The 143,409-nt window shown below is 41.2% G+C and overlaps 30 non-coding genes across 30 annotated transcripts; all 30 read left to right on the top strand.

Annotated features, from left to right (window-relative positions):
- Nucleotides 1-3,069: 3,069 nt before the first annotated feature.
- Nucleotides 3,070-3,142, top strand: TRNAR-CCU (transfer RNA arginine (anticodon CCU)). Its single transcript has one exon. It is a non-coding gene; the product is annotated as a tRNA-Arg (tRNA).
- Nucleotides 3,143-5,350: 2,208 nt separating this feature from the next.
- TRNAR-CCU (transfer RNA arginine (anticodon CCU)) lies at nucleotides 5,351-5,423 on the top strand. Its single transcript has one exon. It is a non-coding gene; the product is annotated as a tRNA-Arg (tRNA).
- Nucleotides 5,424-12,190: 6,767 nt separating this feature from the next.
- Nucleotides 12,191-12,263, top strand: TRNAR-CCU (transfer RNA arginine (anticodon CCU)). The gene has a single exon. It is a non-coding gene; the product is annotated as a tRNA-Arg (tRNA).
- Nucleotides 12,264-59,084: 46,821 nt separating this feature from the next.
- TRNAR-CCU (transfer RNA arginine (anticodon CCU)) lies at nucleotides 59,085-59,157 on the top strand. The gene has a single exon. It is a non-coding gene; the product is annotated as a tRNA-Arg (tRNA).
- A 2,208-nt stretch (nucleotides 59,158-61,365) lies between these two features.
- TRNAR-CCU (transfer RNA arginine (anticodon CCU)) lies at nucleotides 61,366-61,438 on the top strand. The gene has a single exon. It is a non-coding gene; the product is annotated as a tRNA-Arg (tRNA).
- Nucleotides 61,439-63,647: 2,209 nt separating this feature from the next.
- On the top strand, nucleotides 63,648-63,720 carry TRNAR-CCU (transfer RNA arginine (anticodon CCU)). Its single transcript has one exon. It is a non-coding gene; the product is annotated as a tRNA-Arg (tRNA).
- Nucleotides 63,721-65,928: 2,208 nt separating this feature from the next.
- Nucleotides 65,929-66,001, top strand: TRNAR-CCU (transfer RNA arginine (anticodon CCU)). Its single transcript has one exon. It is a non-coding gene; the product is annotated as a tRNA-Arg (tRNA).
- A 2,208-nt stretch (nucleotides 66,002-68,209) lies between these two features.
- TRNAR-CCU (transfer RNA arginine (anticodon CCU)) lies at nucleotides 68,210-68,282 on the top strand. The gene has a single exon. It is a non-coding gene; the product is annotated as a tRNA-Arg (tRNA).
- Nucleotides 68,283-70,490: 2,208 nt separating this feature from the next.
- Nucleotides 70,491-70,563, top strand: TRNAR-CCU (transfer RNA arginine (anticodon CCU)). Its single transcript has one exon. It is a non-coding gene; the product is annotated as a tRNA-Arg (tRNA).
- Nucleotides 70,564-72,773: 2,210 nt separating this feature from the next.
- TRNAR-CCU (transfer RNA arginine (anticodon CCU)) lies at nucleotides 72,774-72,846 on the top strand. Its single transcript has one exon. It is a non-coding gene; the product is annotated as a tRNA-Arg (tRNA).
- Nucleotides 72,847-75,054: 2,208 nt separating this feature from the next.
- On the top strand, nucleotides 75,055-75,127 carry TRNAR-CCU (transfer RNA arginine (anticodon CCU)). Its single transcript has one exon. It is a non-coding gene; the product is annotated as a tRNA-Arg (tRNA).
- Nucleotides 75,128-77,335: 2,208 nt separating this feature from the next.
- TRNAR-CCU (transfer RNA arginine (anticodon CCU)) lies at nucleotides 77,336-77,408 on the top strand. The gene has a single exon. It is a non-coding gene; the product is annotated as a tRNA-Arg (tRNA).
- Nucleotides 77,409-79,616: 2,208 nt separating this feature from the next.
- Nucleotides 79,617-79,689, top strand: TRNAR-CCU (transfer RNA arginine (anticodon CCU)). Its single transcript has one exon. It is a non-coding gene; the product is annotated as a tRNA-Arg (tRNA).
- Nucleotides 79,690-81,898: 2,209 nt separating this feature from the next.
- On the top strand, nucleotides 81,899-81,971 carry TRNAR-CCU (transfer RNA arginine (anticodon CCU)). Its single transcript has one exon. It is a non-coding gene; the product is annotated as a tRNA-Arg (tRNA).
- Nucleotides 81,972-84,179: 2,208 nt separating this feature from the next.
- TRNAR-CCU (transfer RNA arginine (anticodon CCU)) lies at nucleotides 84,180-84,252 on the top strand. The gene has a single exon. It is a non-coding gene; the product is annotated as a tRNA-Arg (tRNA).
- A 2,208-nt stretch (nucleotides 84,253-86,460) lies between these two features.
- Nucleotides 86,461-86,533, top strand: TRNAR-CCU (transfer RNA arginine (anticodon CCU)). Its single transcript has one exon. It is a non-coding gene; the product is annotated as a tRNA-Arg (tRNA).
- A 2,208-nt stretch (nucleotides 86,534-88,741) lies between these two features.
- On the top strand, nucleotides 88,742-88,814 carry TRNAR-CCU (transfer RNA arginine (anticodon CCU)). The gene has a single exon. It is a non-coding gene; the product is annotated as a tRNA-Arg (tRNA).
- Nucleotides 88,815-93,305: 4,491 nt separating this feature from the next.
- Nucleotides 93,306-93,378, top strand: TRNAR-CCU (transfer RNA arginine (anticodon CCU)). Its single transcript has one exon. It is a non-coding gene; the product is annotated as a tRNA-Arg (tRNA).
- Nucleotides 93,379-95,586: 2,208 nt separating this feature from the next.
- On the top strand, nucleotides 95,587-95,659 carry TRNAR-CCU (transfer RNA arginine (anticodon CCU)). The gene has a single exon. It is a non-coding gene; the product is annotated as a tRNA-Arg (tRNA).
- Nucleotides 95,660-97,865: 2,206 nt separating this feature from the next.
- Nucleotides 97,866-97,938, top strand: TRNAR-CCU (transfer RNA arginine (anticodon CCU)). The gene has a single exon. It is a non-coding gene; the product is annotated as a tRNA-Arg (tRNA).
- Nucleotides 97,939-100,145: 2,207 nt separating this feature from the next.
- Nucleotides 100,146-100,218, top strand: TRNAR-CCU (transfer RNA arginine (anticodon CCU)). The gene has a single exon. It is a non-coding gene; the product is annotated as a tRNA-Arg (tRNA).
- A 2,199-nt stretch (nucleotides 100,219-102,417) lies between these two features.
- On the top strand, nucleotides 102,418-102,490 carry TRNAR-CCU (transfer RNA arginine (anticodon CCU)). The gene has a single exon. It is a non-coding gene; the product is annotated as a tRNA-Arg (tRNA).
- A 2,199-nt stretch (nucleotides 102,491-104,689) lies between these two features.
- TRNAR-CCU (transfer RNA arginine (anticodon CCU)) lies at nucleotides 104,690-104,762 on the top strand. Its single transcript has one exon. It is a non-coding gene; the product is annotated as a tRNA-Arg (tRNA).
- Nucleotides 104,763-106,970: 2,208 nt separating this feature from the next.
- On the top strand, nucleotides 106,971-107,043 carry TRNAR-CCU (transfer RNA arginine (anticodon CCU)). Its single transcript has one exon. It is a non-coding gene; the product is annotated as a tRNA-Arg (tRNA).
- Nucleotides 107,044-109,248: 2,205 nt separating this feature from the next.
- On the top strand, nucleotides 109,249-109,321 carry TRNAR-CCU (transfer RNA arginine (anticodon CCU)). The gene has a single exon. It is a non-coding gene; the product is annotated as a tRNA-Arg (tRNA).
- Nucleotides 109,322-111,527: 2,206 nt separating this feature from the next.
- On the top strand, nucleotides 111,528-111,600 carry TRNAR-CCU (transfer RNA arginine (anticodon CCU)). Its single transcript has one exon. It is a non-coding gene; the product is annotated as a tRNA-Arg (tRNA).
- Nucleotides 111,601-116,085: 4,485 nt separating this feature from the next.
- On the top strand, nucleotides 116,086-116,158 carry TRNAR-CCU (transfer RNA arginine (anticodon CCU)). Its single transcript has one exon. It is a non-coding gene; the product is annotated as a tRNA-Arg (tRNA).
- Nucleotides 116,159-122,327: 6,169 nt separating this feature from the next.
- TRNAR-CCU (transfer RNA arginine (anticodon CCU)) lies at nucleotides 122,328-122,400 on the top strand. The gene has a single exon. It is a non-coding gene; the product is annotated as a tRNA-Arg (tRNA).
- Nucleotides 122,401-129,171: 6,771 nt separating this feature from the next.
- On the top strand, nucleotides 129,172-129,245 carry TRNAR-CCU (transfer RNA arginine (anticodon CCU)). The gene has a single exon. It is a non-coding gene; the product is annotated as a tRNA-Arg (tRNA).
- Nucleotides 129,246-140,575: 11,330 nt separating this feature from the next.
- Nucleotides 140,576-140,648, top strand: TRNAR-CCU (transfer RNA arginine (anticodon CCU)). The gene has a single exon. It is a non-coding gene; the product is annotated as a tRNA-Arg (tRNA).
- Nucleotides 140,649-143,409: the final 2,761 nt, after the last annotated feature.

Here is a 143,409-nt window from a genome sequence, read left to right as displayed (position 1 = left end):
GAGTAGCTTAGTGATCACATAGTGGTAAGTGGGTGAAGACAGAATTCCTCTGTGGGGTGAATGAACTCGGAGGTGACTTGCGTTATCCTTTTTATGTATGACAAAGGTACTTTATTTCTTACTGCACATTTCAATGCCATCACTCAAAAAAAACAAAAAATTCCTAGTCTTTTGTTGTTTCATATGGAAGATTATATTTTCAGGCATGGAGAATGAAAGCAGAAGCTGTAGTGCTGAATTAGACGTTCTCACAAACCATGTAATAATTTGTTCAAAAAAAGGCATGACATTTCTGAGTCATATTAAAAATGATGTGTAAATATGCAGATAGAGTCTATCTTTCCAGTAATGATCTACAGTGTGCAAAAAGTAAACCTTTTGCCATAAGTATCTCCTTTCTGCTAAGCACCGATCATTAAAAATCTCTCTATAAATATGTATATCAGAAGATGGAAATGCTAGTTCGGGTTGATGTTGTTAGAACTGCAAGTGCAGTTGTATTCCTTGAGCTGCCTTGATGTTTCCTGCTGGCTCGAGCAGTGGGCATTTTGTTGTGACATGTGAAGTGAAGTTAGGAGAGTTTAGCGTCCGCATTGTGTTGTTCTTCCAGGTGAGGGTATATTAGATATTTGAATAGTTGTAAGGACTTTAAAGGGAGGGGAGTTATCCATGGATTGCTTGTTGTGAATGTATTGTATAAGTGATTCCATAGACTTAAACTGCGGAAAGAGACCACATGATAGGGAGTGGATCTTGTATCTGGAGGACAGGGGAGAACAGCATCAACATGGCCCCAGTGGCCTAATGGATAAGGCACTGGCCTCCTAAGCCAGGGATTGTGGGTTCATGTCCCTCTGGGGTGAAACTCTGTACATTCAGCTCTTGACTTTTACATTTTCAAAGCACAAACCACACAATTCAGCCCTTGCTTTACATAGAATTTGCAGCTATGGAACATCAATCTACCTTCAAAACACAAGGGCTGGAACTCCAAAACATTTGCCTACATATCCTACTCTTGGGCCCAGTCTGGAGAATGGGATTTCAACCCACCTTTCTGGCTAGACATTTTTTATGTCCTCCTTTGGATAGCACTCGCAGGCAGTCTCCCATTTAGCATTAAAACATGTACTTATTTCACCACTTGAATGTATAAACTGTTGAATAATAAAAAATACCATGTGAAACTGCTATGTTGATAAAGAAGTATTTCTCGAAAAAAGTGCAGCAGATGGGAAGACAGTGCACCCTATTTTATGCTACTATCGCTGGGCCCCTAGTCTTAGAAACCAAACTGAGTTTAGGGAGGGCAGGGTGGTGTTTCAATGATGGCAGTTAAATAGATTTTTCAAAACACCCGGGGTGTTGTTAGACTGAGAAGTTGATGGGACACCTGTGAAAGGCAGCTTTACTTGTCTGCTTTTAGTTGATGTAGATTGTATGTCCTGTTTAACAACCTTTGGTTTCAACAAGGACATTAGAGAGATATTGGGACACTGAGTGGGATGCTTGTCCTCTCTCTATTTTGAAAATTTGCAATGCCAACTAAGGGCCAAGGCAGACGTTTAGTTTTAGCCTTGCCCAACTCTAATTTTCCAAACCTAGAGCATACATTTGGTGCAGATTGTAATACTTTGTTAGTACTACCTGTTGTTCCCTTAAGAGTGCATATATTGTGAACAAACAAGATGGCCAAATTATATCGTAGGAGTCTACCACACCAGGTCCTTCACTCGTAAGAACAGTGGGACTGAAGCATGATGGATTAACTAGTTTCCTTAAATGCAGCCATTTCAAACTTTAATCACCACAGCTGGGGACTCTTTAAAGGTGATATGAGCTTCTTTTATACCTGAGTGGGAGCGACAAACATGTAGAATATGTGTCGTATTTTTAGAAAGTGTTTGTAGCTATTGGTTAACAGCACTCCTGTGCAACCCTGTTGGCCTAATTCTAAGGCAGTCAAATACTCACAAAGGGATTGTGGGTTTGAGTTCTTTCTGGGGTGGAAGAAGATGTATTTTGGAGATGTTTATCTAGTTTCCTAAGGGTCTTCCTTCTTAACAACATTAGCACTGAAGCGTGCTAATAAAATAACCAATTCCAACAAACTTTACTCCGCCACCTGTTCATGTACCACAGCAGAGCATTTTCTCCACTGCTAGGATAGGAATGGAGAAATGTGGTTGTTTTATGTCTGAGCAGAAAAGATATATGTTTGAATGGATGTGTGGGATAAAACTCACCCTGTCGTATGTTGTAAAGGTATTGCAAGTTGTGGAGTAGCTTAGTGATCACATAGAGGTAAGTGGGTGAAGACAGAATTCCTCTGTGGGGTGAATGAACTCGGAGGTGATTTGCGTTATCCTTTTTATGTTTGACAAAGGTACTTTATTTCTTACTGCACATTTCAATGCCATCACTCAAAAAAAACAAAAAAATCCTAGTCTTTTGTTGTTTCATATGGAAGATTATGTTTTCAGGCATGGAGAATGAAAGCAGAAGCTGTAGTGCTGAATTAGACGTTCTCACAAACCATGTAATAATTTGTTCAAAAAAAGGCATGACATTTCTGAGTCATATTAAAAATGATGTGTAAATATGCAGATAGAGTCTATCTTTCCAGTAATGATCTACAGTGTGCAAAAAGTAAACCTTTTGCCATAAGTATCTCCTTTCTGCTAAGCACCGATCTTAAAAAATCTCTCTATAAATATGTATATCAGAAGAAGGAAATGCTAGTTCGGGTAGATGTTGTTAGAACTGCAAGCGCAGTTGTATTCCTTGAGCTGCCTTGATGTTTCCTGCTGGCTCGAGCAGTGGGCATTTTGTTGTGACATGTGAAGTGAAGTTAGGAGAGTTTAGCGTCCGCATGGTGTTGTTCTTCCAGGTGAGGGTATATTAGCTATTTGAATAGTTGTAAGGACTTTAAAGAGAGGGGAGTTATCCATGGATTGCTTGTTGTGAATGTATTGTATAAGTGATTCCATAGACTTAAACTGCGGTAGAGACCACATGATAGGGAGTGGATCTTGTATTTGGAGGACAGGGGAGAGCAGTATGAACGTGGCCCCAGTGGCCTAATGGATAAGGCACTGGCCTCCTAAGCCAGGGATTGTGGGTTCAAGTCCCATATGGGGTGAAACTCTGTACATTCAGCTCTAGACTTTTACATTTTCAAAGCACAAACCACACAATTCAGCCCTTCCTTTACATAGACTTTGCAGCTATGGAACATCAATCTACCTTCAAAACACAAGTGCTGGAACTCAAAAACATTTGCCTACATATTCTACTCTTGGGCCCAGTCTGAAGAATGGGATTTCAACCCACCTTTCTGGCTAGACATTTTTTATGTCCTCCTTTGGATAGCACTCGCAGGCAGTCTCCCATTTAGCATTAAAACATGTACTTATTTCACCACTTGAATGCATAAACTGTTGAATAATTAAAAATACCATGTGAAACTGCTATGTTGATAAAGAAGTATTTCTCGAAAAAAGTGCAGCAGATGGGAAGACAGTGCACCCTATTTTATGCTACTATCGCTGGGCCCCTAGTCTTAGAAACCAAACTGAGTTTAGGGAGGGCAGGGTGGTGTTTCAATGATGGCAGTTAAATAGATTTTTCAAAACACCCGGGGTGTTGTTAGACTGAGAAGTTGATGGGACACCTGTGAAAGGCAGCTTTACTTGTCTGCTTTTAGTTGATGTAGATTGTATGTCCTGTTTAACAACCTTTGGTTTCAACAAGGACATTAGAGAGATATTGGGACACTGCCTGGGATGCTTGTCCTCTCTCTATTTTGAAAATTTGCCATGCCAACTAAGGGCCAAGGCAGACGTTTAGTTTTAGCCTTGCCCAACTTTAATTTTCCAAACCTAGAGCATACATTTGGCGCAGATTGTAATACTTTGTTAGTACTACCTGTTGTTCCCTTAAGAGTGCATATATTGTGAACAAACAAGATGGCCAAATTATATCGTAGGAGTCTACCACACCAGGTCCTTCACTCGTAAGAACAGTGGGACTGAAGCATGATGGATTAACTAGTTCCCTTAAATGCAGCCATTTCAAACTTTAATCACCACAGCTGGGGACTCTTTAAAGGTGATATGAGCTTATTTTATACCTGAGTGGGAGCGACAAACATGTAGAATATGTGTCGTATTTTTAGAAAGTGTTTGTAGCTATTGGTTAACAGCACTCCTGTGCAACCCTGTTGGCCTAATTCTAAGGCAGTCAAATACTCTCAAAGGGATTGTGGGTTTGAGTTCTTTCTGGGGTGGAAGAAGATGTATTTTGGAGATGTTTATCTAGTTTCCTAAGGGTCTTCCTTCTTAACAACATTAGCACTGAAGCGTGCTAATAAAATAACCAATTCCAACAAACTTTACTCCGCCACCTATTCAAGTACCACAGCAGAGCATTTTCTCCACTGCTAGGATAGGAATGGAGAAATGTGCTTGTTTTATGTCTGAGCAGAAAAGATATATGTTTGAATGGATGTGTGGGATAAAACACACCCTGTCGTATGTTGTAAAGGTATTGCAAGTTGTGGAGTAGCTTAGTGATCACATAGAGGTAAGTGGGTGAAGACAGAATTCCTCTGTGGGGTGAATGAACTCGGAGGTGACTTGCGTTATCCTTTTTATGTATGACAAAGGTACTTTATTTCTTACTGCACATTTCAATGCCATCACTCAAAAAAAACAAAAAAATCCTAGTCTTTTGTTGTTTCATATGGAAGATTATTTTTTCAGGCATGGAGAATGAAAGCAGAAGCTGTAGTGCTGAATTAGACGTTCTCACACACCATGTAATAATTTGTTCAAAAAAAGGCAGTGACATTTCTGAGTCATATTAAAAATGATGTGTAAATATGCAGATAGAGTCTATCTTTCCAGTAATGATCTACAGTGTGCAAAAAGTAAACCTTTTGCCATAAGTATCTCCTTTCAGCTAAGCACCGATCACTAAAAATCTCTCTATAAATATGTATATCAGAAGAAGGAAATGCTAGTTCGGGTTGATGTTGTTAGAACTGCAAGTGCAGTTGTATTCCTTGAGCTGCCATGATTTTTCCTGCTGGCTCGAGCAGTGGGCATTTTGTTGTGACATGTGAAGTGAAGTTAGGAGAGTTTAGCGTCCGCATTGTGTTGTTCTTCCAGGTGAGGGTATATTAGATATTTGAATAGTTGTAAGGACTTTAAAGAGAGGGGAGTTATCCATGGATTGCTTGTTGTGAATGTATTGTATAAGTGATTCCATAGACTTAAACTGCGGTAGAGACCACATGATAGGGAGTGGATCGTGTATTTGGAGGACAGGGGAGAGCAGTATCAACATGGCCCCAGTGGCCTAATGGATAAGGCGCTGGCCTCCTAAGCCAGGGATTGTGGGTTCAAGTCCCATCTGAGATGAAACTCTGTACATTCAGCTCTTGACTTTTACATTTTCAAAGCACAAACCACACAATTCAGCCCTTGCTTTACATAGACTTTGCAGCTATGGAACATCAATCTACCTTCAAAACACAAGTGCTGGAACTCAAAAACATTTGCCTACATATCCTACTCTTGGGCCCAGTCTGGAGAATGGGATTTGAACCCACCTTTCTGGCTAGACATTTTTTATGTCCTCCTTTGGATAGCACTCACAGGCAGTCTCCCATTTAGCATTAAAACATGTACTTATTTCACCACTTGAATGTATAAACTGTTGAATAATTAAAAATACCATGTGAAACTGCTATGTTGATAAAGAAGTATTTCTCGAAAAAAGTGCAGCAGATGGGAAGACAGTGCACCCTATTTTATGCTACTATCGCTGGGCCCCTAGTCTTAGAAACCAAACTGAGTTTAGGGAGGGCAGGGTGGTGTTTCAATGATGGCAGTTAAATAGATTTTTCAAAACACCTGGGGTGTTGTTAGACTGAGAAGTTGATGGGACACCTGTGAAAGGCAGCTTTACTTGTCTGCTTTTAGTTGATGTAGATTGTATGTCCTGTTTAACAACTTTTGGTTTCAACAAGGACATTAGAGAGATATTGGGACACTGCCTGGGATGCTTTTCCTCTCTCTATTTTGAAAATTTGCCATGCCAACTAAGGGCCAAGGCAGACGTTTAGTTTTAGCCTTGCCCAACTCTAATTTTCCAAACCTAGAGCATACATTTGGCGCAGATTGTAATACTTTGTTAGTTCTACCTGTTGTTCCCTTAAGAGTGCATATATTGTGAACAAACAAGATGGCGAAATTATATCGTAGGAGTCTGCCCACTAGGTCCTTCACTCGTAAGAACAGTGGGACTGAAGCATGATGGATTAACTAGTTCCCTTAAATGCAGCCATTTCAAACTTTAATCACCACAGCTGGGGACTCTTTAAAGGTGATATGAACTTCTTTTATACCTGAGTGGGAGCGACAAACATGTAGAATATGTGTCGTATTTTTAGAAAGTGTTTGTAGCTATTGGTTAACAGCACTCCTGTGCAACCCCGTTGGCCTAATGGGTAAGGCAGTCAAATACTCACAAAGGGATTGTGGGTTTGAGTTCTTTCTGGGGTGGAAAAAGATGTATTTTGGAGATGTTTATCTAGTTTCCTAAGCATCTTCCTTCTTAACAACATTAGCACTGAAGCGTGCTAATAAAATAACCAATTCCAACAAACTTTACTCCGCCACCTGTTCAAGTACCACAGCAGAGCATTTTCTCCACTGCTAGGATAGGAATGGAGAAATGTGCTTGTTTTATGTCTGAGCAGAAAAGATATATGTTTGAATGGATGTGTGGGATAAAACACACCCTGTTGTATGTTGTAAAGGTATTGCAAGTTGTGGAGTAGCTTAGTGATCACATAGAGGAAAGTGGGTGAAGTCAGAATTCCTCTGTGGGGTGAATGAACTCGGAGGTGACTTGCGTTATCCTTTTTATGTATGACAAAGGTACTTTATTTCTTACTGCACATTTCAATGCCATCACTCAAAAAAACCAAAAAATTCCTAGTCTTTTGTTGTTTCATATGGAAGATTATGTTTTCAGGCATGGAGAATGAAAGCAGAAGCTGTAGTGCTGAATTAGACGTTCTCACAAACCATGTAATAATTTGTTCAAAAAAAGGCATGACATTTCTGAGTCATATTTAAAATGATATGTAAATATGCAGAGAGTCTATCTTTCCAGTAATGATCTAGAGTGTGCAAAAAGTAAACCTTTTGCCATAAGTATCTCCTTTCTGCTAAGCACCGATCATTAAAAATCTCTCTATAAATATGTATATCAGAAGAAGGAAATGCTAGTTCGGGTTGATGTTGTTAGAACTGCAAGTGCAGTTGTATTCCTTGAGCTGCTTTGATGTTTCCTGCTGGCTCGAGCAGTGGGCATTTTGTTGTGACATATGAAGTGAAGTTAGGAGAGTTTAGCGTCCGCATTGTGTTGTTCTTCCAGGTGAGGGTATACTAGATATTTGAATAGTTGTAAGGACTTTAAAGAGAGGGGAGTTATCCATGGATTGCTTGTTGTGAATGTATTGTATAAGTGATTCCATAGACTTAAACTGCGGTAGAGACCATATGATAGGGAGTGGATCTTGTATTTGGAGGACAGGGGAGAGCAGGATCAATGTGGCCCCAGTGGCCTAATGGATAAGGCACTGGCCTCCTAAGCCAGGGATTGTGTTTTCAAGTCCCATCTGGGTTGAAACTCTGTACATTCAGCTCTTGACTTTTACATTTTCAAAGCACAAACCACACAATTCAGACCTTGCTTTACATAGACTTTGCAGCTATGGAACATCAATCTACCTTCAAAACACAAGTGCTGGAACTCAAAAACATTTGCCTACATATCCTACTCTTGTGCCCAGTCTGGAGAATGGGATTTCAACCCACCTTTCTGGCTAGACATTTTTTATGTCCTCCTTTGGATAGCACTCGCAGGCAGTCTCCCATTTAGCATAAAAACATGTACTTATTTCACCACTTGAATGTATAAACTGTTGAATAATTAAAAATACCATGTGAAACTGCTATGTTGACAAAGAAGTATTTCTCGAAAAAAGTGCAGCAGATGGGAAGACAGTGCACCCTATTTTATGCTACTATCGCTGGGCCCCTAGTCTTAGAAACCAAACTGAGTTTAGGGAGGGCAGGGTGGTGTTTCAATGATGGCAGTTAAATAGATTTTTCAAAACACCCGGGGTGTTGTTAGACTGAGAAGTTGATGGGACACCTGTGAAAGGCAGCTTTACTTGTCTGCTTTTAGTTGATGTAGATTGTATGTCCTGTTTAACAACCTTTGGTTTCAACAAGGACATTAGAGAGATATTGGGACACTGCCTGGGATGCTTGTCCTCTCTCTATTTTGAAAATTTGCCATGCCAACTAAGGGCCAAGGCAGACGTTTAGTTTTAGCCTTGCCCAACTCTAATTTTCCAAACCTAGAGCATACATTTGGCGCAGATTGTAATACTTTGTTAGTACTACCTGTTGTTCCCTTAAGAGTGCATATATTGAGAACAAACAAGATGGCCAAATTATATCGTAGGAGTCTGCCACACCAAGTCCTTCACTCGTAAGAACAGTGGGACTGAAGCATGATGGATTAACTAGTTCCCTTAAATGCAGCCATTTCAAACTTTAATCACCACAGCTGGGGACTCTTTAAAGGTGATATGAACTTCTTTTATACCTGAGTGGGAGCGACAAACATGTAGAATATGAGTCGTATTTTTAGAAAGTGTTTGTAGCTATTGGTTAACAGCACTCCTGTGCAACCCCGTTGGCCTAATGGGTAAGGCAGTCAAATACTCACAAAGGGATTGTGGGTTTGAGTTCTTTCTGGGGTGGAAGAAGATGTATTTTGGAGATGTTTATCTAGTTTCCTAAGCGTCTTCCTTCTTAACAACATTAGCACTGAAGCGTGCTGATAAAATAACCAATTCCAACAAACTTTACTCCGCCACCTGTTCAAGTACCACAGCAGAGCATTTTCTCCACTGCTAGGATAGGAATGGAGAAATGTGCTTGTTTTATGTCTGAGCAGAAAAGATATATGTTTGAATGGATGTGTGGGATAAAACACACCCTGTCGTATGTTGTAAAGGTATTGCAAGTTGTGGAGTAGCTTAGTGATCACATAGAGGAAAGTGGGTGAAGACAGAATTCCTCTGTGGGGTGAATGAACTCGGAGGTGACTTGCGTTATCCTTTTTATGTATGACAAAGGTACTTTATTTCTTACTGCACATTTCAATGCCATCACTCAAAAAAAACAAAAAATTCCTAGTCTTTTGTTGTTTCATATGGAAGATTATGTTTTCAGGCATGGAGAATGAAAGCAGAAGCTGTAGTGCTGAATTAGACGTTCTCACAAACCATGTAATAATTTGTTCAAAAAAAGGCATGACATTTCTGAGTCATATTAAAAATGATGTGGAAATATGCAGATAGAGTCTATCTTTCCAGTAATGATCTACAGTGTGCAAAAAGTAAACCTTTTGCCATAAGTATCTCCTTTCTGCTAAGCACCGATCATTTAAAATCTCTCAATAAATATGTATATCAGAAGAAGGAAATGCTAGTTCGGGTTGATGTTGTTAGAACTGCAAGTGCAGTTGTATTCCTTGAGCTGCCATGATGTTTCCTGCTGGCTCGAGCAGTGGGCATTTTGTTGTGACATGTGAAGTGAAGTTAGGAGAGTTTAGCGTCTGCATTGTGTTGTTCTTCCAGGTGAGGGTATATTAGATATTTGAATAGTTGTAAGGACTTTAAAGAGAGGGGAGTTATCCATGGATTGCTTGTTGTGAATGTATTGTATAAGTGATTCCATAGACTTAAACTGCGGTAGAGACCACATGATAGGGAGTGGATCTTGTATTTGGAGGACAGGGGAGAGCAGTATTAACATGGCCCCAGTGGCCTAATGGATAAAGCACTGGATTCCTAAGCCAGTGATTGTGGGTACAAGTCCCATCTTGGGTGAAGCTCTGTACATTCAGCTCTTGACTTTTACATTTTCAAAGCACAAACCACACAATTCAGCCCTTGCTTTACATAGACTTTGCAGCTATGGAACATCAATCTACCTTCAAAACACAAGTGCTGGAACTCAAAAACATTTGCCTACATATCCTACTCTTGGGCCCAGTCTGGAGAATGGGATTTCAACCCACCTTTCTGGCTAGACATTTTTTATGTCCTCCTTTGGATAGCACTTGCAGGCAGTCTTCCATTTAGCATTAAAACATGTACTTATTGCACCACTTGAATGTATAAACTGTTGAATAATTAAAAATACCATGTGAAACTGCTATGTTGATAAAGAAGTATTTCTCGAAAAAAGTGCAGCAGATGGGAAGACAGTGCACCCTATTTTATGCTACTATCGCTGGGCCCCTAGTCTTAGAAACCAAACTGAGTTTAGGGAGGGCAGGGTGGTGTTTCAATGATGGCAGTTAAATAGATTTTTCAAAACACCCGGGGTGTTGTTAGACTGAGAAGTTGATGGGACACCTGTGAAAGGCAGCTTTACTTGCCTGCTTTTAGTTGATGTAGATTGTATGTCCTGTTTAACAACCTTTGGTTTCAACAAGGACATTAGAGAGATAGTGGGACACTGCCTGGGATGCTTGTCCTCTCTCTATTTTGAAAATTTGCCATGCCAACTAAGGGCCAAGGCAGACGTTTAGTTTTAGCCTTGCCCAACTCTAATTTTCCAAACCTGGAGCATACATTTGGCGCAGATTGTAATACTTTGTTAGTACTACCTGTTGTTCCCTTAAGAGTGCATATATTGAGAACAAACAAGATGGACAAATTATATCGTAGGAGTCTGCCACACCAGGTCCTTCACTCGTAAGAACAGTGGGACTGAAGCATTATGGATTAACTAGTTCCCTTAAATGCAGCCATTTCAAACTTTAATCACCACAGCTGGGGACTCTTTAAAGGTGATATGAACTTCTTTTATTCCTGAGTGGGAGCGACAAACATGTAGAATATGTGTCGTATTTTTAGAAAGTGTTTGTAGCTATTGGTTAACAGCACTCCTGTGCAACCCCGTTGGCCTAATGGGTAAGGCAGTCAAATACTCACAAAGGGATTGTGGGTTTGAGTTCTTTCTAGGGTGGAAGAAGATGTATTTTGGAGATGTTTATCTAGTTTCCTAAGGGTCTTCCTTCTTAACAACATTAGCACTGAAGCGTGCTGATAAAATAACCAATTCCAACAAACTTTACTCCGCCACCTGTTCAAGTACCACAGCAGAGCATTTTCTCCACTGCTAGGATAGGAATGGAGAAATGTGCTTGTTTTATGTCTGAGCAGAAAAGATATATGTTTGAATGGATGTGTGGGATAAAACACACCCTGTCGTATGTTGTAAAGGTATTGCAAGTTGTGGAGTAGCTTAGTGATCACATAGAGGAAAGTGGGTGAAGACAGAATTCCTCTGTGGGGTGAATGAACTCGGAGGTGACTTGCGTTATCCTTTTTATGTATGACAAAGGTACTTTATTTCTTACTGCACATTTCAATGCCATCACTCAAAAAAACCAAAAAATTCCTACTCTTTTGTTGTTTCATATGGAAGATTATGTTTTCAGGCATGGAGAATGAAAGCAGAAGCTGTAGTGCCGAATTAGACGTTCTCACAAACCATGTAATAATTTGTTCCAAAAAAGGCATGACATTTCTGAGTCATATTAAAAATGATGTGGAAATATGCAGATAGAGTCTATCTTTCCAGTAATGATCTACAGTGTGCAAAAAGTAAACCTTTTGCCATAAGTATCTCCTTTCTGCTAAGCACCGATCATTAAAAATCTCTCCATAAATATGTATATCAGAAGAAGGAAATACTAGTTCGGGTTGATGTTGTTAGAACTGTAAGTGCAGTTGTATTCCTTGAGCTGCCATGATGTTTCCTGCTGGCTCGAGCAGTGGGCATTTTGTTGTGACATGTGAAGTGAAGTTAGGAGAGTTTAGCGTCCGCATTGTGTTGTTCTTCCAGGTGAGGGTATATTAGATATTTGAATAGTTGTAAGGACTTTAAAGAGAGGGGAGTTATCCATGGATTGCTTGTTGTGAATGTATTGTATAAGTGATTCCATAGACTTAAACTCTGGTAGAGACCACATGATAGGGAGTGGATCTTGTATTTGGAGGACAGGGGAGAGCAGTATCACCATGGCCCCAGTGGCCTAATGGATAAAGCACTGGCCTCCTAAGCCAGTGATTGTGGGTTCAAGTCCCATCTGGGGTGAAACTCTGTACATTCAGCTCTTGACTTTTACATTTTCAAAGCACAAACCTCACAATTCAGCCCTTGCTTTACATAGACTTTGCAGCTAAGGAACATCAATCTACCTTCAAAACACAAGTGCTGGAACTCAAAAACATTTGCCTACATATCCTACTCTTGGGCCCAGTCTGGAGAATGGGATTTCAACCCACCTTTCTGGCTAGACATTTTTTATGTCCTCCTTTGGATAGCACTCGCAGGCAGTCTCCCATTTAGCATTAAAACATGTACTTATTTCACCACTTGAATGTATAAAGTGTTGAATAATTAAAAATACCATGTGAAACTGCTATGTTGATAAAGAAGTATTTCTCGAAAAAAGTGCAGCAGATGGGAAGACAGTGCACCCTATTTTATGCTACTATCGCTGGGCCCCTAGTCTTAGAAACCAAACTGAGTTTAGGGAGGGCAGGGTGGTGTTTCAATGATGGCAGTTAAATAGATTTTTCCAAACACCCGGGGTGTTGTTAGACTGAGAAGTTGATGGGACACCTGTGAAAGGCAGCTTTACTTGTCTGCTTTTAGGTGATGTAGATTGTATGTCCTGTTTAACAACCTTTGGTTTCAACAAGGACATTAGAGAGATATTGGGACACTGCCTGGGATGCTTGTCCTCTCTCTATTTTGAAAATTTGCCATGCCAACTAAGGGCCAAGGCAGACGTTTAGTTTTAGCCTTGCCCAACTCTAATTTTCCAAACCTAGAGCATACATTTGGCGCAGATTGTAATACTTTGTTAGTACTACCTGTTGTTCCCTTAAGAGTGCATATATTGAGAACAAACAAGATGGCCAAATTATATCGTAGGAGTCTGCCACACCAAGTCCTTCACTCGTAAGAACAGTGGGACTGAAGCATGATGGATTAACTAGTTCCCTTAAATGCAGCCATTTCAAACCTTAATCACCACAGCTGGGGACTCTTTAAAGGTGATATGAACTTCTTTTATACCTGAGTGGGAGCGACAAACATGTAGAATATGTGTCGTATTTTTAGAAAGTGTTTGTAGCTATTGGTTAACAGCACTCCTGTGCAACCCCGTTGGCCTAATGGGTAAGGCAGTCAAATACTCACAAAGGGATTGTGGGTTTGAGTTCTTTCTGGGGTGGAAGAAGATGTATTTTGGAGATGTTTATCTAGTTTCCTAAGGGTCTTCCTTCTTAACAACATTAGCACTGAAGCGTGCTGATAAAATAACCAATTCCAACAAACTTTACTCCGCCACCTGTTCAAGTACCACAGCAGAGCATTTTCTCCACTGCTAGGATAGGAATGGAGAAATGTGCTTGTTTTATGTCCGAGCAGAAAAGATATATGTTTGAATGGATGTGTGGGATAAAACACACCCTGCTGTATGTTGTAAAGGTATTGCAAGTTGTGGAGTAGCTTAGTGATCACATAGAGGAAAGTGGGTGAAGACAGAATTCCTCTGTGGGGTGAATGAACTCGGAGGTGACTTGCGTTATCCTTTTTATGTATGACAAAGGTACTTTATTTCTTACTGCACATTTCAATGCCATCACTCAAAAAAAAACAAAAAAATCCTACTCTTTTGTTGTTTCATATGGAAGATTATGTTTTCAGGCATGGAGAATGAAAGCAGAAGCTGTAGTGCTGAATTAGACGTTCTCACAAACCATGTAATAATTTGATCAAAAAAAGGCATGACATTTCTGAGTCATATTAAAAATGATGTGGAAATATGCAGATAGAGTCTATCTTTCCAGTAATGATCTACAGTGTGCAAAAAGTAAACCTTTTGCCATAAGTATCTCCTTTCTGCTAAGCACCGATCATTAAAAATCTCTCCATAAATATGTATATCAGAAGAAGGAAATGCTAGTTCGGGTTGATGTTGTTAGAACTGCAAGTGCAGTTGTATTCCTTGAGCTGCCATGATGTTTCCTGCTGGCTCGAGCAGTGGGCATTTTGTTGTGACATGTGAAGTGAAGTTAGGAGAGTTTAGCGTCCGCATTGTGTTGTTCTTCCAGGTGAGGGTATATTAGATATTTGAATAGTTGTAAGGACTTTAAAGAGAGGGGAGTTATCCATGGATTGCTTGTTGTGAATGTATTGTATAAGTGATTCCATAGACTTAAACTGCGGTAGAGACCACATGATAGGGAGTGGATCTTGTATTTGGAGGACAGGGGAGAGCAGTATTGATGACGCAGAAATGAAGGTTTTACATTTATTAGCGCATAAACGTAGTGCCGCAATAATCAAGTGTGACTTTAACCGAACTAATAAAGATTGTACGGGGACAAATGTGCCCTCAGAGTAGTTCGCCAACATTTATAAGCGTGCTTTATATAACGTGATGTATTAGAATTGTACTAATCTGACATAACCGTAAACGTGTGCCATGATTTGCTTGTTTGAAATGTTTTAACTTAGCATATCTTTAGTGGAGGCTTCGGCCTAGTTGCCTTGTCTCACGGTTTAGATGCTCGTGTTTTTCTAATGTGCTAATAAACGTGTATTCTTGCTTGAAGCTGTACTTTTCCAGTGAGATCGGTTCACATGCTTATCTTTAAGGTTTCGTGCCAGCCTGGCATCTTCTTCTTTGCTCCAAGGTCAATCTGCAGGTGCAGACAATGGAAGCTCTGAAAGTGAGTTAATTGGTAAAATATGTTGCAACTTACGTTCCCGACTCCAAGGATAATGTATGCCTAGGTAGAAGCTTGTGAATTGTTGTTTTTGATTGAACAATTTGAAGCCAACCTATGAACCCTCCAATGGAAGACCTACTGGATTTGAACTGTTTTTTATTTAAACCTGGTGCACAAGAAGAAAGCAGCCATTAGCCATTACCCGCCATTTGCAGGACATTGCAGCCATTATGGCCCATCTTGCCGACCTCGTCATTTTGCCATCTTCAACGATGCCAATTGATGTTCGACGCCATTTTGAATGAGACTTTGATGCTTTCTCTAATTGAGAGAAAGAGTCTTTAAGAAATTCTCGCCCTAGAGACTTTAACTTTGATTTGCCCCTTTGCATGAAGTAGTAGTTTTGTCCTTTTATCTTGCCGCTGTGAGGCAATTGCCCCGTCCACCCTGCCTCTTTGCCCCCGTCCCATGCTGATCGAAACCGGTACCTGTGAGACGAAGACTTCCTTGAATGCTGATCGAATTTGGTAAATATGAAAGGAAAATGTACAATTGCATTGTGTTTCTTTTTAGGTAACCAAATGCTGATTTTTGATAAGAGCCCTAGTTAGGAGTTTTCCAAATCAATGTTGCTAAATTGTTTTTGCATGAAGTCCCACATGCAGATGCTAATTTGAGGTTAGATGAGGATTCATTTGTTGCACGATGCAATTTGAGACCTTGTTATGCTGACTAATGTATGCAATTAGCCCATTACAGATTATAGTTTTAGTGGTTTGCGTTGCTATTATCGAATGCATTGTTATTCAAATGCTGCATAGATTGCATCTTTTTCGCCGTTATGGACAGCTATTAATGTTCATTTACATATATCATTTGGTGTTGAGACACATTTATATCGTGCTAGCTTTGTTAATATAGGGAAATAAATTCATTAACTTTGAATAAACTGGTGTGGTTGTTCATGGCCGAAAGGTCATGGTTCGCCGAAATGCTTTCTGGATTAATTGTGAAGTGTTATGTTGATCAGGGCATTGCTTATGTTCGTTATTGATTATTGATTTGATTAAATTGATTACTCTCGGGTGAAGAGAGCCCCACTTGGTCAAAAGATTCATCGACCCAAGAGCGTCCAAATACAGGTAATTTATTAGGAAGGAACGCTCTATCAGTAGATGGTATCAGAGGACGGTTTCGCCCTTTGGGACCCCACTCGAGAGGTGACGGTTGCGCCCTTTGGGACCCCACTCGAGAGGTAACGGTTTCGCCCTTTGGGACCCCACTCGAGAGGTATATGGTGTTGAATTGAAGGTTACGCTCTTTGAGACCCCACTCGAGAAGTATATGGTGTTGAATTAGATTTTTCTTGGGTAAAACAGATTGAGAGAATGATGATGCCCTAAGTCCCCGCGACTTTCCCGGGATCTCGGAGCTTGCGAATGGAGAGAATGGAGGTGTGAAATCGGCGTTGGCGGTACTAGTGACGGTATGAGTGAAGTTAGGATTTTGCGCTTGCACAGCTTATTGCCGCAGATTGTTTGAAAAGGTTGCGAGGATTTTAGAGAATAGCGGAGGTGCGACTCCGAGTGTGAGAGTAGGGAAGTCGTCGAACTTCATGTGCATGTGGCGCTTTGTGCAGAAAAAGGTCCACGTGGTTGTTGTTGTTGAGACGGGCCCTGCGAGGTCAAGAGACTCCGGAGTATGTTGAAAAGTGTATGAGACACTTGTTTTATGTTGTGGTCTGGTCGGTTTAATAGGTTGACCGGGCGTGGTCAACGAGTCGGTACGTGTGTTAAGGGAGTGAAAGAAAACTTCGACTTCGGGCTTTGACAAATTCTAAGTGCACTAGAATAGATCATTGACAAGTTGAGAGCAGAGTCTGCGGGTCAGATTTGCTTGCGAAAGTGGGGACCGAGAAAGATGGAATAACTGCCGAGGCTAGTGAAAAATCCCTAAGGTCCTGAAGCGATTGTGTTACCCTTCCTGTAGTAAACCGACAGATCTGTTTTATTATTATTTGGTTGCTCGCGATACATGCTAGAAGTTGTTACGAGAGGAGCTGAGTGAAGCAGGACAAACCGCGAGGCTTTGTCAGCCGCAGTGTGTGTGAGTGTGACGTCACTAGGAGCCGCGCTGGGATAGGTTGGTTGCAGAGAAGGGTCGCGCACGGATTGGACGCAGTCCGTGGGGCTCGATTGGAAGGGGAAAGGCAAGCGAAGAGTATTCCGGGAATTAAAGTCACCTATTGATTACAAACTTTGTGAAATAAAAGACGAGAAAATGAAATTTTTTAAAGCATTAAAGAGTGCGATGAAGGGGGAGTCTTACATTAAAGCGAGCGTAGGAGAGGAGACGCCACCCGAAGGTACACCAGCTTACATTGTAATGGAGGAAAGGGGGGTAGCTCCGTGCCTTTGGCTAAAGCAATGGCACAAGCTGACAGAGAGACATGGGAGCGTAGCGTTCCCGATCCATGGGACATTCAATATAAGGATCCTAGAGAATTTGAGATTCGCGATGTACGACATGAAGGTACCTCCAAGGCCAGCACAGTTTGAGGCTCTAGCGATTTGGGAACTAATGGCTAGACAGCAACAGCAAAAGAAGTTCGAGGCCAGGATAAGAAAGGTAGAAAAGACACTAGCGGACGCTAGGTGGGATAATGAACAGAAGGTGTGGAGGTCAGATATATTGCAGGGGATAAAATTGTTTCCCGCAATTGCTAAGGAAGAAGAGGCGACAGGCAAGAAAGCTACCTGTAAGACAAACAGGAGGTGTTCCAAAGATAGAGAGGACGAGGAAAAGTTAAGGAGAGAAGAAGAGTCAGAGGATGAGGAGTTCATCATGCAATTGCTGAACGACCGTCCACCACCTTATGCAGAGAGTGAACAAGGTCCAAGTACCAGTTCTGCCCCTCCGGCACCGGTACAGAATAATGAAACTCCGAACTCAGAAACGCCATCGGGATCTAAGGACCCGAGTTTACTGTTTACCCCGCAGATACCGCAGGTTAGGAGAATATATCCAGATGTGCCTATATTGAAAACAGCAGAAAATTATCAGCCGCAGGTCCCAAGGTACTACAGCAGTGACAACAGTACGGGAACGATTCTAGATCCAACCGTAATGGGAGTACAGAATGGTCGCAACCCAACATTGGCACAAGTGAATCAACCCAGCTTTTGATGCCTCAAAAGCAGATGCAGGGGGGAACCGCACATGCTCAGATGACGGGGAGTCAGACGGGCACGCCGGCAATGATGACCCATAGTGTGGGAATGAACATGCCTCAGAACCTGGGGAATGGACAGAACCCAGATGCGATATCCCTACCCATTACTGTAGGTCCACCGGTACCTTTGTACACTCAGCCTAACTTAGATATGAGCGGTCAAGGATCAATGGTGCAGAGTGGGACGGAAAGGAGGCGAATAGAAAACACTCCAGAGACAACTCCGATAGCGGCTCTGCCAACTGGATCTGGGTCCTTGATGGAGTTTAGTCCCATATGTGCTCAGTCAACAGTGGTGAGGTCGAGTCCCCCACTGATGATACTGCTATCATCGAACACTGAAAAGTTGCCGCAACCATCAATGGCAGTCGATGTGAATGCTACACTGATGGGGTTGAATGCGCAACAGCTGACACAGTGGTTCAACAGTCTGAATTCCACACAAAGCTCAGCCAGTGGGAAGGGAGAAGACTATCTGAATAGGGTCAGGTTGAACATGGAAGCAGAAGAATTGGTGGAAGGGACTATGGGTTTGAATAGGTTAGAGTCCTACTCGGAAGAAGAGCTGAGGTATCTATGTCCCAGGATTACGAGAGAAGTGAACAAGGTACATAGAAGGTTGCAAGAAATAGCTGACAAAAACGGGGTTGAGATAGACAAGACAAAACACTTGAGCAGGAGCTATAGATTGGATTTCGGGACCACAGACTTTGAACACATGAGGTCAGCAGGCATGAAAACGCACCTTAGAGAATTGCTGCAGAGTGCACAAGTGTGGGGGTGCTTAGACAAATGGGAGAGCAGATGGGCAAGGAAAAAGGAAAAGAAGAAAGATAGTGTCCCAGAGCATAAGGAGAAAAGACCACAGAGTAGTGATGCAATAACCATGTTACCAATGAGGGAGACAGCAGGGGGAAAATTAATACATGTACCGTGGCACAGAAGCGACATTCAGTCTTTTACGGATGATTTTCCCAAACTGAGAGAGAAACCGATTGAATGGTATCAACAGACTGATAGGTTTGTGAAGCTTGCAAAATGTCTTTGGGAAGACCTGAACACCCTCTTTGAGATTGTGGTTCTGGCAGATTTGTGGGAAGACTGCAAAAGGGCTGTAGGTTGGCCGACAAGTGAACCAGAGAGAGACAGGGATACGGGTGCACCATCACCTATGGTAATGAGCTTGTACTATAAGGTGATTGAGCATTTGAAGACGAAGGTTGCCGCGAAAAATGTGGATTGGCAGAAGATTGATCGAACTGCCCAAGAGGCTAAAGAGTCGATTCATGGTTACTATGAGAGGTTGTTGAAGGCGTTCAAGAACTACAGTGGCACGGAAACAATAGAGGCGAAGGACATGCTTCATTTTGTGTTTAGATTTGTGGAAGGGCTGAGACCAGAGATAAGTCAGATGATAAAGACGCATTTGATTTGTTGGCAGTCGAAACCTATTGATGAGGTGTTGAATTATGCTAAATACTGTAGCGACGAAATTGAAGTGAAACAGAAAAGGTTGAAAGAGAAAGTGATGATGAAGCAACTTAAAGCAGCTCAGACAGGTTTGCAAGGGTTGCAAGGGTTCCAACAGCAGATACCGCAGCCGCAGCCGCAGCCGCAGCCGCAGGGAAATATGGTGTTTCAGCCACAGGCGAGAGGCAGAGGCAGAGGAGGCTTTGGGAGTAATGGTCCGGATTTGAACACTGTTGCGATTCCGAATGGTGTGCAGGCAATGAAAAGGGTGATGCTGTGTCACGTGTGCGGAATCGTCGGACATTGGAAACGCGAGTGCCCGATGGTGGTGCAGGAAGGTGCAGGTGTTGGTCAGCAAAACAATGATGTCAATGCATTCCAGACAATGAGGGGACCGAAAATGAGAGGTCCAAACCCAAATTTTCAGACCATAAATCAGCTGCAGGGATTACAGCCCATGCAGCCGCAGCAGATGCAGATGCCCCGTATGCAGATGACGCAAATGCAGCCAATGCAACAGCAGTTTCCCATGGTACCTAATCAGCAAATGCAAATACCTTTGGCACCAGTGAGTCAGCAGCAAGTGATGGTTCCTCCACAGGTCTCGGGTCAGGTGATGAATACAAATGGCACAGTACAACAGTTCCCATTACACAGTGAGAATGGAATAAACAATGTATGGGAGAGTGAAAGTTCAGATGAGGAGGGAAATTGTGTGCTTGCAGCATCCTTGGAAGTTGATCAAAAGGGTCCATATGTGGAGGGAAGAGTTATGGGTCATCGTGTTTCATTCTTGGTTGACACAGGAGCCACACGTTCAACTGTTAGGAGCATTGAAGTACCCAATTTGCCACTCTCAGGGAGAACAGTTCAAGTAGTGGGAGTAGCAAACAGGCACCTGACGAACCCAATCACAGATCCAGTACAAGTCAGAATTGGTAACTATCAAGGGTCACATAATTTTGTGGTATGTGACTCAAGCCCGATAGCACTGTTAGGGAGAGACCTATTGTGCAAATTGGGATGTTCGATTATGTGTTCGAACGATGGAATTAGAATTCAGACGAGCAGTGATGGGGAAGAAGAGGACAGTGTAGAAGGGGATGAGATGGAAACTGTCGATGAAGAATATCCTCTGATTAACCTTTTTCCGATGATAACTGAAGAAGATATTCCAGCTGAATTACGGGAAACAGTCGGAAAGGAAGTGTGGGATATGACAGGAAAAGAGGTGGGATTGGTGAAAGGAGTGGAACCAGTGAAAGTGACCGTAAAACCCAATGTAACCTTTCCCCAGACCCCACAATACCACATGGCACAAGACACCCTCATGAAAGTCGCCCAACTCATTGACGAGTTTGTAAAACAGGGAGTGCTGAAAGAAGTGTTAAGCAGTCCATGTAATTCACCAATCATGGGACTAATAAAGCCGAGTGGAATGGTCCGAATCGTACAGGACTTGAGGAAAATAAATGACATCATAATTAAATGCTGCCCTGTAGTACCGAATCCAGCTGTGATAATGTTTCAAGTCCCTTGCGATGCCGAGTGGTTCTCAGTCGTCGACTTGTCACAAGCATTCTTTTCGGTGCCTCTTCATGAGGACAGCCAATTTCTCTTTTGCTTCAAATTCTTAGACAGAGTTTACAGTTGGTGTCGAATTCCTCAAGGGTTTTCTGAGTCACCGTCAATTTTCAATCAGATTCTAAAGAAAGACTTGGAAGCGTTAGAATTGCCATTCGAGTCAACCCTAGTACAGTACATTGATGACTTACTGATTGCATCTAAGACAGAAAGTGGCTGCACAGCTGACACCATTGCTCTACTGAACCATTTGGGAAGGAATGGACACAAGGTGTCTCCTTCAAAGTTGCAGTTCTGTCAGAAGAAAGTAAAATACTTGGGTCATCAAATAGAGAAAGGGTCACGGAGAATAATGAAGGAAAGAATAACAAGTGTACTTCAAATGAGTCCACCAAAGACAAGGAGGGAGGTGAGGAAGTTTTTGGGGATGGTGAGCTACTGTCGCCAGTGGATTCCCAACTTCTCAACTCTAGCAAAGCCTTTACTGAAACTGACCCAGAAGGATGCCTTGGATGAAATTGAGCTGAAAGGAGATGAGATGGATGCTTTTATTGAATTGAAAGAATGCATGTGCAGGGCTCCAGCTTTAGGTATGCCTGATTACACAAAGCCTTTCACATTGTTTTGCCATGAACGTGATGCATGTTCTTTGTCTGTCTTGACCCAAGCCCATGGTGGCATAAACAGACCAGTAGCGTATTTTTCAGCTACTTTGGATCTGGTCGCAGCAGCACTGCCAGGGTGTTTGCGCGCCGTAGCAGCAGTTGGTATCAGCCTCACTCAGAGTGAAGGAATAGTGATGGTACACCCATTAACAGTCATGGTCCCTTACTCAGTTGAGATACTTTTGACCCGCTCCCGAACGCAACACATGACTGGAGCAAGACTCACAAGGTATGAAACAATAATTCTGGGCTCACCGAATGTGCAGCTGAAAAGGTGCACTACGTTGAATCCAGCAACCTTGCTTCCCAGTGAAAATGCTGAAATTGAGAACGCTGAAGACGTCGAGCACGACTGCCTTCAGATGACTGAATTTTGCACAAAACCCCGACCTGACATTAAGGATACTAAGCTTGATGAAAATGACCAAATTGTTTTTGTTGATGGGTCATGTTTAAGAGATGCATTGGGAATTTTGAAAGCAGGATATGCTGTATGTACTGTAACAGGTGTCTTGGAAGCGTCCTGGCTCCAAGGAGTCTATTCTGCACAAGTTGCAGAGCTTGTAGCCCTTACAAGAGCATGCCAACTGTCTACATTGATGAAGGTTACCATTTACACTGACAGTCAGTACGGGTTTGGAATTGTGCACGACTTTGGGCAATTATGGTCACGGAGAGGTTTCCTGACCTCTTCAGGGTCCCCAGTGAAAAACGGGGAGAGAATAAGGGAATTGTTACACGCCATTCAGATGCCAGCCGAAATTGCAGTGGTAAAGTGTAGTGCTCATACAAAAGGACAGGACTATGTTTCCCTGGGAAATGCATATGCGGATCAAGTCGCAAGATTTTGTGCCTTGAACTGTATATTGCTCAGGGATGAATGGAATTTGATAAGTGAGCCAGAACTCGAACCAGCTGAAGCATTTGCCTTGAAGGTCGTGGATACAATGGATGAACTAAAAGCATTACAGAATAGCGTCAGGGAGGATGAAAGAGCTTCCTGGATTAAGTCACAATGTACAAGGAGACCAGATGAGTTATGGGTTTCAAATGAAGGAAAATTAGTTTTACCAAATAGTCTCTTATCGCAGCTAGCGCGGTTCTATCATGGGCAGGCTCACCTAGGGAGAGATGCCATGATAAGATTGTTCAAAACTGATTGGTTTAACCCCAGATTCCGTCAAGTTGCAGAAGCAGTTTGCCATCGTTGTGTCATTTGTCAGCAGATGAACCCAGGAAAGGGAACGGTTGTGAACATGAGCCACATTGGCAGGGCGAGTGGCCCGTTCAGCAGAATGCAGATGGACTTTATTGAGATGCCTGTGCATGGAGGTCTGAAGTATGTGTTGGTGATTGTGTGCATTTTTAGTCACTGGATTGAAGCATACCCTACACAAAGAAATGACAGCCTTACAGTTGCAAAACTATTGTTGAGGGAGTTGATACCACGTTTCGGATTCCCGATCTCTTTAGAATCAGATAGAGGAAGTCACTTCAATAACGAGGTGATAAAGTTACTTTGCGCAGCGCTGAACATTGAGCAAAAACTGCATTGTAGCTATCTCCCTGAAGCCTCAGGACTGGTGGAACAGATGAATGGTACACTGAAATCAAGAATGGCGAAAATATGTGCATCGACAAATTTGAAATGGCCTGACGCATTGCCTTTGGTGTTAATGTCAATGAGAAACACCCCTGACAGAAAGACTGGATTGTCCCCGCACAAAATTCTCATGGGCAGGGCCATGAGACTTCCTGCAGTTCCCGCAAACGCGCTTTTGAATATTACAGATGATATGGTGTTAGACTACTGCAAAGGTCTGGCTGACGTGGTTCGCTCTTTCTCTCACCAGGTGGAAGCAATCACCTTGCCACCAATCCAAGGTCCAGGACAAACACTGAAAGCAGGTGACTGGGTCGTGATAAAGAAGCACATGAGGAAGTCGTGTCTGGAACCCCGTTGGAAAGGCCCTTTCCAAGTGATCCTGACGACCACTACCGCTGTGAAGTGTGCGGGAGTTCCCAACTGGATTCACGCCAGTCATACAAAGAAAGTGTTGTGTCCCACAGATGAGGAAGTTGAAGCGCTGAAACTGCCAGTACCTGATAACAAAGTGCCGAGCGCTGAGACAGAGCAAAACAGAACTAGAAGCGAACAGGCAGAAATAGAGGAGAGAGAAATATTCTCTGAGGACGAAACAACCGATTCACTTGGGGAAGACCAAGGAGAAACCTCAGACAGCGACGAAGCAGCTGAAGGTAACAAAGAGCCTGAAGCAGCTGAAAGTGACAAAGAGCCTGAAGAAAGTAACGGTGACAAAGGGCTCGAAAGAGGTGAAGAAGCAGGAGAGCCTGATCAGAGGAGGGCTTTCCCAGAAGCAGACGGTACAGAAAAAGAAAAGGAAAACCTGATTGACTCCCCAGAAGGAGGGGACAAGGCAGAACAGAACGAAACTGTTCAAACTTCCTCAGAAGAGATCGCAGGTCCATCAAGTGGACACAGTGCAAAGAGAAGACCAAGTATAACACCAGTAAAACTAAGAACTAGAGAAAAGTTGAATGACAGTGAAGGGCCAAGAGTGAAAGAGAAAAGAAAGGAAGTGTCTGTCGTGGTACCAACATCAAGTGAAGAAAAAGACTTGGCCAAAGAGGAAAGTACCAGTGAGGCAGAATCGAAGAGAGATGCAAAATTGAAAAGGAAAAGGATACCAAACAGGAGATATTCCGGTCCAGAATGGGCATATGTAGTCAATGACTATTGGACCAACAAATTTGTATCTCTTAGCCTCGAGAACGAAGAAGAAGAGATACCAATAGAAAAGAAAAGTTTTATGGACACTATTGATTGAAAAGGTGATAAATGACATTGCTTGCTATAATCTAACGTGATACAACCAGCTGAGACATTGCTAAACCGGATGAGACATTTGCTAACTTGATAAGACTTTGATAACCTGATTGACTCTTAAACCCGATTTGAGACAACGTTGCTAACTGATAAAAGACTGAGTTATTGCCGAATTGAGACAAATGCTGCTAACCGATAAGTGACTGGGCTCCTGAAGAAAACTGTGTGAACATTGCGCTCGTTCAGCTTTGTAACTAATTGCTAAATCGTTTCTTTATAAGTGCTTCTAGCTCTCTGATTCTATACAGATCATGACTAAGTACGCTACACAAAACAGTAGAGTGAAATATTGTAAATATGCGTGTATAGGCTTGATAACTGCATGTGTACTAATAATAATGGCAATAGTGCTTGCAACGCGTGGTAAGGGTGAGAATGAGAAAATTGATGCTTCTACTTCTGCTCCTGTTACTGTCACTGAACTAACCGCATTGAAAAGACTAGAATTAGATGAGCGACACTTGCATGATAAGAAGGAACTTTCATATAATGTTTTCTATCGCCTACTAACAGAATATGTTGAGACTATGGATGCGAAAGATTGTTATGTGTGTACACAGATACCGACATCGGTAACGGAAGGGGTGACTTATCACCACATGCCTCTTACATATGGGATTACTTGTAGTTTAGTAACGTCTAGATTTTATGGTCAAACTAACATACAGTATTTTTATTCAAATTATGATGTTACCTTTGCATATGTTGCTATAATAACGCAACTAAGCCAGATTGCTAAAGATTGGGATGCTAAAATAATGAGGGAATTTTTCGAGCCAATGCAACCTTTTGAAACAGCTCACGCTCATAGGGAAAACCTTACCTGCTCGCTCTCTGCAGTAGAAATAAGCTTTTTAGATCGCACAGATGATAGAAGGGCACAAATGAATGTGAAATTAGAAAAAGAGCTAAGTAAGAGGACTTCAGTAGATAATTATGCTTTTGCCGCAATAAAAACACAAGGGAAAATAGCTTTAGACGCTTGGCATGTAGGGAAATTTTGTATATATTGTGGTGAATCTTATTATGATAACATTTTCGTGGGAGCGAGTGAATGTAAACATACGTTTATCTTTAAGGCCAAATGGACATTCATGCTGAACGGACTTGACCCTGTCATACCTGGTGTATATTACATTTGTGGGCATAATGCCTATTATCGTCTTCCAAAGGGATGGTGGGGGAGATGTTATTTGGGTATAGTGTTCCCAAAGGTTTATCAACTGGATGACCTATCGGTGATTCCAAAGACGCCTGGATCTCATCGTATCCAGAAAAGAGAGACCGCAGATGCTGTGGTAGGAGATATATTTGGAGCCATGATTCCTTCATTGGGAGTTGTGTTGAATTCCATCAAAATAAGAAAGTTGTCTACTATAGTGGATAACATGTTGACAAAGTTTTCAGGTGCTATAATCCTGATGGATGCTGAACTTGCAGCAGAAAGAGCTATGACTCTTCAAAACAGGCTTGCCCTAGACATTCTTTTAGCAAAGGATGGCGGCGTTTGCAAAATGCTTGGTGCGCGTCATTGTTGCACGTATATACCAGACAACAGTGTGAAGATTAAAACAATGCTTGCAAATCTAACAAAAGAGAGTGCAGACTTGAAGGAATTGAAAGAACCAGGAGTTTGGGAGAAGGTTGGAAAGGGAGTTGCTTCAGTGGGAAATTGGCTTGGTGGCATTTGGAATGGAATATTACTAAAAATAATACAGGGAATACTAATAGTACTAATTTGCATCTTTGGGATTTGGGGAATAAAGAGGGGAATACTAATGATCATGGCAAGAATTAAGAGGAGGAAGGAAGAGAAAATGATGAAAAGAATGGCAGAAGAATACAAGGCAAGAACAAGGGGAACTAAAAGGCAAAGAGAACTGACAGAATTTTAATGGAATAAAATTTGTGGGAATAGTTTTGTGTGATGACAAATAGTCATCAGAGGAGGGATTGATGACGCAGAAATGAAGGTTTTACATTTATTAGCGCATAAACGTAGTGCCGCAATAATCAAGTGTGACTTTAACCGAACTAATAAAGATTGTACGGGGACAAATGTGCCCTCAGAGTAGTTCGCCAACATTTATAAGCGTGCTTTATATAACGTGATGTATTAGAATTGTACTAATCTGACATAACCGTAAACGTGTGCCATGATTTGCTTGTTTGAAATGTTTTAACTTAGCATAACTTTAGTGGAGGCTTCGGCCTAGTTGCCTTGTCTCACGGTTTAGATGCTCATGTTTTTCTAATGTGCTAATAAACGTGTATTCTTGCTTGAAGCTGTACTTTTCCAGTAAGATCGGTTCACATGCTTATCTTTAAGGTTTCGTGCCAGCCTGGCATCTTCTTCTTTGCTCCAAGGTCAATCTGCAGGTGCAGACAATGGAAGCTCTGAAAGTGAGTTAATTGGTAAAATATGTTGCAACTTACGTTCCCGACTCCAAGGATAATGTATGCCTAGGTAGAAGCTTGTGAATTGTTATTTTTGATTGGACAATTTGAAGCCAACCTATGAACCCTCCAATGGAAGACCCTACTGGATTTGAACTGTTTTTTATTTAAACCTGGTGCACAAGAAGAAAGCAGCCATTAGCCATTACCCGCCATTTGCAGGACATTGCAGCCATTATGGCCCATCTTGCCGACCTCGTCATTTTGCCATCTTCAACGATGCCAATTGATGTTCGACGCCATTTTGAATGAGACTTTGATGCTTTCTCTAATCGAGAGAAAGAGACTTTAAGAAATTCTCGCCCTAGAGACTTTAACTTTGATTTGCCCCTTTGCATGAAGTAGTAGTTTTGTCCTTTTATCTTGCCGCTGTGAGGCAATTGCCCCGTCCACCCTGCCTCTTTGCCCCCGTCCCATGCTGATCGAAACCGGTACCTGTGAGACGAAGACTTCCTTGAATGCTGATCGAATTTGGTAAATATGAAAGGAAAATGTACAATTGCATTGTGTTTCTTTTTAGGTAACCAAATGCTGATTTTTGATAAGAGCCCTAGTTAGGAGTTTTCCAAATCAATGTTGCTAAATTGTTTTTGCATGAAGTCCCACATGCAGATGCTAATTTGAGGTTAGATGAGGATTCATTTGTTGCACGATGCAATTTGAGACCTTGTTATGCTGACTAATGTATGCAATTAGCCCATTACAGATTATAGTTTTAGTGGTTTGCGTTGCTATTATCGAATGCATTGTTATTCAAATGCTGCAGAGATTGCATCTTTTTCGTCGTTATGGACAGCTATTAATGTTCATTTACATATATCATTTGGTGTTGAGACACATTTATATCGTGCTAGCTTTGTTAATATAGGGAAATAAATTCATTAACTTTGAATAAACTGGTGTGGTTATTCATGGCCGAAAGGTCATGGTTCGCCGAAATGTTTTCTGGATTAATTGTGAAGTATTATGTTGATCAGGGCATTGCTTATGTTCGTTATTGATTATTGATTTGATTAAATTGATTACTCTCGGGTGAAGAGAGCCCCACTTGGTCAATAGATTCATCGACCCAAGAGCGTCCAAATACAGGTAATTTATTAGGAAGGAACGCTCTATCAGTATCAACATGGGCCCAGTGGCCTAATGGATAAAGCACTGGCCTCCTAAGCCAGTGATTGTGGGTTCAAGTCCCATCTGGGGTGAAACTCTGTACATTCAGCTCTTGACTTTTACATTTTCAAAGCACAAACCACACAATTCAGCCCTTGCTTTACATAGACTTTGCAGCTATGGAACATCAATCTACCTTCAAAACACAAGTGCTGGAACTCAAAAACATTTGCCTACATATCCTACTCTTGGGCCCAGTCTGGAGAATGGGATTTCAACCCACCTTTCTGGCTCGACATTTTTTATGTCCTCCTTTGGATAGCACTCGCAGGCAGTCTCCCATTTAGCATTACAACATGTACTTATTTCACCACTTGAATGTATAAACTGTTGAATAATTAAAAATACCATGTGAAACTGCTATGTTGATAAAGAAGTATTTCTCGAAAAAAGTGCAGCAGATGGGAAGACAGTGCACCCTATTTTATGCTACTATCGCTGGGCCCCTAGTCTTAGAAACCAAACTGAGTTTAGGGAGGGCAGGGTGGTGTTTCAATGATGGCAGTTAAATAGATTTTTCCAAACACCCGGGGTGTTGTTAGACTGAGAAGTTGATGGGACACCTGTGAAAGGCAGCTTTACTTGCCTGCTTTTAGTTGATGTAGATTGTATGTCCTGTTTAACAACCTTTGGTTTCAACAAGGACATTAGAGAGATATTGGGACACTGCCTGGGATGCTTGTCCTCTCTCTATTTTGAAAATTTGCCATGCCAACTAAGGGCCAAGGCAGACGTTTAGTTTTAGCCTTGCCCAACTCTAATTTTCCAAACCTAGAGCATACATTTGGCGCAAATTGTAATACTTTGTTAGTACTACCTGTTGTTCCCTTAAGAGTGCATATATTGTGAACAAACAAGATGGCCAAATTATATCGTAGGAGTCTGCCACACCAGGTCCTTCACTCGTAAGAACAGTGGGACTGAAGCATGATGGATTAACTAGTTCCCTTAAATGCAGCCATTTCAAACTTTAATCACCACAGCTGGGGACTCTTTAAAGGTGATATGAACTTCTTTTATACCTGAGTGGGAGCGACAAACATGTAGAATATGTGTCGTATTTTTAGAAAGTGTTTGTAGCTATTGGTTAACAGCACTCCTGTGCAACCCCGTTGTCCTAATGGGTAAGGCAGTCAAATACTCACAAAGGGATTGTGGGTTTGAGTTCTTTCTGGGGTGGAAGAAGATGTATTTTGGAGATGTTTATCTAGTTTCCTAAGCGTCTTCCTTCTTAACAACATTAGCACTGAGCGTGCTGATAAAATAACCAATTCCAACAAACTTTACTCCGCCACCTGTTCAAGTACCACAGCAGAGCATTTTCTCCACTGCTAGGATAGGAATGGAGAAATGTGCTTGTTTTATGTCTGAGCAGAAAAGATATATGTTTGAATGGATGTGTGGGATAAAACACACCCTGTCGTATGTTGTAAAGGTATTGCAAGTTGTGGAGTAGCTTAGTGATCACATAGAGGAAAGTGGGTGAAGACAGAATTCCTCTGTGGGGTGAATGAACTCGGAGGTGACTTGCGTTATCCTTTTTATGTATGACAAAGGTACTTTATTTCTTACTGCACATTTCAATGCCATCACTCAAAAAAAACAAAAAATTCCTAGTCTTTTGTTGTTTCATATGGAAGATTATGTTTTCAGGCATGGAGAATGAAAGCAGAAGCTGTAGTGCTGAATTAGACGTTCTCACAAACCATGTAATAATTTGTTCAAAAAAAGGCATGACATTTCTGAGCCATATTAAAAATGATGTGGAAGTATGCAGATAGAGTCTATCTTTCCAGTAATGATCTACAGTGTGCAAAAAGTAAACCTTTTGCCATAAGTATCTCCTTTCTGCTAAGCACCGATCATTAAAAATCTCTCCATAAATATGTATATCAGAAGAAGGAAATGCTAGTTCGGGTTGATGTTGTTAGAACTGCAAGTGCAGTTGTATTCCTTGAGCTGCCATGATGTTTCCTGCTGGCTCGAGCAGTGGGCATTTTGTTGTGACATGTGAAGTGAAGTTAGGAGAGTTTAGCGTCCGCATTGTGTTGTTCTGCCAGGTGAGGGTATATTAGATATTTGAATAGTTGTAAGGACTTTAAAGAGAGGGGAGTTATCCATGGATTGCTTGTTGTGAATGTATTGTATAAGTGATTCCATAGACTTAAACTGCGGTAGAGACTGATAGAGCGGTCCCTACTAATAATTTACCTGTATTCGGACGCTCTTTAGGCCGATGAATCTTTTGACTTAGTGGGAACTCTCTCTACTCTTAATCGATCAGTCGCATCAAATCAATAATCAATAACGTACATAAGCAATACGTTGATCGACATAACACTTAACAATTAATCCAGAATACATTTCGGCGAACCCTGACCTTTCAGTCAGGAATAACCACACCAGTTTATTGCAAAGTTAGTGAATTTATTTCCCTATATTAACAAAGCTAGCACAATATAAATGTGTCTCAACACCAAATGATAAACATATATGAACATTAATAGCTGTCCATAACGTCGAAACAAGTGTAATCTATGTAGCATTTGAATCACAAGACATTCGATAATGGCAATGCAAATCACTAATACGATAATCTGTAATGAACTAATGGCATACATTTAGTCAGCATAACAAGATCTCAAATTGCATCGTGCGACATATGGAATCCTCGTCTAACCTCAAATTAGCATCGGCATGTGGGACTTCATGCAAAAACAATTTAGCAACATAAATTTAGAAAACTCCTAGCTAGGGCCCTTATCGAAATCAGCAGTTGGTTACCTAAAAGAAACACAATGCAATTTTACAATTTCCTTTCATAATTACCAATTCCGATCAGCATACAAGGAAGTCTTCGTCTCACAGGTACCGTTTCTCGGTCAGCATGGGTACCGTTTCGATCAGCATAGGACTGGGCAAAGGGGCAGGGGTGAACGGGGCAATTGCCTCACGGCGGCAAGGTAAAACTACTACTTCATGCAAAGGGACAAATCAAAGTTAAAGTCTCTAGGGCAAGAATCATTAAAGTCTCTTTCTCTCGACTAGAGAAAGAATCAAAGTCTCTCAAAATGGCGTCGCAGCAAGGTGGGCCATAATAGCTACGAAGTCAAAATGGCGTAGTGTCCGGGTAATGGCCGATAATAGCTACCTTCGTCTCGTGCACCTGGTTTTTATAGACAACAGTTCAAGTCCTGTAGGGTCTCCATTGGAGGGTTCATAGGTTAGCTTCAAATTGTCCAATCAAAAACGACAGTTCTCAAGCTTTTACTTAAGCATACATTATCCTTGGAGATGGGTACGCAAATCGCAACATTGTCTCCCAATTAGCTCACTTTCAGAGCCTCCATTGTCCGCACCTGCAAGTCGACCTTGAATTAAAGAGAAAATATGCCAGGCTGGCACTAACTTTAAGATAAGCATGTGAACAGCTTCTGTGGAAAAGTACAGCTTCAAGCAAAAATACACGTTTATTAGCACAGTGGAAAAGTACGAGCATCTAAACCGTGAGACCAGGCAACTAGGCCAAAGCCTCCGCTAAAGTAATGCTAAGCTAAAGCATTTCAAATAAGCAAATCATAGCACACGTTTATGATTATGTCGGATTAGTGCAATTCTAATACACCACGTTATATAAAGCACGCGTATAAATGATGGCAAACTACTCTGAGGGCACATTTTGTCCCCGTACAATCTTTATTATTTCAGTTAATGTCACACATGATTATTTCAGCACTACGTTTAAGCGTTAATAAATCAAAACCTTCATTTTCTGCTTCATCAATCCCTCCTCTGATGACTACTTGTCATCACACAAATTTAGCCCACAAATTTTATTCCATTAAAATTCTGTCAGTTCCCTCTTCCTTTTAGTTCCCCTGGTTTGCGCTTTGTACTCTTCTGCCATTCTTTTCATAATTTTCTCTTCTTTTCTTCTTTTAATTCTTTCCATAATCATTATTATTCCCCAAATTCCAAATACACAAATTATTACTATTAATATTCCTTCTATTATTTTCAATAATATTCCATTCCAAATTCCCCCAATCCAATGTCCCACTGAAGCAAGTCCCTTTCCAACCTTTTCCCACACTCCTGGTTCTTTCAGTTCCTTCAAATCTGCACTTTCTTTTGTTAGATTAGCAAGCATAGTTTTAATTTTCACACTATTATCAGGTATATAGGTACAACAGTGTATTGCACCAATCATTTTGCAAACGCCTCCATCCTTTGCTAAAAGAATGTCTAAAGCAAGCCTATTTTGATGAGTCATAGCTCTTTCCGCTGCAAGTTCAGCATCTATCAGGATTATAGCACCTGAAAACTTTGTCAGCATGTTATCCACTATAGTAGACAACTTTCTTATTTTGATGGAATTCAGCACAACTCCCAATGAAGGAATCATGGCTCCAAATATATCACCTACCACAGCAGCTGCGGTCTCTCTTTTCTGGATACGATGGGATCCAGATGTCTTTTGAATCATCGATACGTCATCCAGTTGATAAACCTTTGGGAACACTATACCCAAATAACATCTCCCCCACCATCCCTTTGGAAGACGATAATAGGCATTATGCCCACAAATGTAATATACCCCTGGAATGACAGGGTCAAGTCCGTTCATCATGAATGTCCATTTGGCCTTAAAAATTAACGTATGTTTGCATTCACTCGCTCCTACAAAAATGTTGTCATAATAAGATTCTCCTCGGTATATACAAAATTTCCCTTCATGCCAAGCATCTAAAGCAATTTTCCCTTGTGTCTTTATAGCAGCAAAATCATAATTATCTACTGAAGTCCTCTTATGTAACTCCTTTTCTAATTTCGCCTTCATTTGAGCCCTTCTATCATCTGTGCGATCTAAAAAGCTTATTTCTACAGCAGAGACTGAGCAAGTAAGGTTCTCCCTATGAGCATGAGCCGTTTCAAAAGGTAGCATTGGCTCGAAAAATTCCCTCATTATTTTAGCATCCCAATCTTTAGCAATCTGGCTAAGCTGCGCTATTATAGGAACATAAGCAAAGGTAACATCATAATTCGAGTAAAAATACTGTATGTTAGTTTGACCATAAAACCTAGACATTACTATACTACATGTAATCCCGTATGTAAGAGGCATGTGGTGATAAGTCACCCCTTCCTTTACTGATGTCGGTATCTGGGTACACACATAACAATCTTTCGCATCCATAGTTTCAACATACTCTGTTAGTAAGCGATAGAAAAAGTTATACGAAAGCTCTTTCTTATCGTGCAAGAGCCTCTCATCCAATGCTAGTCTTTTCAATGGGGTTAGTTGAGTGGCAGTAATAGGAACAAAAGTAGAAGCCTCGATATTCTCACTTTCACCCTTTCCATGCATTCCAAACACAATTGCCATTATTATTAGTACACATGTAACTACCAAGCCTATACACACATATTTACAATATTTCTTTCTATTATTTTGCGTAGCGTACCTAGTCATGATCTGTATAGAATCAGAGAGCTAGAAGCACCTATAAATGAAACTACTTAGCAATTCAGTTACAAAGCTGAACGAGCGCAATGTTCACACCGTCTTCCTCAAAAGGCCAGTCACTTATCGGTTAGCAGCATTTGTCTCAATTCAGCAATAACTCAGTCTTTATCAGTTTAGCAAGTCTCATCCGGTTTAGCAATGTCTCAGCTGGTTGTTTCTTTCACGTTAGATTGTAGCAAGCAATATCATTTACTATTCTTTCAATCAACAGAGTCTATGAAACTTTTCTTTTCTATTGGTATCTCTTCTTCTTCTTCGTTCTCGATGCTTAGAGATACAAACTCGTCAGTCCAATCGTCATTGACTGCATATGCCCATTCAGGACCAGAATACCTCCTGTTTGGTATCCTTTTCCTTTTCAATTTTGCTTCTCTTTTCGACTCTGCTTCGCTGGCACTTTCCTCCTTTGTCAAGTCTTTTTCTTCACTTGACGATTGTTCCACGACAGTCACTTCCTTTCTTTTCTCTTTCACTTTTGGCCTTCCTCCCTCGTTCAAACTTTCTTTACCCTTTTCTTTTACTGGTGAGATACTTAATCTCCTCTTTGCACCGTGTCCATTTGATGGACCTGCGACCTTTTCTGTAGAGGTTTGAACTTTTTCATTCTGCTCTGCCTTGTCCCCTCCTTCAGGGGAATCGATCACGTTCTCTTTTTCTTTTTCTGTATCGTCTGCTTCTGGGAAAGCCCTCCTCTGATCAGGCTCTCCTGCCTTTTCACCTTTTTCGAGCCCTTCGTCACCGTTACTTTCGTCAGGCTCTTTATCACTTTCAGCTGCTTCAGGCTCCTTGTCACCTTCAGCTGCTTCAGGCTTTTTGCTACCCTCAGCTGCTTCAGGCTCTTTGTCACCTGCAGCTTCTTCGTCGCTGTCTGAACTTTCTCCTTGGTCTTCCCCAAGTGAGTCGGACTCTTCGTTCTCCAATAATATCTCCTTTTCTCCTGCTGCTGCCTGTTCGCTTTCAGTTCGCTTTTGTTCTGTCTCAGCACTCGGCACTGTTTTATCAGGCACTGGCAATTTCAGCGCTTCAACTTCCTCATCGGTGGGACACAGCACCTTCTTTGTGTGACTGGCGTGAATCCAGTTGGGAACCCCCGCACACTTCACAGCGGTAGTTGTCGTCAGGATCACTTGGAAAGGGCCTTTCCAACGGGGTTCCAGACACGACTTTCTCACGTGCTTCTTCACCACGACCCAGTCACCTACTTTCAGTGCGTGTCCTGGACCTTGGATCGGTGGCAAGGTGGTTGCTTCCACCTGGTGAGAGAAAGAGCGAACCACGTCAGCCAGTCCTTTGCAGTAGTCTAACACCATATCATCTGTAATATTCAAGAGCATGTTTGCGGGAACTGCAGGAAGTCTCATAGCCCTGCCCATGAGAATTTCGTGCGGAGACAATCCAGTTTTTCTATCGGGAGTGTTTCTCATTGACATTAGCACTAAGGGCAATGCGTCAGGCCATTTCAAATTTGTCGATGCACATATTTTTGCCATTCTCGATTTCAGCGTACCATTCATCTGCTCCACCAGTCCTGATGCTTCAGGGCGATAGCTACAATGCAGCTTTTGCTCAATGTTCAGTGCTTCGCAGAGTAACTTTATCACCTCGTTGTTGAAGTGACTTCCCCTATCTGATTCTAAAGAGATCGGGAATCCGAAACGTGGTATCAACTCCCTCAACAATAGCTTGGCAACTGTAAGGCTGTCGTTTCTACGTGTGGGATATGCCTTAATCCAGTGACTAAAAATGCACACAATCACCAACACATATTTCAGACCCCCATGCACAGGCATCTCAATGAAGTCCATCTGCATTCGACTAAAAGGCCCGCTTGCCCTACCAATGTGACTCGCGTTCACAACTGTTCCCTTTCCTGGGTTCATCTGCTGGCAAGTGACACATCGATGGCAAACTGCTTCTGCAGCTTGACGAAATCTGGGGTTAAACCAATCAGTTTTGAACAATCTTATCATGGCATCTCTCCCTAGGTGAGCTTGCCCATGATAGAACCGCGCAAGCTGTGATAAGAGACTATTTGGTAAAACATATTTTCCTTCATGTGAAACCCATAACTCATCTTGTCTCTTTATACATTGTGATTTGATCCAGGAATCTCTTTCATCCTCCCTAACATTATTTTGTAATGCTTTTAGTTCCTCTATTGTATCTACAACCTTCAAGGCAAATGCTTCAGCCGGTTCGAGTTCTGGCTCACTTATTGAGTTCCATTCATCTCTCAGTAATATACAGTTCAAGGCACAAAATCTTGCGACTTGATCCGCATATGCATTTCCCAGAGAAACATAGTCCTGTCCTTTCGTGTGAGCACTGCACTTTACCACTGCAACTTCAGCTGGCACTTGAATGGCATGTAACAATTCCCTTATTCTTTCCCCGTTTTTCACTGGGGATCCTGAAGAAGTCAGGAAACCTCTCTGTGACCATAGTTGTCCAAAGTCATGCACAATCCCAAACCCGTATTGGCTATCAGTGTAAATGGTGACTTTCATCAATGCAGACAATTGACATGCTCTAGTAAGGGCCACAAGTTCTGCTACTTGTGCAGAATAGACTCCTTGAAACCATCCCGCTTCCAAGACACCTGTTACAGTACATACAGCATATCCTGCTTTCAAAATCCCCATCCCATCTCTTAGACATGAACCATCAACAAAAAGAATTTGGTCATTTTCATCAAGCTTGGTATCCTTGATGTCCGGTCGAGGTTTTGTGCAAAATTCAGTCACCTGAAGGCAGTCATGCTCGACGTCTTCAGCGTTCTCAATTTCAGCATTTTCTCCAGGAAGCAAGGTAGCTGGATTCAACGTAGTGCACCTTTTCAGCTGCACGTTCGGTGAGCCCAGAATTATCGTTTCATACCTCGTGAGTCTTGCTCCAGTCATGTGCTGCGTTCGGGAGCGGGTCAAAAGTATCTCGACTGAGTGAGGGACCATGACTGTTACTGGGTGTCCCATCACTATTCCTTCACTCTGAGTGAGGCTGATACCAACTGCTGCTACGGCGCGCAAACACCCTGGGAGTGCTGCTGCGACCGGATCCAGAGTAGCTGAAAAATACGCTACTGGTCTGTTTACGCCACCATGGGCTTGAGTCAAGACAGGCAAAGAACATGCATCACGTTCATGACAAAACAATGTGAAAGGCTTCGTGTAATCAGGCATACCTAAAGCTGGAGCCCTGCACATGCACTCTTTTAATTCAACAAAAGCATCCATCTCATCTCCTTTCAGCTCAATTTGATCCAAAACATCCTTCTGGGTCAGTTTCAGTAAAGGCTTCGCTAGAGACGAGAAGTTGGGAATCCACTGGCGACAATAACCCACCATTCCCAAAAACTTCCTCACTTCCTTCCTTGTCTTGGGCGGGCTCATTTGAAGTACACTTGTAACCCTTTCCTTCATTATTCTCCGTGATCCTTTCTCTATCTGGTGACCCAAGTATTTCACTTTCTTCTGACAGAACTGTAATTTGGAAGGAGACACCTTGTGTCCGTTTCTTCCCAAATGGTTCAACAGAGCAATGGTATCGGCTGTGCAGCCACTTTCTGTCTTTGATGCAACCAGTAGGTCGTCAATGTACTGTACTAGGGTTGACTCGAATGGCAATTCTAACTCTTCCAAATCTTTCTTTAGAACCTGATTGAATATTGACGGTGACTCAGAAAACCCTTGAGGAATTCGACACCAACTGTATACTCTGTCTAGGAATTTGAAACAAAAGAGGAATTGGCTGTCCTCATGAAGAGGCACAGAAAAGAATGCCTGTGACAAATCGATGACTGAGAACCATTCAGCATCGCAAGGAATTTGAAACATTATCACAGTTGGATTCGGTACAACAGGGCAGCATTTAACTATGATGTCATTTATTTTCCTCAAGTCCTGCACAAGTCGGACTTTTCCACTTGGCTTTATTAGTCTCATTATTGGTGAATTACATGGACTGCTTAACACTTCTTTCAGTACCCCCTGCTTTACAAATTCGTCAATAAGTTGGGCAACTTTCATGAGGGTATCTTGTGGCATGTGGTATTGTGGGGTCTGGGGAAAGATTGCATTGGGCTTTACAGCTACTTTCACTGGTTCCACTCCTTTCATCAATCCCACCTCTTTCCCTGTCATGTCCCACACTTCCTTTCCGACTGTTTCTCGTAATTCTGCTGGGATATCTTCTTCAGTTATCATCGGGAAAAGACAAATCAGAGGATACTCTTCATCGACAGTTTTCATCTCATCCCCCTCTACACTGTCCTCTTCTTCCCCATCACTGCTCGTCTGTATTGTTATTCCTTCGTTCGAACACATGATCGAACAACCCAATTTGCACAATAGGTCTCTCCCTAACAGTGCTATCGGGCTTGAGTCACATACCACAAACTGATGCACCCCTTGATAGTTACCGATGCTGACTGGTACCGGATCTGTAATTGGGTTCGTCAGATGTCTGTTTGCTACTCCCACCACTTGAACTGTCCTCCCTGAGAGTGGCAAATTCGGTACTTCACTGCTCTTAACTGTTGAACGCGTGGCTCCCGTGTCCACCAAGAATGAGACACGATGACCCATTACTCTTCCCTCTACGTACGGACCCCTTTGATCAACTTCTAAGGATGCCGCAAGCACACAATCTCCTTCCTCTTCTGAGCTTTCACTCTCCCATACATTGTTTATTCCACTCTCACTGTGTAATGGGAACTGTTGTACTGTGCCGTTTGTACTCATTACCTGACCCGTTACCTGTGGAGGAACCATCACTTGCTTCTGACTCATTGGTGCCAAAGGTATTTGCATTTGCTGATTAGGTACCATAGGTAACTGCTGTTGCATCGGCTGCATTTGCGTCATCTGCATACGAGGCATCTGCATCTGCTGCGGCTGCATAGGTTGTAATCCCTGCAATTGATTTATGGTCTGAAAATTTGGGTTTGGACCTCTCATTTTCGGTGCCCTCATTGTCTGAAATGCATTGACATCATTGTTTTGCTGACCAACACCTGCACCTGCACCTGCACCTTCCTGCACCACCATCGGGCACTCGCGTTTCCAATGACCTACCATTCCGCACGCGTGACACGGCATTACCTTCTTCATTGCCTGCACCCCCGTTACAACAGTGTTTAAATCCGGACCATTATTCACAAAACCTCCTCTGCCTCTGCCTCTCGCCTGTGGCTGAAACGCCATGTTTCCCTGCAACTGCGGTTGCGGTTGCGGCACCTGCTGTTGGAACCCTTGCATCCCTTGCAAACCTTGCAGACCTTGCAAACCTTGCAAACCTGTTTGAGCTGCCTTAAGCTGCATCATCATCACCTTCTCTTTCAGCTTTTTCTGTTTCACTTCAATTTCGTCGCTACAGTATTTCGCATAAGTCAAGACTTCGTCAATCGGTTTAGACTGCCAACAAATCAAATGCGACTTTATCATCTGACTTATCTCTGGTCTCAGCCCTTCCACAAATCTGAACACAAAATGAAGCATATCCTTCGCCTCGATTGTTTCCGTGCCACTGTAATTCTTGAACGCCTTCAACAACCTCTCATAGTAACTATGAATCGATTCTTTAGCCTCTTGGGCAGTTCGATCAATCTTCTGCCAATCCACATTTTTCGCGGCAACCTTCGTCTTCAAATGCTCAATCACCTTATAGTACAAGCTCATCACCATAGGTGATGGTGCACCCGTCTCTCTGTCTCTCTCTGGTTCACTTGTCGGCCAACCTACAGCTCTTTTGCAATCCTCCCACAAATCTGCCGGAACCACGATCTCAAAGAGAGTGTTCAGATCTTCCCAGAGACATTTTGCAAGCTTCACAAACCTATCAGTCTGTTGATACCATTCAATCGGCTTCTCTCTTAGTTTGGGAAAATCGTCCGTAAATGACTGAATGTCGCTTCTGTGCCATGGTATATGTATTAATTTTCCACCTGCTGTCTCCCTCATTGGTAACATAGTTACTGTATCACTACTCTGCGGTCTTTTCTCATTGTGCTCTGTAGCACTGTCCCTCCTCTTATCCTTCCTCTTTACCCACCTGCTTTCCCATTTGTCTAGGCACCTCCACACTTGTGCACTCTGCAACAATTCTCTAAGGTGTGCCTTCATGCCTGCTGACCTCATGTGTTCAAAATCTGTGGTCCCAAAATCCAGCCTATAGCTCCTGCCCAAGTGTTTCGTCTTGCCTATGTCAATCCCATTTCTGTCCGCTACTTCCTGCAAACTTTTATGTACCTTGTTCACTTCTTTCGTGATCTTTGGACATAGATACCTCAGCTCTTCTTCCGTGTAGGACTCTAACCTATTCACACCCATATTCCCTTCCACCAATTCTTGTGCTTCCATGTTCAGCCTCATCCTATTCAAGTAATCTTCTCCTTTCCCACTGTCTGAACTTTGTGTGGAATTTAGACTGTTGAACCACTGCGTCAACTGTTGCGCATTCACCCCCATCAGCGTGGCGTTCACATCGACTGCCATTGACGGTTGTGGCAACTTTTCAGTATTCGATGTCAGGGGTATTATCAGTGGGGGGCTTGACCTCACCAGTGTTGACTGAGCACATATGGGACTAAACTCCATCAAGGATCCAGATCCACTTGGCTGAGCCGCTATCGGAGTTATCCCTGGAGTGTTCTCTATGCACCTCCTCTCTGTCCCATTCTGCAGCATTGATCCCTGACCACTCATACCTAAGGTAGGCTGACTGTACAGAGGTACCGCTGGACCTACAGTAATGGGTAAGGATATCGCGTCTGGGTTCTGTCCATTCCCCATGTTCTGTGGCATGTTCATGCCCACACCATGGGTCATCACTGCCGGCATGCCCATCTGGCTCCCCGTCATTTGAGCATGTACGTTTCCTCCCTGCATCTGCTTTTGAGGCATCAAAAACTGAGTTGATTCAGCTTGTGCCATTGTTGGGTTGTAACCATTCTGTACTCCCCTTACTGTTTGTTCTAGAACCATTCCTGCACTGTTATCACTACTGTAGTACCCTGGCATCTGCGGCTGATAATTTTCTGCTGGTTTCAACACGGGCACATCTGGATATATTCTCCTAACCTGCGGTATCTGCGGGGTGAACAGCAGACTCGGGTCCTTAGATCCCGATGACGCTCCTGAACTCTGGGTTTCACTGTTCTGTACCAGTGCCGGAGGGGAAGAACTGGTACTTGGACCTTGTCCATTCTCCGCATAAGGTGGTGGACGGTCGTTCAGCAATTGCATTATTAACTCCTCATCCTCTAACTCCTCTTCTCTTCTCAACTTTTCCTCGTCCTCTCTATCCTTGGAACACTTCCTATCTGTCTTACAGGTAGCTTTCTTACCTGTCTCCTCTTCCTCCTTAGTAATTGCGGGAAACAATTTTATTCCCTGCAATACATCTGACCTCCACACCTTCTGTGCATTATCCCACCTAGCATCCGCTAGTGTCTTTTCTACCTTTCTCATTCTGGTCTCAAACTTCTTTTGCTGTTGCTGTCTGGCCATCAGTTCCCAAATTGCTAGAGCCTCAAACTGTGCTGGCCTGGGAGGCACCTTCATGTCGTACATCGTGAATCTCAAATTCTCTAGGATCCTTATATTGAATGTCCCATGTATCGGGAACGCTACGCTCCCATGTTTCTCTGTCAACTTGTGCCATTGCTTTAGCCAAAGACATGGAGCTACCCCCTTCTCTTCCATTACAATGTAAGCTGGTGTACCCTCGGGCGGCGTCTCCTCTCCTACACTCGCTTTAATGTAAGACTCCCCCTTCATCGCACTCCTGAATGCTTTAAAGAATTTCATTTTCTCGTCTTTTATTTCACCAAGTTTATAATCAATAGGTCACTTTAATTCCACAAAGTTTGTAATCGATAGGTGACTTTAATTCCCGGAATACTCTTCGCTTGCCTTTCCCCTTCCAATCGAGTCCCACGGACTGCGTCCAATCCGTGCGCGACCCTTCTCTGCAACCAACCTATCCCAGCGCGGCTCTTAGTGACGTCACACTCACACACACTGCGGCTGACAAAGCCTCGCGGCTAGTCCTCCTTCACTCACCTCCTCTCGTAACAACTTCTGCATGTATTGCGAGCTACCAAAAAATAAAACAGATCTGTCGGTTTACTGCAGGAGGGGTAACACAATCGCTTCAGGACCTTAGGGACCTTTCACTAGCCTCGGGACTTTTCACTAGCCTCTGGCCGCTTTTCCGTCTTTCTCAGTCCCCACATTCGCAAGCAAATCTGACCCGCAGACCTACTCTCAACTTGTCAATGATCTGTTCTAGTGCACTTAGAATCTTGTCAAAGCCCGAAGTCGAAGTTTCTTTCGCTCCCTAATACACGTACCGACTTGTTGACCACGCCCGATCAACCTACTAAACCGCCCAGACCACAACATGGATCAACATACTCCGGAGTCTCTTGACCTCGCAGGGCCCGTCTCAACAACAACAACCACGTGGACCTTTTTATGCACAAAGCGCCAGACGCACATGAAGTTCGACGACTTCCCTACTCTCACACTCGGAGCCGCACCTCCGATATCTCTATGAAGTTCGACGACTTCACTACTTCTACACTCGGAGTCGCACCTCCGCTATCCTCAAAAAGAAAATCCTCGCAACCTTTTCACACACCCTGCGGCAATAAGCTGTGCAAGCGCAAAACCCTAACTTCACTCATACCATCACTAGTACCGCCAACGCTGTTTCCACACCTCCGTTCTCTCCATTCGCAAGCTCCGAGATCCCGGGAAAGTCGCAGTGGACCTAGCCCATCATTATTTTGTCAATCCGTTTTACCCAAGAAAATCTAATTCAACTTCTCGAGTGGGGTCTCAAAATGCGTAACCGTTAATTCAACACCATGTACTTTAAGAGTACAAGGTCCCAAAAGACAAAACCGTCCTCTGCTACCATCTACTGATAGAGCGGTCCCTACTAATAATTTACCTGTATTCGGACGCTCTTTAGGCCGATGAATCTTTTGACTTAGTGGGAACTCTCTGTACTCTTAATCGATCAGTCGCATCAAATCAATAATCAATAACGTACATAAGCAATACCTTGATCGACATAACACTTAACAATTAATCCAGAATACATTTCGGCGAACCCTGACCTTTCAGTCAGGAATAACCACACCAGTTTATTGCAAAGTTAGTGAATTTATTTCCCTATATTAACAAAGCTAGCACAATATAAATGTGTCTCAACACCAAATGATAAACATATATGAACATTAATAGCTGTCCATAACGTCGAAACAAGTGTAATCTATGTAGCATTTGAATCACAAGACATTCGATAATGGCAATGCAAATCACTAATACGATAATCTGTAATGAACTAATGGCATACATTTAGTCAGCATAACAAGATCTCAAATTGCATCGTGCGACATATGGAATCCTCGTCTAACCTCAAATTAGCATCGGCATGTGGGACTTCATGCAAAAACAATTTAGCAACATAAATTTAGAAAACTCCTAGCTAGGGCCCTTATCGAAATCAGCAGTTGGTTACCTAAAAGAAACACAATGCAATTTTACAATTTCCTTTCAAAATTACCAATTCCGATCAGCATACAAGGAAGTCTTCGTCTCACAGGTACCGTTTCTCGGTCAGCATGGGTACCGTTTCGATCAGCATAGGACTGGGCAAAGGGGCAGGGGTGAACGGGGCAATTGCCTCACGGCGGCAAGGTAAAACTACTACTTCATGCAAAGGGACAAATCAAAGTTAAAGTCTCTAGGGCAAGAATCATTAAAGTCTCTTTCTCTCGACTAGAGAAAGAATCAAAGTCTCTCAAAATGGCGTCGCAGCAAGGTGGGCCATAATAGCTACGAAGTCAAAATGGCGTAGTGTCCGGGTAATGGCCGATAATAGCTACCTTCGTCTCGTGCACCTGGTTTTTATAGACAACAGTTCAAGTCCTGTAGGGTCTCCATTGGAGGGTTCATAGGTTAGCTTCAAATTGTCCAATCAAAAACGACAGTTCTCAAGCTTTTACTTAAGCATACATTATCCTTGGAGATGGGTACGCAAATCGCAACATTGTCTCCCAATTAGCTCACTTTCAGAGCCTCCATTGTCCGCACCTGCAAGTCGACCTTGAATTAAAGAGAAAATATGCCAGGCTGGCACTAACTTTAAGATAAGCATGTGAACAGCTTCTGTGGAAAAGTACAGCTTCAAGCAAAAATACACGTTTATTAGCACAGTGGAAAAGTACGAGCATCTAAACCGTGAGACCAGGCAACTAGGCCAAAGCCTCCGCTAAAGTAATGCTAAGCTAAAGCATTTCAAATAAGCAAATCATAGCACACGTTTATGATTATGTCGGATTAGTGCAATTCTAATACACCACGTTATATAAAGCACGCGTATAAATGATGGCAAACTACTCTGAGGGCACATTTTGTCTCCGTACAATCTTTATTATTTCAGTTAATGTCACACATGATTATTTCAGCACTACGTTTAAGCGTTAATAAATCAAAACCTTCATTTTCTGCTTCATCAAGACCACATGATAGGGAGTGGATCTTGTATTTGGAGGACAGGGGAGAGCAGTATCAACATGGCCCCAGTGGCCTAATGGATAAAGCACTGGACTCCTAAGCCAGCGATTGTGGGTTCAAGTCCCATCTGGGGTGAAACTCTGTACATTCAGCTCTTGACTTTTACATTTTCAAAGCACAAACCACACAATTCAGCCCTTGCTTTACATACACTTTGCAGCTATGGAACATCAATCTACCTTCAAAACACAAGTGCTGGAACTCAAAAACATTTGCCTACATATCCTACTCTTGGGCCCAGTCTGGAGAATGGGATTTCAACCCACCTTTCTGGCTAGACATTTTTTATGTCCTCCTTTGGACAGCACTCGCAGGCAGTCTCCCATTTAGCATTACAACATGTACTTATTTCACCACTTGAATGTATAAACTGTTGAATAATTAAAAATACCATGTGAAACTGCTATGTTGATAAAGAAGTATTTCTCGAAAAAAGTGCAGCAGATGGGAAGACAGTGCACCCTATTTTATGCTACTATCGCTGGGCCCCTAGTCTTAGAAACCAAACTGAGTTTAGAGAGGGCAGGGTGGTGTTTCAATGATGGTAGTTAAATAGATTTTTCAAAACACCCGGGGTGTTGTTAGACTGAGAAGTTGATGGGACACCTGTGAAAGGCAGCTTTACTTGTCTGCTTTTAGTTGATGTAGATTGTATGTCCTGTTTAACAACCTTTGGTTTCAACAAGGACATTAGAGAGATATTGGGACACTGCCTGGGATGCTTGTCCTCTCTCTATTTTGAAAATTTGCCATGCCAACTAAGGGCCAAGGCAGACGCTTAGTTTTAGCCTTGCCCAACTCTAATTTTCCAAACCTAGAGCATACATTTGGCGCAGATTGTAATACTTTGTTAGTACTACCTATTGTTCCCTTAAGAGTGCATATATTGTGAACAAACAAGATGGCCAAATTATATCGTAGGAGTCTGCCACACCAGGTCCTTCACTCGTAAGAACAGTGGGACTGAAGCATGATGGATTAACTAGTTCCCTTAAATGCAACCATTTCAAACTTTAATCACCACAGCTGGGGACTCTTTAAAGGTGATATGAACTTCTTTTATACCTGAGTGGGAGCGACAAACATGTAGAATATGTGTCGTATTTTTAGAAAGTGTTTGTAGCTATTGGTTAACAGCACTCCTGTGCAACCCCGTTGGCCTAATGGGTAAGGCAGTCAAATACTCACAAAGGGATTGTGGGTTTGAGTTCTTTCTGGGATGGAAGAAGATGTATTTTGGAGATGTTTATCTAGTTTCCTAAGCGTCTTCCTTCTTAACAACATTAGCACTGAAGCGTGCTGATAAAATAACCAATTCCAACAAACTTTACTCTGCCACCTGTTCAAGTACCACAGCAGAGCATTTTCTCCACTGCTAGGATAGGAATGGAGAAATGTGCTTGTTTTATGTCTGAGCAGAAAAGATATATGTTTGAATGGATGTGTGGGATAAAACACACCCTGTCGTATGTTGTAAAGGTATTGCAAGTTGTGGAGTAGCTTAGTGATCACATAGAGGAAAGTGGGTGAAGACAGAATTCCTCTGTGGGGTGAATGAACTCTGTTGGAAAATGGGTTATTGGTAGGGCAGGTAGGTACCTACACCTAGCAACAAGCCACAAACCTCCACAAAAGTACAGTTAGGTCTCAGTAAATTAATCCCAGCTCTACCCTTGGTAGCTTGGCATCGAGCGTCAAGGCTTAACTTAGGAGACAAAGTGTAAAGCATTCAAATATCACAAAACAGTAATTAAATAAAACACAGGAAACAGTTTAAAAATCCAAAACCAATTTATAAAAATAGCTTATATTTTTATCTTTAAAATGACACAAAAACGATTAAAATCGGTTCAGGGGAACCGGAGATATGAATTTTTAAAGTATTATTATTTTCTAGCGCATAGAAACAAAAAGCGCCAATCGGGTCATCTGGTTGCACCAGGACCGGGACAAAGTCAAACTTTCAGGCCGACCGCGATGGAGCCCTGCTCGGATACAGGTCGCGGGAAGCCTCGGTTAAAAAGTTACCTTCTGACTTAGTCTTTATTTTGAAGTTTTTCTTCACCGGGACGAACCTGCCAGTTGGATCCGACCTCCTGGAGCCCTTGTCCGGATACGCGAAGTCGGTTTCCTCGGTGGTGATTTTTACCTTCGGACTTAGTCGTTTTTTCGAGATGAAAATCCTTCGACCGGGGTAAACCTGGATCTTGATCCGACGTCCGTGGAGCCCTTCTCGGATACGATGGCTGGAAGGTCCCGGTCAACTTTTTACGTTCGGACTTAGTCTCTTTTTTGGATGTTTTTCTTTACCGGGACGAACCACGAAGTCAGGCCGGGTCGCGGTTGAGGCAAGCCGGCTAGAATTTCCGCGTCGGGTCGGTCACTTTATGGAGCTTTTTTCCAAAAATTCTCCAATCTTTTCCAAACTTCTGGGGCTTCACCCAGATGTTCTTTTAAGGTTCTTTTGGGGTCCACAGCTCACCCCAAGGGTCCAGAAGTTCTGTGATGGTCCTTGGGAAGTGCGGACTTCAACTCCCAGAATACACCTGGCGCAAACTCCTTTTTGGCCACTGCACAGTGGTCAGCTTGTCACTTTTTCAGGAGTTGGTGCAGGGGACTCTGGTTAGCAATTTTTCACCTGTAGCAAACAGGGAGTCCCTCCTTGAACCAGTGGAAGCCAGGCAAAGTCCTTCTTGTGGTGAAGCCCAAGTGTGCAGCTGGTGCAGTCTTTCTGAGTGCAGGGTCCAGGTGCAGGCCAGGGGTCCAGCAGGGCAGTCCTTCTTCTTCTTGTAGTTCTTTCTTCTTGAAATCTGGTGGGGATCTGAGGCGTGGGTGCAGGTCTGCCAGTTTTATCCTTGCTCCTGGGTGAAAAGCAGGGGGGCCCTGGTTCTCCAATCAGGGACAGGGTCGTCCCCCTGTGATGACCACTTCCTGGGAAGTGTGGCAAAAATCCATCCCAGAAGGCAACAGTCTCTAAAAATCCAAAATGGATGAATCTGATTTTTGGAGGAGAGATCTGGCTGAGCCCACCCACTGGTGTGGCTAAAAATCATAAACACACCCCTCTCCTGCCCTCTCCTAATCTAATCAAGGGGGCACCTAATTGTCTGGGGTTGCAGGATGTGGGGGTGTTGCTGGGTGCTGCAAATGTCCTTCTCTGCCTTTGAAGACCAGTTTGGCAGCCCTCCCCCTTCCTGCCTCACCCTCTGCTGAGGGGAGATTCTCTCCCCTAAGCACATTCCTTTGTGTGAAGTCAGGCCACTTCACACCTCATTAAAGTAGCCTGGCAGAAGCTGCTGCAGGCTGGCCAATCAGAGCACAGCAGCAAAAACAATGCAGAGCTGAAATTGGCAACTTTTTAGGTAAAGTCTAAACTTTTTACCTGCACTAGTTATATTAAATCCAACAACTGGAAGTTGTGGGATTTATTATAACAATCAATTTGATACCAAATTCTTGGTATGTAACATTTAAGGAGACTTTAAAATTTAAAATAAAGTCTGCCCATTCTAGCCTATGAAGGCCATTTACTTCAATGAGGGAAAAACGAATTTGGCTGTTTTTACCTCACCAGGGCTTATAAATCTATTTTTATAAAGTCCCTGCTTATAGTTACATGGCACCCAGCCCTAGGGGCACATAGGGCACACCTTAGGGGTGACTTATATGTAAAAATAAGGTAGTTTAAAACTTTGGAAGTACCTTTAATTCCAAAGTCGAATTTGCATATAACTTTAATTTAAAAGCAGCCAGCAAGGCAGGCTTGCTTTTAAAATGACACTGGGCACCTCAGCAATGCACCTAGGTGTGCACCACCTATGCTGTGGTCCCTAAACCTACATGCCCTACCATATACTAGGGACTTATAGGTAGGTTTACTTAGCCAATTATAATTAGCCTAATTTGCATATCCATTTTACACAGAGCACAGGCCCTGGGACTGGTTAGCAGTACCCAGGGCACCATCAGAGTCAGGAAAACACCAGCATAAAGTGGAAAATGGGGGCAAAAAGTTATGGGGCCTCTGCAATCAGCCCCAGTTTCTCACACAACCCCCCCCCAGCCCACACGCCCAGGAGACTCAGCCCAACCCTGGGAGAGTCTTCCTGGCTTGTTAGGCGAGGAAGACAGTGAAGAAAACTGGCTGTCCCTTTGCAGGGCCTACTCTGCCTTATATCCTCCTGTCAGGGTCACTCCCTCTGGGTAGTGAAGCCATCCCAACAGTAAAAGGACCCAACTCAAACTGAAACTTCCCTCTAGGGGGGTCTTCCTCCTCTCTCTCTGCCAACTTGGGTAGTGAGGTGCCCACCTCCCCTACTCCAAACTTTGCTAGGGCAACACCTAGCTTACCCAAAGAGGTCACCCAACACTTGAGCAACCCCACCATGACCAATAGGGTCAGGGGGCCTACTTTGCTATTGGCTCTGGGGTCTGCCTCCCAGGCCAAGTACAGTGCTGCCAGGAAGGCTAGCACCCAGCAGAGGCTACTGACAGCTGTCAGTACCCAGAACCACACCCTAAGCTCTCCACTGACAGGTGGCTGAGCTGCTTTAGGGGCTTCTTTGGGGTCCTGGCACCCCTCTTGCTGTCTAGAGTGGGGGGCTACCACCTCCTGTGGCAGACACCCTCCTTCCACTCTCCCTTCTGTCAGTGCAGGGGCAACACCTTGCATCTGGACAGCTGCCTGACTACTCAGGACTTCCTTGGGGTCAGGTGAGGCCTCACCAGTGCCAACTCTGGGCTCCCCCCTTACTGGGGCAGAAGGCCCTTGGCTCCCTGGAACTCTCTTTAAGAGTGGCCTACCCTTCCTTTTCTTCTTTCCTTTTCTTGGGGACCCCTGTCTCCTAACTGTAGGGGCTGACTCCCCAGGACTTTGGTTTGGGGGGGCGCCCTGGGCGACCGCCCCATCTGGGACCAGACTCACCTCTGGGAGGTCATTGCCCAGGATACAATCTAGGGGAAGGTCAGCACTGACTACCACCCTAATCCAGTCAAGGATACCCTCCCTCTCTAGGGGCACTATGGCTACAGGTTTGGAGGTGACCTCCCCTGTGGCTATCCTGACTTTCTTTGTCTTTCCTGGGACATACATGTCTGGGGTCACTAACCGGTCACTCACTATAGTGTGACTGGCACAGGTGTCTCTCAGGCCAGTGGTAGGGATCCCATTCACTTGAATGTGGTGGAAGTGCCTACTCCCACCCTCAGGGATCACCAGCTTACCATCTGGTCCTATCTCCCAGCACAATGCTAGGAGGACTTCATCATCTGAGGAATCCTCCTCTATGGCTACACTGGACAGCCCAGTGCTAACCACCTTCTTTGGACAGGCTGCATCTCCTCTGAAGTGACCTGTCTGCTGACAGTCAAAGCAAGCCCTACTGTCCAAGAGCTTTTTTAACCCTGGGTCTCCCTGTCTCTGCATGTCAGAGTGGGAGTGGGATTTACTCTCCTCCTTCTTAGGGTTCTGGGGTACAGAGGGAGTCTCTGTGGTAGGCTTACCACCTCCCTCCTTAGGTTTTTGGGGACCTGACCCCCCCTTCTTGGAGTCTCCCCCCTGGGACTTGACAACCACCCTGGTTCTCAACCACTCATCAGCTGCCTCCCCTAGCTCTCTAGGGTTGGTCTGCTTAGAGTCCACTAGATGCTGGCGTAACCTTTCTTGGATACAATTGGTCAAAATGTGCTCTCTCATGATCAGATTGTATAACCCCTCATAAGTATTTACTTTGTTGCCAATAATCCAGCCCTCTAGTGCCTTTAGTGAGGTGTCCACAAAGTCAACCCAAGACTGGGTACTGACCTTCTGGGTGTCCCTGAACTTCATTCTATATTGCTCTGGGGTCAGACCAAACTTCTTGACTAAGCACCTCTTCATACTAGGGTATGAATCTGCCTCCTCCCCCCTTAAGGTCAGAAGCCTATCCCTCCCTGAGTTGGGGACCAACTCCCACAAAAGGGAACCCCAGTATTGAGGCCTAACCCTTCTAATTTGGAGTGCCCTCTCAAAGGCCCCTAGCCACTTATCTATGTCATCCCCCTCTACATAAGCAGGAACCACCCCCTTGGGTAATCTGGGGCAAACTCCCCCACCCATGGACACCTCAGCTTCTTTATCGCTGCTTCCATCTCTTTTTTCTTTGTATGCCCACTTTTGCTTTTCTAGGGCCAGCTTATCTGCTTCCAAAGCTATGTAGGCTAGCTGGGCTTCCAGCTCTCTTTCCCTGATGGATGGGTTCTCTCCTCCTGAAAGGACCCTCTTCCTACCACTAGCTTTGGGTCTGCCCCTAGTGACTGTATCCAGTGAGGACCGTTCCTCCTCTTCCTCACTTGGGGTCTGATGCCTTCCCTCCCCTGAGTGGTTAGAGTTAGCATCTTCCTCTTTTTCTTCCTCCTCTGGAGCTTCCTCTGTCTCTACCTCTTGTGCCTCAGCCCATGCTGTCAGGGATTTAATCAGGATTTGCTTCCTGAGATCAGGGGTTGCATGCAACCCCCTCTCAATACACAACCCCCTAAGCTGGACTACTGTCAGTGTGGGTAGGCTAGCCAGATCAAGCTCCATGGTTCCCTAGTTTTGTGTCAACAAAAACTTTTTGCAAAAATTGGAAACAAGAATTTAGAAAAATTACAAAAATTCAATAATTGAAATTAATCCAAATTAATTAAAAAAAATTAAAATTAAAAATTAAAAACAATTTTTGCACTAGGACAATTTAAAGGATTTTTAATTTGTTTTATCTAAAACTGTAACGTGATATTGAACACAAGTACAGGATCCCGTCGCTGCTTCCAATTATGTTGGAAAATGGGTTATTGGTAGGGCAGGTAGGTACCTACACCTAGCAACAAGCCACAAACCTCCACAAAAGTACAGTTAGGTCTCAGTAAATTAATCCCAGCTCTACCCTTGGTAGCTTGGCATCGAGCGTCAAGGCTTAACTTAGGAGACAAAGTGTAAAGCATTCAAATATCACAAAACAGTAATTAAATAAAACACAGGAAACAGTTTAAAAATCCAAAACCAATTTATAAAAATAGCTTATATTTTTATCTTTAAAATGACACAAAAACGATTAAAATCGGTTCAGGGGAACCGGAGATATGAATTTTTAAAGTATTATTATTTTCTAGCGCATAGAAACAAAAAGCGCCAATCGGGTCATCTGGTTGCACCAGGACCGGGACAAAGTCAAACTTTCAGGCCGACCGCGATGGAGCCCTGCTCGGATACAGGTCGCAGGAAGCCTCGGTTAAAAAGTTACCTTCTGACTTAGTCTTTATTTTGAAGTTTTTCTTCACCGGGACGAACCTGCCAGTTGGATCCGACCTCCTGGAGCCCTTGTCCGGATACGCGAAGTCGGTTTCCTCGGTGGTGATTTTTACCTTCGGACTTAGTCGTTTTTTCGAGATGAAAATCCTTCGACCGGGGTAAACCTGGATCTTGATCCGACGTCCGTGGAGCCCTTCTCGGATACGATGGCTGGAAGGTCCCGGTCAACTTTTTACGTTCGGACTTAGTCTCTTTTTTGGATGTTTTTCTTTACCGGGACGAACCACGAAGTCAGGCCGGGTCGCGGTTGAGGCAAGCCGGCTAGAATTTCCGCGTCGGGTCGGTCACTTTATGGAGCTTTTTTCCAAAAATTCTCCAATCTTTTCCAAACTTCTGGGGCTTCACCCAGATGTTCTTTTAAGGTTCTTTTGGGGTCCACAGCTCACCCCAAGGGTCCAGAAGTTCTGTGATGGTCCTTGGGAAGTGCGGACTTCAACTCCCAGAATACACCTGGCGCAAACTTCTTTTTGGCCACTGCACAGTGGTCAGCTGGTCACTTTTTCAGGAGTTGGTGCAGGGGACTCTGGTTAGCAATTTTTCACCTGTAGCAAACAGGGAGTCCCTCCTTGAACCAGTGGAAGCCAGGCAAAGTCCTTCTTGTGGTGAAGCCCAAGTGTGCAGCTGGTGCAGTCTTTCTGAGTGCAGGGTCCAGGTGCAGGCCAGGGGTCCAGCAGGGCAGTCCTTCTTCTTCTTGTAGTTCTTTCTTCTTGAAATCTGGTGGGGATCTGAGGCGTGGGTGCAGGTCTGCCAGTTTTATCCTTGCTCCTGGGTGAAAAGCAGGGGGGCCCTGGTTCTCCAATCAGGGACAGGGTCGTCCCCCTGTGATGACCACTTCCTGGGAAGTGTGGCAAAAATCCATCCCAGAAGGCAACAGTCTCTAAAAATCCAAAATGGATGAATCTGATTTTTGGAGGAGAGATCTGGCTGAGCCCACCCACTGGTGTGGCTAAAAATCATAAACACACCCCTCTCCTGCCCTCTCCTAATCTAATCAAGGGGGCACCTAATTGTCTGGGGTTGCAGGATGTGGGGGTGTTGCTGGGTGCTGCAAATGTCCTTCTCTGCCTTTGAAGACCAGTTTGGCAGCCCTCCCCCTTCCTGCCTCACCCTCTGCTGAGGGGAGATTCTCTCCCCTAAGCACATTCCTTTGTGTGAAGTCAGGCCACTTCACACCTCATTAAAGTAGCCTGGCAGAAGCTGCTGCAGGCTGGCCAATCAGAGCACAGCAGCAAAAACAATGCAGAGCTGAAATTGGCAACTTTTTAGGTAAAGTCTAAACTTTTTACCTGCACTAGTTATATTAAATCCAACAACTGGAAGTTGTGGGATTTATTATAACAATCAATTTGATACCAAATTCTTGGTATGTAACATTTAAGGAGACTTTAAAATTTAAAATAAAGTCTGCCCATTCTAGCCTATGAAGGCCATTTACTTCAATGAGGGAAAAACTAATTTGGCTGTTTTTACCTCACCAGGGCTTATAAATCTATTTTTATAAAGTCCCTGCTTATAGTTACATGGCACCCAGCCCTAGGGGCACATAGGGCACACCTTAGGGGTGACTTATATGTAAAAATAAGGTAGTTTAAAACTTTGGAAGTACCTTTAATTCCAAAGTCGAATTTGCATATAACTTTAATTTAAAAGCAGCCAGCAAGGCAGGCTTGCTTTTAAAATGACACTGGGCACCTCAGCAATGCACCTAGGTGTGCACCACCTATGCTGTGGTCCCTAAACCTACATGCCCTACCATATACTAGGGACTTATAGGTAGGTTTACTTAGCCAATTATAATTAGCCTAATTTGCATATCCATTTTACACAGAGCACAGGCCCTGGGACTGGTTAGCAGTACCCAGGGCACCATCAGAGTCAGGAAAACACCAGCATAAAGTGGAAAATGGGGGCAAAAAGTTATGGGGCCTCTGCAATCAGCCCCAGTTTCTCACAAACTCGGAGGTGACTTGCGTTATCCTTTTTATGTATGACAAAGGTACTTTATTTCTTACTGCACATTTCAATGCCATCACTCAAAAAAAACTAAAAATTCCTAGTCTTTTGTTGTTTCATATGGAAGATTATGTTTTCAGGCATGGAGAATGAAAGCAGAAGCTGTAGTGCTGAATTAGACGTTCTCACAAACCATGTAATAATTTGTTCAAAAAAAGGCATGACATTTCTGAGTCATATTAAAAATGATGTGTAAATATGCAGATAGAGTCTATCTTTCCAGTAATGATCTACAGTGTGCAAAAAGTAAACCTTTTGCCATAAGTATCTCCTTTCTGCTAAGCACCGATCATTAAAATCTCTCTATAAATATGTATATCAGAAGAAGGAAATGCTAGTTCGGGTTGATGTTGTTAGAACTGCAAGTGCAGTTGTATTCCTTGAGCTGCTTTGATGTTTCCTGCTGGCTCGAGCAGTGGGCATTTTGTTGTGACATGTGAAGTGAAGTTAGGAGAGTTTAGCGTCCGCATTGTGTTGTTCTTCCAGGTGAGGGTATATTAGATATTTGAATAGTTGTAAGGACTTTAAAGAGAGGGGAGTTATCCATGGATTGATTGTTGTGAATGTATTGTATAAGTGATTCCATAGACTTAAACTGCGGTAGAGACCACATGATAGGGAGTGGATCTTGTATTTAGAGGACAGGGGAGAGCAGTATCAACGTGGTCCCAGTGGCCTAATGGATAAGGCACTGGCCTCCTAAGCCAGGGATTGTGGGTTCAAGTCACATCTGGGGTGAAACTCTGTACATTCACCTCTTGACTTTTACATTTTCAAAGCACAAACCACACAATTCAGCCCTTGCTTTACATAGACTTTGCAGCTATGGAACATCAATCTACCTTCAAAACACAAGTGCTGGAACTCAAAAACATTTGCCTACATATCCTACTCTTGGGCCCAGTCTGGAGAATGGGATTTCAACCCACCTTTCTGGCTAGACACTTTTTATGTCCTCCTTTGGATAGCACTCGCAGGCAGTCTCCCATTTAGCATTAAAACATGTACTTATTTCACCACTTGAATGTATAAACTGTTGAATAATTAAAAATACCATGTGAAACTGCTATGTTGATAAAGAAGTATTTCTCGAAAAAAGTGCAGCAGATGGGAAGACAGTGCACCCTATTTTATGCTACTATCGCTGGGCCCCTAGTCTTAGAAACCAAACTGAGTTTAGGGAGGGCAGGGTGGTGTTTCAATGATGGCAGTTAAATAGATTTTTCAAAACACCCGTGGTGTTGTTAGACTGAGAAGTTGATGGGACACCTGTGAAAGGCAGCTTTACTTGTCTGCTTTTAGTTGATCTAGATTGTATGTCCTGTTTAACAACCTTTGGTTTCAACAAGGACATTAGAGAGATATTGGGACACTGCCTGGGATGCTTGTCCTCTCTCTATTTTGAAAATTTGCCATGCCAACTAAGGGCCAAGGCAGACGTTTAGTTTTAGCCTTGCCCAACTCTAATTTTCCAAACCTAGAGCATACATTTGGCGCAGATTGTAATACTTTGTTAGTACTACCTGTTGTTCCCTTAAGAGTGCATATATTGAGAACAAACAAGATGGGCAAATTTTATCGTAGGAGTCTGCCACACCAGGTCCTTCACTCGTAAGAACAGTGGGACTGAAGCATGATGGATTAACTAGTTCCCTTAAATGCAGCCATTTCAAACTTTAATCACCACAGCTGGGGACTCTTTAAAGGTGATATGAACTTCTTTTATACCTGAGTGGGAGCGACAAACATGTAGAATATGTGTCGTATTTTTAGAAAGTGTTTGCAGCTATTGGTTAACAGCACTCCTGTGCAACCCTGTTGGCCTAATGGGTAAGGCAGTCAAATACTCACAAAGGGATTGTGGGTTTGAGTTCTTTCTGGGGTGGAACAAGATGTATTTTGGAGATGTTTATCTAGTTTCCTAAGGGTCTTCTTTCTTAACAACATTAGCACTGAAGCGTGCTGATAAAATAACCAATTCCAACAAACTTTACTCCGCCACCTGTTCAAGTACCACAGCAGGGCATTTTCTCCACTGCTAGGATAGGAATGGAGAAATGTGCTTGTTTTATGTCTGAGCAGAAAAGATATATGTTTGAATGGATGTGTGGGATAAAACACACCCTGTCGTATGTTGTAAAGGTATTGCAAGTTGTGGAGTAGCTTAGTGATCACATAGAGGAAAGTGGGTGAAGACAGAATTCCTCTGTGGGGTGAATGAACTCGGAGGTGACTTGCGTTATCCTTTTTATGTATGACAAAGGTACTTTTTTTCTTACTGCACATTTCAATGCCATCACTAAAAAAAAAAAAAAAAATTCCTACTCTTTTGTTGTTTCATATGGAAGATTATGTTTTCAGGCATGGAGAATGAAAGCAGAAGCTGTAGTGCTGAATTAGACGTTCTCACAAACCATGTAATAATTTGTTCAAAAAAAGGCATGACATTTCTAAGTCATATCAAAAATGATGTGTAAATATGCAGATAGAGTCTATCCTTCCAGTAATGATCTACAGTGTGCAAAAAGTAAACCTTTTGCCATAAGTATCTCCTTTCTGCTAAGCACCGATCATTAAAAATCTCTCCATAAATATGTATATCAGAAGAAGGAAATGCTAGTTCGGGTTGATGTTGTTAGAACTGCAAGTGCAGTTGTATTCCTTGAGCTGCTTTGATGTTTCCTGCTGGCTCGAGCAGTGGGCATTTTGTTGTGACATTTGAAGTGAAGTTAGGAGAGTTTAGCGTCCGCATTGAGTTGTTCTTCCAGGTGAGGGTATATTAGATATTTGAATAGTTGTAAGGACTTTAAAGAGAGGGGAGTTATCCATGGATTGCTTGTTGTGAATGTATTGTATAAGTGATTCCATAGACTTAAACTGCGGTAGAGACCACATGATAGGGAGTGGATCTTGTATTTGGAGGACAGAGTAGAGCAGTATCAACGTGGCCCCAGTGGCCTAATGGATAAGGCACAGGCCTCCTAAGCCTGGGATTGTGGGTTCAAGTTCCATCTGGGCTGAAACTCTGTACATTCAGCTCTTGACTTTTACATTTTCAAAGCACAAACCACACAATTCAGCCCTTGCTTTACATAGACTTTGCAGCTATGGAACATCAATCTACCTTCAAAACACAAGTGCTGGAACTCAAAAACATTTGCCTACATATCCTACTCTTGGGCCCAGTCTGGAGAATGGGATTTCAACCCACCTTTCTGGCTAGACATTTTTTATGTACTCCTTTGGATAGCACTCGCAGGCAGTCTCCCATTTAGCATTAAAACATGTACTTATTTCACCGCTTGAATGTATAAACTGTTGAATAATTAAAAATACCATGTGAAACTGCTATGTTGATAAAGAAGTATTTCTCGAAAAAAGTGCAGCAGATGGGAAGACAGTGCACCCTATTTTATGCTACTATCGCTGGGCCCCTAGTCTTAGAAACCAAACTGAGTTTAGGGAGGGCAGGGTGGTGTTTCAATGATGGCAGTTAAATAGATTTTTCAAAACACCCGGGGTGTTGTTAGACTGAGAAGTTGATGGGACACCTGTGAAAGGCAGCTTTACTTGTCTGCTTTTAGTTGATGTAGATTGTATGTCCTGTTTAACAACCTTTGGTTTCAACAAGGACATTAGAGAGATATTGGGACACTGCCTGGGATGCTTGTCCTCTCTCTATTTTGAAAATTTGCCATGCTAACTAAGGGCCAAGGCAGACGTTTAGTTTTAGCCTTGCCCAACTCTTATTTTCCAAACCTAGAGCATACATTTGGCGCAGATTGTAATACTTTGTTAGTACTACCTGTTGTTCCCTTAAGAGTGCATATATTGAGAACAAACAAGATGGCCAAATTATATCGTAGGAGTCTGCCACACCAGGTCCTTCACTCGTAAGAACAGTGGGACTGAAGCATGATGGATTAACTAGTTCCCTTAAATGCAGCCATTTCAAACTTTAATCACCACAGCTGGGGACACTTTAAAGGTGATATGAACTTCTTTTATACCTGAGTGGGAGCCACAAACATGTAGAATATGTGTCGTATTTTTAGAAAGTGTTTGTAGCTATTGGTTAACAGCACTCCTGTGCAACCCCGTTGGCCTAATGGGTTAGGCAGTCAAATACTCACAAAGGGATTGTGGTTTTGAGTTCTTTCTGGGGTGGAAGAAGATGTATTTTGGAGATGTTTATCTAGTTTCCTAAGGGTCTTCCTTCTTAACAACATTAGCACTGAAGCGTGCTGATAAAATAACCAATTCCAACAAACTTTACTCCGCCACCTGTTCAAGTACCACAGCAGAGCATTTTCTCCACTGCTAGGATAGGAATGGAGAAATGTGCTTGTTTTATGTCTGAGCAGAAAAGATATATGTTTGAATGGATGTGTGGGATAAAACACACCCTGTCGTATGTTGTAAAGGTATTGCAAGTTGTGGAGTAGCTTAGTGATCACATAGAGGAAAGTGGGTGAAGACAGAATTCCTCTGTGGGGTGAATGAACTCGGAGGTGACTTGCGTTATCCTTTTTATGTATGACAAAGGTACTTTATTTCTTACTGCACATTTCAATGCCATCACTCAAAAAAAACAAAAAATTCCTACTCTTTTGTTGTTTCATATGGAAGATTATGTTTTCAGGCATGGAGAATGAAAGCAGAAGCTGTAGTGCTGAATTAGACGTTCTCACAAACCATGTAATAATTTGTTCAAAAAAAGGCATGACATTTCTGACTCATGTTAAAAATGATGTGGAAATATGCAGATAGAGTCTATCTTTCCAGTAATGATCCACAGTGTGCAAAAAGTAAACCTTTTGCCATAAGTATCTCCTTTCTGCTAAGCAACGATCATTAAAAATCTCTCCATAAATATGTATATCAGAAGAAGGAAATGCTAGTTTGGGTTGATGTTGTTAGAACTGCAAGTGCAGTTGTATTCCTTGAGCTGCCATGATGTTTCCTGCTGGCTTCAGCAGTGGGCATTTTGTTGTGACATGTGAAGTGAAGTTAGGAGAGTTTAGCGTCCGCATTGTGTTGTTCTTCCAGGTGAGGGTATATTAGATATTTGAATAGTTGTAAGGACTTTAAAGAGAGGGGAGTTATTCATGGATTGCTTGTTGTGAATGTATTGTATAGGTGATTCCATAGACTTAAACTGCGGTAGAGAGCAAATGATAGGGAGTGGATCTTGTATTTGGAGGACAGGGGAGAGCAGTATCATCATGGCCCCAGTGGCCTAATGGATAAAGCACTGGCCTCCTAAGCCAGTGATTGTGGGTTCAAGTCCCATCTGGGGTGAAACTCTGTACGTTCAGCTCTTGACTTTTACATTTTCAAAGCACAAACCACACAATTCAGCCCTTTCTGTACATAGACTTTGCAGCTATGGAACATCAATCTACCTTCAAAACACAAGTGCTGGAACTCAAAATCATTTGTCTACATATCCTACTCTTTGGCCCAGTCTGGAGAATGGGATTTCAACCCACCTTTCTGGCTAGACATTTTTTATGTCCTCCTTTGGATAGCACTCGCAGGCAGTCTCCCATTTAGCATTAAAACATGTACTTATTTCACCACTTGAATGTATAAACTGTTGAATAATTAAAAATACCATGTGAAACTGTTATGTTGATAAAGAAGTATTTCTCGAAAAAAGTGCAGCAGATGGGAAGACAGTGCACCCTATTTTATGCTACTATCGCTGGGCCCCTAGTCTTAGAAACCAAACTGAGTTTAGGGAGGGCAGGGTGGTGTTTCAATGATGGCAGTTAAATAGATTTTTCAAAACACCCGGGGTGTTGTTAGACTGAGAAGTTGATGGGACACCTGTGAAAGGAAGCTTTACTTGTCTGCTTTTAGTTGATGTAGATTGTATGTCCTGTTTAACAACCTTTGGTTTCAACAAGGACATTAGAGAGATATTGGGACACTGCCTGGGATGCTTGTCCTCTCTCTATTTTGAAAATTTGCCATGCCAACTAAGGGCCAAGGCAGACGTTTAGTTTTAGCCTTGCCCAACTCTAATTTTCCAAACCTAGAGCATACATTTGGCGCAGATTGTAATACTTTGTTAGTACTACCTGTTGTTCCCTTAAGAGTGAATATATTGTGAACAAACAAGATGGCCAAATTATATCGTAGGAGTCTGCCACACCAGGTCCTTCACTCGTAAGAACAGTGTGAGTTAAGCATGATGGATTAACTAGTTCCCTTAAATGCAGCCATTTCAAACTTTAATCACCACAGCTGGGGACTCTTTAAAGGTGATATGAACTTCTTTTATACCTGAGTGGGAGCGACAAACATGTAGAATATGTGTCGTATTTTTAGAAAGTGTTTGTAGCTATTGGTTAACAGCACTCCTGTGCAACCCCGTTGGCCTAATGGGTAAGGCAGTCAAATACTCACAAAGGGATTGTGGGTTTGAGTTCTTTCTGGGGTGGAAGAAGATGTATTTTGGAGATGTTTATCTAGTTTCCTAAGCGTCTTCCTTCTTAACAACATTAGCACTGAAGCGTGCTGATAAAATAACCAATTCCAACAAACTTTACTCCGCCACCTGTTCAAGTACCACAGCAGAGCATTTTCTCCACTGCTAGGATAGGAATGGAGAAATGTGCTTGTTTTATGTCTGAGCAGAAAAGATATATGTTTGAATGGATGTGTGGGATAAAACACACCCTGTCGTATGTTGTAAAGGTATTGCAAGTTGTGGAGTAGCTTAGTGATCACATAGAGGAAAGTGGGTGAAGACAGAATTCCTCGGTGGGGTGAATGAACTCGGAGGTGACTTGCGTTATCCTTTTTATGTATGACAAAGGTACTTTATTTCTTACTGCACATTTCAATGCCATCACTCCAAAAAAACAAAAAATTCCTACTCTTTTGTTGTTTCATATGGAAGATTATGTTTTCAGGCATGGAGAATGAAAGCAGAAGCTGTAGTGCTGAATTAGACGTTCTCACAAACCATGTAATAATTTGTTCAAAAAAAGGCATGACATTTCTGAGTCATATTAAAAATGATGTGTAAATATGCAGATAGAGTCTATCTTTCCAGTAATGATCTACAGTGTGCAAAAAGTAAACCTTTTGCCACAAGTATCTCCTTTCTGCTAAGCACTGATCATTAAAAATCTCTCTATAAATATGTATATCAGAAGAAGGAAATGCTAGTTCGGGTTGATGTTGTTAGAACTGCAAGTGCAGTTGTATTCCTTGAGCTGCTTTGATGTTTCCTGCTGGCTCGAGCAGTGGGCGTTTTGTTGTGACATGTGAAGTGAAGTTAGGAGAGTTTAGCGTCCGCATTGTGTTGTTCTTCCAGGTGAGGGTATATTAGATATTTGAATAGTTGTAAGGACTTTAAAGAGAGGGGAGTTATCCATGGATTGCTTGTTGTGAATGTATTGTATAAGTGATTCCATAGACTTAAACTGCGGTAGAGACCACATGATAGGGAGTGGATCTTGTATTTGGAAGACAGGGGAGAGCAGTATCTACATGGCCCCAGTGGCCTAATGGATAAAGCACTGGCCTCCTAAGCCAGTGATTGTGGGTTCAAGTCCCATCTGGGGTGAAACTCTGTACATTCAGCTCTTGACTTTTACATTTTCAAAGCTCAAACCACACAATTCAGCCCTTGCTTTAAATAGACTTTGCAGCTATGGAACATCAATCTACCTTCAAAACACAAGTGCTGGAACTCAAAAACATTTGCCTACATATCCTACTCTTGGGCCCAGTCTGGAGAATGGGATTTCAACCCACCTTTCTGGCTAGACATTTTTTATGTCCTCCTTTGGATAGCACTTGCAGGCAGTCTCCCATTTAGCATTAAAACATGTACTTATTTCACCACTTGAATGTATAAACTGTTGAATAATTAAAAATACCATGTGAAACTGCTATGTTGATAAAGAAGTATTTCTCGAAAAAAGTGCAGCAGATGGGAAGACAGTGCACCCTATTTTATGCTACTATCGCTGGGCCCCTAGTCTTAGAAACCAAACTGAGTTTAGGGAGGGCAGGGTGGTGTTTCAATGATGGCAGTTAAATAGATTTTTCAAAACACCCGGGGTGTTGTTAGACTGAGAAGTTGATGGGACACCTGTGAAAGGCAGCTTTACTTGTCTGCTTTTAGTTGATGTAGATTGTATGTCCTGTTTAACAACCTTTGGTTTCAACAAGGACATTAGAGAGATATTGGGACACTGCCTGGGATGCTTGTCCTCTCTCTATTTTGAAAATTTGCCATGCCAACTAAGGGCCAAGGCAGACGTTTAGTTTTAGCCTTGCCCAACTCTAATTTTCCAAACCTAGAGCATACATTTGGCGCAGATTGTAATACTTTGTTAGTACTACCTGTTGTTCCCTTAAGAGTGCATATATTGAGAACAAACAAGATGGCCAAATTATATCGTAGGAGTCTGCCACACCAGGTCCTTCACTCGTAAGAACAGTGGGACTGAAGCATGATGGATTAACTAGTTCCCTTAAATGCAGCCATTTCAAACTTTAATCACCACAGCTGGGGACTCTTTAAAGGTGATATGAACTTCTTTTATACCTGAGTGGGAGCGACAAACATGTAGAATATGTGTCGTATTTTTAGAAAGTGTTTGTAGCTATTGGTTAACAGCACTCCTGTGCAACCCCGTTGGCCTAATGGGTAAGGCAGTCAAATACTCACAAAGGGATTGTGGGTTTGAGTTCTTTCTGGGGTGGAAGAAGATGTATTTTGGAGATGTTTATCTAGTTTCCTAAGGGTCTTCCTTCTTAACAACATTAGCACTGAAGCGTGCTGATAAAATAACCAATTCCAACAAACTTTACTCCGCCACCTGTTCAAGTACCACAGCAGGGCATTTTCTCCACTGCTAGGATAGCAATGGAGAAATGTGCTTGTTTTATGTCTGAGCAGAAAAGATATATGTTTGAATGGATGTGTGGGATAAAACACACCCTGTCGTATGTTGTAAAGGTATTGCAAGTTGTGGAGTAGCTTAGTGATCACATAGAGGAAAGTGGGTGAAGACAGAATTCCTCTGTGGGGTGAATGAACTCGGAGGTGACTTGCGTTATCCTTTTTATGTATGACAAAGGTACTTTATTTCTTACTGCACATTTCAATGCCATCACTCAAAAAAAAAAAAAAAATTCCTACTCTTTTGTTGTTTCATATGGAAGATTATGTTTTCAGGCATGGAGAATGAAAGCAGAAGCTGTAGTGCTGAATTAGACGTTCTCACAAACCATGTAATAATTTGTTCAAAAAAAGGCATGACATTTCTGAGTCATATTAAAAATGATGTGTAAATATGCAGATAGAGTCTATCCTTCCAGTAATGATCTACAGTGTGCAAAAAGTAAACCTTTTGCCATAAGTATCTCCTTTCTGCTAAGCACCGATCATTAAAAATCTCTCCATAAATATGTATATCAGAAGAAGGAAATGCTAGTTCGGGTTGATGTTGTTAGAACTGCAAGTGCAGTTGTATTCCTTGAGCTGCTTTGATGTTTCCTGCTGGCTCGAGCAGTGGGCATTTTGTTGTGACATGTGAAGTGAAGTTAGGAGAGTTTAGCGTCCGCATTGTGTTGTTCTTCCAGGTGAGGGTATATTAGATATGTGAATAGTTGTAAGGACTTTAAAGAGAGGGGAGTTATCCATGGATTGCTTGTTGTGAATGTATTGTATAAGTGATTCCATAGACTTAAACTGCGGTAGAGACCACATGATAGGGAGTGGATCTTGTATTTGGAGGACAGAGGAGAGCAGTATCAACGTGGCCCCAGTGGCCTAATGGATAAGGCACTGGCCTCCTAAGCCAGGGATTGTGGGATAAAGTCCCATCTGGGGTGAAACTCTGTACATTCAGCTCTTGACTTTTACATTTTCAAAGCACAAACCACACAATTCAGCCCTTGCTTTACATAGACTTTGCAGCTATGGAACATCAATCTACCTTCAAAACACAAGTGCTGGAACTCAAAAACATTTGCCTACATATCCTACTCTTGGGCCCAGTCTGGAGAATGGGATTTCAACCCACCTTTCTGTCTAGACATTTTTTATGTACTCCTTTGGATAGCACTCGCAGGCAGTCTCCCATTTAGCATTAAAACATATACTTATTTCACCACTTGAATGTATAAACTGTTGAATAATTAAAAATACCATGTGAAACTGCTATGTTGATAAAGAAGTATTTCTCGAAAAAAGTGCAGCAGATGGGAAGACAGTGCACCCTATTTTATGCTACTATCGCTGGGCCCCTAGTCTTAGAAACCAAACTGAGTTTAGGGAGGGCAGGGTGGTGTTTCAATGATGGCAGTTAAATAGATTTTTCAAAACACCCGGGGTGTTGTTAGACTGAGAAGTTGATGGGACACCTGTGAAAGGCAGCTTTACTTGTCTGCTTTTAGTTGATGTAGATTGTATGTCCTGTTTAACAACCTTTGGTTTCAACAAGGACATTAGAGAGATATTGGGACACTGCCTGGGATGCTTGTCCTCTCTCTATTTTGAAAATTTGCCATGCCAACTAAGGGCCAAGGCAGACGTTTAGTTTTAGCCTTGCCCAACTCTAATTTTCCAAACCTAGAGCATACATTTGGCGAAGATTGTAATACTTTGTTAGTACTACCTGTTGTTCCCTTAAGAGTGCATATATTGAGAACAAACAAGATGGCCAAATTATATCGTAGGAGTCTGCCACACCAGGTCCTTTACTCGTAAGAACAGTGGGACTGAAGCATGATGGATTAACTAGTTCCCTTAAATGCAGCCATTTCAAACTTTAATCACCACAGCTGGGGACACTTTAAAGGTGATATGAACTTCTTTTATACCTGAGTGGGAGCCACAAACATGTAGAATATGTGTCGTATTTTTAGAAAGTGTTTGTAGCTATTGGTTAACAGCACTCCTGTGCAACCCCGTTGGCCTAATGGGTAAGGCAGTCAAATACTCACAAAGGGATTGTGGGTTTGAGTTCTTTCTGGGGTGAAAGAAGATGTATTTTGGAGATGTTTATCTAGTTTCCTAAGCGTCTTCCTTCTTAACAACATTAGCACTGAAGCGTGCTGATAAAATAACCAATTCCAACAAACTTTACTCCGCCACCTGTTCAAGTACCACAGCAGAGCATTTTCTCCACTGCTAGGATAGAAATGGATAAATGTGCTTGTTTTATGTCTGAGCAGAAAAGATATATGTTTGAATGGATGTGTGGGATAAAACACACCCTGTCGTATGTTGTAAAGGTATTGCAAGTTGTGGAGTAGCTTAGTGATCACATAGAGGAAAGTGGGTGAAGACAGAATTCCTCTGAGGGGTGAATGAACTCGGAGGTGACTTGCGTTATCCTTTTTATGTATGACAAAGGTACTTTATTTCTTACTGCACATTTCAATGCCATCACTCAAAAAAAACAAAAAATTCCTAGTCTTTTGTTGTTTCATATGGAAGATTATGTTTTCAGGCATGGAGAATGAAAGCAGAAGCTGTAGTGCTGAATTAGACGTTCTCACAAACCTTGTAATAATTTGTTCAAAAAAAAGCATGACATTTCTGAGTCATATTAAAAATGATGTGTAAATATGCAGATAGAGTCTATCTTTCCAGTAATGATCTACAGTGTGCAAAAAGTAAACCTTTTGCCATAAGTATCTCCTTTCTGCTAAGCACCGATCATTAAAAATGTCTCTATAAATATGTATATCAGAAGAAGGAAATGCTAGTTCGGGTTGATGTTGTTAGAACTGCAAGTGCAGTTGTATTCCTTGAGCTGCTTTGATGTTTCCTGCTGGCTCGAGCAGTGGGCATTTTGTTGTGACATGTGAAGTGAAGTCAGGAGAGTTTAGCGTCTGCATTGTGTTGTTCTTCCAGGTGAGGGTATATTAGATATTTGAATAGTTGTAAGGACTTTAAAGAGAGGGGAGTTATCCATGGATTGCTTGTTGTGAATGTATTGTATAAGTGATTCCATAGACTTAAACTGCGGTAGAGACCACATGATAGGGAGTGGATCTTGTATTTGGAGGACAGGGGAGAGCAGTATCAACGTGGCCCCAGTGGCCTAATGGATAAGGCACTGGCCTCCTAAGCCAGGGATTGTGGGTTCAAGTCCCATCTGGGGTGAAACTCTGTACATTCAGCTCTTGACTTTTACATTTTCAAAGCACAAACCACACAATTCAGCCCTTGCTTTACATACACTTTGCAGCTATGGAACATCAATCTACCTTCAAAACACAAGTGCTGGAACTCAAAAACATTTGCCTACATATCCTACTCTTGGGCCCAGTCTGGAGAATGGGATTTCAACCCACCTTTCTGGCTAGACATTTTTTATGTCCTCCTTTGGATAGCACTTGCAGGCAGTCTCCCATTTAGCATTAAAACATGTACTTATTTCACCACTTGAATGTATAAACTGTTGAATAATTAAAAATACCATGTGAAACTGCTATGTTGATAAAGAAGTATTTCTCGAAAAAAGTGCAGCAGATGGGAAGACAGTGCACCCTATTTTATGCTACTATCGCTGGGCCCCTAGTCTTAGAAACCAAACTGAGTTTAGGGAGGGCAGGGTGGTGTTTCAATGATGGCAGTTAAATAGATTTTTCAAAACACCCGGGGTGTTGTTAGACTGAGAAGTTGATGGGACACCTGTGAAAGGCAGCTTTACTTGTCTGCTTTTAGTTGATGTAGATTGTATGTCCTGTTTAACAACCTTTGGTTTCAACAAGGACATTAGAGAGATATTGGGACACTGCCTGGGATGCTTGTCCTCTCTCTATTTTGAAAATTTGCCATGCTAACTAAGGGCCAAGGCAGACGTTTAGTTTTAGCCTTGCCCAACTCTTATTTTCCAAACCTAGAGCATACATTTGGCGCAGATTGTAATACTTTGTTAGTACTACCTGTTGTTCCCTTAAGAGTGCATATATTGAGAACAAACAAGATGGCCAAATTATATCGTAGGAGTCTGCCACACCAGGTCCTTCACTCGTAAGAACAGTGGGACTGAAGCATGATGGATTAACTAGTTCCCTTAAATGCAGCCATTTCAAACTTTAATCACCACAGCTGGGGACACTTTAAAGGTGATATGAACTTCTTTTATACCTGAGTGGGAGCCACAAACATGTAGAATATGTGTCGTATTTTTAGAAAGTGTTTGTAGCTATTGGTTAACAGCACTCCTGTGCAACCCCGTTGGCCTAATGGGTAAGGCAGTCAAATACTCACAAAGGGATTGTGGGTTTGAGTTCTTTCTGGGGTGGAAGAAGATGTATTTTGGAGATGTTTATCTAGTTTCCTAAGGGTCTTCCTTCTTAACAACATTAGCACTGAAGCGTGCTGATAAAATAACCAATTCCAACAAACTTTACTCCGCCACCTGTTCAAGTACCACAGCAGAGCATTTTCTCCACTGCTAGGATAGGAATGGAGAAATGTGCTTGTTTTATGTCTGAGCAGAAAAGATATATGTTTGAATGGATGTGTGGGATAAAACACACCCTGTCGTATGTTGTAAAGGTATTGCAAGTTGTGGAGTAGCTTAGTGATCACATAGAGGAAAGTGGGTGAAGACAGAATTCCTCTGTGGGGTGAATGAACTCGGAGGTGACTTGCGTTATCCTTTTTATGTATGACAAAGGTACTTTATTTCTTACTGCACATTTCAATGCCATCACTCAAAAAAAACAAAAAATTCCTACTCTTTTGTTGTTTCATATGGAAGATTATGTTTTCAGGCATGGAGAATGAAAGCAGAAGCTGTAGTGCTGAATTAGACGTTCTCACAAACCATGTAATAATTTGTTCAAAAAAAGGCATGACATTTCTGACTCATGTTAAAAATGATGTGGAAATATGCAGATAGAGTCTATCTTTCCAGTAATGATCCACAGTGTGCAAAAAGTAAACCTTTTGCCATAAGTATCTCCTTTCTGCTAAGCAACGATCATTAAAAATCTCTCCATAAATATGTATATCAGAAGAAGGAAATGCTAGTTTGGGTTGATGTTGTTAGAACTGCAAGTGCAGTTGTATTCCTTGAGCTGCCATGATGTTTCCTGCTGGCTCGAGCAGTGGGCATTTTGTTGTGACATGTGAAGTGAAGTTAGGAGAGTTTAGCGTCCGCATTGTGTTGTTCTTCCAGGTGAGGGTATATTTGATATTTGAATAGTTGTAAGGACTTTAAAGAGAGGGGAGTTATTCATGGATTGCTTGTTGTGAATGTATTGTATAGGTGATTCCATAGACTTAAACTGCGGTAGAGAGCACATGATAGGGAGTGGATCTTGTATTTGGAGGACAGGGGAGAGCAGTATCATCATGGCCCCAGTGGCCTAATGGATAAAGCACTGGCCTCCTAAGCCAGTGATTGTGGGTTCAAGTCCCATCTGGGGTGAAACTCTGTACATTCAGCTCTTGACTTTTACATTTTCAAAGCACAAACCACACAATTCAGCCCTTTCTGTACATAGACTTTGCAGCTATGGAACATCAATCTACCTTCAAAACACAAGTGCTGGAACTCAAAATCATTTGTCTACATATCCTACTCTTGGGCCCAGTCTGGAGAATGGGATTTCAACCCACCTTTCTGGCTAGACATTTTTTATGTCCTCCTTTGGATAGCACTCGCAGGCAGTCTCCCATTTAGCATTAAAACATGTACTTATTTCACCACTTGAATGTATAAACTGTTGAATAATTAAAAATACCATGTGAAACTGTTATGTTGATAAAGAAGTATTTCTCGAAAAAAGTGCAGCAGATGGGAAGACAGTGCACCCTATTTTATGCTACTATCGCTGGGCCCCTAGTCTTAGAAACCAAACTGAGTTTAGGGAGGGCAGGGTGGTGTTTCAATGATGGCAGTTAAATAGATTTTTCAAAACACCCGGGGTGTTGTTAGACTGAGAAGTTGATGGGACACCTGTGAAAGGAAGCTTTACTTGTCTGCTTTTAGTTGATGTAGATTGTATGTCCTGTTTAACAACCTTTGGTTTCAACAAGGACATTAGAGAGATATTGGGACACTGCCTGGGATGCTTGTCCTCTCTCTATTTTGAAAATTTGCCATGCCAACTAAGGGCCAAGGCAGACGTTTAGTTTTAGCCTTGCCCAACTCTAATTTTCCAAACCTAGAGCATACATTTGGCGCAGATTCTAATACTTTGTTAGTACTACCTGTTGTTCCCTTAAGAGTGAATATATTGTGAACAAACAAGATGGCCAAATTATATCGTAGGAGTCTGCCACACCAGGTCCTTCACTCGTAAGAACAGTGTGAGTGAAGCATGATGGATTAACTAGTTCCCTTAAATGCAGCCATTTCAAACTTTAATCACCACAGCTGGGGACTCTTTAAAGGTGATATGAACTTCTTTTATACCTGAGTGGGAGCGACAAACATGTAGAATATGTGTCGTATTTTTAGAAAGTGTTTGTAGCTATTGGTTAACAGCACTCCTGTGCAACCCCGTTGGCCTAATGGGTAAGGCAGTCAAATACTCACAAAGGGATTGTGGGTTTGAGTTCTTTCTGGGGTGGAAGAAGATGTATTTTGGAGATGTTTATCTAGTTTCCTAAGCGTCTTCCTTCTTAACAACATTAGCACTGAAGCGTGCTGATAAAATAACCAATTCCAACAAACTTTACTCCGCCACCTGTTCAAGTACCACAGCAGAGCATTTTCTCCACTGCTAGGATAGGAATGGAGAAATGTGCTTGTTTTATGTCTGAGCAGAAAAGATATATGTTTGAATGGATGTGTGGGATAAAACACACCCTGTCGTATGTTGTAAAGGTATTGCAAGTTGTGGAGTAGCTTAGTGATCACATAGAGGAAAGTGGGTGAAGACAGAATTCCTCGGTGGGGTGAATGAACTCGGAGGTGACTTGCGTTATCCTTTTTATGTATGACAAAGGTACTTTATTTCTTACTGCACATTTCAATGCCATCACTCCAAAAAAACAAAAAATTCCTACTCTTTTGTTGTTTCATATGGAAGATTATGTTTTCAGGCATGGAGAATGAAAGCAGAAGCTGTAGTGCTGAATTAGACGTTCTCACAAACCATGTAATAATTTGTTCAAAAAAAGGCATGACATTTCTGAGTCATATTAAAAATGATGTGTAAATATGCAGATAGAGTCTATCTTTCCAGTAATGATCTACAGTGTGCAAAAAGTAAACCTTTTGCCACAAGTATCTCCTTTCTGCTAAGCACTGATCATTAAAAATCTCTCTATAAATATGTATATCAGAAGAAGGAAATGCTAGTTCGGGTTGATGTTGTTAGAACTGCAAGTGCAGTTGTATTCCTTGAGCTGCTTTGATGTTTCCTGCTGGCTCGAGCAGTGGGCGTTTTGTTGTGACATGTGAAGTGAAGTTAGGAGAGTTTAGCGTCCGCATTGTGTTGTTCTTCCAGGTGAGGGTATATTAGATATTTGAATAGTTGTAAGGACTTTAAAGAGAGGGGAGTTATCCATGGATTGCTTGTTGTGAATGTATTGTATAAGTGATTCCATAGACTTAAACTGCGGTAGAGACCACATGATAGGGAGTGGATCTTGTATTTGGAAGACAGGGGAGAGCAGTATCTACATGGCCCCAGTGGCCTAATGGATAAAGCACTGGCCTCCTAAGCCAGTGATTGTGGGTTCAAGTCCCATCTGGGGTGAAACTCTGTACATTCAGCTCTTGACTTTTACATTTTCAAAGCTCAAACCACACAATTCAGCCCTTGCTTTACATAGACTTTGCAGCTATGGAACATCAATCTACCTTCAAAACACAAGTGCTGGAACTCAAAAACATTTGCCTACATATCCTACTCTTGGGCCCAGTCTGGAGAATGGGATTTCAACCCACCTTTCTGGCTAGACATTTTTTATGTCCTCCTTTGGATAGCACTTGCAGGCAGTCTCCCATTTAGCATTAAAACATGTACTTATTTCACCACTTGAATGTATAAACTGTTGAATAATTAAAAATACCATGTGAAACTGCTATGTTGATAAAGAAGTATTTCTCGAAAAAAGTGCAGCAGATGGGAAGACAGTGCACCCTATTTTATGCTACTATCGCTGGGCCCCTAGTCTTAGAAACCAAACTGAGTTTAGGGAGGGCAGGGTGGTGTTTCAATGATGGCAGTTAAATAGATTTTTCAAAACACCCGGGGTGTTGTTAGACTGAGAAGTTGATGGGACACCTGTGAAAGGCAGCTTTACTTGTCTGCTTTTAGTTGATGTAGATTGTATGTCCTGTTTAACAACCTTTGGTTTCAACAAGGACATTAGAGAGATATTGGGACACTGCCTGGGATGCTTGTCCTCTCTCTATTTTGAAAATTTGCCATGCCAACTAAGGGCCAAGGCAGACGTTTAGTTTTAGCCTTGCCCAACTCTAATTTTCCAAACCTAGAGCATACATTTGGCGCAGATTGTAATACTTTGTTAGTACTACCTGTTGTTCCCTTAAGAGTGCATATATTGAGAACAAACAAGATGGCCAAATTATATCGTAGGAGTCTGCCACACCAGGTCCTTCACTCGTAAGAACAGTGGGACTGAAGCATGATGGATTAACTAGTTCCCTTAAATGCAGCCATTTCAAACTTTAATCACCACAGCTGGGGACTCTTTAAAGGTGATATGAACTTCTTTTATACCTGAGTGGGAGCGACAAACATGTAGAATATGTGTCGTATTTTTAGAAAGTGTTTGTAGCTATTGGTTAACAGCACTCCTGTGCAACCCCGTTGGCCTAATGGGTAAGGCAGTCAAATACTCACAAAGGGATTGTGGGTTTGAGTTCTTTCTGGGGTGGAAGAAGATGTATTTTGGAGATGTTTATCTAGTTTCCTAAGGGTCTTCCTTCTTAACAACATTAGCACTGAAGCGTGCTGATAAAATAACCAATTCCAACAAACTTTACTCCGCCACCTGTTCAAGTACCACAGCAGGGCATTTTCTCCACTGCTAGGATAGCAATGGAGAAATGTGCTTGTTTTATGTCTGAGCAGAAAAGATATATGTTTGAATGGATGTGTGGGATAAAACACACCCTGTCGTATGTTGTAAAGGTATTGCAAGTTGTGGAGTAGCTTAGTGATCACATAGAGGAAAGTGGGTGAAGACAGAATTCCTCTGTGGGGTGAATGAACTCGGAGGTGACTTGCGTTATCCTTTTTATGTATGACAAAGGTACTTTATTTCTTACTGCACATTTCAATGCCATCACTCAAAAAAAAAAAAAAAAATTCCTACTCTTTTGTTGTTTCATATGGAAGATTATGTTTTCAGGCATGGAGAATGAAAGCAGAAGCTGTAGTGCTGAATTAGACGTTCTCACAAACCATGTAATAATTTGTTCAAAAAAAGGCATGACATTTCTGAGTCATATTAAAAATGATGTGTAAATATGCAGATAGAGTCTATCCTTCCAGTAATGATCTACAGTGTGCAAAAAGTAAACCTTTTGCCATAAGTATCTCCTTTCTGCTAAGCACCGATCATTAAAAATCTCTCCATAAATATGTATATCAGAAGAAGGAAATGCTAGTTCGGGTTGATGTTGTTAGAACTGCAAGTGCAGTTGTATTCCTTGAGCTGCTTTGATGTTTCCTGCTGGCTCGAGCAGTGGGCATTTTGTTGTGACATGTGAAGTGAAGTTAGGAGAGTTTAGCGTCCGCATTGTGTTGTTCTTCCAGGTGAGGGTATATTAGATATGTGAATAGTTGTAAGGACTTTAAAGAGAGGGGAGTTATCCATGGATTGCTTGTTGTGAATGTATTGTATAAGTGATTCCATAGACTTAAACTGCGGTAGAGACCACATGATAGGGAGTGGATCTTGTATTTGGAGGACAGAGGAGAGCAGTATCAACGTGGCCCCAGTGGCCTAATGGATAAGGCACTGGCCTCCTAAGCCAGGGATTGTGGGATAAAGTCCCATCTGGGGTGAAACTCTGTACATTCAGCTCTTGACTTTTACATTTTCAAAGCACAAACCACACAATTCAGCCCTTGCTTTACATAGACTTTGCAGCTATGGAACATCAATCTACCTTCAAAACACAAGTGCTGGAACTCAAAAACATTTGCCTACATATCCTACTCTTGGGCCCAGTCTGGAGAATGGGATTTCAACCCACCTTTCTGTCTAGACATTTTTTATGTACTCCTTTGGATAGCACTCGCAGGCAGTCTCCCATTTAGCATTAAAACATATACTTATTTCACCACTTGAATGTATAAACTGTTGAATAATTAAAAATACCATGTGAAACTGCTATGTTGATAAAGAAGTATTTCTCGAAAAAAGTGCAGCAGATGGGAAGACAGTGCACCCTATTTTATGCTACTATCGCTGGGCCCCTAGTCTTAGAAACCAAACTGAGTTTAGGGAGGGCAGGGTGGTGTTTCAATGATGGCAGTTAAATAGATTTTTCAAAACACCCGGGGTGTTGTTAGACTGAGAAGTTGATGGGACACCTGTGAAAGGCAGCTTTACTTGTCTGCTTTTAGTTGATGTAGATTGTATGTCCTGTTTAACAACCTTTGGTTTCAACAAGGACATTAGAGAGATATTGGGACACTGCCTGGGATGCTTGTCCTCTCTCTATTTTGAAAATTTGCCATGCCAACTAAGGGCCAAGGCAGACGTTTAGTTTTAGCCTTGCCCAACTCTAATTTTCCAAACCTAGAGCATACATTTGGCGAAGATTGTAATACTTTGTTAGTACTACCTGTTGTTCCCTTAAGAGTGCATATATTGAGAACAAACAAGATGGCCAAATTATATCGTAGGAGTCTGCCACACCAGGTCCTTTACTCGTAAGAACAGTGGGACTGAAGCATGATGGATTAACTAGTTCCCTTAAATGCAGCCATTTCAAACTTTAATCACCACAGCTGGGGACACTTTAAAGGTGATATGAACTTCTTTTATACCTGAGTGGGAGCCACAAACATGTAGAATATGTGTCGTATTTTTAGAAAGTGTTTGTAGCTATTGGTTAACAGCACTCCTGTGCAACCCCGTTGGCCTAATGGGTAAGGCAGTCAAATACTCACAAAGGGATTGTGGGTTTGAGTTCTTTCTGGGGTGAAAGAAGATGTATTTTGGAGATGTTTATCTAGTTTCCTAAGCGTCTTCCTTCTTAACAACATTAGCACTGAAGCGTGCTGATAAAATAACCAATTCCAACAAACTTTACTCCGCCACCTGTTCAAGTACCACAGCAGAGCATTTTCTCCACTGCTAGGATAGAAATGGATAAATGTGCTTGTTTTATGTCTGAGCAGAAAAGATATATGTTTGAATGGATGTGTGGGATAAAACACACCCTGTCGTATGTTGTAAAGGTATTGCAAGTTGTGGAGTAGCTTAGTGATCACATAGAGGAAAGTGGGTGAAGACAGAATTCCTCTGAGGGGTGAATGAACTCGGAGGTGACTTGCGTTATCCTTTTTATGTATGACAAAGGTACTTTATTTCTTACTGCACATTTCAATGCCATCACTCAAAAAAAACAAAAAATTCCTAGTCTTTTGTTGTTTCATATGGAAGATTATGTTTTCAGGCATGGAGAATGAAAGCAGAAGCTGTAGTGCTGAATTAGACGTTCTCACAAACCTTGTAATAATTTGTTCAAAAAAAGGCATGACATTTCTGAGTCATATTAAAAATGATGTGTAAATATGCAGATAGAGTCTATCTTTCCAGTAATGATCTACAGTGTGCAAAAAGTAAACCTTTTGCCATAAGTATCTCCTTTCTGCTAAGCACCGATCATTAAAAATGTCTCTATAAATATGTATATCAGAAGAAGGAAATGCTAGTTCGGGTTGATGTTGTTAGAACTGCAAGTGCAGTTGTATTCCTTGAGCTGCTTTGATGTTTCCTGCTGGCTCGAGCAGTGGGCATTTTGTTGTGACATGTGAAGTGAAGTCAGGAGAGTTTAGCGTCTGCATTGTGTTGTTCTTCCAGGTGAGGGTATATTAGATATTTGAATAGTTGTAAGGACTTTAAAGAGAGGGGAGTTATCCATGGATTGCTTGTTGTGAATGTATTGTATAAGTGATTCCATAGACTTAAACTGCGGTAGAGACCACATGATAAGGAGTGGATCTTGTATTTGGAGGACAGGGGAGAGCAGTATCAACGTGGCCCCAGTGGCCTAATGGATAAGGCACTGGCCTCCTAAGCCAGGGATTGTGGGTTCAAGTCCCATCTGGGGTGAAACTCTGTACATTCAGCTCTTGACTTTTACATTTTCAAAGCACAAACCACACAATTCAGCCCTTGCTTTACATACACTTTGCAGCTATGGAACATCAATCTACCTTCAAAACACAAGTGCTGGAACTCAAAAACATTTGCCTACATATCCTACTCTTGGGCCCAGTCTGGAGAATGGGATTTCAACCCACCTTTCTGGCTAGACATTTTTTATGTCCTCCTTTGGATAGCACTTGCAGGCAGTCTCCCATTTAGCATTAAAACATGTACTTATTTCACCACTTGAATGTATAAACTGTTGAATAATTAAAAATACCATGTGAAACTGCTATGTTGATAAAGAAGTATTTCTCGAAAAAAGTGCAGCAGATGGGAAGACAGTGCACCCTATTTTATGCTACTATCGCTGGGCCCCTAGTCTTAGAAACCAAACTGAGTTTAGGGAGGGCAGGGTGGTGTTTCAATGATGGCAGTTAAATAGATTTTTCAAAACACCCGGGGTGTTGTTAGACTGAGAAGTTGATGGGACACCTGTGAAAGGCAGCTTTACTTGTCTGCTTTTAGTTGATGTAGATTGTATGTCCTGTTTAACAACCTTTGGTTTCAACAAGGACATTAGAGAGATATTGGGACACTGCCTGGGATGCTTGTCCTCTCTCTATTTTGAAAATTTGCCATGCTAACTAAGGGCCAAGGCAGACGTTTAGTTTTAGCCTTGCCCAACTCTTATTTTCCAAACCTAGAGCATACATTTGGCGCAGATTGTAATACTTTGTTAGTACTACCTGTTGTTCCCTTAAGAGTGCATATATTGAGAACAAACAAGATGGCCAAATTATATCGTAGGAGTCTGCCACACCAGGTCCTTCACTCGTAAGAACAGTGGGACTGAAGCATGATGGATTAACTAGTTCTCTTAAATGCAGCCATTTCAAACTTTAATCACCACAGCTGGGGACACTTTAAAGGTGATATGAACTTCTTTTATACCTGAGTGGGAGCCACAAACATGTAGAATATGTGTCGTATTTTTAGAAAGTGTTTGTAGCTATTGGTTAACAGCACTCCTGTGCAACCCCGTTGGCCTAATGGGTAAGGCAGTCAAATACTCACAAAGGGATTGTGGGTTTGAGTTCTTTCTGGGGTGGAAGAAGATGTATTTTGGAGATGTTTATCTAGTTTCCTAAGGGTCTTCCTTCTTAACAACATTAGCACTGAAGCGTGCTGATAAAATAACCAATTCCAACAAACTTTACTCCGCCACCTGTTCAAGTACCACAGCAGAGCATTTTCTCCACTGCTAGGATAGGAATGGAGAAATGTGCTTGTTTTATGTCTGAGCAGAAAAGATATATGTTTGAATGGATGTGTGGGATAAAACACACCCTGTCGTATGTTGTAAAGGTATTGCAAGTTGTGGAGTAGCTTAGTGATCACATAGAGGAAAGTGGGTGAAGACAGAATTCCTCTGTGGGGTGAATGAACTCGGAGGTGACTTGCGTTATCCTTTTTATGTATGACAAAGGTACTTTATTTCTTACTGCACATTTCAATGCCATCACTCAAAAAAAACAAAAAATTCCTACTCTTTTGTTGTTTCATATGGAAGATTATGTTTTCAGGCATGGAGAATGAAAGCAGAAGCTGTAGTGCTGAATTAGACGTTCTCACAAACCATGTAATAATTTGTTAAAAAAAAGGCATGACATTTCTGACTCATGTTAAAAATGATGTGGAAATATGCAGATAGAGTCTATCTTTCCAGTAATGATCCACAGTGTGCAAAAAGTAAACCTTTTGCCATAAGTATCTCCTTTCTGCTAAGCAACGATCATTAAAAATCTCTCCATAAATATGTATATCAGAAGAAGGAAATGCTAGTTTGGGTTGATGTTGTTAGAACTGCAAGTGCAGTTGTATTCCTTGAGCTGCCATGATGTTTCCTGCTGGCTCGAGCAGTGGGCATTTTGTTGTGACATGTGAAGTGAAGTTAGGAGAGTTTAGCGTCCGCATTGTGTTGTTCTTCCAGGTGAGGGTATATTTGATATTTGAATAGTTGTAAGGACTTTAAAGAGAGGGGAGTTATTCATGGATTGCTTGTTGTGAATGTATTGTATAGGTGATTCCATAGACTTAAACTGCGGTAGAGAGCACATGATAGGGAGTGGATCTTGTATTTGGAGGACAGGGGAGAGCAGTATCATCATGGCCCCAGTGGCCTAATGGATAAAGCACTGGCCTCCTAAGCCAGTGATTGTGGGTTCAAGTCCCATCTGGGGTGAAACTCTGTACATTCAGCTCTTGACTTTTACATTTTCAAAGCACAAACCACACAATTCAGCCCTTTCTGTACATAGACTTTGCAGCTATGGAACATCAATCTACCTTCAAAACACAAGTGCTGGAACTCAAAATCATTTGTCTACATATCCTACTCTTGGGCCCAGTCTGGAGAATGGGATTTCAACCCACCTTTCTGGCTAGACATTTTTTATGTCCTCCTTTGGATAGCACTCGCAGGCAGTCTCCCATTTAGCATTAAAACATGTACTTATTTCACCACTTGAATGTATAAACTGTTGAATAATTAAAAATACCATGTGAAACTGTTATGTTGATAAAGAAGTATTTCTCGAAAAAAGTGCAGCAGATGGGAAGACAGTGCACCCTATTTTATGCTACTATCGCTGGGCCCCTAGTCTTAGAAACCAAACTGAGTTTAGGGAGGGCATGGTGGTGTTTCAATGATGGCAGTTAAATAGATTTTTCAAAACACCCGGGGTGTTGTTAGACTGAGAAGTTGATGGGACACCTGTGAAAGGAAGCTTTACTTGTCTGCTTTTAGTTGATGTAGATTGTATGTCCTGTTTAACAACCTTTGGTTTCAACAAGGACATTAGAGAGATATTGGGACACTGCCTGGGATGCTTGTCCTCTCTCTATTTTGAAAATTTGCCATGCCAACTAAGGGCCAAGGCAGACGTTTAGTTTTAGCCTTGCCCAACTCTAATTTTCCAAACCTAGAGCATACATTTGGCGCAGATTCTAATACTTTGTTAGTACTACCTGTTGTTCCCTTAAGAGTGAATATATTGTGAACAAACAAGATGGCCAAATTATATCGTAGGAGTCTGCCACACCAGGTCCTTCACTCGTAAGAACAGTGTGAGTGAAGCATGATGGATTAACTAGTTCCCTTAAATGCAGCCATTTCAAACTTTAATCACCACAGCTGGGGACTCTTTAAAGGTGATATGAACTTCTTTTATACCTGAGTGGGAGCGACAAACATGTAGAATATGTGTCGTATTTTTAGAAAGTGTTTGTAGCTATTGGTTAACAGCACTCCTGTGCAACCCCGTTGGCCTAATGGGTAAGGCAGTCAAATACTCACAAAGGGATTGTGGGTTTGAGTTCTTTCTGGGGTGGAAGAAGATGTATTTTGGAGATGTTTATCTAGTTTCCTAAGCGTCTTCCTTCTTAACAACATTAGCACTGAAGCGTGCTGATAAAATAACCAATTCCAACAAACTTTACTCCGCCACCTGTTCAAGTACCACAGCAGAGCATTTTCTCCACTGCTAGGATAGGAATGGAGAAATGTGCTTGTTTTATGTCTGAGCAGAAAAGATATATGTTTGAATGGATGTGTGGGATAAAACACACCCTGTCGTATGTTGTAAAGGTATTGCAAGTTGTGGAGTAGCTTAGTGATCACATAGAGGAAAGTGGGTGAAGACAGAATTCCTCGGTGGGGTGAATGAACTCGGAGGTGACTTGCGTTATCCTTTTTATGTATGACAAAGGTACTTTATTTCTTACTGCACATTTCAATGCCATCACTCCAAAAAAACAAAAAATTCCTACTCTTTTGTTGTTTCATATGGAAGATTATGTTTTCAGGCATGGAGAATGAAAGCAGAAGCTGTAGTGCTGAATTAGACGTTCTCACAAACCATGTAATAATTTGTTCAAAAAAAGGCATGACATTTCTGAGTCATATTAAAAATGATGTGTAAATATGCAGATAGAGTCTATCTTTCCAGTAATGATCTACAGTGTGCAAAAAGTAAACCTTTTGCCACAAGTATCTCCTTTCTGCTAAGCACTGATCATTAAAAATCTCTCTATAAATATGTATATCAGAAGAAGGAAATGCTAGTTCGGGTTGATGTTGTTAGAACTGCAAGTGCAGTTGTATTCCTTGAGCTGCTTTGATGTTTCCTGCTGGCTCGAGCAGTGGGCGTTTTGTTGTGACATGTGAAGTGAAGTTAGGAGAGTTTAGCGTCCGCATTGTGTTGTTCTTCCAGGTGAGGGTATATTAGATATTTGAATAGTTGTAAGGACTTTAAAGAGAGGGGAGTTATCCATGGATTGCTTGTTGTGAATGTATTGTATAAGTGATTCCATAGACTTAAACTGCGGTAGAGACCACATGATAGGGAGTGGATCTTGTATTTGGAAGACAGGGGAGAGCAGTATCTACATGGCCCCAGTGGCCTAATGGATAAAGCACTGGCCTCCTAAGCCAGTGATTGTGGGTTCAAGTCCCATCTGGGGTGAAACTCTGTACATTCAGCTCTTGACTTTTACATTTTCAAAGCTCAAACCACACAATTCAGCCCTTGCTTTACATAGACTTTGCAGCTATGGAACATCAATCTACCTTCAAAACACAAGTGCTGGAACTCAAAAACATTTGCCTACATATCCTACTCTTGGGCCCAGTCTGGAGAATGGGATTTCAACCCACCTTTCTGGCTAGACATTTTTTATGTACTCCTTTGGATAGCACTCGCAGGCAGTCTCCCATTTAGCATTAAAACTTACTTATTTCACCGCTTGAATGTATAAACTGTTGAATAATTAAAAATACCATGTGAAACTGCTATGTTGATAAAGAAGTATTTCTCGAAAAAAGTGCAGCAGATGGGAAGACAGTGCACCCTATTTTATGCTACTATCGCTGGGCCCCTAGCCCTGGAAACCAAACTGAGTTTAGGGAGGGCAGGGTGGTGTTTCAATGATGGCAGTTAAATAGATTTTTCAAAACACCCGGGGTGTTGTTAGACTGAGAAGTTGATGGGACACCTGTGAAAGGCAGCTTTACTTGTCTGCTTTTAGTTGATGTAGATTGTATGTCCTGTTTAACAACCTTTGGTTTCAACAAGGACATTAGAGAGATATTGGGACACTGCCTGGGATGCTTGTCCTCTCTCTATTTTGAAAATTTGCCATGCCAACTAAGGGCCAAGGCAGACGTTTAGTTTTAGCCTTGCCCAACTCTAATTTTCCAAACCTAGAGCATACATTTGGCGCAGATTGTAATACTTTGTTAGTACTACCTGTTGTTCCCTTAAGAGTGCATATATTGAGAACAAACAAGATGGCCAAATTATATCGTAGGAGTCTGCCACACCAGGTCCTTCACTCGTAAGAACAGTGGGACTGAAGCATGATGGATTAACTAGTTCCCTTAAATGCAGCCATTTCAAACTTTAATCACCACAGCTGGGGACTCTTTAAAGGTGATATGAACTTCTTTTATACCTGAGTGGGAGCGACAAACATGTAGAATATGTGTCGTATTTTTAGAAAGTGTTTGTAGCTATTGGTTAACAGCACTCCTGTGCAACCCCGTTGGCCTAATGGGTAAGGCAGTCAAATACTCACAAAGGGATTGTGGGTTTGAGTTCTTTCTGGGGTGGAAGAAGATGTATTTTGGAGATGTTTATCTAGTTTCCTAAGGGTCTTCCTTCTTAACAACATTAGCACTGAAGCGTGCTGATAAAATAACCAATTCCAACAAACTTTACTCCGCCACCTGTTCAAGTACCACAGCAGGGCATTTTCTCCACTGCTAGGATAGCAATGGAGAAATGTGCTTGTTTTATGTCTGAGCAGAAAAGATATATGTTTGAATGGATGTGTGGGATAAAACACACCCTGTCGTATGTTGTAAAGGTATTGCAAGTTGTGGAGTAGCTTAGTGATCACATAGAGGAAAGTGGGTGAAGACAGAATTCCTCTGTGGGGTGAATGAACTCGGAGGTGACTTGCGTTATCCTTTTTATGTATGACAAAGGTACTTTATTTCTTACTGCACATTTCAATGCCATCACTCAAAAAAAAAAAAAAAAAAATCCTACTCTTTTGTTGTTTCATATGGAAGATTATGTTTTCAGGCATGGAGAATGAAAGCAGAAGCTGTAGTGCTGAATTAGACGTTCTCACAAACCATGTAATAATTTGTTCAAAAAAAGGCATGACATTTCTGAGTCATATTAAAAATGATGTGTAAATATGCAGATAGAGTCTATCCTTCCAGTAATGATCTACAGTGTGCAAAAAGTAAACCTTTTGCCATAAGTATCTCCTTTCTGCTAAGCACCGATCATTAAAAATCTCTCCATAAATATGTATATCAGAAGAAGGAAATGCTAGTTCGGGTTGATGTTGTTAGAACTGCAAGTGCAGTTGTATTCCTTGAGCTGCTTTGATGTTTCCTGCTGGCTCGAGCAGTGGGCATTTTGTTGTGACATGTGAAGTGAAGTTAGGAGAGTTTAGCGTCCGCATTGTGTTGTTCTTCCAGGTGAGGGTATATTAGATATGTGAATAGTTGTAAGGACTTTAAAGAGAGGGGAGTTATCCATGGATTGCTTGTTGTGAATGTATTGTATAAGTGATTCCATAGACTTAAACTGCGGTAGAGACCACATGATAGGGAGTGGATCTTGTATTTGGAGGACAGAGGAGAGCAGTATCAACGTGGCCCCAGTGGCCTAATGGATAAGGCACTGGCCTCCTAAGCCAGGGATTGTGGGATAAAGTCCCATCTGGGGTGAAACTCTGTACATTCAGCTCTTGACTTTTACATTTTCAAAGCACAAACCACACAATTCAGCCCTTGCTTTACATAGACTTTGCAGCTATGGAACATCAATCTACCTTCAAAACACAAGTGCTGGAACTCAAAAACATTTGCCTACATATCCTACTCTTGGGCCCAGTCTGGAGAATGGGATTTCAACCCACCTTTCTGTCTAGACATTTTTTATGTACTCCTTTGGATAGCACTCGCAGGCAGTCTCCCATTTAGCATTAAAACATATACTTATTTCACCACTTGAATGTATAAACTGTTGAATAATTAAAAATACCATGTGAAACTGCTATGTTGATAAAGAAGTATTTCTCGAAAAAAGTGGAGCAGATGGGAAGACAGTGCACCCTATTTTATGCTACTATCGCTGGGCCCCTAGTCTTAGAAACCAAACTGAGTTTAGGGAGGGCAGGGTGGTGTTTCAATGATGGCAGTTAAATAGATTTTTCAAAACACCCGGGGTGTTGTTAGACTGAGAAGTTGATGGGACACCTGTGAAAGGCAGCTTTACTTGTCTGCTTTTAGTTGATGTAGATTGTATGTCCTGTTTAACAACCTTTGGTTTCAACAAGGACATTAGAGAGATATTGGGACACTGCCTGGGATGCTTGTCCTCTCTCTATTTTGAAAATTTGCCATGCCAACTAAGGGCCAAGGCAGACGTTTAGTTTTAGCCTTGCCCAACTCTAATTTTCCAAACCTAGAGCATACATTTGGCGAAGATTGTAATACTTTGTTAGTACTACCTGTTGTTCCCTTAAGAGTGCATATATTGAGAACAAACAAGATGGCCAAATTATATCGTAGGAGTCTGCCACACCAGGTCCTTTACTCGTAAGAACAGTGGGACTGAAGCATGATGGATTAACTAGTTCCCTTAAATGCAGCCATTTCAAACTTTAATCACCACAGCTGGGGACACTTTAAAGGTGATATGAACTTCTTTTATACCTGAGTGGGAGCCACAAACATGTAGAATATGTGTCGTATTTTTAGAAAGTGTTTGTAGCTATTGGTTAACAGCACTCCTGTGCAACCCCGTTGGCCTAATGGGTAAGGCAGTCAAATACTCACAAAGGGATTGTGGGTTTGAGTTCTTTCTGGGGTGAAAGAAGATGTATTTTGGAGATGTTTATCTAGTTTCCTAAGCGTCTTCCTTCTTAACAACATTAGCACTGAAGCGTGCTGATAAAATAACCAATTCCAACAAACTTTACTCCGCCACCTGTTCAAGTACCACAGCAGAGCATTTTCTCCACTGCTAGGATAGAAATGGATAAATGTGCTTGTTTTATGTCTGAGCAGAAAAGATATATGTTTGAATGGATGTGTGGGATAAAACACACCCTGTCGTATGTTGTAAAGGTATTGCAAGTTGTGGAGTAGCTTAGTGATCACATAGAGGAAAGTGGGTGAAGACAGAATTCCTCTGAGGGGTGAATGAACTCGGAGGTGACTTGCGTTATCCTTTTTATGTATGACAAAGGTACTTTATTTCTTACTGCACATTTCAATGCCATCACTCAAAAAAAACAAAAAATTCCTAGTCTTTTGTTGTTTCATATGGAAGATTATGTTTTCAGGCATGGAGAATGAAAGCAGAAGCTGTAGTGCTGAATTAGACGTTCTCACAAACCTTGTAATAATTTGTTCAAAAAAAGGCATGACATTTCTGAGTCATATTAAAAATGATGTGTAAATATGCAGATAGAGTCTATCTTTCCAGTAATGATCTACAGTGTGCAAAAAGTAAACCTTTTGCCATAAGTATCTCCTTTCTGCTAAGCACCGATCATTAAAAATGTCTCTATAAATATGTATATCAGAAGAAGGAAATGCTAGTTCGGGTTGATGTTGTTAGAACTGCAAGTGCAGTTGTATTCCTTGAGCTGCTTTGATGTTTCCTGCTGGCTCGAGCAGTGGGCATTTTGTTGTGACATGTGAAGTGAAGTCAGGAGAGTTTAGCGTCTGCATTGTGTTGTTCTTCCAGGTGAGGGTATATTAGATATTTGAATAGTTGTAAGGACTTTAAAGAGAGGGGAGTTATCCATGGATTGCTTGTTGTGAATGTATTGTATAAGTGATTCCATAGACTTAAACTGCGGTAGAGACCACATGATAAGGAGTGGATCTTGTATTTGGAGGACAGGGGAGAGCAGTATCAACGTGGCCCCAGTGGCCTAATGGATAAGGCACTGGCCTCCTAAGCCAGGGATTGTGGGTTCAAGTCCCATCTGGGGTGAAACTCTGTACATTCAGCTCTTGACTTTTACATTTTCAAAGCACAAACCACACAATTCAGCCCTTGCTTTACATACACTTTGCAGCTATGGAACATCAATCTACCTTCAAAACACAAGTGCTGGAACTCAAAAACATTTGCCTACATATCCTACTCTTGGGCCCAGTCTGGAGAATGGGATTTCAACCCACCTTTCTGGCTAGACATTTTTTATGTCCTCCTTTGGATAGCACTTGCAGGCAGTCTCCCATTTAGCATTAAAACATGTACTTATTTCACCACTTGAATGTATAAACTGTTGAATAATTAAAAATACCATGTGAAACTGCTATGTTGATAAAGAAGTATTTCTCGAAAAAAGTGCAGCAGATGGGAAGACAGTGCACCCTATTTTATGCTACTATCGCTGGGCCCCTAGTCTTAGAAACCAAACTGAGTTTAGGGAGGGCAGGGTGGTGTTTCAATGATGGCAGTTAAATAGATTTTTCAAAACACCCGGGGTGTTGTTAGACTGAGAAGTTGATGGGACACCTGTGAAAGGCAGCTTTACTTGTCTGCTTTTAGTTGATGTAGATTGTATGTCCTGTTTAACAACCTTTGGTTTCAACAAGGACATTAGAGAGATATTGGGACACTGCCTGGGATGCTTGTCCTCTCTCTATTTTGAAAATTTGCCATGCTAACTAAGGGCCAAGGCAGACGTTTAGTTTTAGCCTTGCCCAACTCTTATTTTCCAAACCTAGAGCATACATTTGGCGCAGATTGTAATACTTTGTTAGTACTACCTGTTGTTCCCTTAAGAGTGCATATATTGAGAACAAACAAGATGGCCAAATTATATCGTAGGAGTCTGCCACACCAGGTCCTTCACTCGTAAGAACAGTGGGACTGAAGCATGATGGATTAACTAGTTCCCTTAAATGCAGCCATTTCAAACTTTAATCACCACAGCTGGGGACACTTTAAAGGTGATATGAACTTCTTTTATACCTGAGTGGGAGCCACAAACATGTAGAATATGTGTCGTATTTTTAGAAAGTGTTTGTAGCTATTGGTTAACAGCACTCCTGTGCAACCCCGTTGGCCTAATGGGTAAGGCAGTCAAATACTCACAAAGGGATTGTGGGTTTGAGTTCTTTCTGGGGTGGAAGAAGATGTATTTTGGAGATGTTTATCTAGTTTCCTAAGGGTCTTCCTTCTTAACAACATTAGCACTGAAGCGTGCTGATAAAATAACCAATTCCAACAAACTTTACTCCGCCACCTGTTCAAGTACCACAGCAGAGCATTTTCTCCACTGCTAGGATAGGAATGGAGAAATGTGCTTGTTTTATGTCTGAGCAGAAAAGATATATGTTTGAATGGATGTGTGGGATAAAACACACCCTGTCGTATGTTGTAAAGGTATTGCAAGTTGTGGAGTAGCTTAGTGATCACATAGAGGAAAGTGGGTGAAGACAGAATTCCTCTGTGGGGTGAATGAACTCGGAGGTGACTTGCGTTATCCTTTTTATGTATGACAAAGGTACTTTATTTCTTACTGCACATTTCAATGCCATCACTCAAAAAAAACAAAAAATTCCTACTCTTTTGTTGTTTCATATGGAAGATTATGTTTTCAGGCATGGAGAATGAAAGCAGAAGCTGTAGTGCTGAATTAGACGTTCTCACAAACCATGTAATAATTTGTTCAAAAAAAGGCATGACATTTCTGACTCATGTTAAAAATGATGTGGAAATATGCAGATAGAGTCTATCTTTCCAGTAATGATCCACAGTGTGCAAAAAGTAAACCTTTTGCCATAAGTATCTCCTTTCTGCTAAGCAACGATCATTAAAAATCTCTCCATAAATATGTATATCAGAAGAAGGAAATGCTAGTTTGGGTTGATGTTGTTAGAACTGCAAGTGCAGTTGTATTCCTTGAGCTGCCATGATGTTTCCTGCTGGCTCGAGCAGTGGGCATTTTGTTGTGACATGTGAAGTGAAGTTAGGAGAGTTTAGCGTCCGCATTGTGTTGTTCTTCCAGGTGAGGGTATATTAGATATTTGAATAGTTGTAAGGACTTTAAAGAGAGGGGAGTTATTCATGGATTGCTTGTTGTGAATGTATTGTATAGGTGATTCCATAGACTTAAACTGCGGTAGAGAGCACATGATAGGGAGTGGATCTTGTATTTGGAGGACAGGGGAGAGCAGTATCATCATGGCCCCAGTGGCCTAATGGATAAAGCACTGGCCTCCTAAGCCAGTGATTGTGGGTTCAAGTCCCGTCTGGGGTGAAACTCTGTACATTCAGCTCTTGACTTTTACATTTTCAAAGCACAAACCACACAATTCAGCCCTTTCTGTACATAGACTTTGCAGCTATGGAACATCAATCTACCTTCAAAACACAAGTGCTGGAACTCAAAATCATTTGTCTACATATCCTACTCTTGGGCCCAGTCTGGAGAATGGGATTTCAACCCACCTTTCTGGCTAGACATTTTTTATGTCCTCCTTTGGATAGCACTCGCAGGCAGTCTCCCATTTAGCATTAAAACATGTACTTATTTCACCACTTGAATGTATAAACTGTTGAATAATTAAAAATACCATGTGAAACTGTTATGTTGATAAAGAAGTATTTCTCGAAAAAAGTGCAGCAGATGGGAAGACAGTGCACCCTATTTTATGCTACTATCGCTGGGCCCCTAGTCTTAGAAACCAAACTGAGTTTAGGGAGGGCAGGGTGGTGTTTCAATGATGGCAGTTAAATAGATTTTTCAAAACACCCGGGGTGTTGTTAGACTGAGAAGTTGATGGGACACCTGTGAAAGGAAGCTTTACTTGTCTGCTTTTAGTTGATGTAGATTGTATGTCCTGTTTAACAACCTTTGGTTTCAACAAGGACATTAGAGAGATATTGGGACACTGCCTGGGATGCTTGTCCTCTCTCTATTTTGAAAATTTGCCATGCCAACTAAGGGCCAAGGCAGACGTTTAGTTTTAGCCTTGCCCAACTCTAATTTTCCAAACCTAGAGCATACATTTGGAGCAGATTCTAATACTTTGTTAGTACTACCTGTTGTTCCCTTAAGAGTGAATATATTGTGAACAAACAAGATGGCCAAATTATATCGTAGGAGTCTGCCACACCAGGTCCTTCACTCGTAAGAACAGTGTGAGTGAAGCATGATGGATTAACTAGTTCCCTTAAATGCAGCCATTTCAAACTTTAATCACCACAGCTGGGGACTCTTTAAAGGTGATATGAACTTCTTTTATACCTGAGTGGGAGCGACAAACATGTAGAATATGTGTCGTATTTTTAGAAAGTGTTTGTAGCTATTGGTTAACAGCACTCCTGTGCAACCCCGTTGGCCTAATGGGTAAGGCAGTCAAATACTCACAAAGGGATTGTGGGTTTGAGTTCTTTCTGGGGTGGAAGAAGATGTATTTTGGAGATGTTTATCTAGTTTCCTAAGCGTCTTCCTTCTTAACAACATTAGCACTGAAGCGTGCTGATAAAATAACCAATTCCAACAAACTTTACTCCGCCACCTGTTCAAGTACCACAGCAGAGCATTTTCTCCACTGCTAGGATAGGAATGGAGAAATGTGCTTGTTTTATGTCTGAGCAGAAAAGATATATGTTTGAATGGATGTGTGGGATAAAACACACCCTGTCGTATGTTGTAAAGGTATTGCAAGTTGTGGAGTAGCTTAGTGATCACATAGAGGAAAGTGGGTGAAGACAGAATTCCTCGGTGGGGTGAATGAACTCGGAGGTGACTTGCGTTATCCTTTTTATGTATGACAAAGGTACTTTATTTCTTACTGCACATTTCAATGCCATCACTCCAAAAAAACAAAAAATTCCTACTCTTTTGTTGTTTCATATGGAAGATTATGTTTTCAGGCATGGAGAATGAAAGCAGAAGCTGTAGTGCTGAATTAGACGTTCTCACAAACCATGTAATAATTTGTTCAAAAAAAGGCATGACATTTCTGAGTCATATTAAAAATGATGTGTAAATATGCAGATAGAGTCTATCTTTCCAGTAATGATCTACAGTGTGCAAAAAGTAAACCTTTTGCCATAAGTATCTCCTTTCTGCTAAGCACTGATCATTAAAAATCTCTCTATAAATATGTATATCAGAAGAAGGAAATGCTAGTTCGGGTTGATGTTGTTAGAACTGCAAGTGCAGTTGTATTCCTTGAGCTGCTTTGATGTTTCCTGCTGGCTCGAGCAGTGGGCGTTTTGTTGTGACATGTGAAGTGAAGTTAGGAGAGTTTAGCGTCCGCATTGTGTTGTTCTTCCAGGTGAGGGTATATTAGATATTTGAATAGTTGTAAGGACTTTAAAGAGAGGGGAGTTATCCATGGATTGCTTGTTGTGAATGTATTGTATAAGTGATTCCATAGACTTAAACTGCGGTAGAGACCACATGATAGGGAGTGGATCTTGTATTTGGAAGACAGGGGAGAGCAGTATCTACATGGCCCCAGTGGCCTAATGGATAAAGCACTGGCCTCCTAAGCCAGTGATTGTGGGTTCAAGTCCCATCTGGGGTGAAACTCTGTACATTCAGCTCTTGACTTTTACATTTTCAAAGCTCAAACCACACAATTCAGCCCTTGCTTTACATAGACTTTGCAGCTATGGAACATCAATCTACCTTCAAAACACAAGTGCTGGAACTCAAAAACATTTGCCTACATATCCTACTCTTGGGCCCAGTCTGGAGAATGGGATTTCAACCCACCTTTCTGGCTAGACATTTTTTATGTCCTCCTTTGGATAGCACTTGCAGGCAGTCTCCCATTTAGCATTAAAACATGTACTTATTTCACCACTTGAATGTATAAACTGTTGAATAATTAAAAATACCATGTGAAACTGCTATGTTGATAAAGAAGTATTTCTCGAAAAAAGTGCAGCAGATGGGAAGACAGTGCACCCTATTTTATGCTACTATCGCTGGGCCCCTAGTCTTAGAAACCAAACTGAGTTTAGGGAGGGCAGGGTGGTGTTTCAATGATGGCAGTTAAATAGATTTTTCAAAACACCCGGGGTGTTGTTAGACTGAGAAGTTGATGGGACACCTGTGAAAGGCAGCTTTACTTGTCTGCTTTTAGTTGATGTAGATTGTATGTCCTGTTTAACAACCTTTGGTTTCAACAAGGACATTAGAGAGATATTGGGACACTGCCTGGGATGCTTGTCCTCTCTCTATTTTGAAAATTTGCCATGCCAACTAAGGGCCAAGGCAGACGTTTAGTTTTAGCCTTGCCCAACTCTAATTTTCCAAACCTAGAGCATACATTTGGCGCAGATTGTAATACTTTGTTAGTACTACCTGTTGTTCCCTTAAGAGTGCATATATTGAGAACAAACAAGATGGCCAAATTATATCGTAGGAGTCTGCCACACCAGGTCCTTCACTCGTAAGAACAGTGGGACTGAAGCATGATGGATTAACTAGTTCCCTTAAATGCAGCCATTTCAAACTTTAATCACCACAGCTGGGGACTCTTTAAAGGTGATATGAACTTCTTTTATACCTGAGTGGGAGCGACAAACATGTAGAATATGTGTCGTATTTTTAGAAAGTGTTTGTAGCTATTGGTTAACAGCACTCCTGTGCAACCCCGTTGGCCTAATGGGTAAGGCAGTCAAATACTCACAAAGGGATTGTGGGTTTGAGTTCTTTCTGGGGTGGAAGAAGATGTATTTTGGAGATGTTTATCTAGTTTCCTAAGGGTCTTCCTTCTTAACAACATTAGCACTGAAGCGTGCTGATAAAATAACCAATTCCAACAAACTTTACTCCGCCACCTGTTCAAGTACCACAGCAGGGCATTTTCTCCACTGCTAGGATAGCAATGGAGAAATGTGCTTGTTTTATGTCTGAGCAGAAAAGATATATGTTTGAATGGATGTGTGGGATAAAACACACCCTGTCGTATGTTGTAAAGGTATTGCAAGTTGTGGAGTAGCTTAGTGATCACATAGAGGAAAGTGGGTGAAGACAGAATTCCTCTGTGGGGTGAATGAACTCGGAGGTGACTTGCGTTATCCTTTTTATGTATGACAAAGGTACTTTATTTCTTACTGCACATTTCAATGCCATCACTCAAAAAAAAAAAAAAAAAATCCTACTCTTTTGTTGTTTCATATGGAAGATTATGTTTTCAGGCATGGAGAATGAAAGCAGAAGCTGTAGTGCTGAATTAGACGTTCTCACAAACCATGTAATAATTTGTTCAAAAAAAGGCATGACATTTCTGAGTCATATTAAAAATGATGTGTAAATATGCAGATAGAGTCTATCCTTCCAGTAATGATCTACAGTGTGCAAAAAGTAAACCTTTTGCCATAAGTATCTCCTTTCTGCTAAGCACCGATCATTAAAAATCTCTCCATAAATATGTATATCAGAAGAAGGAAATGCTAGTTCGGGTTGATGTTGTTAGAACTGCAAGTGCAGTTGTATTCCTTGAGCTGCTTTGATGTTTCCTGCTGGCTCGAGCAGTGGGCATTTTGTTGTGACATGTGAAGTGAAGTTAGGAGAGTTTAGCGTCCGCATTGTGTTGTTCTTCCAGGTGAGGGTATATTAGATATGTGAATAGTTGTAAGGACTTTAAATAGAGGGGAGTTATCCATGGATTGCTTGTTGTGAATGTATTGTATAAGTGATTCCATAGACTTAAACTGCGGTAGAGACCACATGATAGGGAGTGGATCTTGTATTTGGAGGACAGAGGAGAGCAGTATCAACGTGGCCCCAGTGGCCTAATGGATAAGGCACTGGCCTCCTAAGCCAGGGATTGTGGGGTAAAGTCCCATCTGGGGTGAAACTCTGTACATTCAGCTCTTGACTTTTACATTTTCAAAGCACAAACCACACAATTCAGCCCTTGCTTTACATAGACTTTGCAGCTATGGAACATCAATCTACCTTCAAAACACAAGTGCTGGAACTCAAAAACATTTGCCTACATATCCTACTCTTGGGCCCAGTCTGGAGAATGGGATTTCAACCCACCTTTCTGTCTAGACATTTTTTATGTACTCCTTTGGATAGCACTCGCAGGCAGTCTCCCATTTAGCATTAAAACATATACTTATTTCACCACTTGAATGTATAAACTGTTGAATAATTAAAAATACCATGTGAAACTGCTATGTTGATAAAGAAGTATTTCTCGAAAAAAGTGCAGCAGATGGGAAGACAGTGCACCCTATTTTATGCTACTATCGCTGGGCCCCTAGTCTTAGAAACCAAACTGAGTTTAGGGAGGGCAGGGTGGTGTTTCAATGATGGCAGTTAAATAGATTTTTCAAAACACCCGGGGTGTTGTTAGACTGAGAAGTTGATGGGACACCTGTGAAAGGCAGCTTTACTTGTCTGCTTTTAGTTGATGTAGATTGTATGTCCTGTTTAACAACCTTTGGTTTCAACAAGGACATTAGAGAGATATTGGGACACTGCCTGGGATGCTTGTCCTCTCTCTATTTTGAAAATTTGCCATGCCAACTAAGGGCCAAGGCAGACGTTTAGTTTTAGCCTTGCCCAACTCTAATTTTCCAAACCTAGAGCATACATTTGGCGAAGATTGTAATACTTTGTTAGTACTACCTGTTGTTCCCTTAAGAGTGCATATATTGAGAACAAACAAGATGGCCAAATTATATCGTAGGAGTCTGCCACACCAGGTCCTTTACTCGTAAGAACAGTGGGACTGAAGCATGATGGATTAACTAGTTCCCTTAAATGCAGCCATTTCAAACTTTAATCACCACAGCTGGGGACACTTTAAAGGTGATATGAACTTCTTTTATACCTGAGTGGGAGCCACAAACATGTAGAATATGTGTCGTATTTTTAGAAAGTGTTTGTAGCTATTGGATAACAGCACTCCTGTGCAACCCCGTTGGCCTAATGGGTAAGGCAGTCAAATACTCACAAAGGGATTGTGGGTTTGAGTTCTTTCTGTGGTGAAAGAAGATGTATTTTGGAGATGTTTATCTAGTTTCCTAAGCGTCTTCCTTCTTAACAACATTAGCACTGAAGCGTGCTGATAAAATAACCAATTCCAACAAACTTTACTCCGCCACCTGTTCAAGTACCACAGCAGAGCATTTTCTCCACTGCTAGGATAGAAATGGATAAATGTGCTTGTTTTATGTCTGAGCAGAAAAGATATATGTTTGAATGGATGTGTGGGATAAAACACACCCTGTCGTATGTTGTAAAGGTATTGCAAGTTGTGGAGTAGCTTAGTGATCACATAGAGGAAAGTGGGTGAAGACAGAATTCCTCTGAGGGGTGAATGAACTCGGAGGTGACTTGCGTTATCCTTTTTATGTATGACAAAGGTACTTTATTTCTTACTGCACATTTCAATGCCATCACTCAAAAAAAACAAAAAATTCCTAGTCTTTTGTTGTTTCATATGGAAGATTATGTTTTCAGGCATGGAGAATGAAAGCAGAAGCTGTAGTGCTGAATTAGACGTTCTCACAAACCTTGTAATAATTTGTTCAAAAAAAGGCATGACATTTCTGAGTCATATTAAAAATGATGTGTAAATATGCAGATAGAGTCTATCTTTCCAGTAATGATCTACAGTGTGCAAAAAGTAAACCTTTTGCCATAAGTATCTCCTTTCTGCTAAGCACCGATCATTAAAAATGTCTCTATAAATATGTATATCAGAAGAAGGAAATGCTAGTTCGGGTTGATGTTGTTAGAACTGCAAGTGCAGTTGTATTCCTTGAGCTGCTTTGATGTTTCCTGCTGGCTCGAGCAGTGGGCATTTTGTTGTGACATGTGAAGTGAAGTCAGGAGAGTTTAGCGTCTGCATTGTGTTGTTCTTCCAGGTGAGGGTATATTAGATATTTGAATAGTTGTAAGGACTTTAAAGAGAGGGGAGTTATCCATGGATTGCTTGTTGTGAATGTATTGTATAAGTGATTCCATAGACTTAAACTGCGGTAGAGACCACATGATAGGGAGTGGATCTTGTATTTGGAGGACAGGGGAGAGCAGTATCAACGTGGCCCCAGTGGCCTAATGGATAAGGCACTGGCCTCCTAAGCCAGGGATTGTGGGTTCAAGTCCCATCTGGGGTGAAACTCTGTACATTCAGCTCTTGACTTTTACATTTTCAAAGCACAAACCACACAATTCAGCCCTTGCTTTACATACACTTTGCAGCTATGGAACATCAATCTACCTTCAAAACACAAGTGCTGGAACTCAAAAACATTTGCCTACATATCCTACTCTTGGGCCCAGTCTGGAGAATGGGATTTCAACCCACCTTTCTGGCTAGACATTTTTTATGTCCTCCTTTGGATAGCACTTGCAGGCAGTCTCCCATTTAGCATTAAAACATGTACTTATTTCACCACTTGAATGTATAAACTGTTGAATAATTAAAAATACCATGTGAAACTGCTATGTTGATAAAGAAGTATTTCTCGAAAAAAGTGCAGCAGATGGGAAGACAGTGCACCCTATTTTATGCTACTATCGCTGGGCCCCTAGTCTTAGAAACCAAACTGAGTTTAGGGAGGGCAGGGTGGTGTTTCAATGATGGCAGTTAAATAGATTTTTCAAAACACCCGGGGTGTTGTTAGACTGAGAAGTTGATGGGACACCTGTGAAAGGCAGCTTTACTTGTCTGCTTTTAGTTGATGTAGATTGTATGTCCTGTTTAACAACCTTTGGTTTCAACAAGGACATTAGAGAGATATTGGGACACTGCCTGGGATGCTTGTCCTCTCTCTATTTTGAAAATTTGCCATGCCAACTAAGGGCCAAGGCAGACGTTTAGTTTTAGCCTTGCCCAACTCTAATTTTCCAAACCTAGAGCATACATTTGGCGCAGATTGTAATACTTTGTTAGTACTACCTGTTGTTCCCTTAAGAGTGCATATATTGAGAACAAACAAGATGGCCAAATTATATCGTAGGAGTCTGCCACACCAGGTCCTTCACTCGTAAGAACAGTGGGACTGAAGCATGATGGATTAACTAGTTCCCTTAAATGCAGCCATTTCAAACTTTAATCACCACAGCTGGGGACTCTTTAAAGGTGATATGAACTTCTTTTATACCTGAGTGGGAGCGACAAACATGTAGAATATGTGTCGTATTTTTAGAAAGTGTTTGTAGCTATTGGTTAACAGCACTCCTGTGCAACCCCGTTGGCCTAATGGGTAAGGCAGTCAAATACTCACAAAGGGATTGTGGGTTTGAGTTCTTTCTGGGGTGGAAGAAGATGTATTTTGGAGATGTTTATCTAGTTTCCTAAGGGTCTTCCTTCTTAACAACATTAGCACTGAAGCGTGCTGATAAAATAACCAATTCCAACAAACTTTACTCCGCCACCTGTTCAAGTACCACAGCAGAGCATTTTCTCCACTGCTAGGATAGGAATGGAGAAATGTGCTTGTTTTATGTCTGAGCAGAAAAGATATATGTTTGAATGGATGTGTGGGATAAAACACACCCTGTCGTATGTTGTAAAGGTATTGCAAGTTGTGGAGTAGCTTAGTGATCACATAGAGGAAAGTGGGTGAAGACAGAATTCCTCTGTGGGGTGAATGAACTCGGAGGTGACTTGCGTTATCCTTTTTATGTATGACAAAGGTACTTTATTTCTTACTGCACATTTCAATGCCATCACTCAAAAAAAACAAAAAATTCCTACTCTTTTGTTGTTTCATATGGAAGATTATGTTTTCAGGCATGGAGAATGAAAGCAGAAGCTGTAGTGCTGAATTAGACGTTCTCACAAACCATGTAATAATTTGCTCAAAAAAAGGCATGACATTTCTGACTCATATTAAAAATGATGTGGAAATATGCAGATAGAGTCTATCTTTCCAGTAATGATCTACAGTGTGCAAAAAGTAAACCTTTTGCCATAAGCATCTCCTTTCTGCTAAGCACCGATCATTAAAAATCTCTCCATAAATATGTATATCAGAAGAAGGAAATGCTAGTTTGGGTTGATGTTGTTAGAACTGCAAGTGCAGTTGTATTCCTTGAGCTGCCATGATGTTTCCTGCTGACTCGAGCAGTGGGCATTTTGTTGTGACATGTGAAGTGAAGTTAGGAGAGTTTAGCGTCTGCATTGTGTTGTTCTTCCAGGTGAGGGTATATTAGATATTTGAATAGTTGTAAGGACTTTAAAGAGAGGGGAGTTATCCATGGATTGCTTGTTGTGAATGTATTGTATAAGTGATTCCATAGACTTAAACTGCGGTAGAGACCACATGATAGGGAGTGGATCTTGTATTTGGAGGACAGGGGAAAGCAGTATCATCATGGCCCCAGTGGCCTAATGGATAAAGCACTGGCCTCCTAAGCCAGTGATTGTGGGTTCAAGTCCCATCTGGGGTGAAACTCTGTACGTTCAGCTCTTGACTTTTACATTTTCAAAGCACAAACCACACAATTCAGCCCTTTCTGTACATAGACTTTGCAGCTATGGAACATCAATCTACCTTCAAAACACAAGTGCTGGAACTCAAAAACATTTGCCTACATATCCTACTCTTGGGCCCAGTCTGGAGAATGGGATTTCAACCCACCTTTCTGGCTAGACATTTTTTATGTACTCCTTTGGATAGCACTCGCAGGCAGTCTCCCATTTAGCATTAAAACTTACTTATTTCACCGCTTGAATGTATAAACTGTTGAATAATTAAAAATACCATGTGAAACTGCTATGTTGATATAGAAGTATTTCTCGAAAAAAGTGGAGCAGATGGGAAGACAGTGCACCCTATTTTATGCTACTATCGCTGGGCCCCTAGTCTTAGAAACCAAACTGAGTTTAGGGAGGGCAGGGTGGTGTTTCAATGATGGCAGTTAAATAGATTTTTCAAAACACCCGGGGTGTTGTTAGACTGAGAAGTTGATGGGACACCTGTGAAAGGCAGCTTTACTTGTCTGCTTTTAGTTGATGTAGATTGTATGTCCTGTTTAACAACCTTTGGTTTCAACAAGGACATTAGAGAGATATTGGGACACTGCCTGGGATGCTTGTCCTCTCTCTATTTTGAAAATTTGCCATGCCAACTAAGGGCCAAGGCAGACGTTTAGTTTTAGCCTTGCCCAACTCTAATTTTCCAAACCTAGAGCATACATTTGGCGCAGATTGTAATACTTTGTTAGTACTAGCTGTTGTTCCCTTAAGAGTGCATATATTGTGAACAAACAAGATGGCCAAATTATATCGTAGGAGTCTGCCACACCAGGTCCTTCACTCGTAAGAACAGTGGGACTGAAGCATGATGGATTAACTAGTTCCCTTAAATGCAGCCATTTCAAACTTTAATCACCACAGCTGGGGACTCTTTAAAGGTGATATGAACTTCTTTTATACCTGAGTGGGAGCGACAAACATGTAGAATATGTGTCGTATTTTTAGAAAGTGTTTGTAGCTATTGGTTAACAGCACTCCTGTGCAACCCCGTTGGCCTAATGGGTAAGGCAGTCAAATACTCACAAAGGGATTGTGGGTTTGAGTTCTTTCTGGGGTGGAAGAAGATGTATTTTTGAGATGTTTATCTTGTTTCCAAAGCGTCTTCTTTCTTAACAACATTAGCACTGAAGCGTGCTGATAAAATAACCAATTCCAACAAACTTTACTCCGCCACCTGTTCAAGTACCACAGCAGAGCATTTTCTCCACTGCTAGGATAGGAATGGAGAAATGTGCTTGTTTTATGTCTGAGCAGAAAAGATATATGTTTGAATGGATGTGTGGGATAAAACACACCCTGTCGTATGTTGTAAAGGTATTGCAAGTTGTGGAGTAGCTTAGTGATCACATAGAGGAAAGTGGGTGAAGACAGAATTCCTCTGTGGGGTGAATGAACTCGGAGGTGACTTGCGTTATCCTTTTTATGTATGACAAAGGTACTTTATTTCTTACTGCACATTTCAATGCCATCACTCAAAAAAAACAAAAAATTCCTAGTCTTTTGTTGTTTCATATGGAAGATTATGTTTTCAGGCATGGAGAATGAAAGCAGAAGCTGTAGTGCTGAATTAGACGTTCTCACAAACCATGTAATAATTTGTTCAAAAGAAGGCATGACATTTCTGAGTCATATTAAAAATGATGTGTAAATATGCAGATAGAGTCTATCTTTCCAGTAATGATCTACAGTGTGCAAAAAGTAAACCTTTTGCCATAAGTATCTCCTTTCTGCTAAGCACCGATCATTAAACATCTCTCTATAAATATGTATATCAGAAGAAGGAAATGCTAGTTCGGGTTGATGTTGTTAGAACTGCAAGTGCAGTTGTATTCCTTGAGCTGCTTTGATGTTTCCTGCTGGCTCGAGCAGTGGGCATTTTGTTGTGACATGTGAAGTGAAGTTAGGAGAGTTTAGCGTCCGCATTGTGTTGTTCTTCCAGGTGAGGGTATATTAGATATTTGAATAGTTGTAAGGACTTTAAAGAGAGGGGAGTTATCCATGGATTGCTTGTTGTGAATGTATTGTATAAGTGATTCCATAGACTTAAACTGCGGTAGAGACCACATGATAGGGAGTGGATCTTGTATTTGGAGGACAGAGGAGAGCAGTATCAACGTGGCCCCAGTGGCCTAATGGATAAGGCACTGGCCTCCTAAGCCTGGGATTGTGGGTTCAAGTCCCATCTGGGGTGAAACTCTGTACATTCAGCTCTTGACTTTTACATTTTCAAAGCACAAACCACACAATTCAGCCCTTGCTTTACATAGACTTTGCAGCTATGGAACATCAATCTACCTTCAAAACACAAGTGCTGGAACTCAAAAACATTTGCCTACATATCCTACTCTTGGGCCCAGTCTGGAGAATGGGATTTCAACCCACCTTTCTGGCTAGACATTTTTTATGTACTCCTTTGGATAGCACTCGCAGGCAGTCTCCCATTTAGCATTAAAACTTACTTATTTCACCGCTTGAATGTATAAACTGTTGAATAATTAAAAATACCATGTGAAACTGCTATGTTGATAAAGAAGTATTTCTCGAAAAAAGTGCAGCAGATGGGAAGACAGTGCACCCTATTTTATGCTACTATCGCTGGGCCCCTAGCCCTGGAAACCAAACTGAGTTTAGGGAGGGCAGGGTGGTGTTTCAATGATGGCAGTTAAATAGATTTTTCAAAACACCCGGGGTGTTGTTAGACTGAGAAGTTGATGGGACACCTGTGAAAGGCAGCTTTACTTGTCTGCTTTTAGTTGATGTAGATTGTATGTCCTGTTTAACAACCTTTGGTTTCAACAAGGACATTAGAGAGATATTGGGACACTGCCTGGGATGCTTGTCCTCTCTCTATTTTGAAAATTTGCCATGCCAACTAAGGGCCAAGGCAGACGTTTAGTTTTAGCCTTGCCCAACTCTAATTTTCCAAACCTAGAGCATACATTTGGCGCAGATTGTAATACTTTGTTAGTACTACCTGTTGTTCCCTTAAGAGTGCATATATTGAGAACAAACAAGATGGCCAAATTATATCGTAGGAGTCTGCCACACCAGGTCCTTCACTCGTAAGAACAGTGGGACTGAAGCATGATGGATTAACTAGTTCCCTTAAATGCAGCCATTTCAAACTTTAATCACCACAGCTGGGGACTCTTTAAAGGTGATATGAACTTCTTTTATACCTGAGTGGGAGCGACAAACATGTAGAATATGTGTCGTATTTTTAGAAAGTGTTTGTAGCTATTGGTTAACAGCACTCCTGTGCAACCCCGTTGGCCTAATGGGTAAGGCAGTCAAATACTCACAAAGGGATTGTGGGTTTGAGTTCTTTCTGGGGTGGAAGAAGATGTATTTTGGAGATGTTTATCTAGTTTCCTAAGGGTCTTCCTTCTTAACAACATTAGCACTGAAGCGTGCTGATAAAATAACCAATTCCAACAAACTTTACTCCGCCACCTGTTCAAGTACCACAGCAGGGCATTTTCTCCACTGCTAGGATAGCAATGGAGAAATGTGCTTGTTTTATGTCTGAGCAGAAAAGATATATGTTTGAATGGATGTGTGGGATAAAACACACCCTGTCGTATGTTGTAAAGGTATTGCAAGTTGTGGAGTAGCTTAGTGATCACATAGAGGAAAGTGGGTGAAGACAGAATTCCTCTGTGGGGTGAATGAACTCGGAGGTGACTTGCGTTATCCTTTTTATGTATGACAAAGGTACTTTATTTCTTACTGCACATTTCAATGCCATCACTCAAAAAAAAACAAAAAATTCCTACTCTTTTGTTGTTTCATATGGAAGATTATGTTTTCAGGCATGGAGAATGAAAGCAGAAGCTGTAGTGCTGAATTAGACGTTCTCACAAACCATGTAATAATTTGTTCAAAAAAAGGCATGACATTTCTGAGTCATATTAAAAATGATGTGTAAATATGCAGATAGAGTCTATCCTTCCAGTAATGATCTACAGTGTGCAAAAAGTAAACCTTTTGCCATAAGTATCTCCTTTCTGCTAAGCACCGATCATTAAAAATCTCTCCATAAATATGTATATCAGAAGAAGGAAATGCTAGTTCGGGTTGATGTTGTTAGAACTGCAAGTGCAGTTGTATTCCTTGAGCTGCTTTGATGTTTCCTGCTGGCTCGAGCAGTGGGCATTTTGTTGTGACATGTGAAGTGAAGTTAGGAGAGTTTAGCGTCCGCATTGTGTTGTTCTTCCAGGTGAGGGTATATTAGATATGTGAATAGTTGTAAGGACTTTAAAGAGAGGGGAGTTATCCATGGATTGCTTGTTGTGAATGTATTGTATAAGTGATTCCGTAGACTTAAACTGCGGTAGAGACCACATGATAGGGAGTGGATCTTGTATTTGGAGGACAGAGGAGAGCAGTATCAACGTGGCCCCAGTGGCCTAATGGATAAGGCACTGGCCTCCTAAGCCAGGGATTGTGGGATAAAGTCCCATCTGGGGTGAAACTCTGTACATTCAGCTCTTGACTTTTACATTTTCAAAGCACAAACCACACAATTCAGCCCTTGCTTTACATAGACTTTGCAGCTATGGAACATCAATCTACCTTCAAAACACAAGTGCTGGAACTCAAAAACATTTGCCTACATATCCTACTCTTGGGCCCAGTCTGGAGAATGGGATTTCAACCCACCTTTCTGTCTAGACATTTTTTATGTACTCCTTTGGATAGCACTCGCAGGCAGTCTCCCATTTAGCATTAAAACATATACTTATTTCACCACTTGAATGTATAAACTGTTGAATAATTAAAAATACCATGTGAAACTGCTATGTTGATAAAGAAGTATTTCTCGAAAAAAGTGCAGCAGATGGGAAGACAGTGCACCCTATTTTATGCTACTATCGCTGGGCCCCTAGTCTTAGAAACCAAACTGAGTTTAGGGAGGGCAGGGTGGTGTTTCAATGATGGCAGTTAAATAGATTTTTCAAAACACCCGGGGTGTTGTTAGACTGAGAAGTTGATGGGACACCTGTGAAAGGCTGTCTGCTTTTAGTTGATGTAGATTGTATGTCCTGTTTAACAACCTTTGGTTTCAACAAGGACATTAGAGAGATATTGGGACACTGCCTGGGATGCTTGTCCTCTCTCTATTTTGAAAATTTGCCATGCCAACTAAGGGCCAAGGCAGACGTTTAGTTTTAGCCTTGCCCAACTCTAATTTTCCAAACCTAGAGCATACATTTGGCGAAGATTGTAATACTTTGTTAGTACTACCTGTTGTTCCCTTAAGAGTGCATATATTGAGAACAAACAAGATGGCCAAATTATATCGTAGGAGTCTGCCACACCAGGTCCTTCACTCGTAAGAACAGTGGGACTGAAGCATGATGGATTAACTAGTTCCCTTAAATGCAGCCATTTCAAACTTTAATCACCACAGCTGGGGACACTTTAAAGTTGATATGAACTTCTTTTATACCTGAGTGGGAGCCACAAACATGTAGAATATGTGTCGTATTTTTAGAAAGTGTTTGTAGCTATTGGTTAACAGCACTCCTGTGCAACCCCGTTGGCCTAATGGGTAAGGCAGTCAAATACTCACAAAGGTATTGTGGGTTTGAGTTCTTTCTGGGGTGGAAGAAGATGTATTTTGGAGATGTTTATCTAGTTTCCTAAGCGTCTTCCTTCTTAACAACATTAGCACTGAAGCGTGCTGATAAAATAACCAATTCCAACAAACTTTACTCCGCCACCTGTTCAAGTACCACAGCAGAGCATTTTCTCCACTGCTAGGATAGAAATGGATAAATGTGCTTGTTTTATGTCTGAGCAGAAAAGATATATGTTTGAATGGATGTGTGGGATAAAACACACCCTGTCGTATGTTGTAAAGGTATTGCAAGTTGTGGAGTAGCTTAGTGATCACATAGAGGAAAGTGGGTGAAGACAGAATTCCTCTGAGGGGTGAATGAACTCGGAGGTGACTTGCGTTATCCTTTTTATGTATGACAAAGGTACTTTATTTCTTACTGCACATTTCAATGCCATCACTCAAAAAAAACAAAAAATTCCTAGTCTTTTGTTGTTTCATATGGAAGATTATGTTTTCAGGCATGGAGAATGAAAGCAGAAGCTGTAGTGCTGAATTAGACGTTCTCACAAACCATGTAATAATTTGTTCAAAAAAAGGCATGACATTTCTGAGTCATATTAAAAATGATGTGTAAATATGCAGATAGAGTCTATCTTTCCAGTAATGATCTACAGTGTGCAAAAAGTAAACCTTTTGCCATAAGTATCTCCTTTCTGCTAAGCACCGATCATTAAAAATGTCTCTATAAATATGTATATCAGAAGAAGGAAATGCTAGTTCGGGTTGATGTTGTTAGAACTGCAAGTGCAGTTGTATTCCTTGAGCTGCTTTGATGTTTCCTGCTGGCTCGAGCAGTGGGCATTTTGTTGTGACATGTGAAGTGAAGTTAGGAGAGTTTAGCGTCCGCATTGTGTTGTTTTTCCAGGTGAGGGTATATTAGATATGTGAATAGTTGTAAGGACTTTAAAGAGAGGGGAGTTATCCATGGATTGCTTGTTGTGAATGTATTGTATAAGTGATTCCGTAGACTTAAACTGCGGTAGAGACCACATGATAGGGAGTGGATCTTGTATTTGGAGGACAGAGGAGAGCAGTATCAACGTGGCCCCAGTGGCCTAATGGATAAGGCACTGGCCTCCTAAGCCAGGGATTGTGGGATAAAGTCCCATCTGGGGTGAAACTCTGTACATTCAGCTCTTGACTTTTACATTTTCAAAGCACAAACCACACAATTCAGCCCTTGCTTTACATAGACTTTGCAGCTATGGAACATCAATCTACCTTCAAAACACAAGTGCTGGAACTCAAAAACATTTGCCTACATATCCTACTCTTGGGCCCAGTCTGGAGAATGGGATTTCAACCCACCTTTCTGTCTAGACATTTTTTATGTACTCCTTTGGATAGCACTCGCAGGCAGTCTCCCATTTAGCATTAAAACATATACTTATTTCACCACTTGAATGTATAAACTGTTGAATAATTAAAAATACCATGTGAAACTGCTATGTTGATAAAGAAGTATTTCTCGAAAAAAGTGCAGCAGATGGGAAGACAGTGCACCCTATTTTATGCTACTATCGCTGGGCCCCTAGTCTTAGAAACCAAACTGAGTTTAGGGAGGGCAGGGTGGTGTTTCAATGATGGCAGTTAAATAGATTTTTCAAAACACCCGGGGTGTTGTTAGACTGAGAAGTTGATGGGACACCTGTGAAAGGCTGTCTGCTTTTAGTTGATGTAGATTGTATGTCCTGTTTAACAACCTTTGGTTTCAACAAGGACATTAGAGAGATATTGGGACACTGCCTGGGATGCTTGTCCTCTCTCTATTTTGAAAATTTGCCATGCCAACTAAGGGCCAAGGCAGACGTTTAGTTTTAGCCTTGCCCAACTCTAATTTTCCAAACCTAGAGCATACATTTGGCGAAGATTGTAATACTTTGTTAGTACTACCTGTTGTTCCCTTAAGAGTGCATATATTGAGAACAAACAAGATGGCCAAATTATATCGTAGGAGTCTGCCACACCAGGTCCTTCACTCGTAAGAACAGTGGGACTGAAGCATGATGGATTAACTAGTTCCCTTAAATGCAGCCATTTCAAACTTTAATCACCACAGCTGGGGACACTTTAAAGTTGATATGAACTTCTTTTATACCTGAGTGGGAGCCACAAACATGTAGAATATGTGTCGTATTTTTAGAAAGTGTTTGTAGCTATTGGTTAACAGCACTCCTGTGCAACCCCGTTGGCCTAATGGGTAAGGCAGTCAAATACTCACAAAGGTATTGTGGGTTTGAGTTCTTTCTGGGGTGGAAGAAGATGTATTTTGGAGATGTTTATCTAGTTTCCTAAGCGTCTTCCTTCTTAACAACATTAGCACTGAAGCGTGCTGATAAAATAACCAATTCCAACAAACTTTACTCCGCCACCTGTTCAAGTACCACAGCAGAGCATTTTCTCCACTGCTAGGATAGAAATGGATAAATGTGCTTGTTTTATGTCTGAGCAGAAAAGATATATGTTTGAATGGATGTGTGGGATAAAACACACCCTGTCGTATGTTGTAAAGGTATTGCAAGTTGTGGAGTAGCTTAGTGATCACATAGAGGAAAGTGGGTGAAGACAGAATTCCTCTGAGGGGTGAATGAACTCGGAGGTGACTTGCGTTATCCTTTTTATGTATGACAAAGGTACTTTATTTCTTACTGCACATTTCAATGCCATCACTCAAAAAAAACAAAAAATTCCTAGTCTTTTGTTGTTTCATATGGAAGATTATGTTTTCAGGCATGGAGAATGAAAGCAGAAGCTGTAGTGCTGAATTAGACGTTCTCACAAACCATGTAATAATTTGTTCAAAAAAAGGCATGACATTTCTGAGTCATATTAAAAATGATGTGTAAATATGCAGATAGAGTCTATCTTTCCAGTAATGATCTACAGTGTGCAAAAAGTAAACCTTTTGCCATAAGTATCTCCTTTCTGCTAAGCACCGATCATTAAAAATGTCTCTATAAATATGTATATCAGAAGAAGGAAATGCTAGTTCGGGTTGATGTTGTTAGAACTGCAAGTGCAGTTGTATTCCTTGAGCTGCTTTGATGTTTCCTGCTGGCTCGAGCAGTGGGCATTTTGTTGTGACATGTGAAGTGAAGTTAGGAGAGTTTAGCGTCTGCATTGTGTTGTTCTTCCAGGTGAGGGTATATTAGATATTTGAATAGTTGTAAGGACTTTAAAGAGAGGGGAGTTATCCATGGATTGCTTGTTGTGAATGTATTGTATAAGTGATTCCATAGACTTAAACTGCGGTAGAGACCACATGATAGGGAGTGGATCTTGTATTTGGAGGACAGGGGAGAGCTGTATCAACGTGGCCCCAGTGGCCTAATGGATAAGGCACTGGCATCCTAAGCCAGGGATTGTGGGTTCAAGTCCCATCTGGGGTGAAACTCTGTACATTCAGCTCTTGACTTTTACATTTTCAAAGCACAAACCACACAATTCAGCCCTTGCTTTACATAGACTTTGCAGCTATGGAACATCAATCTACCTTCAAAACACAAGTGCTGGAACTCAAAAACATTTGCCTACATATCCTACTCTTGGGCCCAGTCTGGAGAATGGGATTTCAACCCACCTTTCTGGCTAGACATTTTTTATGTCCTCCTTTGGATAGCACTTGCAGGCAGTCTCCCATTTAGCATTAAAACATGTACTTATTTCACCACTTGAATGTATATACTGTTGAATAATTAAAAATACCATGTGAAACTGCTATGTTGATAAATAAGTATTTCTCGAAAAAAGTGCAGCAGATGGGAAGACAGTGCACCCTATTTTATGCTACTATCGCTGGGCCCCTAGTCTTAGAAACCAAACTGAGTTTAGGGAGGGCAGGGTGGTGTTTCAATGATGGCAGTTAAATAGATTTTTCAAAACACCCGGGGTGTTGTTAGACTGAGAAGTTGATGGGACACCTGTGAAAGGCAGCTTTACTTGTCTGCTTTTAGTTGATGTAGATTGTATGTCCTGTTTAACAACCTTTGGTTTCAACAAGGACATTAGAGAGATATTGGGACACTGCCTGGGATGCTTGTCCTCTCTCTATTTTGAAAATTTGCCATGCCAACTAAGGGCCAAGGCAGACGTTTAGTTTTAGCCTTGCACAACTCTAATTTTCCAAACCTAGAGCATACATTTGGCGCAGATTGTAATACTTTGTTAGTACTACCTGTTGTTCCCTTAAGAGTGCATATATTGAGAACAAACAAGATGGCCAAATTATATCGTAGGAGTCTGCCACACCAAGTCCTTCACTGGTAAGAACAGTGGGACTGAAGCATGATGGATTAACTAGTTCCCTTAAATGCAGCCATTTCAAACTTTAATCACCACAGCTGGGGACTCTTTAAAGGTGATATGAACTTCTTTTATACCTGAGTGGGAGCGACAAACATGTAGAATATGTGTCGTATTTTTAGAAAGTGTTTGTAGCTATTGGTTAACAGCACTCCTGTGCAACCCCGTTGGCCTAATGGGTAAGGCAGTCAAATACTCACAAAGGGATTGTGGGTTTGAGTTCTTTCTGGGGTGGAAGAAGATGTATTTTGGAGATGTTTATCTAGTTTCCTAAGGGTCTTCCTTCTTAACAACATTAGCACTGAAGCGTGCTGATAAAATAACCAATTCCAACAAACTTTACTCCGCCACCTGTTCAAGTACCACAGCAGAGCATTTTCTCCACTGCTAGGATAGGAATGGAGAAATGTGCTTGTTTTATGTCTGAGCAGAAAAGATATATGTTTGAATGGATGTGTGGGATAAAACACACCCTGTCGTATGTTGTAAAGGTATTGCAAGTTGTGGAGTAGCTTAGTGATCACATAGAGGAAAGTGGGTGAAGACAGAATTCCTCTGTGGGGTGAATGAACTCGGAGGTGACTTGCGTTATCCTTTTTATGTATGACAAAGGTACTTTATTTCTTACTGCACATTTCAATGCCATCACTCAAAAAAAACAAAAAATTCCTACTCTTTTGTTGTTTCATATGGAAGATTATGTTTTCAGGCATGGAGAATGAAAGCAGAAGCTGTAGTGCTGAATTAGACGTTCTCACAAACCATGTAATAATTTGTTCAAAAAAAGGCATGACATTTCTGACTCATATTAAAAATGATGTGTAAATATGCAGATAGAGTCTATCTTTCCAGTAATGATCTACAGTGTGCAAAAAGTAAACCTTTTGCCATAAGTATCTCCTTTCTGCTAAGCACCGATCATTAAAAATCTCTCCATAAATATGTATATCAGAAGAAGGAAATGCTAGTTTGGGTTGATGTTGTTAGAACTGCAAGTGCAGTTGTATTCCTTGAGCTGCCATGATGTTTCCTGCTGGATCGAGCAGTGGGTATTTTGTTGTGACATGTGAAGTGAAGTTAGGAGAGTTTAGCGTCCGCATTGTGTTGTTCTTCCAGGTGAGGGTATATTAGATATTTGAATAGTTGTAAGGACTTTAAAGAGAGGGGAGTTATCCATGGATTGCTTGTTGTGAATGTATTGTATAAGTGATTCCATAGACTTAAACTGCGGTAGAGACCACATGATAGGGAGTGGATCTTGTATTTGGAGGACAGGGGAAAGCAGTATCATCATGGCCCCAGTGGCCTAATGGATAAAGCACTGGCCTCCTAAGCCAGTGATTGTGGGTTCAAGTCCCATCTGGGGTGAAACTCTGTACGTTCAGCTCTTGACTTTTACATTTTCAAAGCACAAACCACACAATTCAGCCCTTTCTGTACATAGACTTTGCAGCTATGGAACATCAATCTACCTTCAAAACACAAGTGCTGGAACTCAAAAACATTTGCCTACATATCCTACTCTTGGGCCCAGTCTGGAGAATGGGATTTCAACCCACCTTTCTGGCTAGACATTTTTTATGTACTCCTTTGGATAGCACTCGCAGGCAGTCTCCCATTTAGCATTAAAACTTACTTATTTCACCGCTTGAATGTATAAACTGTTGAATAATTAAAAATACCATGTGAAACTGCTATGTTGATAAAGAAGTATTTCTCGAAAAAAGTGGAGCAGATGGGAAGACAGTGCACCCTATTTTATGCTACTATCGCTGGGCCCCTAGTCTTAGAAACCAAACTGAGTTTAGGGAGGGCAGGGTGGTGTTTCAATGATGGCAGTTAAATAGATTTTTCAAAACACCTGGGGTGTTGTTAGACTGAGAAGTTGATGGGACACCTGTGAAAGGCAGCTTTACTTGTCTGCTTTTAGTTGATGTAGATTGTATGTCCTGTTTAACAACCTTTGGTTTCAACAAGGACATTAGAGAGATATTGGGACACTGCCTGGGATGCTTGTCCTCTCTCTATTTTGAAAATTTGCCATGCCAACTAAGGGCCAAGGCAGACGTTTAGTTTTAGCCTTGCCCAACTCTAATTTTCCAAACCTAGAGCATACATTTGGCGCAGATTGTAATACTTTGTTAGTACTACCTGTTGTTCCCTTAAGAGTGCATATATTGTGAACAAACAAGATGGCCAAATTATATCGTAGGAGTCTGCCACACCAGGTCCTTCACTCGTAAGAACAGTGGGACTGAAGCATGATGGATTAACTAGTTCCCTTAAATGCAGCCATTTCAAACTTTAATCACCACAGCTGGGGACTCTTTAAAGGTGATATGAACTTCTTTTATACCTGAGTGGGAGCGACAAACATGTAGAATATGTGTCGTATTTTTAGAAAGTGTTTGTAGCTATTGGTTAACAGCACTCCTGTGCAACCCCGTTGGCCTAATGGGTAAGGCAGTCAAATACTCACAAATGGATTGTGGGTTTGAGTTCTTTCTGGGGAGGAAGAAGATGTATTTTTGAGATGTTTATCTAGTTTCCAAAGCGTCTTCTTTCTTAACAACATTAGCACTGAAGCGTGCTGATAAAATAACCAATTCCAACAAACTTTACTCCGCCACCTGTTCAAATACCACAGCAGAGCATTTTCTCCACTGCTAGGATAGGAATGGAGAAATGTGCTTGTTTTATGTCTGAGCAGAAAAGATATATGTTTGAATGGATGTGTGGGATAAAAAACACCCTGTCGTATGTTGTAAAGGTATTGCAAGTTGTGGAGTAGCTTAGTGATCACATAGAGGAAAGTGGGTGAAGACAGAATTCCTCTGTGGGGTGAATGAACTCGGAGGTGACTTGCGTTATCCTTTTTATGTATGACAAAGGTACTTTATTTCTTACTGCACATTTCAATGCCATCACTCAAAAAAACCAAAAAATTCCTAGTCTTTTGTTGTTTCATATGGAAGATTATGTTTTCAGGCATGGAGAATGAAAGCAGAAGCTGTAGTGCTGAATTAGACGTTCTCACAAACCATGTAATAATTTGTTCAAAAAAAGGCATGACATTTCTGACTCATATTAAAAATGATGTGGAAATATGCAGATAGAGTCTATCTTTCCAGTAATGATCTACAGTGTGCAAAAAGTAAACCTTTTGCCATAAGTATCTCCTTTCTGCTAAGCACCGATCATTAAAAATCTCTCCATAAATATGTATATCAGAAGAAGGAAATGCTAGTTTGGGTTGATGTTGTTAGAACTGCAAGTGCAGTTGTATTCCTTGAGCTGCCATGATGTTTCGTGCTGGCTCGAGCAGTGGGCATTTTGTTGTGACATGTGAAGTGAAGTTAGGAGAGTTTAGCGTCCGCATTGTGTTGTTCTTCCAGGTGAGGGTATATTAGATATTTGAATAGTTGTAAGGACTTTAAAGAGAGGGGAGTTATCCATGGATTGCTTGTTGTGAATGTATTGTATAAGTGATTCCATAGACTTCAACTGCGGTAGAGACCACATGATAGGGAGTGGATCTTGTATTTGGAGGACAGGGGAAAGCAGTATCATCATGCCCCAGTGGCCTAATGGATAAAGCACTGGCCTCCTAAGCCAGTGATTGTGGGTTCAAGTCCCATCTGGGGTGAAACTCTATACGTTCAGCTCTTGACTTTTACATTTTCAAAGCACAAACCACACAATTCAGCCCTTTCTGTACATAGACTTTGCAGCTATGGAACATCAATCTACCTTCAAAACACAAGTGTTGGAACTCAAAAACATTTGCCTACATATCCTACTCTTGGGCCCAGTCTGGAGAATGGGATTTCAACCTACCTTTCTGGCTAGACATTTTTTATGTACTCCTTTGGATAGCACTCGCAGGCAGTCTCCCATTTAGCATTAAAACTTACTTATTTCACCGCTTGAATGTATAAACTGTTGAATAATTAAAAATACCATGTGAAACTGCTATGTTGATAAAGAAGTATTTCTCGAAAAAAGTGGAGCAGATGGGAAGACAGTGCACCCTATTTTATGCTACTATCGCTGGGCCCCTAGTCTTAGAAACCAAACTGAGTTTAGGGAGGGCAGGGTGGTGTTTCAATGATGGCAGTTAAATAGATTTTTCAAAACACCCGGGGTGTTGTTAGACTGAGAAGTTGATGGGACACCTGTGAAAGGCAGCTTTACTTGTCTGCTTTTAGTTGATGTAGATTGTATGTCCTGTTTAACAACCTTTGGTTTCAACAAGGACATTAGAGAGATATTGGGACACTGCCTGGGATGCTTGTCCTCTCTCTATTTTGAAAATTTGCCATGCCAACTAAGGGCCAAGGCAGACGTTTAGTTTTAGCCTTGCCCAACTCTAATTTTCCAAACCTAGAGCATACATTTGGCGCAGATTGTAATACTTTGTTAGTACTACCTGTTGTTCCCTTAAGAGTGCATATATTGTGAACCAACAAGATGGCCAAATTATATCGTAGGAGTCTGCCACACCAGGTCCTTCACTCGTAAGAACAGTGGGACTGAAGCATGATGGATTAACTAGTTCCCTTAAATGCAGCCATTTCAAACTTTAATCACCAGAGCTGGGGACTCTTTAAAGGTGATATGAACTTCTTTTATACCTGAGTGGGAGCGACAAACATGTAGAATATGTGTCGTATTTTTAGAAAGTGTTTGTAGCTATTGGTTAACAGCACTCCTGTGCAACCCCGTTGGCCTAATGGGTAAGGCAGTCAAATACTCACAAAGGGATTGTGGGTTTGAGTTCTTTCTGGGGTGGAAGAAGATGTATTTTTGAGATGTTTATCTAGTTTCCAAAGCGTCTTCTTTCTTAACAACATTAGCACTGAAGCGTGCTGATAAAATAACCAATTCCAACAAACTTTACTCCGCCACCTGTTCAAGTACCACAGCAGAGCATTTTCTCCACTGCTAGGATAGGAATGGAGAAATGTGCTTGTTTTATGTCTGAGCAGAAAAGATATATGTTTGAATGGATGTGTGGGATAAAACACACCCTGTCGTATGTTGTAAAGGTATTGCAAGTTGTGGAGTAGCTTAGTGATCACATAGAGGAAAGTGGGTGAAGACAGAATTCCTCTGTGGGGTGAATGAACTCGGAGGTGACTTGCGTTATCCTTTTTATGTATGACAAAGGTACTTTATTTCTTACTGCACATTTCAATGCCATCACTCAAAAAAAACAAAAAATTCCTACTCTTTTGTTGTTTCATATGGAAGATTATGTTTTCAGGCATGGAGAATGAAAGCAGAAGCTGTAGTGCTGAATTAGACGTTCTCACAAACCATGTAATAATTTGTTCCAAAAAAGGCATGACATTTCTGACTCATATTAAAAATGATGTGTAAATATGCAGATAGAGTCTATCTTTCCAGTAATGATCTACAGTGTGCAAAAAGTAAACCTTTTGCCATAAGTATCTCCTTTCTGCTAAGCACCGATCATTAAAAATCTCTCCATAAATATGTATATCAGAAGAAGGAAATGCTAGTTTGGGTTGATGTTGTTAGAACTGCAAGTGCAGTTGTATTCCTTGAGCTGCCATGATGTTTCCTGCTGGATCGAGCAGTGGGTATTTTGTTGTGACATGTGAAGTGAAGTTAGGAGAGTTTAGCGTCCGCATTGTGTTGCTCTTCCAGGTGAGGGTATATTAGATATTTGAATAGTTGTAAGGACTTTAAAGAGAGGGGAGTTATCCATGGATTGCTTGTTGTGAATGTATTGTATAAGTGATTCCATAGACTTAAACTGCGGTAGAGACCACATGATAGGGAGTGGATCTTGTATTTGAAGGACAGGGGAAAGCAGTATCATCATGGCCCCAGTGGCCTAATGGATAAAGCACTGGCCTCCTAAGCCAGTGATTGTGGGTTCAAGTCCCATCTGGGGTGAAACTCTGTACGTTCAGCTCTTGACTTTTACATTTTCAAAGCACAAACCACACAATTCAGCCCTTTCTGTACATAGACTTTGCAGCTATGGAACATCAATCTACCTTCAAAACACAAGTGCTGGAACTCAAAAACATTTGCCTACATATCCTACTCTTGGGCCCAGTCTGGAGAATGGGATTTCAACCCACCTTTCTGGCTAGACATTTTTTATGTACTCCTTTGGATAGCACTCGCAGGCAGTCTCCCATTTAGCATTAAAACTTACTTATTTCACCGCTTGAATGTATAAACTGTTGAATAATTAAAAATACCATGTGAAACTGCTATGTTGATAAAGAAGTATTTCTCGAAAAAAGTGGAGCAGATGGGAAGACAGTGCACCCTATTTTATGCTACTATCGCTGGGCCCCTAGTCTTAGAAACCAAACTGAGTTTAGGGAGGGCAGGGTGGTGTTTCAATGATGGCAGTTAAATAGATTTTTCAAAACACCCGGGGTGTTGTTAGACTGAGAAGTTGATGGGACACCTGTGAAAGGCAGCTTTACTTGTCTGCTTTTAGTTGATGTAGATTGTATGTCCTGTTTAACAACCTTTGGTTTCAACAAGGACATTAGAGAGATATTGGGACACTGCCTGGGACGCTTGTCCTCTCTCTATTTTGAAAATTTGCCATGCCAACTAAGGGCCAAGGCAGACGTTTAGTTTTAGCCTTGCCCAACTCTAATTTTCCAAACCTAGAGCATACATTTGGCGCAGATTGTAATACTTTGTTAGTACTACCTGTTGTTCCCTTAAGAGTGCATATATTGTGAACCAACAAGATGGCCAAATTATATCGTAGGAGTCTGCCACACCAGGTCCTTCACTCGTAAGAACAGTGGGACTGAAGCATGATGGATTAACTAGTTCCCTTAAATGCAGCCATTTCAAACTTTAATCACCACAGCTGGGGACTCTTTAAAGGTGATATGAACTTCTTTTATACCTGAGTGGGAGCGACAAACATGTAGAATATGTGTCGTATTTTTAGAAAGTGTTTGTAGCTATTGGTTAACAGCACTCCTGTGCAACCCCGTTGGCCTAATGGGTAAGGCAGTCAAATACTCACAAATGGATTGTGGGTTTGAGTTCTTTCTGGGGTGGAAGAAGATGTATTTTTGAGATGTTTATCTAGTTTCCAAAGCGTCTTCTTTCTTAACCACATTAGCACTGAAGCGTGCTGATAAAATAACCAATTCCAACAAACTTTACTCCGCCACCTGTTCAAATACCACAGCAGAGCATTTTCTCCACTGCTAGGATAGGAATGGAGAAATGTGCTTGTTTTATGTCTGAGCAGAAAAGATATATGTTTGAATGGATGTGTGGGATAAAACACACCCTGTCGTATGTTGTAAAGGTATTGCAAGTTGTGGAGTAGCTTAGTGATCACATAGAGGAAAGTGGGTGAAGACAGAATTCCTCTGTGGGGTGAATGAACTCGGAGGTGACTTGCGTTATCCTTTTTATGTATGACAAAGGTACTTTATTTCTTACTGCACATTTCAATGCCATCACTCAAAAAAACCAAAAAATTCCTAGTCTTTTGTTGTTTCATATGGAAGATTATGTTTTCAGGCATGGAGAATGAAAGCAGAAGCTGTAGTGCTGAATTAGACGTTCTCACAAACCATGTAATAATTTGTTCAAAAAAAGGCATGACATTTCTGACTCATATTAAAAATGATGTGGAAATATGCAGATAGAGTCTATCTTTCCAGTAATGATCTACAGTGTGCAAAAAGTAAACCTTTTGCCATAAGTATCTCCTTTCTGCTAAGCACCGATCATTAAAAATCTCTCCATAAATATGTATATCAGAAGAAGGAAATGCTAGTTTGGGTTGATGTTGTTAGAACTGCAAGTGCAGTTGTATTCCTTGAGCTGCCATGATGTTTCGTGCTGGCTCGAGCAGTGGGCATTTTGTTGTGACATGTGAAGTGAAGTTAGGAGAGTTTAGCGTCCGCATTGTGTTGTTCTTCCAGGTGAGGGTATATTAGATATTTGAATAGTTGTAAGGACTTTAAAGAGAGGGGAGTTATCCATGGATTGCTTGTTGTGAATGTATTGTATAAGTGATTCCATAGACTTAAACTGCGGTAGAGACCACATGATAGGGAGTGGATCTTGTATTTGGAGGACAGGGGAAAGCAGTATCATCATGGCCCCAGTGGCCTAATGGATAAAGCACTGGCCTCCTAAGCCAGTGATTGAGGGTTCAAGTCCAATCTGGGGTGAAACTCTGTACGTTCAGCTCTTGATTTTTACATTTTGAAAGCACAAACCACACAATTCAGCCCTTTCTGTACATAGACTTTGCAGCTATGGAACATCAATCTACCTTCAAAACACAAGTGTTGGAACTCAAAAACATTTGCCTACATATCCTACTCTTGGGCCCAGTCTGGAGAATGGGATTTCAACCTACCTTTCTGGCTAGACATTTTTTATGTACTCCTTTGGATAGCACTCGCAGGCAGTCTCCCATTTAGCATTAAAACTTACTTATTTCACCGCTTGAATGTATAAACTGTTGAATAATTAAAAATACCATGTGAAACTGCTATGTTGATAAAGAAGTATTTCTCGAAAAAAGTGGAGCAGATGGGAAGACAGTGCACCCTATTTTATGCTACTATCGCTGGGCCCCTAGTCTTAGAAACCAAACTGAGTTTAGGGAGGGCAGGGTGGTGTTTCAATGATGGCAGTTAAATAGATTTTTCAAAACACCCGGGGTGTTGTTAGACTGAGAAGTTGATGGGACACCTGTGAAAGGCAGCTTTACTTGTCTGCTTTTAGTTGATGTAGATTGTATGTCCTGTTTAACATCCTTTGGTTTCAACAAGGACATTAGAGAGATATTGGGACACTGCCTGGGATGCTTGTCCTCTCTCTATTTTGAAAATTTGCCATGCCAACTAAGGGCCAAGGCAGACGTTTAGTTTTAGCCTTGCCCAACTCTAATTTTCCAAACCTAGAGCATACATTTGGCGCAGATTGTAATACTTTGTTAGTACTACCTGTTGTTCCCTTAAGAGTGCATATATTGTGAACCAACAAGATGGCCAAATTATATCGTAGGAGTCTGCCACACCAGGTCCTTCACTCGTAAGAACAGTGGGACTGAAGCATGATGGATTAACTAGTTCCCTTAAATGCAGCCATTTCAAACTTTAATCACCACAGCTGGGGACTCTTTAAAGGTGATATGAACTTCTTTTATACCTGAGTGGGAGCGACAAACATGTAGAATATGTGTCGTATTTTTAGAAAGTGTTTGTAGCTATTGGTTAACAGCACTCCTGTGCAACCCCGTTGGCCTAATGGGTAAGGCAGTCAAATACTCACAAAGGGATTGTGGGTTTGAGTTCTTTCTGGGGTGGAAGAAGATGTATTTTTGAGATGTTTATCTAGTTTCCAAAGCGTCTTCTTTCTTAACAACATTAGCACTGAAGCGTGCTGATAAAATAACCAATTCCAACAAACTTTACTCCGCCACCTGTTCAAGTACCACAGCAGAGCATTTTCTCCACTGCTAGGATAGGAATGGAGAAATGTGCTTGTTTTATGTCTGAGCAGAAAAGATATATGTTTGAATGGATGTGTGGGATAAAACACACCCTGTCGTATGTTGTAAAGGTATTGCAAGTTGTGGAGTAGCTTAGTGATCACATAGAGGAAAGTGGGTGAAGACAGAATTCCTCTGTGGGGTGAATGAACTCGGAGGTGACTTGCGTTATCCTTTTTATGTATGACAAAGGTACTTTATTTCTTACTGCACATTTCAATGCCATCACTCAAAAAAAACAAAAAATTCCTAGTCTTTTGTTGTTTCATATGGAAGATTATGTTTTCAGGCATGGAGAATGAAAGCAGAAGCTGTAGTGCTGAATTAGACGTTCTCACAAACCATGTAATAATTTGTTCAAAAAAAGGCATGACATTTCTGACTCATATTAAAAATGATGTGGAAATATGCAGATAGAGTCTATCTTTCCAGTAATGATCTACAGTGTGCAAAAAGTAAACCTTTTGCCATAAGTATCTCCTTTCTGCTAAGCACCGATCATTAAAAATCTCTCCATAAATATGTATATCAGAAGAAGGAAATGCTAGTTTGGGTTGATGTTGTTAGAACTGCAAGTGCAGTTGTATTCCTTGAGCTGCCATGATGTTTCCTGCTGGCTCGAGCAGTGGGCATTTTGTTGTGACATGTGAAGTGAAGTTAGGAGAGTTTAGCGTCCGCATTGTGTTGTTCTTCCAGGTGAGGGTATATTAGATATTTGAATAGTTGTAAGGACTTTAAAGAGAGGGGAGTTATCCATGGATTGCTTGTTGTGAATGTATTGTATAAGTGATTCCATAGACTTAAACTGCGGTAGAGACCACATGATAGGGAGTGGATCTTGTATTTGGGGGACAGGGGAAAGCAGTATCATCATGGCCCCAGTGGCCTAATGGATAAAGCACTGGCCTCCTAAGCCAGTGATTGTGGGTTCAAGTCCCATCTGGGGTGAAACTCTGTACGTTCAGCTCTTGACTTTTACATTTTCAAAGCACAAACCACACAATTCAGCCCTTTCTGTACATAGACTTTGCAGCTATGGAACATCAATCTACCTTCAAAACACAAGTGTTGGAACTCAAAAACATTTGCCTACATATCCTACTCTTGGGCCCAGTCTGGAGAATGGGATTTCAACCTACCTTTCTGGCTAGGCATTTTTTATGTACTCCTTTGGATAGCACTCGCAGGCAGTCTCCCATTTAGCATTAAAACTTACTTATTTCACCGCTTGAATGTATAAACTGTTGAATAATTAAAAATACCATGTGAAACTGCTATGTTGATAAAGAAGTATTTCCCGAAAAAAGTGGAGCAGATGGGAAGACAGTGCACCCTATTTTATGCTACTATCGCTGGGCCCCTAGTCTTAGAAACCAAACTGAGTTTAGGGAGGGCAGGGTGGTGTTTCAATGATGGCAGTTAAATAGATTTTTCAAAACACCCGGGGTGTTGTTAGACTGAGAAGTTGATGGGACACCTGTGAAAGGCAGCTTTACTTGTCTGCTTTTAGTTGATGTAGATTGTATGTCCTGTTTAACAACCTTTGGTTTCAACAAGGACATTAGAGAGATATTGGGACACTGCCTGGGATGCTTGTCCTCTCTCTATTTTGAAAATTTGCCATGCCAACTAAGGGCCAAGGCAGACGTTTAGTTTTAGCCTTGCCCAACTCTAATTTTCCAAACCTAGAGCATACATTTGGCGCAGATTGTAATACTTTGTTAGTACTACCTGTTGTTCCCTTAAGAGTGCATATATTGTGAACCAACAAGATGGCCAAATTATATCGTAGGAGTCTGCCACACCAGGTCCTTCACTCGTAAGAACAGTGGGACTGAAGCATGATGGATTAACTAGTTCCCTTAAATGCAGCCATTTCAAACTTTAATCACCACAGCTGGGGACTCTTTAAAGGTGATATGAACTTCTTTTATACCTGAGTGGGAGCGACAAACATGTAGAATATGTGTCGTATTTTTAGAAAGTGTTTGTAGCTATTGGTTAACAGCACTCCTGTGCAACCCCGTTGGCCTAATGGGTAAGGCAGTCAAATACTCACAAAGGGATTGTGGGTTTGAGTTCTTTCTGGGGTGGAAGAAGATGTATTTTTGAGATGTTTATCTAGTTTCCAAAGCGTCTTCTTTCTTAACAACATTAGCACTGAAGCGTGCTGATAAAATAACCAATTCCAACAAACTTTACTCCGCCACCTGTTCAAGTACCACAGCAGAGCATTTTCTCCACTGCTAGGATAGGAATGGAGAAATGTGCTTGTTTTATGTCTGAGCAGAAAAGATATATGTTTGAATGGATGTGTGGGATAAAACACACCCTGTCGTATGTTGTAAAGGTATTGCAAGTTGTGGAGTAGCTTAGTGATCACATAGAGGAAAGTGGGTGAAGACAGAATTCCTCTGTGGGGTGAATGAACTCGGAGGTGACTTGCGTTATCCTTTTTATGTATGACAAAGGTACTTTATTTCTTACTGCACATTTCAATGCCATCACTCAAAAAAAACAAAAAATTCCTAGTCTTTTGTTGTTTCATATGGAAGATTATGTTTTCAGGCATGGAGAATGAAAGCAGAAGCTGTAGTGCTGAATTAGACGTTCTCACAAACCATGTAATAATTTGTTCAAAAGAAGGCATGACATTTCTGAGTCATATTAAAAATGATGTGTAAATATGCAGATAGAGTCTATCTTTCCAGTAATGATCTACAGTGTGCAAAAAGTAAACCTTTTGCCATAAGTATCTCCTTTCTGCTAAGCACCGATCATTAAAAATCTCTCTATAAATATGTATATCAGAAGAAGGAAATGCTAGTTCGGGTTGATGTTGTTAGAACTGCAAGTGCAGTTGTATTCCTTGAGCTGCTTTGATGTTTCCTGCTGGCTCGAGCAGTGGGCATTTTGTTGTGACATGTGAAGTGAAGTTAGGAGAGTTTAGCGTCCGCATTGTGTTGTTCTTCCAGGTGAGGGTATATTAGATATTTGAATAGTTGTAAGGACTTTAAAGAGAGGGGAGTTATCCATGGATTGCTTGTTGTGAATGTATTGTATAAGTGATTCCATAGACTTAAACTGCGGTAGAGACCACATGATAGGGAGTGGATCTTGTATTTGGAGGACAGAGGAGAGCAGTATCAACGTGGCCCCAGTGGCCTAATGGATAAGGCACTGGCCTCCTAAGCCTGGGATTGTGGGTTCATGTCCCATCTGGGGTGAAACTCTGTACATTCAGCTCTTGACTTTGACATTTTCAAAGCACAAACCACACAATTCAGCCCTTGCTTTACATAGACTTTGCAGCTATGGAACATCAATCTACCTTCAAAACACAAGTGCTGGAACTCAAAAACATTTGCCTACATATCCTACTCTTGGGCCCAGTCTGGAGAATGGGATTTCAACCCACCTTTCTGGCTAGACATTTTTTATGTACTCCTTTGGATAGCACTCGCAGGCAGTCTCCCATTTAGCATTAAAACGTACTTATTTCACCGCTTGAATGTATAAACTGTTGAATAATTAAAAATACCATGTGAAACTGCTATGTTGATAAAGAAGTATTTCTCGAAAAAAGTGCAGCAGATGGGAAGACAGTGCACCCTATTTTATGCTACTATCGCTGGGCCCCTAGTCTTAGAAACCAAACTGAGTTTAGGGAGGGCAGGGTGGTGTTTCAATGATGGCAGTTAAATAGATTTTTCAAAACACCCGGGGTGTTGTTAGACTGAGAAGTTGATGGGATACCTGTGAAAGGCAGCTTTACTTGTCTGCTTTTAGTTGATGTAGATTGTATGTCCTGTTTAACAACCTTTGGTTTCAACAAGGACATTAGAGAGATATTGGGACACTGCCTGGGATGCCTGTCCTCTCTCTATTTTGAAAATTTGCCATGCCAACTAAGGGCCAAGGCAGACGTTTAGTTTTAGCCTTGCCCAACTCTAATTTTCCAAACCTAGAGCATACATTTGGCGCAGATTGTAATACTTTGTTAGTACTACCTCTTGTTCCCTTAAGAGTGCATATATTGAGAACAAACAAGATGGCCAAATTATATCGTAGGAGTCTGCCACACCAGGTCCTTCACTCGTAAGAACAGTGGGACTGAAGCATGATGGATTAACTAGTTCCCTTAAATGCAGCCATTTCAAACTTTAATCACCACAGCTGGGGACACTTTAAAGGTGATTTGAACTTTTTTTATACCTGAGTGGGAGTGATAGAGCGTTCCAACCTAATAAATTACCTGTATCTGGACGCTCTTGGGTCGATGAATCTTTTGACCAAGTGGGGCTCTCTTCACCCGAGAGTAATCAATTTAATCAAATCAATAATCAATAACGAACATAAGCAATGCGTTGATCAACATAACACTTCACAATTAATCCAGAAAACATTTCGGCGAACCATGACCTTTCGGCCATGAATAACCACACCAGTTCATTCAAAGTTAATGAATTTATTTCCCTATATTAACAAAGCTAGCACGATATAAATGTGTCTCAACACCAGATGATATATGTAAATGAACATTAATAGCTGTCCATAACGGCGAAACAGATGCAATCTATGCAGCATTTGAATAACAATGCATTCGATAATAGCAACACAAACCACTAAAACTATAATCTGTAATGGGCTAATTTCATACATTAGTCAGCATAACAAGGTCTCAAATTGCATTGTGCATCAAATGAATCCTCATCTAACCTCAAATTAGCATCTGCATGTAGGACTTCATGCAAAAACAATTTAGCAACATTAATTTGGAAAACTCCTAACTAGGGCTCTTATAAAAAATCAGCAGTTGGTTACCTAAAAAGAAACACAATGCAATTGTACATTTTCCTTTCATATTTACCAAATTCAATCAGCATTCAAGGAAGTCTTTGTCTCACAGGTACCGGTTTCGATCAGCATGGGACGGGGCAAGGGGCAGGGTGGACGGGGCAATTGCCTCACAGCGGCAAGATAAGGACAAAACTACTACTTCATGCAAAGGGGCAAATCAAAGTTAAAGTCTCTAGGGCAAGGATTTCTTAAAGTCTCTTTCTCTCGATTAGAGAAAGCATCAAAGTCTCATTCAAAATGGCGTCGAACATCAATTGGCATCGTTGAAGATGGCAAAATGACGAGGTCGGCAAGATGGGCCATAATGGCTGCAATGTCCTGCAAAATGGCAGGTAATGGCCAATGTCCGGGTAATGGCCAATGCCTAATGGCTGGTTATGGAAAATGTCTATAATGGCTAGAAATGGCTGCTTTCTTCTTGTGCACCGGGTTTAAATAATCAACAGTTCAAAATCCAGTAGGGTCTTCCATTGGAGGGTTCATAGGTTGGCTTCAAATTGTCCAATCAAAAACAACAGTTCACAAGCTTTTACCTAGGCATACATTATCCTTGGAGTCGGGAACGTAAGTTGCAACATATTTTACCAATTAACTCACTTTCAGAGCTTCCATTGTCCGCACCTGCAGATTGACCTTGGAGCAAAGAAGAAGATGCCAGGCTGGCACGAAACCTTAAAGATAAGCATGTGAACCGATCTCACTGGAAAAGTACAGCTTCAAGCAAGAATACACGTTTATTAGCACATTGGAAAAACACGAGCATCTAAACCGTGAGACAAGGCAACTAGGCCAAAGCCTCCACTAAAGTTATGCTAAGGTAAAACATTTCAGACAAGCAAATCATGGCACACGTTTACGGTTATTTCAGACTAGTACAATTCTAATACATCACGTTATATAAAGCACGCTTATAAGTGTTGGCAAACTACTCTGAGGGCACATTTGTCCCCGTACAATCTTTATTAGTTCGGTTAAAGTCACACTTGATTATTGCAGCACTACGTTTATGCGCTAATAAATGTAAAACCTTCATTTCTGCGTCATCAGGAGCGACAAACATGTAGAATATGCGTCGTATTTTTAGAAAGTGTTTGTAGCTATTGGTTAACAGCACTCCTGTGCAACCCCGTTGGCCTAATGGGTAAGGCAGTCAAATACTCACAAAGGGATTGTGGGTTTGAGTTCTTTCTGGGGTGGAAGAAGATGTATTTTGGAGATGTTTATCTAGTTTCCTAAGGGTCTTCCTTCTTAACAACATTAGCACTGAAGCGTGCTGATAAAATAACCAATTCCAACAAACTTTACTCCGCCACCTGTTCAAGTACCACAGCAGAGCATTTTCTCCACTGCTAGGATAGGAATGGAGAAATGTGCTAGTTTTATGTCTGAGCAGAAAAGATATATGTTTGAATGGATGTGTGGGATAAAACACACCCTGTTGTATGTTGTAAAGGTATTGCAAGTTGTGGAGTAGCTTAGTGATCACATAGAGGAAAGTGGGTGAAGACAGAATTCCTCTGTGGGGTGAATGAACTCGGAGGTGACTTGCGTTATCCTTTTTATGTATGACAAAGGTACTTTATTTCTTACTGCACATTTCAATGCCATCACTCAAAAAAAAAAAAAAAATCCTACTCTTTTGTTGTTTCATATGGAAGATTATGTTTTCAGGCATGGAGAATGAAAGCAGAAGCTGTAGTGCTGAATTAGACGTTCTTACAAACCATGTAATAATTTTTTCAAAAAAAGGCATGACATTTCTGAGTCATATTAAAAATGATGTGGAAATATGCAGATAGAGTCTATCTTTCCAGTAATGATCTACAGTGTGCAAAAAGTAAACCTTTTGCCATAAGTATCTCCTTTCTGCTAAGCACCGATCATTAAAAATCTCTCCATAAATATGTATATCAGAAGAAGGAAATGCTAGTTCGGGTTGATGTTGTTAGAACTGCAAGTGCAGTTGTATTCCTTGAGCTGCCATGATGTTTCCTGCTGGCTCGAGCAGTGGGCATTTTGTTGTGACATGTGAAGTGAAGTTAGGAGAGTTTAGCGTCCGCATTGTGTTGTTCTTCCAGGTGAGGGTATATTAGATATTTGAATAGTTGTAAGGACTTTAAAGAGAGGGGAGTTATCCATGGATTGCTTGTTGTGAATGTATTGTATAAGTGATTCCATAGACTTAAACTGCGGTAGAGACCACATGATAGGGAGTGGATCTTGTATTTGGAGGACAGGGGAGAGCAGTATCATCATGGCCCCAGTGGCCTAATGGATAAAGCACTGGCCTCCTAAGCCGGTGATTGTGGGTTCAAGTCCCATCTGGGGTGAAACTCTGTTCATTCAGCTCTTGACTTTTAAATTTTCAAAGCACAAACCACACAATTCAGCCCTTGCTTTACATAGACTTTGCAGCTATGGAACATCAATCTACCTTCAAAACACAAGTGCTGGAACTCAAAAACATTTGCCTACATATCCTACTCTTGGGCCCAGTCTGGAGAATGGGATTTCAACCCACCTTTCTGGCTAGACATTTTTTATGTCCTCCTTTGGATAGCACTCGCAGGCAGTCTCCCATTTAGCATTAAAACATGTACTTATTTCACCACTTGAATGTATAAACTGTTGAATAATTAAAAATACCATGTGAAACTGCTATGTTGATAAAGAAGTATTTCTCGAAAAAAGTGCAGCAGATGGGAAGACAGTGCACCCTATTTTATGCTACTATCGCTGGGCCCCTAGTCTTAGAAACCAAACTGAGTTTAGGGAGGGCAGGGTGGTGTTTCAATGATGGCAGTTAAATAGATTTTTCAAAACACCCGGGGTGTTGTTAGACTGAGAAGTTGATGGGACACCTGTGAAAGGCAGCTTTACTTGTCTGCTTTTAGTTGATGTAGATTGTATGTCCTGTTTAACAACCTTTGGTTTCAACAAGGACATTAGAGAGATATTGGGACACTGCCTGGGATGCTTGTCCTCTCTCTATTTTGAAAATTTGCCATGCCAACTAAGGGCCAAGGCAGACGTTTAGTTTTAGCCTTGCCCAACTCTAATTTTCCAAACCTAGAGCATACATTTGGCGCAGATTGTAATACTTTGTTAGTACTACCTGTTGTTCCCTTAAGAGTGCATATATTGAGAACAAACAAGATGGGCAAATTATATCGTAGAAGTCTGCCACACCAGGTCCTTCACTCGTAAGAACAGTGGGACTGAAGCATGATGGATTAACTAGTTCCCTTAAATACAGCCATTTCAAACTTTAATCACCACAGCTGGGGACTCTTTAAAGGTGATATGAACTTCTTTTATACCTGAGTGGGAGCGACAAACATGTAGAATATGTGTCGTATTTTTAGAAAGTGTTTGTAGCTATTGGTTAACAGCACTCCTGTGCAACCCTGTTGGCCTAATGGGTAAGGCAGTCAAATACTCACAAAGGGATTGTGGGTTTAAGTTCTTTCTGGGGTGGAACAAGATGTGGTTTGGAGATGTTTATCTAGTTTCCTAAGGGTCTTCTTTCTTAACAACATTAGCACTGAAGCGTGCTGATAAAATAACCAATTCCAACAAACTTTACTCCGCCACCTGTTCAAGTACCACAGCAGGGCATTTTCTCCACTGCTAGGATAGGAATGGAGAAATGTGCTTGTTTTATGTCTGAGCAGAAAAGATATATGTTTGAATGGATGTGTGGGATAAAACACACCCTGTCGTATGTTGTAAAGGTATTGAAAGTTGTGGAGTAGCTTAGTGATCACATAGAGGAAAGTGGGTGAAGACAGAATTCCTCTGTGGGGTGAATGAACTCGGAGGTGACTTGCGTTATCCTTTTTATGTATGACAAAGGTACTTTTTTTCTTACTGCACATTTCAATGCCATCACTAAAAAAAAAAAAAAAAAATCCTACTCTTTTGTTGTTTCATATGGAAGATTATGTTTTCAGGCATGGAGAATGAAAGCAGAAGCTGTAGTGCTGAATTAGACGTTCTCACAAACCATGTAATAATTTGTTCAAAAAAAGGCATGACATTTCTAAGTCATATTAAAAATGATGTGTAAATATGCAGATAGAGTCTATCCTTCCAGTAATGATCTACAGTGTGCAAAAAGTAAACCTTTTGCCATAAGTATCTCCTTTCTGCTAAGCACCGATCATTAAAAATCTCTCCATAAATATGTATATCAGAAGAAGGAAATGCTAGTTCGGGTTGATGTTGTTAGAACTGCAAGTGCAGTTGTATTCCTTGAGCTGCTTTGATGTTTCCTGCTGGCTCGAGCAGTGGGCATTTTGTTGTGACATTTGAAGTGAAGTTAGGAGAGTTTAGCGTCCGCATTGAGTTGTTCTTCCAGGTGAGGGTATATTAGATATTTGAATAGTTGTAAGGACTTTAAAGAGAGGGGAGTTATCCATGGATTGCTTGTTGTGAATGTATTGTATAAGTGATTCCATAGACTTAAACTGCGGTAGAGACCACATGATAGGGAGTGGATCTTGTATTTGGAGGACAGAGTAGAGCAGTATCAACGTGGCCCGAGTGGCCTAATGGATAAGGCACAGGCCTCCTAAGCCTGGGATTGTGGATTCAAGTCCCATCTGGGGTGAAACTCTGTACATTCAGCTCTTGACTTTTACATTTTCAAAGCACAAACCACACAATTCAGCCCTTGCTTTACATAGACTTTGCAGCTATGGAACATCAATCTACCTTCAAAACACAAGTGCTGGAACTCAAAAACATTTGCCTACATATCCTACTCTTGGGCCCAGTCTGGAGAATGGGATTTCAACCCACCTTTCTGGCTAGACATTTTTTATGTACTCCTTTGGATAGCACTCGCAGGCAGTCTCCCATTTAGCATTAAAACATGTACTTATTTCACCGCTTGAATGTATAAACTGTTGAATAATTAAAAATACCATGTGAAACTGCTATGTTGATAAAGAAGTATTTCTCGAAAAAAGTGCAGCAGATGGGAAGACAGTGCACCCTACTTTATGCTACTATCGCTGGGCCCCTAGTCTTAGAAACCAAACTGAGTTTAGGGAGGGCAGGGTGGTGTTTCAATGATGGCAGTTAAATAGATTTTTCAAAACACCCGGGGTGTTGTTAGACTGAGAAGTTGATGGGACACCTGTGAAAGGCAGCTTTACTTGTCTGCTTTTAGTTGATGTAGATTGTATGTCCTGTTTAACAACCTTTGGTTTCAACAAGGACATTAGAGAGATATTGGGACACTGCATGGGATGCTTGTCCTCTCTCTATTTTGAAAATTTGCCATGCCAACTAAGGGCCAAGGCAGATGTTTAGTTTTAGCCTTGCCCAACTCTAATTTTCCAAACCAAGAGCATACATTTGGCGCAGATTGTAATACTTTGTTAGTACCACCTGTTGTTCCCTTAAGAGTGCATATATTGAGAACAAACAAGATGGCCAAATTATATCGTAGGAGTCTGCCACACCAGGTCCTTCACTCGTAAGAACAGTGGGACTGAAGCATGATGGATTAACTAGTTCCCTTAAATGCAGCCATTTCAAACTTTAATCACCACAGCTGGGGACTCTTTAAAGGTGATATGAACTTCTTTTATACCTGAGTGGGAGCGACAAACATGTAGAATATGTGTCGTATTTTTAGAAAGTGTTTGTAGCTATTGGTTAACAGCACTCCTGTGCAACCCCGTTGGCCTAATGGGTAAGGCAGTCAAATACTCACAAAGGGATTGTGGGTTTGAGTTCTTTCTGGGGTGGAAGAAGATGTATTTTGGAGATGTTTATCTAGTTTCCTAAGGGTCTTCCTTCTTAACAACATTAGCACTGAAGCATGCTGATAAAATAACCAATTCCAACAAACTTTACTCCGCCACCTGTTCAAGTACCACAGCAGAGCATTTTCTCCACTGCTAGGATAGGAATGGAGAAATGTGCTTGTTTTATGTCTGAGCAGAAAAGATATATGTTTGAATGGATGTGTGGGATAAAACACACCCTGTCGTATGTTGTAAAGGTATTGCAAGTTGTGGAGTAGCTTAGTGATCACATAGAGGAAAGTGGGTGAAGACAGAATTCCTCTGTGGGGTGAATGAACTCGGAGGTGACCTGCGTTATCCTTTTTATGTATGACAAAGGTACTTTATTTCTTACTGCACATTTCAATGCCATCACTCAAAAAAAACCAAAAAATTCCTAGTCTTTTGTTGTTTCATATGGAAGATTATGTTTTCAGGCATGGAGAATGAAAGCAGAAGCTGTAGTGCTGAATTAGACGTTCTCACAAACCATGTAATAATTTGTTCAAAAAAAGGCATGACATTTCTGAGTCATATTAAAATTGATGTGGAAATATGCAGATAGAGTCTATCTTTCCAGTAATGATCTACAGTGTGCAAAAAGTAAACCTTTTGCCATAAGTATCTCCTTTCTGCTAAGCACTGATCATTAAAAATCTCTCCATAAATATGTATATCAGATGAAGGAAATGCCAGTTCGGGTTGATGTTGTTAGAACTGCAAGTGCAGTTGTATTCCTTGAGCTGCCATGATGTTTCCTGCTGGCTCGAGCAGTGGGCATTTTGTTGTGACATGTGAAGTGAAGTTAGGAGAGTTTAGCGTCCGCATTGTGTTGTTCTTCCAGGTGAGGGTATATTAGATATTTGAATAGTTGTAAGGACTTTAAAGAGAGGGGAGTTATCCATGGATTGCTTGTTGTGAATGTATTGTATAAGTGATTCCATAGACTTAAACTGCGGTAGAGACCACATGATAGTGAGTGGATCTTGTATTTGGAGGACAGGGGAGAGCAGTATCAACATGGCCCCAGTGGCCTAAAGGATAAAGCACTGGCCTCCTAAGCCTGTGATTGTGGGTTCAAGTCCCATCTGGGGTGAAACTCTGTACATTCAGCTCTTGACTTTTACATTTTCAAAGCACAAACCACACAATTCAGCCCTTGCTTTACATAGACTTTGCAGCTATGGAACATCAATCTACCTTCAAAACACAAGTGCTGGAACTCAAAATAATTTGCCTACATATCCTACTCTTGGGCCCAGTCTGGAGAATGGGATTTCAACCCACCTTTCTGGCTAGACATTTTTTATGTCCTCCTTTGGATAGCACTCGCAGGCAGTCTCCCATTTAGCATTAAAACATGTACTTATTTCACCACTTGAATGTATAAACTGTTAAATAATTAAAAATACCATGTGAAACTGCTATGTTGATAAAGAAGTATTTCTCGAAAAAAGTGCAGCAGATGGGAAGACAGTGCACCCTATTTTATGCTACTATCGATGGGCCCCTAGTCTTAGAAACCAAACTGAGTTTAGGGAGGGCAGGGTGGTGTTTCAATGATGGCAGTTAAACATATGTTTCAAAACACCCAGGGTGTTGTTAGACTGAGAAGTTGATGGGACACCTGTGAAAGGCAGCTTTACTTGCCTGCTTTTAGTTGATGTAGATTGTATGTCCTGTTTAACAACCTTTGGTTTCAACAAGGACATTAGAGAGATATTGGGACACTGCCTGGGATGCTTGTCCTCTCTCTATTTTGAAAATTTGCCATGCCAACTAAGGGCCAAGGCAGACGTTTAGTTTTACCCTTGCCCAACTCTAATTTTCCAAACCTAGAGCATACATTTGGCGCAGATTGTAATACTTTGTTAGTACTACCTGTTGTTCCCTTAAGAGTGCATATATTGAGAACAAACAAGATGGCCAAATTATAACGTAGGAGTCTGCCACACAAGGTCCTTCACTCAAAAGAACAGTGGGACTGAAGCATGATGGATTAACTAGTTCCCTTAAATGCAGCCATTTCAAACTTTAATCACCACAGCTGGGGACTCTTTAAAGGTGATATGAACTTCATTTATACCTGAGTGGGAGCGACAAACATGTAGAATATGTGTCGTATTTTTAGAAAGTGTTTGTAGCTATTGGTTAACAGCACTCCTGTGCAACCCCGTTGGCCTAATGGGTAAGGCAGTCAAATACTCACAAAGGGATTGTGGGTTTGAGTTCTTTCTGGGGTGGAAGAAGATGTATTTTGGAGATGTTTATCTAGTTTCCTAAGCGTCTTCCTTCTTAACAACATTAGCACTGAAGCGTGCTGATAAAATAACCAATTCCAACAAACTTTACTCCGCCACCTGTTCAAGTATCACAGCAGAGCATTTTCTCCACTGCTAGGATAGAAATGGATAAATGTGCTTGTTTTATGTCTGAGCAGAAAAGATATATGTTTGAATGGATGTGTGGGATAAAACACACCCTGTCGTATGTTGTAAAGGTATTGCAAGTTGTGGAGTAGCTTAGTGATCACATAGAGGAAAGTGGGTGAAGACAGAATTCCTCTGAGGGGTGAATGAACTCGGAGGTGACTTGCGTTATCCTTTTTATGTATGACAAAGGTACTTTATTTCTTACTGCACATTTCAATGCCATCACTCAAAAAAAACAAAAAATTCCTAGTCTTTTGTTGTTTCATATGGAAGATTATGTTTTCAGGCATGGAGAATGAAAGCAGAAGCTGTAGTGCTGAATTAGACGTTCTCACAAACCATGTAATAATTTGTTCAAAAAAAGGCATGACATTTCTGAGTCAGATTAAAAATGATGTGTAAATATGCAGATAGAGTCTATCTTTCCAGTAATGATCTACAGTGTGCAAAAAGTAAACCTTTTGCCATAAGTATCTCCTTTCTGCTAAGCACCGATCATTAAAAATGTCTCTATAAATATGTATATCAGAAGAAGGAAATGCTAGTTCGGGTTGATGTTGTTAGAACTGCAAGTGCAGTTGTATTCCTTGAGCTGCTTTGATGTTTCCTGCTGGCTCGAGCAGTGGGCATTTTGTTGTGACATGTGAAGTGAAGTTAGGAGAGTTTAGCGTCCGCATTGTGTTGTTCTTCCAGGTGAGGGTATATTAGATATTTGAATAGTTGTAAGGACTTTAAAGAGAGGGGAGTTATCCATGGATTGCTTGTTGTGAATGTATTGTATAAGTGATTCCATAGACTTAAACTGCGGTAGAGACCACATGATAGGGAGTGGATCTTGTATTTGGAGGACAGGGGAGAGCAGTATCAACGTGGCCCCAGTGGCCTAATGGATAAGGCACTGGCCTCCTAAGCCAGGGATTGTGGGTTCAAGTCCCATCTGGGTTGAAACTCTGTACATTCAGCTCTTGACTTTTACATTTTCAAAGCACAAACCACACAATTCAGCCCTTGCTTTACATAGACTTTGCAGCTATGGAACATCAATCTACCTTCAAAACACAAGTGCTGGAACTCAAAAACATTTGCCTACATATCCTACTCTTGGGCCCAGTCTGGAGAATGGGATTTCATCCCACCTTTCTGGCTAGACATTTTTTATGTCCTCCTTTGGATAGCACTCGCAGGCAGTCTCCCATTTAGCATTAAAACATGTACTTATTTCACCACTTGAATGTATAAACTGTTGAATAATTAAAAATACCATGTGAAACTGCTATGTTGACAAAGAAGTATTTCTCGAAAAAAGTGCAGCAGATGGGAAGACAGTGCACCCTACTTTATGCTACTATCGCTGGGCCCCTAGTCTTAGAAACCAAACTGAGTTTAGGGAGGGCAGGGTGGTGTTTCAATGATGGCAGTTAAATAGATTTTTCAAAACACCCGGGGTGTTGTTAGACTGAGAAGTTGATGGGACACCTGTGAAAGGCAGCTTTACTTGTCTGCTTTTAGTTGATGTAGATTGTATGTCCTGTTTAACAACCTTTGGTTTCAACAAGGACATTAGAGAGATATTGGGACACTGCCTGGGATGCTTGTCCTCTCTCTATTTTGAAAATTTGCCATGCCAACTAAGGGCCAAGGCAGACGTTTAGTTTTAGCCTTGCCCAACTCTAATTTTCCAAACCAAGAGCATACATTTGGCGCAGATTGTAATACTTTGTTAGTACTACCTGTTGTTCCCTTAAGAGTGCATATATTGAGAACAAACAAGATGGCCAAATTATATCGTAGGAGTCTGCCACACCAGGTCCTTCACTCGTAAGAACAGTGGGACTGAAGCATGATGGATTAACTAGTTCCCTTAAATGCAGCCATTTCAAACTTTAATCACCACAGCTGGGGACTCTTTAAAGGTGATATGAACTTCTTTTATACCTGAGTGGGAGCGACAAACATGTAGAATATGTGTCGTATTTTTAGAAAGTGTTTGTAGCTATTGGTTAACAGCACTCCTGTGCAACCCCGTTGGCCTAATGGGTAAGGCAGTCAAATACTCACAAAGGGATTGTGGGTTTGAGTTCTTTCTGGGGTGGAAGAAGATGTATTTTGGAGATGTTTATCTAGTTTCCTAAGGGTCTTCCTTCTTAACAACATTAGCACTGAAGCGTGCTGATAAAATAACCAATTCCAACAAACTTTACTCCGCCACCTGTTCAAGTACCACAGCAGAGCATTTTCTCCACTGCTAGGATAGGAATGGAGAAATGTGCTTGTTTTATGTCTGAGCAGAAAAGATATATGTTTGAATGGATGTGTGGGATAAAACACACCCTGTCGTATGTTGTAAAGGTATTGCAAGTTGTGGAGTAGCTTAGTGATCACATAGAGGAAAGTGGGTGAAGACAGAATTTCTCTGTGGGGTGAATGAACTCGGAGGTGACTTGCGTTATCCTTTTTATGTATGACAAAGGCACTTTATTTCTTACTGCACATTTCAATGCCATCACTCAAAAAAACCCAAAAAATTCCTAGTCTTTTGTTGTTTCATATGGAAGATTATGTTTTCAGGCATGGAGAATGAAAGCAGAAGCTGTAGTGCTGAATTAGACGTTCTCACAAACCATGTAATAACTTGTTCAAAAAAAGGCATGACATTTCTGAGTCATATTAAAATTGATGTGGAAATATGCAGATAGAGTCTATCTTTCCAGTAATGATCTACAGTGTGCAAAAAGTAAACCTTTTGCCATAAGTATCTCCTTTCTGCTAAGCACTGATAATTAAAAATCTCTCCATAAATATGTATATCAGAAGAAGGAAATGCTAGTTCGGGTTGATGTTGTTAGAACTGCAAGTGCAGTTGTATTCCTTGAGCTGCCATGATGTTTCCTGCTGGCTCGAGCAGTGGGCATTTTGTTGTGACATGTGAAGTGAAGTTAGGAGAGTTTAGCGTCCGCATTGTGTTGTTCTTCCAGGTGAGGGTATATTAGATATTTGAATAGTTGTAAGGACTTTAAAGAGAGGGGAGTTATCCATGGATTGCTTGTTGTGAATGTATTGTATAAGTGATTCCATAGACTTAAACTGCGGTAGAGACCAAATGATAGGGAGTGGATCTTGTATTTGGAGGACAGGGGAGAGCAGTATCAACATGGCCCAGTGGCCTAATGGATAAAGCACTGGCCTCCTAAGCCAGTGATTGTGGGTTCAAGTCCCATCTGGGGTGAAACTCTGTACATTCAGCTCTTGACTTTTACGTTTTCAAAGCACAAACCACACAATTCAGCCCTTGCTTTACATAGACTTTGCAGCTATGGAACATCAATCTACCTTCAAAACACAAGTGCTGGAACTCAAAAACATTTGCCTACATATCCTACTCTTGGGCCCAGTCTGGAGAATGGGATTTCAACCCACCTTTCTGGCTAGACATTTTTTATGTCCTCCTTTGGATAGCACTCGCAGGCAGTCTCCCATTTAGCATTAAAACATGTACTTATTTCACCACTTGAATGTATAAACTGTTGAATAATTAAAAATACCATGTGAAACTGCTATGTTGATAAAGAAGTATTTCTCGAAAAAAGTGCAGCAGATGGGAAGACAGTGCACCCTATTTTATGCTACTATCGCTGAGCCCCTAGTCTTAGAAACCAAACTGAGTTTAGGGAGGGCAGGGTGGTGTTTCAATGATGGCAGTTAAATAGATTTTTCAAAACACCCGGGGTGTTGTTAGACTGAGAAGTTGATGGGACACCTGTGAAAGGCAGCTTTACTTGTCTGCTTTTAGTTGATGTAGATTGTATGTCCTGTTTAACAAACTTTGGTTTCAACAAGGACATTAGAGAGATATTGGGACACTGCCTGGGATGCTTGTCCTCTCTCTGTTTTGAAAATTTGCCATGCCAACTAAGGGCCAAGGCAGACGTTTAGTTTTAGCCTTGCCCAACTCTAATTTTCCAAACCTAGAGCATACATTTGGCGCAGATTGTAATACTTTGTTAGTACTACCTGTTGTTCCCTTAAGAGTGCATATATTGAGAACAAACAAGATGGCCAAATGATATCGTAGGAGTCTGCCACACCAGGTCCTTCACTCGTAAGAACAGTGGGACTGAAGCATGATGGATTAACTAGTTCCCTTAAATGCAGCCATTTCAAACTTTCATCACCACAGCTGGGGACTCTTTAAAGGTGATATGAACTTCTTTTATACCTGAGAGGGAGCGACAAACATGTAGAATATGTGTCGTATTTTTAGAAAGTGTTTGTAGCTATTGGTTAACAGCACTCCTGTGCAACCCCGTTGGCCTAATGGGTAAGGCAGTCAAATACTCACAAAGGGATTGTGGGTTTGAGTTCTTTCTGGGGTGGAAGAAGATGTATTTTGGAGATGTTTATCTAGTTTCCTAAGCGTCTTCCTTCTTAACAACATTAGCACTGAAGCGTCCTGATAAAATAACCAATTCCAACAAACTTTACTCCGCCACCTGTTCAAGTACCATAGCAGAGCATTTATTCCACTGCTAGGATAGGAATGGAGAAATGTGCTTGTTTTATGTCTGAGCAGAAAAGATATATGTTTGAATGGATGTGTGGAATAAAACACACCCTGTCGTATGTTGTAAAGGTATTGCAAGTTGTGGAGTAGCTTCGTGATCACATAGAGGAAAGTGTGTGAAGATAGAATTCCTCTGTGGGGTGAATGAACTCGGAGGTGACTTGCGTTATCCTTTTTATGTATGACAAAGGTACTTTATTTCTTACTGCACATTTCAATGCCATCACTCAAAAAAAACAAAAAAATCCTAGTCTTTTGTTGTTTCATATGGAAGATTATGTTTTCAGGCATGGAGAATGAAAGCAGAAGCTGTAGTGCTGAATTAGACGTTCTCACAAACCATGTAATAATTTGTTCAAAAAAAGGCATGACATTTCTGAGTCATATTAAAAATTATGTGTAAATATGCAGATAGAGTCTATCTTTCCAGTAATGATCTACAGTGTGCAAAAAGTAAACCTTTTGCCATAAGTATCTCCTTTCTGCTAAGCACCGATCATTAAAAATCTCTCTATAAATATGTATATCAGAAGAAGGAAATGCTAGTTCGGGTTGATGTTGTTAGAACTGCAAGTGCAGTTGTATTCCTTGAGCTGCTTTGATGTTTCCTGCTGGCTCGAGCAGTGGGCATTTTGTTGTGACATGTGAAGTGAAGTTAGGAGAGTTTAGCGTCCGCATTGTGTTGTTCTTCCAGGTGAGGGTATATTAGATATTTGAATAGTTGTAAGGACTTTAAAGAGAGGGGAGTTATCCATGGATTGCTTGTTGTGAATGTATTGTATAAGTGATTCCATAGACTTAAACTGCGGTAGAGACCACATGATAGGGAGTGGATCTTGTATTTGGAGGACAGGGGAGAGCAGTATCAACGTGGCCCCAGAGGCCTAATGGATAAGGCACTGGCCTCCTAAGCCAGTTATTGTGGGTGCAAGTCCCATCTGGGGTGAAACTCTGTACATTCAGCTCTTGACTTTTACATTTTCAAAGCACAAACCACACAATTCAGCCCTTGCTTTACATAGACTTTGCAGCTATGGAACATCAATCTACCTTCAAAACACAAGTGCTGGAACTCAAAAACATTTGCCTACATATCCTACTCTTGGGCCCAGTCTGGAGAATGGGATTTCAACCCACCTTTCTGGCTATACATTTTTTATGTCCTCCTTTGGATAGCACTCGCAGGCAGTCTCCCATTTAGCATTAAAACATGTACTTATTTCTCCACTTGAATGTATAAACTGTTGAATAATTAAAAATACCATGTGAAACTGCTATGTTGATAAAGAAGTATTTCTCGAAAAAAGTGCAGCAGATGGGAAGACAGTGCACCCTATTTTATGCTACTATCGCTGGGCCCCTAGTCTTAGAAACCAAACTGAGTTTAGGGAGGGCAGGGTGGTGTTTCAATGATGGCAGTTAAATAGATTTTTCAAAACACCCGGGGTGTTGTTAGACTGAGAAGTTGATGGGACACCTGTGAAAGGCAGCTTTACTTGTCTGCTTTTAGTTGATGTAGATTGTATGTCCTGTTTAACAACCTTTGGTTTCAACAAGGACATTAGAGAGATATTGGGACACTGCCTGGGATGCTTGTCCTCTCTCTATTTTGAAAATTTGCCATGCCAACTAAGGGCCAAGGCAGACGTTTAGTTTTAGCCTTGCCCAACTCTAATTTTCCAAACCTAGAGCATACATTTGGCGCAGATTGTAATACTTTGTTAGTACTACCTGTTGTTCCCTTAAGAGTGCATATATTGTGAACAAACAAGATGGCCAAATTATATCGTAGGAGTCTGCCACACCAGATCCTTCACTCGTAAGAACAGTGGGACTGAAGCATGATGGATTAACTAGTTCCCTTAAATGCAGCCATTTCAAACTTTCATCACCACAGCTGGGGACTCTTTAAAGGTGATATGAACTTCTTTTATACCTGAGAGGGAGCGACAAACATGTAGAATATGTGTCGTATTTTTAGAAAGTGTTTGTAGCTATTGGTTAACAGCACTCATGTGCAACCCCGTTGGCCTAATGGGTAAGGCAGTCAAATACTCACAAAGGGATTGTGGGTTTGAGTTCTTTCTGGGGTGGAAGAAGATGTATTTTGGAGATGTTTATCTAGTTTCCTAAGCGTCTTCCTTCTTAACAACATTAGCACTGAAGCGTGCTGATAAAATAACCAATTCCAACAAACTTTACTCCGCCACCTGTTCAAGTACCACAGCAGAGCATTTTCTCCACTGCTAGGATAGGAATGGAGAAATGTGCTTGTTTTATGTCTGAGCAGAAAAGATATATGTTTGAATGGATGTGTGGAATAAAACACACCCTGTCGTATGTTGTAAAGGTATTGCAAGTTGTGGAGTAGCTTAGTGATCACATAGAGGAAAGTGGGTGAAGATAGAATTCCTCTGTGGGGTGAATGAACTCGGAGGTGACTTACGTTATCCTTTTTATGTATGACAAAGGTACTTTATTTCTTACTGCACATTTCAATGCCATCACTCAAAAAAAACAAAAAAATCCTAGTCTTTTGTTGTTTCATATGGAAGATTATGTTTTCAGGCATGGAGAATGAAAGCAGAAGCTGTAGTGCTGAATTAGACGTTCTCACAAACCATGTAATAATTTGTTCAAAAAAAGGCATGACATTTCTGAGTCATATTAAAAATGATGTGTAAATATGCAGATAGAGTCTATCTTTCCAGTAATGATCTACAGTGTGCAAAAAGTAAACCTTTTGCCATAAGTATCTCCTTTCTGCTAAGCACCGATCATTAAAAATCTCTCTATAAATATGTATATCAGAAGAAGGAAATGCTAGTTCGGGTTGATGTTGTTAGAACTGCAAGTGCAGTTGTATTCCTTGAGCAGCTTTGATGTTTACTGCTGGCTCGAGCAGTGGGCATTTTGTTGTGACATGTGAAGTGAAGTTAGGAGAGTTTAGCGTCCGCATTGTGTTGTTCTTCCAGGTGAGGGTATATTAGATATTTGAATAGTTGTAAGGACTTTAAAGAGAGGGGAGTTATCCATGGATTGCTTGTTGTGAATGTATTGTATAAGTGATTCCATAGACTTAAACTGCTGTAGAGACTACATGATAGGGAGTGGATCTTGTATTTGGAGGACAGGGGAGAGCAGTATCAACGTGGCCCCAGTGGCCTAATGGATAAGGCACTGGCCTCCTAAGCCAGGGATTGTGGGTTCAAGTCCCATCTGGATTGAAACTCTGTACATTCAGCTCTTGACTTTCACATTTTCAAAGCACAAACCACACAATTCAGCCTTTGCCTTACATAGACTTTGCAGCTATGGAACATCTATCTACCTTCAAAACACAAGTGCTGGAACTCAAAAACATTTGCCTACATATCCTACTCTTGGGCCCAGTCTGGAGAATGGGATTTCAACCTACCTTTCTGGCTAGACATTTTTTATGTCCTCCTTTGGATAGCACTCGCAGGCAGTCTCCCATTTAGCATTAAAACATGTACTTATTTCACCACTTGAATGTATAAACTGTTGAATAATTAAAAATACCATGTGAAACTGCTATGTTGATAAAGAAGTATTTCTCGAAAAAAGTGCAGCAGATGGGAAGACAGTGCACCCTATTTTATGCTACTATCGCTGGGCCCCTAGTCTTAGAAACCAAACTGAGTTTAGGGAGGGCAGGGTGGTGTTTCAATGATGGCAGTTAAATAGATTTTTCCAAACACCCGGGGTGTTGTTAGACTGACAAGTTGATGGGACACCTGTGAAAGGCAGCTTTACTTGTCTGCTTTTAGTTGATGTAGATTGTATGTCCTGTTTAACAACCTTTGGTTTCAACAAGGACATTAGAGAGATATTGGGACACTGCCTGGGATGCTTGTCCTCTCTCTATTTTGAAAATTTGCCATGCCAACTAAGGGCCAAGGCAGACGTTTAGTTTTAGCCTTGCCCAACTCTAATTTTCCAAACCTAGAGCATACATTTGGCGCAGATTGTAATACTTTGTTAGTACTACCTGTTGTTCCCTTAAGAGTGCATATATTGAGAACAAACAAGATGGCCAAATTATATCGTAGGAGTCTGCCACACCAGGTCCTTCACTCGTAAGAACAGTGGGACTGAAGCATGATGGATTAACTAGTTCCCTTAAATGCAGCCATTTCAAACTTTAATCACCACAGCTGGGGACTCTTTAAAGGTGATATGAACTTCTTTTATACCTGAGTGGGAGCGACAAACATGTAGAATATGTGTCGTATTTTTAGAAAGTGTTTGTAGCTATTGGTTAACAGCACTCCTGTGCAACCCCGTTGCCCCAATGGGTAAGGCAGTCAAATACTCACAAAGGGATTGTGGGTTTGAGTTCTTTCTGGGGTGGAAGAAGATGTATTTTGGAGATGTTTATCTAGTTTCCTAAGGGTCTTCCTTCTTAACAACATTAGCACTGAAGCGTGCTGATAAAATAACCAATTCCAACAAACTTTACTCCGCCACCTGTTCAAGTACCACAGCAGAGCATTTTCTCCACTGCTAGGATAGGAATGGAGAAATGTGCTTGTTTTATGTCTGAGCAGAAAAGATATATGTTTGAATGGATGTGTGGGATAAAACACACCCTGTCGTATGTTGTAAAGGTATTGCAAGTTGTGGAGTAGCTTAGTGATCACATAGAGGAAAGTGGGTGAAGACAGAATTCCTCTGTGGGGTGAATGAACTCGGAGGTGACTTGCGTTATCCTTTTTATGTATGACAAAGGTACTTTATTTCTTACTGCACATTTCAATGCCATCACTCAAAAAAAAACAAAAAATTCCTACTCTTTTGTTGTTTCATATGGAAGATTATGTTTTCAGGCATGGAGAATGAAAGCAGAAGCTGTAGTGCTGAATTAGACGTTCTCACAAACCATGTAATAATTTGTTCAAAAAAAGGCATGACATTTCTGAGCCATATTAAAAATTATGTGTAAATATGCAGATAGAGTCTATCTTTCCAGTAATGATCTACAGTGTGCAAAAAGTAAACTTTTGCCATAAGTATCTCCTTTCTGCTAAGCACCGATCATTAAAAATCTCTCCATAAATAAGTATATCAGAAGAAGGAAATGCTAGTTCGGGTTGATGTTGTTAGAACTGCAAGTGCAGTTGTATTCCTTGAGCTGCCATGATTTTTCCTGCTGGCTCGAGCAGTGGGCATTTTGTTGTGACATGTGAAGTGAAGTTAGGAGAGTTTAGCGTCCCCATTGTGTTGTTCTTCCAGGTGAGGGTATATTAGATATTTGAATAGTTGTAAGGACTTTAAAGAGAGGGGAGTTATCCATGGATTGCTTGTTGTGAATGTATTGTATAAGTGATTCCATAGACTTAAACTGCGGTAGAGACCACATGATAGGGAGTGGATCTTGTATTTGGAGGACAGGGGAGAGCAGTATCAACATGGCTCCAGTGGCCTAATGGATAAAGCACTGGCCTCCTAAGCCAGTGATTGTGGGTTCAAGTCCTGTCTGGGGTGAAACTCTGTACATTCAGCTCTTGACTTTTACATTTTCAAAGCACAAACCACACAATTCAGCCCTTTCTGTACATAGACTTTGCAGCTATGGAACATCAATCTTCCTTCAAAACACAAGTGCTGGAACTCAAAAACATTTGTCTACATATCCTACTCTTGGGCCCAGTCTGGAGAATGGGATTTCAACCCACCGTTCTGGCTAGACATTTTTTATGTCCTCCTTTGGATAGCACTCGCAGGCAGTCTCCCATTTAGCATTAAAACATGTACTTATTTCACCACTTGAATGTATAAACTGTTGAATAATTAAAAATACCATGTGAAACTGCTATGTTGATAAAGAAGTATTTCTCGAAAAAAGTGCAGCAGATGGGAAGACAGTGCACCCTATTTTATGCTACTATCGCTGGGCCCCTAGTCTTAGAAACCAAACTGAGTTTAGGGAGGGCAGGGTGGTGTTTCAATGATGGCAGTTAAATAGATTTTTCAAAACACCCGGGGTGTTGTTAGACTGAGAAGTTGATGGGACACCTGTGAAAGGCAGCTTTACTTGTCTGCTTTTAGTTGATGTAGATTGTATGTCCTGTTTAACAACCTTTGGTTTCAACAAGGACATTAGAGAGATATTGGGACACTGCCTGGGATGCTTGTCCTCTCTCTATTTTGAAAATTTGCCATGCCAACTAAGGGCCAAGGCAGACGTTTAGTTTTAGCCTTGCCCAACTCTAATTTTCCAAACCTAGAGCATACATTTGGCGCAGATTGTAATACTTTGTTAGTACTACCTGTTGTTCCCTTAAGAGTGCATATATTGAGAACAAACAAGATGGCCAAATTATATCGTAGGAGTCTGCCACACCAGGTCCTTCACTCGTAAGAACAGTGGGACTGAAGCATGATGGATTAACTAGTTCCCTTAAATGCAGCCATTTCAAACTTTAATCACCACAGCTGGGGACTCTTTAAAGGTGATATGAACTTCTTTTATACCTGAGTGGGAGCGACAAACATGTAGAATATGTGTCGTATTTTTAGAAAGTGTTTGTAGCTATTGGTTAACAGCACTCCTGTGCAACCCCGTTGGCCTAATGGGTAAGGCAGTCAAATACTCACAAAGGGGTTGTGGGTTTGAGTTTTCTGGGGTGGAAGAAGATGTATTTTGGAGATGTTTATCTAGTTTCCTAAGCGTCTTCCTTCTTAACAACATTAGCACTGAAGCGTGCTGATAAAATAACCAATTCCAACAAACTTTACTCCGCCACCTGTTCAAGTACCACAGCAGAGCATTTTCTCCACTGCTAGGATAGGAATGGAGAAATGTGCTTGTTTTATGTCTGAGCAGAAAAGATATATGTTTGAATGGATGTGTGGGATAAAACACACCCTGTCGTATGTTGTAAAGGTATTGCAAGTTGTGGAGTAGCTTAGTGATCACATAGAGGAAAGTGGGTGAAGACAGAATTCCTCAGTGGGGTGAATGAACTCAGAGGTGACTTGCGTTATCCTTTTTATGTATGACAAAGCTACTTTATTTCTTACTGCACATTTCAATGCCATCACTCAAAAAAAACAAAAAATTCCTAGTCTTTTGTTGTTTCATATGGAAGATTATGTTTTCAGGCATGGAGAATGAAAGCAGAAGCTGTAGTGCTGAATTAGACGTTCTCACAAACCATGTAATAATTTGTTCAAAAAAAGGCATGACATTTCTGAGTCATATTAAAAATGATGTGTAAATATGCAGATAGAGTCTATCTTTCCAGTAATGATCTACAGTGTGCAAAAAGTAAACCTTTTGCCATAAGTATCTCCTTTCTGCTAAGCACCGATCATTAAAAATCTCACCATAAATAAGTATATCAGAAGAAGGAAATGCTAGTTCGGGTTGATGTTGTTAGAACTGCAAGTGCAGTTGTATTCCTTGAGCTGCCATGATGTTTCCTGCTGACTCGAGCAGTGGGCATTTTGTTGTGACATGTGAAGTGAAGTTAGGAGAGTTTAGCGTCTGCATTGTGTTGTTCTTCCAGGTGAGGGTATATTAGATATTTGAATAGTTGTAAGGACTTTAAAGAGAGGGGAGTTATCCATGGATTGCTTGTTGTGAATGTATTGTATAAGTGATTCCATAGACTTAAACTGCGGTAGAGACCACATGATAGGGAGTGGATCTTGTATTTGGAGGACAGGGGAAAGCAGTATCATCATGGCCCCAGTGGCCTAATGGATAAAGCACTGGCCTCCTAAGCCAGTGATTGTGGGTTCAAGTCCCATCTGGGGTGAAACTCTGTACATTCAGCTCTTGACTTTTACATTTTCAAAGCACAAACCACACAATTCAGCCCTTTCTGTACATAGACTTTGCAGCTATGGAACATCAATCTACCTTCAAAACACAAGTGCTGGAACTCAAAAACATTTGTCTACATATCCTACTCTTGGGCCCAGTCTGGAGAATGGGATTTCAACCCACCGTTCTGGCTAGACATTTTTAATGTCCTCCTTTGGATAGCACTCGCAGGCAGTCTCCCATTTAGCATTAAAACATGTACTTATTTTACCACTTGAATGTATAAACTGTTGAATAATTAAAAATACCATGTGAAACTGCTATGTTGATAAAGAAGTATTTCTCGAAAAAAGTGCAGCAGATGGGAAGACAGTGCACCCTATTTTATGCTACTATCGCTGGGCCCCTAGTCTTAGAAACCAAACTGAGTTTAGGGAGGGCAGGGTGGTGTTTCAATGATGGCAGTTAAATAGATTTTTCAAAACACCCGGGGTGTTGTTAGACTGAGAAGTTGATGGGACACCTGTGAAAGGCAGCTTTACTTGTCTGCTTTTAGTTGATGTAGATTGTATGTCCTGTTTAACAACCTTTGGTTTCAACAAGGACATTAGAGAGATATTGGGACACTGCCTGGGATGCTTGTCCTCTCTCTATTTTGAAAATTTGCCATGCCAACTAAGGGCCAAGGCAGACGTTTAGTTTTAGCCTTGCCCAACTCTAATTTTCCAAACCTAGAGCATACATTTGGCGCAGATTGTAATACTTTGTTAGTACTACCTGTTGTTCCCTTAAGAGTGCATATATTGAGAACAAACAAGATGGCCAAATTATATCGTAGGAGTCTGCCACACCAGGTCCTTCACTCGTAAGAACAGTGGGACTGAAGCATGATGGATTAACTAGTTCCCTTAAATGCAGCCATTTCAAACTTTAATCACCACAGCTGGGGACTCTTTAAAGGTGATATGAACTTCTTTTATACCTGAGTGGGAGCGACAAACATGTAGAATATGTGTCGTATTTTTAGAAAGTGTTTGTAGCTATTGGTTAACAGTACTCCTGTGCAACCCCGTTGGCCTAATGGGTAAGGCAGTCAAATACTCACAAAGGGGTTGTGGGTTTGAGTTCTTTCTGGGGTGGAAGAAGATGTATTTTGGAGATGTTTATCTAGTTTCCTAAGCGTCTTCCTTCTTAACAACATTAGCACTGAAGCGTGCTGATAAAATAACCAATTCCAACAAACTTTACTCCGCCACCTGTTCAAGTACCACAGCAGAGCATTTTCTCCACTGCTAGGATAGGAATGGAGAAATGTGCTTGTTTTATGTCTGAGCAGAAAAGATATATGTTTGAATGGATGTGTGGGATAAAACACACCCTGTCGTATGTTGTAAAGGTATTGCAAGTTGTGGAGTAGCTTAGTGATCACATAGAGGAAAGTGGGTGAAGACAGAATTCCTCAGTGGGGTGAATGAACTCAGAGGTGACTTGCGTTATCCTTTTTATGTATGACAAAGCTACTTTATTTCTTACTGCACATTTCAATGCCATCACTCAAAAAAAACAAAAAATTCCTAGTCTTTTGTTGTTTCATATGGAAGATTATGTTTTCAGGCATGGAGAATGAAAGCAGAAGCTGTAGTGCTGAATTAGACGTTCTCACAAACCATGTAATAATTTGTTCAAAAAAAGGCATGACATTTCTGAGTCATATTAAAAATGATGTGTAAATATGCAGATAGAGTCTATCTTTCCAGTAATGATCTACAGTGTGCAAAAAGTAAACCTTTTGCCATAAGTATCTCCTTTCTGCTAAGCACCGATCATTAAAAATCTCTCTATAAATATGTATATCAGAAGAAGGAAATGCTAGTTCGGGTTGATGTTGTTAGAACTGCAAGTGCAGTTGTATTCCTTGAGCTGCTTTGATGTTTCCTGCTGGCTCGAGCAGTGGGCATTTTGTTGTGACATGTGAAGTGAAGTTAGGAGAGTTTAGCGTCCGCATTGTGTTGTTCTTCCAGGTGAGGGTATATTAGATATTTGAATAGTTGTAAGGACTTTAAAGAGAGGGGAGTTATCCATGGATTGCTTGTTGTGAATGTATTGTATAAGTGATTCCATAGACTTAAACTGCGGTAGAGACCACATGATAGGGAGTGGATCTTGTATTTGGAGGACAGGGGAGAGCAGTATCAACGTGGCCCCAGTGGCCTAATGGATAAGGCACTGGCCTCCTAAGCCAGGGATTGTGGGTTCAAGTCCCATCTGTGTTGAAACTCTGTACATTCAGCTCTTGACTTTTACATTTTCAAAGCACAAACCACACAAATCAGCCCTTGCTTTACATAGACTTTGCAGCTATGGAACATCAATCTACCTTCAAAACACAAGTGCTGGAACTCAAAAACATTTGCCTACATATCCTACTCTTGGGCCCAGTCTGGAGAATGGGATTTCAACCCACCTTTCTGGCTAGACATTTTTTATGTCCTCCTTTGGATAGCACTCGCAGGCAGTCTCCCATTTAGCATTAAAACATGTACTTATTTCACCACTTGAATGTATAAACTGTTGAATAATTAAAAATACCATGTGAAACTGCTATGTTGATAAAGAAGTATTTCTCGAAAAAAGTGCAGCAGATGGGAAGACAGTGCACCCTATTTTATGCTACTATCGCTGGGCCCCTAGTCTTAGAAACCAAACTGAATTTAGGGAGGGCAGGGTGGTGTTTCAATGATGGCAGTTAAATA

Source organism: Pleurodeles waltl, chromosome 7, assembly GCF_031143425.1.
Source record: "Pleurodeles waltl isolate 20211129_DDA chromosome 7, aPleWal1.hap1.20221129, whole genome shotgun sequence".
In the NCBI taxonomy this organism is placed as follows: Eukaryota; Metazoa; Chordata; class Amphibia; order Caudata; family Salamandridae; genus Pleurodeles; species Pleurodeles waltl.
The sequence above is the reverse complement of the archived record's forward strand: the minus strand, read 5'-3'. Positions and strand labels throughout refer to the sequence as shown.